Source organism: Eublepharis macularius, chromosome 13 (assembly GCF_028583425.1).
Source record: "Eublepharis macularius isolate TG4126 chromosome 13, MPM_Emac_v1.0, whole genome shotgun sequence".
Classification (NCBI taxonomy): Eukaryota; Metazoa; Chordata; class Lepidosauria; order Squamata; family Eublepharidae; genus Eublepharis; species Eublepharis macularius.
This window is the reverse complement of record NC_072802.1, coordinates 14,885,255-15,029,433: the sequence shown is the minus strand read 5'-3', so window position 1 is coordinate 15,029,433 and position 144,179 is coordinate 14,885,255.

Here is a 144,179-nt window from a genome sequence, read left to right as displayed (position 1 = left end):
AGTCTTCAGGATCTAAATGTCATAGGACAAATCAGACAGGATGATGGAAAATCCATGAATGTAACTCCCCAACAATTTTAATGGAAAATAGTCCCCCTATCTTGATTCTGGCCATATTGCAGGGGAATTAACCCCATTTCATTTATTGAAAACAGCCCCCCAGCCCCTGCTGAAACTTCGTTCTGAGAATAAAAAAGACAGGCTGTCCTCTCTGTCCTTATCTTTGCTTTTCTTCCAAAGCCAACCAAAGCCTAAGGAAGGCTTGCACACGAGGAGGACCGCTTAACCTCCATCTCCTGTACCATGGCCGCAGTCCCAGTCTAGGTTTACTAGAGTGTTGCACAAAGCCTGGGAAACCCAGTTTCAAACCCTGACTCAGCCTGAAAATCACTGAATGCGTTCAAGTCTCCTCTCAGCCCAATCTACTTTACAGGGGTAAAATGGAGGAAGCAAAAACATATTCACTGCCCTGTGTAGCTTGGAGGAAAGGCAGAATAAAAATGTCACAAACAAGAAGTTCTAACACAACAGTTAATAATAACGAAATATGTACCTTTTGAATATTTATTTTAAAATGGTGTGTGTCTCGCTGATGTGCATTCATGTAATTTTGAATTGATTTCAAGAATGTGATGGCCTCTGGCTAATATACTTTGTTGTTGTTGTTAATAATAACATAATAATAACATTTGATTTATATACTGCCCTTCCGGACAACTTAACACCCATTCAGAGCGGTTTACAAAGTATGTTATTATTATCCTTACAACAATCACCCTGTGAGGTGGGTGAGGCTGAGAGAGCTCCAATGAGCTGTGACTGACCCAAGGTCACCCAGGTGGCTTCAAGCAGAGAAGTGGGGAATCAAACTCGGCTCTCCAGATTAGAGTTCCGTCACTCTTAACTACTACACCAAACTGGATCTTTCAAATAATTAGGGACAGCCACTCATTCTCTTCCAGAATCGCATCTGGATTAGAGTCACACATATATAATTTATATCCTTACATCTGACTGAGTGATCTTGGTCCTCTTTTTTGTTTGTTTGTTTGAGGGGTATGGATTGTGTCTATCAGATTTTCATGTGCATTCTCTATTTACATGTTATTTTAAATGCTTGCAGACGCCTAGATCTTTGTAACCTGGGAACAGCACCTGACATTCAACATCCTGTCCCTCTGTTTTTCTATCTGCCATAATTACTTTACTATAGGATGGATGAATGCCACACAACACAGACAGCCAATGATATAGGGTCCATGAAAGGATTTTGCATTGCCGTATTTCTCGGAAGCAGCTGGAATATTTTCTCCTGGTGTCAGTAAGTTTAACTTTTCTGCAATAACTGAGAATGATGAATGTTAAGCCTTAAAGAATGTATTAGGCACCTCATTGTCGTGACTGACACAAATGAGCTTTTATTCCACAAAGAATATTGAAGGCGCCACGAAAAGAACAGTAAACAATGGTAGAGGAACTGGCGGAAAGGGAAATGGTGTTCCGATTGTTATGAAAAGAAGGAACTGGATTGTGAATTATTAATGGAATGAATTGTCTATCCTCTCCATCAAAACTCTTAGTGCAAGTTTATCAGTACTGGGGAAATTGGTACCGGTCCTTGTATTCAATTAATGTCCCTAAATATAAAGACTGTATTAAACAGAGTAGACATTACTATTCTAGAGAGTCCCTAATATTTTGTATTCGAAGCAAGTTCTGGTAAAGTCCTGAATCTCTGGAGCTTCTCTAATGAAGGCACAAAATTCTTTTTATACATGGTTGGGCTGCATGGGGCACTATGGACCAGTTGAGATCTGCACCATCTGCTTAAATTCTAAATCTTTGTACTGGCCTTCATGTCTGATGCACCAGAACGGCACTCTTGCTTCCCAGAATTAACATGATGCCTTAAAACTAGAGATGCACAAACGCTTGCTGATTCAGATCATGTCTAGTTTGCTGGGGGTGAACAAGGAGCCAGTTTTTCAGTGGATTGTTCATCAGCTGGCTTGTGGCTGTTTGGTAGGTTGCCTCATCATATTCCTTCTTAACAGTCCAGCCCAGTGTAATCAGCTTTTTGTACATATGTATTCCATCAAAGACTGACAGAGTTCTATCCCTCCTTATTATGCCTCTGCTTTGTTCTGCAGTTAATCACACAACTCATATAAATCACTCACAAATAAAATTCTTTTTTTTAAAAAAAACTACCATTCAGTGTTATCCTTAATGACGTTAACAGCTGCCAGTCGGTTTGGATTGGCAGAGTTTTTGTGTGTGCTCAGTTTTGGAAAAAAAACTGACGTGGACGTGTTTGGCAGGCATTTGAGCTATTTGCTGCTGAATCAAGCAAACCTGGTGTTCGATTCACATCTAATTGCCCCAGTCGAACAAAGTACGTCCAACTGTCAAACACATTCAACATGGATTTCCTATCATTCTTACTTCAAACAAATATATTGGTACATTCTTATGGAACAGAAGGGTTAAATACTGTAAGACATCAGAGACGGTCTTAACCTGGTTTGCCAGCACGAGCATTGCCTCCTCTATCACCACCAGCCCTCTGTTTCCATCACTTACTTAACAGAGCTCCTTTCTTCCAGGGCACCATCTAAACTACAATATCAACTCGGCCTGGGCACTCAGTTTTGTTATCAGAGCGTCTGGGCTTGTTCTTCAGTCTGTACAACTTGCCTTCTGCTTAAGGATAATACTTGGGAAGTCCCTGCTTCTTTATCTTGATTGCTGCTTTGGTTTGGAACCACACCTTGGCTGATTCTGACCATGAATGTATAACCTCTAGCAAGGGTTTTTTTTCTGGGGAAAGAGGTGGTGGAACTCAGTGGTGGAACTCGGACCGCACAGTGATGTCACTTTAGGTCAGCTGGAACAAGGGGGGAGTTTTTTAAAGTTTAAGTCGCCCTTGGCGAAAATGGTCACGTATCCGGAATGAGTTGTACAGGGAGTAATTGTGATGAAATAATATTGTATGGAATAATATTTATGTATCTACCGCCTGGAGGTCCCTACACGGGTGATGTCGGTGACAGGTTGTTATATTCGGAATAAAACAATAAAGTATTTTATTAAAAAAAGGGAAAAAAAGAAAATGGTCACATAGCCAGTGGCCCCGCCCCCTGATCTCCAGACAGAGGGGAGTTTAGATTGCCCTCTGCACCACTGCAGCAACGCAGAGGGCAATCTAAACCCCCCTCTGTCTGGAGATCAGGGGGTGGGGCCACCAGCCATGTGACCATTTTCAAGAGGTGTCAGAACTCCGTTCCACCATGTTCCAGCTGAAAAAAAGCCCTGCCTCTAGCCCTTTTCAATTCTTGACTGGCATCTGGAACACTTAACACAACAAAAGTATAAAACAGACAGGGGGAAAGAACAAGTGTTATGCTCTAGCCCTATTTTTATCACATCATTTCTGCAAGGAGCTCAAGTTGCCTCTTCCGAAAACAATCCTATGAGGTTGGTTAGGCTGACTTCATCCCTTGGCTGACTGAGTGAGGATTTCAAACTCCAACACTGCACCAGGTCTCATTAACAGTGCTCCTTAGCAAAAGGAGCATTAATGTTAAGCAAGATAAGCAAGACTGTTTATCCATCTGTCCAAGAGATTTATATCTGTTCCTGCACTGGGTTGAACTCGATGGTCTGCAAAACCCCTTCCAACTCTATGATATCCTGCTGTGCCACCAGGGAGCTCCAGGTATGGTACAACTTTCTTCACCCCCCTTTCTGTCCTCACAACTATCTTGTAAAGTATTTTTGGCTAGAAGAGTGTAATTGCTGAAGATCACACTGTTAGCTTCATGACAGAGTGGGGATTTGAACTTCTGTAACCATAATGGCTCTCACTCTATAGAACACATGATTTGGAAATGAGTGTACATATTATCATTAGAGATGCTGTAGAGTTCATGGTGAATGTGATTGACGGTCAGTCTTACTGTCGATCAGATGTAAGCTAGCGACTGGGCCTGCTCAGTCTGGCACCAAGTCTACTTAGGAGTAAGGAAAGACCTAAGCAGGTCTACTTAGGAGTAAGGAAAGACCTAAGCAGCTCTAGCAGAAAGTTGACCAGAATGGTTACATAGGAAAATTACAAGCCTCTTCTACCCTTGCTCGATCCCCCCTCCCTTATTCCAAACAACTTGGTGCTGTTTGATATGTGTGAGAACAGCCTGCATTATTGTGCTATCAGCTACAGAGAGAGAGAGAGAAGACATAACACTAGCAGGAAACCTCTAATTGGTAAACACCCGGTCGCCGAGTAAGAATTCATTGGAATGCTAGCAACAAGATTATACCCAGGCATACAAAATGGAGTCACCCCTGACAGCATAAAGTATACAGTTGACAGCAAATATTATTGGCATGTATGAATGGGCACAGTCAGACATGACACCAAGCAACTTGAATGCCTGCCAAACAGGTTTTCATCAGAGTTCTGCCAAACCGTGCATGTGCACAAATACATACATGACAAGTTGATTGCACTGCAGTGCATTGTTAGGAAAGAATATGGTGAAACAACCTGCTGAACAGCCACAAATGAGTGGATAAACTATCTGACAAAAAAAAATCAGCTCTCAGTTTGCAACTGTTAAACAGCAGATGAGATAAACCAGTGGGTGTTTGAGCATCCTTGTTATTAGGAATCCCAGATGCCTGCCAGTGGTGGGCAATTTCCTGGTGGTTTACTTTCTTGCCCACTGGTAGCTGGCAACCAGCGGGAGATTTTGAGCCAACCAAAGAGGCAGCCTACCACTGGCAGGCATCCCAGTGTGGTATGCACACTCTTGGGGGGTGCAATGACATCATTTCCTGAAGTGACGTTGTTACTCTGGTCATGGGTGTGCTCCTGCTCTTCATTGGGGTAAATTTTGGCCCCAAAAGGGCCAAGATTAGCCCCATGAAAAGTACAGGAGCATACTCATGGCTGGCATGATGATGTCACTTCAGGAAGTGACATCATCACACTAGCGTGGGAGCATGCACGCATGAAGCGCATGCCCGAAGAAAAGTATGCTCAAGACATGAAGTAAATGCCAGCCCCCTCCTCCAAAGGGAGGGTATAGGAAGCTGGCAACCCTACTAGTTATTGTGGATATCCAAAATGTGTCAAATGTTGACATTCATTCATTAGCAAGCCCAGATGAATATTACAAATATCTAAAAACTACCTGTGAATGTAGACAGTCACCAAGGTGTGATTGCTTGCATTCACCAAGACATTTCCAAACTGTGAACAAAATGCATAGCTGTTTTCAAACATTCTTGGAATTCATTTGGTTCATCAACATGCACACGTGACTGCCATCACCTACTGTAACTTAGATATGAATTGACCCCTTTGACGTAAGGAATAGTTCATTAAAACTGCTCTGAGAAGATAAGCCATCATCCAGCCCCCTCCTAACTCAGCCTTCTGTTTCTGCCTGTTTCCTGGTTTTACGGAGACACAGCTGCATCTGTCACGAGACATTAGCCCATGTCAGAAGCACGCAGCAACAGCAGATACAACCAGTTGTGGCACATAAGAAAATGACAAATCAGTCTAGTGAATTTGAAGAGACAGTTTTCAGAAAGAGAGCAGGTGCAGAAGGCAAGCTTTAACCAAAGTTCATTCAAAACCTGGAAATAAACAATAAAAAAGCTATTTTATTCGAAAGTTACTTTTAGAAAACAGGTTTTTCCAGACACGTATTTTGTTACAGCTGCACTTGTCAAGCTTAAAAAGCTGACAAACATGCCTTCCTTTCAAACTCAAGCCCCAAGTGAATGACAGAAAAAGGACACAGAGTGTGAGAGAGCGTGAGACTTTTCCTGTCATATTAATAAAAAAATAATAAAATGTTTATAATCAGCCCTGCCTGTTTAGTCCCTCAGCTTAAAGTATTAAAAAAAAAAAAACAGAAGAATAGGCTGTATCTTTCCACTCCATATAAGTTTATAGGCTTCCTAGAGTCTTCCTCCTACTTAAATGCCTCTTTCTCCCACATAAGAGCAACTTACATTGAGAGAAGGTTCCTTACTATGCAATTGTAACCAGAGTTATGCCCTTCTAAGACCCAAACTACAAGTGACGCCTGACACAGGTTGGACACTTGTCAGCTTCCCTCAAGTTTTGATGGGAAATGTAGGCAGCTTGGCGGAATGTTGGACAAGTGACAGTTGAAAAGACCATTGGACAGCAGTTGGAGAGCCAAGCTGCAAGACCAGGACACCTACATTTCCCATCAAAACTTGAGGGAAGCTGACAAGTGTCCAACTTGTGTCAGGTGTCACTTGTAGCTTGGCTCAGTCCATGTTAACTGGCTTAGAAGGGTGTGAGTCTCTTCAGTGTTGCACTATTCATTTGAAGGAAGGTTCCTTAGGCTACCTGCCAATATCTGCTAATATATAACGTAATATATAATGTAATATGTACTTACTTTTGTGTTTCTTTATAAGATTTGTATGCAATTTTTCAGTACAAGGGTTCTCAAAGTGGATTACATACAATGGAAGAATTATGCCACTATTACTATCTGTAAAAGCTAACAGCATATGGGCTGGAAAAAGTGCACATTCCATAAATGGAGTCAGGTCATGGTGGAGGGGTGGCTGGTTGCTGGTTGCTGCCTCTCTCCATCTGAAAACACCCCTGACAGTAATTGGGGACTAGGAAAGGTGGTCCAAAGACTGAATATCACCCTACATCACCTGAAGCCTGGTCACTGTACTCCAGGTCAATCTTAAGCCATGAGTAAAGTCTGATGCAGAGTTTTCCATTTGAACAATAATATCCCCAACACAACATCACTCAATATCTCATCAAGGGGAGGGACTGTGGCTCAGTGCCAGAGCATCGGATTTGCATGCAGCAGGTCCTAGGTTCAATTCCTGGAATCTCCCATTAAAAAGATCAAGTAGAATGTGATGCGAAATATGTCCGCCTAAGTCCTTGGAGAACCACTGCCATAATAGAAAATTACTCTCAGTAGAAGACAGCCACAATTTTTCTATATTCTTCCTTCCCTTCCTGGCCTTGGAAAAAGGTTGGGCTCTGGGAGAAAGCAGGAAGGGGAGCTGTTGCCACTGCTGCTGAGGTGGTGAGTTTTGCCTTTTCTTAACTGTTTTTTTTAACGGCTGGGGAAAATTGGCTGATTTGCTACTGTGTGGAAGGAGAAAGTCTGAGGAGGGAGGAACTGCTGTTGTCTGTTGCCTGGACTATAGCTCAGTGTTGCTGAATGTTGCTGAGTGTAGCTAATTGAGGCTGATCGCATAAGCTGAGTGTTGCTGACTGGAAGTGTGTGTGCAAGGGCCAAAGGGCTCTTGGCCTGTGGCTCTTAGCCTGGGGGCTCTGAAAGAAGCCGAGGAAGGACGCAAGGGGCAAAGGCCTAGTCTCCTAGTGTTCCCAACAAGGTAAGTAGACTTTCCACTAGAAATGGGCACGAAAAGAGAAAAAACCAAACATGATGTTCATTGTTCATTGCCATCCACGAACAGGGACTCATGAACAACCACAAACATGGCCCTGTTCACGAACATGTTCGTGGTTGGCTGTTTGTGAGGGCCAGCGGGCTCTCCTCCAGCCATCATCCAAGTCAGGATCCCTACTGCACCACTCCCAGAAACCTGACCTGAGCAGGCACCAGGAAAGGTACCAATAATAAATAATAGCTTGGCCCCAAAGCCTGGCAGCAGCCCTGGAACTTGAAGGGGTAGATCCCTACTGCACCACTCCCAGAAACCTTACCTGAGCAGGCAACAGGAAAGGTACCAATAATAAATAATAGCTTGGCCCAGAGCCTGGCAGCAGCCCTGGAACTTGAAGGGGTAGATCGCTATCCCACCACACACAAAGAAAATTCGAGCTCCAATGCACTCTCTCTATCAAAATGTCAACAGCAACTGCCTCTCCACTTTGCAAAACCAGAGGCTCCCTTGTAACAAATTTGGAGCTCCACACTTGAAAGGAAGACCAGCCTATCAAGATAAATTGGGCTTAGATTAGGGTTTCCAGGGCAACAGCAGGAGTTCAGACAGAGTTCAGACAATCCCTGCCTAAGTTGCCAAGGGAATTGATTGCAGGTGCCAGACTGTCTGGCTTGACGAAAAGCAACGAACAGCAATGAAGGAGGCTTGCAATGACCACCTGTTCATTTAGAATGGGGTCTCACGAACAGCTTGTTCACGAACAGCAGATTGGGCTGTTCATGGCTTTTTTTTTGTTCGTATTGATGTTCGTGTCTGCCCATCTCTACTTTCCACAAGGAAAGCCACATAAATATGTAGGGTATTAAAAGGGGGAATATATATATATATATATATATATATATATATATATATATATATATATATATATATATAAGATGATTTATATATATATAAGATTTATATATATATAAGATGATTTTTTTTAAAAAAAAGAGAAATTATGAAGGTAGTATGCCAGCAGAGTGTTGGGGGCTATCCAGTGTTTTGCGCTGAGTGTCACATGTACAACTATCTGCCCACTGGGCAGAAGTCTTGAGTGTGTGCTCGGTGCAAGGAGCTCCTGGTTCTCAGGGAGCAAGTTCACTCTCTTGAGGCTGAGGTGGCTGACCTGGAGAAGCAGACACAGTCAGTCAGACACATGGAGAAGACTCTTGGGGACTTGTTAGATGTGTCCTACTCTGAGAATGGCTGTCCCACCGCTGCCAGGGAGCATGAGGGTCGAGAGGAGACAGGGCACTGTGCTGAGCATAAGGGAAATATGCCCTTAGGAGGGACCTCTTCTTCAGTTGGTGAATGGGTATCCTTTCGCACCAAGGAACCATCCCTGGGCAGAGGGGGAGGGGGGCTCTTCATAGTTGGTGATTCGATCCTTAGACGGGTAGACAGCTGGGTGGAAAACCCGCATACTGACCATATGGTGACTTGGGTGCCTGGTGCGAAGGTAGCAGACGTTATGAGGGTTCTAGATAGGTTGGTAGACAGTGCTGGGGAGGAGCCAGTGGTCGTGGTACATGTTGGTACCAATGGTGAGGAAATGCAAGCGTGAGGTCCTGGAGGAAAAATTTAGGCTGCTAGGCAGGAAGCTCAAGGCCAGGACCTCCCAAGTAGCCTTCTCAGAAGTGCTACCTGTTCCACTCACAGGGCCAGAGAGACAGGCTCAGGTTAGGAGTCTCGATGCATGGATGAGACGATGGTGTGGGGAAGAAGGGTTCAAGTTTGTGAGGCACTGGGATGCATTTTGGAACAAGCGGGAGCTGTACAAAAGAGATGGTCTCCACTTGTCCTGAGAAGGAACCAAGCTGCTGGCGCTTAAAATCAAAAAGGTGGCAGAGCAGTTTTTAAACTGAATCTTGGGGGAAGGCCGACAGGAGACGAAATGTCTCTGGTTTGGGATGGTTCATCTCAAAGAGATGAAGGATTAGTTGTTACTTTTTTACAGGGAAATGGATTAGAGTTGTCCACTGAGATGGTGACAAACAATATGGACTGCCTGGCAAGGTCTTGAAGCAGCAGGAGGAAGGTTGCAGGCCGAACGTGCCTGGGAAATTATAGATGTTTATATACAAATGCTAGAAGTGTCTGAGGTAAAATCGGGGAGTTGGAATGCTTAGTGTTGGGGGGAAACATAGTCATTGTGGGCATTACAAAAACTTGGTGGGGTGAGGAAAATCAGTGGAATACGGCAATTCCTGGATATAAATTATATCGTAAGGATAGGGAGGGAAGGGTTGGATGTGGGGTGGCTCTGTATGTCAGAGAGGGTATACAGTCCAGTAAGATTGAGAAGGTAAGAGAATTGGATTCGCTTCTAGAAATGCTATGGATTAAAATAGTAGGCCCAAAAGGAAACTTAACTCTAGGAGTTTGTTATCACCCACCAGATCAAAAGATAGAGGATGATTATAACATGATGAAAGAAATAAGGATAGCGGCTAGACAAAATAACTGTGTAGTAATAGGTGATTTCAATTACCCACACATTGATTGGGTCAAAATGTGTTCAGGTCGGGAGAAAGAGACTGAGTTTCTAGACACTCTCAGAGCAGAACTACAAGTGACAAAAGGCACAGATTGGACACTTGTCAGCTTCCCTCAAGTTTTGATGGGAAATGTAGGCATCCTGGTCTTGCAGCTTGGCTCTCTGACTGCTGTCCAATGGACTTTTCAACTGTCACTTGTCCAACATTCCGCCAAGCTGCCTACATTTCCCATCAAAACTTGAGAGAAGCTGGCAAGTGTCCAATCTGTGCCTTTTGTCACTTGTAGTTCCGCTCTCAATGACTGTGCTATGGAGCAGATGGTTGCAGAACCTACCAGGGGAGAGGCGATCCTGGACTTGGTCCTAAATAATGCCCAAGATCTGGTGAGAGATGTAAAAGTGGTTGCACCGCATAGGAACAGTGACCATAATGTTACTGAGTTCAGCATTTGCATAAACAGGGAGTTGCCCAAAAAGACCAACACAACCACTTTTAACTTTAATCGGGGTAACTTCTCTGAGATGAGGGGGCATGTGAAGAAGAAACTGAAAGGAAAGGTCAAAAGGGTCCCTTGGGGAAGCTTGGAGACTCTTTAAAACTATAATCCTAGAAGCTCAGATAAAATATATACCGCAGGTTAGGAAAGGCACAAATAGGTATTTAAAAAGGCCTGCATGGTTAAAAAACAAAGGAAGCTATAAAAGGTAAGAAGGTTTCCTTTAAAAGGTGGAAAGCTAGTCGGAGTGAGGTATATAAAAGGGAAGACAGGCTGTGGCAAAATAAGTAAATAATATTAATTATTTGAAGATTTTAAGGCCATACTACAGTCTATACATAATTTAATTTAACATCTTTCTGTCTTTATTTTAGAAATTACTTCATACCAACATTTAAAAGGCTGACAAATTGTAAATTAATAAATTTAAAACATTTATTTTTATTTAAAAGTATTTCTATGTAGAGTTTAATTTCTGTTATTATTGTTTTTCTTTTTTAATAAAGTTCATTGATAACAAAATGGTCACTTATATTTTATTTCATGCGAATATGACATGTTTTAATCCTAAAATAACAATGTAAAATATAGGTAATACCTGTTCATTCTCATAAATGGAAATGAATGGTTATCCACAAATATAAATATCTATGGTGCTTTGCATGGAAATTACAACATGAAAATTACAATATGTGGCCATTTTTCCATGTGTGCAAATCAAACAGTTTGTTGCGGCACCCAACAGCATATATCCCCAAAGCTCTGCAATTCAATTTAAAAAGGTGTCATTAAAGAAAAATGGTATCATTCCTTGTGAGCTTTTTCTGGACGATTCCGCATGGCTTACCTGAAGCCGGAATGTTGCGGGACGTTGCAGAACATGCCGGCAAAACCGCGAAAAATCGTGTTTTCTCACGCAAGTTTTGCGCGATGTCTTCTGCATTTTTGCCGTCATGTTCTGCAACGTCCTGGCTTCAGATAAGCCGTGTGGAATCGGCCTCTGTGTGGGCTTTTTGCCATGTGGGCATTTTTCCGTGAGCATTTATGACTATGGGGGTTTTTTTGTGGGCTTTTTTCCTGTGGGCTTTTTTCTGGTCACCTGAAAAGAGGATGGAAACTATTTACAGACTTGCTGGGCCTATTCACATATAAGGTTACAGTTGGTAATTTAGGAGTACAGAGAACAGTGTGTGTGTGTGTGTGTGTGTGTGTGTGTGTGTTTTCAAGAAGGGGAAGGACCTTTTCCCTTCCATCATACTCTGACAGTTCCACATCCTGAATTCAGCAGACAATGGACTCTGTGGAGGCATGGCCACCCTGGGCCATTTTCACGTCTTTAAAATAGCGCGATATTCACGGAAGGCTGCTGGCTTCCTCGTGTGATTTTTGATGTCAGTGATGAGGGTGCTTTCGTGGCTGCCTGCCTCTGATTTGTAAACAGATAGTGTCAAAAATTTGTTTTGGCCGGCAGCCTTCCATGAATATCGCGCTGTTTTAAGGACGTGTGAAAACGGCCCTGGTCTGATTCCAAAAGGGATCTTCCGTTGTACCACATTGTTTCATAGATTTCCTGAGTTAATGTTGGATGATGCAGCCAATAAACATCTGCTCTAACATGGCACGATGATTTCATTGTTCATTACTGATGTTGGTAGGCTGCCTCTTTGCCTCCTCTTACGTTCTGCTTGTCCAGGGCAGAATTTCTCAAGTAAACAGAAATGCAAGAAAAGGACTGCAGTAGCTGCTTGCTCTAAGTGAAACTCTCTCTCTCTCTCTCTCTCTCTCTCTCTCTCTCTCAGCAGAAATTAAAATGGGAAGAACCTTACTTAGTGTCATTTCTCTGGTGTTTAGTTATTGCCCCTATATATTTTGCCACAGGGAGAGTAACAGAATCATTTGTAACCAATAATAACCATGTCACCTGTACTCTCATATTAAGTAGTTCCATATTTTTAAGTAAAGGGATGACTAAGATAGCCCTCAGCTCATTAAATATGGGACACTCTATAATCATATGTTCAATGGTTTCAATTTTATCATATGGGCATCTGCAGTATTCTGTCAGCGTATGGTACTTTCTTATATCTACCCTCCAAAACTGCCCAGGGAAGAGCATTCATTCTTGCTAGAGTAAAAGCTCTTCTGAGCTTTGGTCCTGTCCGATGGTAAAAATACTTCAGCAGTTGCATCAGGAGGGCAATATCTAAGTAACTAAGGGCCAAGCTACACATGACGAATGACACTTGAACGGCAAGTGGATTGAGTGGAGGGCAAGTGAACAGGGAGAAATACACTTGCTGTTCAAGTGTCATTCGTCATGTGTAGCTTGGCCCTAAGTAGCTGCCTGCACTAAGTGAGACGTACTATATCCTTACCCATGTCCCTAATTTCTGAACACTATAATATATAGGGTGGAGCATGGTAAGTGTTGCATAAGCAGAACCATACTAAGAGCAGAACCACAAGTGACAAAAGGCACAGATTGGACACTTGCCAGCTTCCCTCAAGTTTTGATGGGAAATGTAGGCAGCTTGGCGGAATGTTGGACAAGTGACAGTTGAAAAGTCCATTGGACAGCAGTCAGAGAGCCAAGCTGCGAGACCAGGATGCCTACATTTCCCATCAAAACTTGAGGGAAGCAGACAAGTGTCCAATCTGTGCCTTTTGTCACTTGTGGTTCTGCTCTCTGTCTGTTTATTTTTTTTGCTTGTGTGCATCACTGGTTCCAAGCCATCGTTCGCAAACACCCTGTTGTCTCCAGAGCTCTTATCCAAAGGAAATGCAATCTGCTAGCACTGCCACTCAAATTTCTCAAGGAAGCGTGCAGCATGAATGAATATTTTACCAACCCTTCCTTACTTACAAACCTTGTAACAATTTCCATTCAATGGTATGTGTGAACATATCAGATTTCCTTGTACAGTCTCGGACCATTGAACCACAAAGTCTAGTGTTGTCTCCTCTGACTGGAAACATCTCCAAGATTTCTCCTAAGATTCCTTCATTTAAAGATTGAGCCTGGGAGCTTATTAATGCAAATCACTGCTCACTGGACCCTTCCCTAAGAGGAAAACCGGTCTTGAAGACTCTACTGTACTTGAATAAAAAACAAATATTATGTCCCCCCATGAAGTTGTGCTGTATTAGGCTAATATTGTGATGCAAAGATGGCAGGCAAAGTATTGTGTTGATCAAAATACAGCCTACACAGCTAACATAAAACATCTTCCAGCTGAATGCAGTTTGGATACTGATCCTTTTTGCCATTTCTGGGAGTATTCTTTAAAATGGAGTCCTGGGTGCACCACATGAATCATTCTGATAGGTTTACACTGGCACTGAGCTACACATTTTGCATTTTATTCTGTTTTGAACATGTATAGCATGTCAAAAGCTATCCATCAGCAATTTTAAAAACTTCACGTTCCAGCGGCATCCACAGCTCAATGGGAGAATATGTATTAGCAGGATCGATTCAACCAAGAGGGCTTTGACTAGAAAAACATGCCAAAAGTCCAAAGAGGCCTCATGGCTCACATTGACACTCTGCGAACAAGAACTAAATTGCATACAAAAAACAGAGAGAGGTGATGATAATCCACAACCTACTACCTCCAGAGAAATCTCAGTCATTCTAACAGTGTTGTTCTGGAATGAATTAGTTGTGCCTTTCAGTATTCATTATACTAACCGTCTTTGACAAGCACATTAGATCCTTGGCTATTGGCCGGATTTGTTCTCACAATAACAGAGTGAAGTTTTGCTAATTCATAGGCATATCTACATTACAAACCTTCTATGGTATGAAAACAAGGAGACTGGAAGTTCTGGACGGTGTGCCTGAGACCTTATCAAAATCACCTTAGGGCCAAGCTACACATGACGAATGACACTTGAACGGCAAGTGGATTGAGTGGAGGGCAAGTGAACAGGGAGAAATACACTTGCCATTCAAGTGTCATTCGTCCGCCATGTGTAGCTTGGCCCATAGTCTTCTCAACGTGGATTTTTGCTGTTTTTAGACCTGGCTTGTTTCTGTTTTTAATCTTTCCAGTTTCTTTTTAATGGGTTGTTTTAATGACCTTGTTTTTATAGCTGCATGTTAATGGCTTTGTGTATTGTCTGCAGAATATCTGAAGAAGAGAGCTGTAGCTCACAAAAGCTCATACCCTACCACAAATTTTGTTAGTCTTATAGGTTCTACTGGACTCTTGCTCTTTTCTGCTGCTGCAGACAGACTAAAAAGATTACCCATCTTAATCTATCTCTTTGTGTATTGTTTTTGTTATAAGCCAAATGTAACTGTGTTTGAAAAATTGGGTACAGTTCTTGTTTCCTCATCTCTGAGAGTATATTGAGAAGTTGGAAATATGCAGAAACTGGAAACCAAAATAGTTTGAGCACTTTTCCTACAAGCAAAGCCTGGAAGGAACTTGAGGATTTGGAGCTTAAAAAAAGAAACTAAGGGCCAAGCTACACATGACGAATGACACTTGAACGGCAAGTGGACTGAGTGGAGGGCAAGTGAACAGGGAGAAATACACTTGCCATTCAAGTGTCATTCGTCATGTGTAGCTTGGCCCTAAGGCTCCAGTGTTAAGAACACTTTCCTGGGAATAAGTTCCACTGAATAAAATTGAAGTTACTTCAAGTTTTAGAGTTTTTATTATATTGCTAAGTATTTATATGTCTAGTCAAGTTAACTTATTATAAAAGGGAAATAAAAAGACCTCAGTCAAATAGATTTTTATTGAACATTAGAATATGAAATTCTCTGATTCTGTCAGACATATTGTTTTCTCTGATTTGAAAATAATAGTTTAAAAGATACTGGAATCCCGATTGCTGAAGGCACTGGACCTCAGAATATGAGTCACTGAGGGCCAAGCTACAAGTGACGAATGACACTTGAACGGCAGGTGGATTGAGTGGAGGGCAAGTGAACAGGGAGAAATACACTTGCCATTCAAGTGTCATTCGTCACTTGTAGCTTGGCCCTCAGAGAGCAACAACAGGTAGAGATACGGTCTTTGTACATTTCCTGGAGGCATATATTTGGTCATCGTGAGGGGAAAGGAGGATGCTTCAATTAGATTAGCTTTTCTTCTTATACAGAAGGGCTCTTCACGTGTTCTTCAAATGACAGTCATTTGAAGGGCAGACTTTAGAACTGTAGTGAACTAGCTGTTCAGACTGGAGAGGCAATTCTTCCTTCTCTGTCCAGCCTTGACATTTTTCCTGCCCAAAAGTTGGTTTCAGGTTGACATCAACTCTGTTGGGGCGCCAGGAGATTTGAGGATATGCCTGAGTGGAACTCTGGAACTTCTCACTGCAGGTTCAATTGCTGACCATATGAGGAGGGTTTGTGGGCTGTACCTGACAGACTGCTTGCACATTGTGCGCGTGAGGTATTTTGGGATGGATTCTACGACTTCATCACAGTGTTTCTGCTTTTCTAGCCTGCTGATTGGTGACTTGGTGACTTCCATGTATGAATTCTGTGTGAATATTATCAGCAGTATTGTGATGGATGGATGTAATGGAGTAATGGCTATGCTTGCTTTGGATCTTCAGTGTTATCTTACACTTTCAGCATTGCTGTGGATAAGCATAGACAAGGGTCTTTTGGGAAAAGAGGTGGTGGAACTCAGTGGTGGAACTCAGGACCACACAATGGCATCACTTTGGGTCAGCTGGAACAAGGGGGGAGTTTTTAAAAGTTTAAATCACCCTTGGTGAAAATGGTCACATGGCCGGTGGCCCCGCCCCCTGATCTCCAGACAGAGGGGAGTCTAGATTGCCCTCCGTGCTGCTGAGTGGCACAGAGGGCAATCTAAACTCCCCTCTGTCTGGAGATCAGGGGGCGGGGCCACCAGCCACATGACCATTTTCAAGAAGTGCCAGAACTCCATTCCACTGCATTCCTGCTGAAAAAAAGCCCTGAGCATAGAAATGGGATTCCCTAAGGGCAGATCCTGGAAGCTAAGCTAATGCCAATTTTCTGCGAATCAGGTTGGATAGCTTGCTGATTGCATTAATATAGTGCATTTTTCAAATTCATCAAGTTAGGGAAAACGCAGAACTCTGTGAAACCTCAGTGCATTTTGAAAAGTTCATTTGCCATTTTCCTTTGCTTCCTCACAAAGAATGTGAGTGACAACAATCGGAGGAAGAGGCAACCAAGCAAATACATAATCCTCCTCATCAAGATGGAAACAAAACAAATCTGTGTCTGACTTTCAATTTAGCAAGCAATATTCCCCTTTTTAAAATAAGTTATTTGTGGCCAAGTTCAATTCTATTGATGCATTTGCATAGGAATATTCAATGCCAGCTGCCCAGCAAGGCACATCCAGCACCTTTCTGGCTGTGGAAGTCTCCCGAGGCGAACACTCAGTGTCAGCTCTACTTGAAAGGAATGTCCATTTGTTACTCATTTTTTACTGTAAAAATATATCTATTATTCATCTCCTTTGATCTCACTTCATGGAACGGGTTAATATTTTCCAGGCATGTGGCATTATGCAGATTATACTCTTAACAATTTAACAGAAGCTCAAGGCAGCATTCTCCTTCATTTTACACTCACAACAATCCGGCAAGTTAGATTAGGCTAAGAAAGAGCAATGCAATTCCCTCCTTTTCATTGTAGGCTGGGGGGAAGGCTCTCCTCACTCTGTTATAAGCAGGAGAACTGCTTGGCTAAGCCATTCTGGCTGTCTGGAGTCAACCTTAGAGCAGGGATAGGCAAAGGCGTTCCTTGTAGTAGATGGTGGGCTATGAAAAGCAGAGAAAGAGGTATTGACCTAAGGGCCAAGCTACACATGACGAATGACACTTGAACGGCAAGTGGATTGAGTGGAGGGCAAGTGAACAGGGAGAAATACACTTGCTGTTCAAGTATCATTCGTCATGTGTAGCTTGACCCTGTGTCTTCACCACTGGAATATGGTTGCCACTTCCAGATTGAGAAATTCCTGGAGATGGGGGGGGCTGGGGTGGGGGGCGGGGGAGGGACCTCAGTAGGATATAGGCCATTTCCACATGACTTACCGGCTGACGAAACGTTCCACAAAACACCCAGAAGATAGCGTCTTCTCGCGCAAAATCGTGCCAGGAAGACGCTACTTCGCACAAAACTCCCAGATGAAAGCGTCTTCCTGGCACGATTTCGCACGAGAAGACGCTATCTTCCGGGTGTTTTATGGAACATATCGTCGGCCAGTAAGTCATGTGTAAATGGCCATAATTGCATACAGTTTACCCTCCACCACAACCATTTTCTCCTGGGGAAGCAATCTCTATAGTCTAGAGATCTATTGTAATTCTGGAAGAACTCTAGGCCTATGTGGAGATTGGCAACTTTACCCCCAACCTGATGAATTCCATCACATTCCTGGTATCTTCAGGGGAAGGCACAAAGGCTTAACTCATATCCTGTATAAGACAGAAGGGGTCCTGAGACGTTTGAGTGGAAGCACTCAGTTAGGCTGCACAGATTTCTAGCGCTCGGTACCTTGCATCGTAAAGCCAAGGCACTTAAGGTCAGTACCTATAGAACCAGAGCTCTTGCTCATTCTTGCCCTGGTTTCCTTTGATTATCCTGCCCCTCCCTCTGTCTACTCAGTACATCTGACAGAAAAAAAATATGAAATTTTCTGTAAAGAATGTTTCAAATTGAATCACTAATACTCTGAATATTCCTGAGCTGCTGTCTGGAAACGGTAATGCAATTTGGTCAAATCTGAGTGTGTACCAATTTTTTTAATATAATATACTGCTTAAATAATGATTTAAATCATGGCCGTTTTCACACTACTTACTCGCTTCCGGAACATCGTGGAATGTAGTGCAAAAAACGCAGACGATAGCGTCTTCTCGCGAGAGTTTTGCGCGACATCGTTGCAAACAAATCATATGATGAGCTCAATTCAAAAGGAAACAGATACCGAGAGCAAGGTAGGTCTGATTTTGAAACTTTTTGTCTGTGAAAATCAAACCATCGTCTCATTTCTCACTGTGTAACAGATTTTGAGAGCCCTCTGACCTAGAAAGACCTCGAAAGAGTTTGACCCTGTTCTAGGACAGCCCTGGGTATTGGGTTACCAAGGCCGATTCCAGACAGCCCCCTGCCTTGCGAAATGCCGCGCGTCATCGCGCAGAAAACGTTGCGCAAAACTCACACGAGAAAACGCAATATTTCACGTTTTCTGCGCGACGACGCACGACGACGCACGACGTTTCGCGAGGCAGGGGGCCGTCTGGAATCGGCCCAGGTCCCCTTAGCCTCCCTGTGGAGCCCATGATCTTTCTTGTGGGAAATGACATCATTGTGTGGGCACAGGGGCCAGTGTGCACTTTGCAGTGGACCTATTTTAGCCTCAAATGGGACAAAAGAGGCCCATTTGGGGACAAAATTGGCCTGCTGCAGGAGCGCTGTCTGGATGGTGCAATGTAACTCCTGGAAGTGAGGTTGTCACACTGCCCCAGAAGGCCTCTTTCCATGCCTTCCTCCCCCATCAGCCAGGTAAGTGTAGATGGGGGTGGAGGGTGAAAGCGGGGGATACCCCCATCCCCACCAGGGGAACGGTATCCTACCTGGGAAGAAGGGCCTGGAACCAGGGAACTTGTATCACTTGACCAGCAAGCACATGTAGCCTTGCAAAAGGCTCAGCTTTGCAACCCGTTATTATTCCCCACTCTGTTTTAGATTAAGCTTCCCTATACGTTCTTGTTCTTATGGTTATTTGAAGTAAAATACTTGTCAGTGTAGTTGCAGGAACCCACTGGGGTTCCACTGGGCTAGCCGTGAAGTTCCTTTAGCAGTTGCCTCGACTCTTCTTTGCACAGGCACGCTACTCATTAGTATCATTATTGCAAGTGGGATGTGGCTCTCTGCCTCACCAGTGTAACTGCATATGGCTTCTTGAATGATACCAAAAGATAACCTTGATAGGAAAAATACTTGTTTTTCCAGTCTGAGACCCTCTCTTCTGAATTTTATTCTTACTTCTCTTTTTGTCTTTGTTACATGAGTAGCTAGACTATCACAGCAGCCAGCTAAGCAGCCTGTGCTTTGCCAGTTTCCCTCAGAGGGAGCACAGCCTCACAAACTCACAACAACAACAAGGAATCGGGCTATTCTCTCACCAACAAAGCCTAATCTGGCCTTCAGCACAGGAGGGGTTGTGTGAGGCTTCCTGGGTTCCAAAGAAAAGAAAAACAGGATTGGGAAATTGTCCAATCCAAAAAGTGCTCTCTAATGGGACTTTTAAGATACTGTGTGTCTTTATCATCACCATCATCATCACCACCCAGGAAGCAACTGAATAAACAGATCCCACTTTCCCCCAGCATCCTGAATTCTATCAGAAGGAGCCCAAATTCAAATAGCTTCGCTGAGTGGTTTTGTAGATGACCAAGATTAGAAAAGGGGCAAAGAAAATTAAAAGGAAACAGAGAATTTGATCCAAAGAACAACAAAGGAAATATGGTTGTTTAATAAGCAGGAGGAAGAGAAAAGAGAAAAACCAGGCCTTCATTTCTTTCTGTTAAGGACCAACTCCCAGTGTGTCTTTTCTTAAAGACAGAAAATTGCTGCACCTGCAGATAAAGAGCGGAAAGAGAACTAAACGAGCTTTTGAAAAAAGCTCCATGGAATGGCTAGAACTGATACACTGGAGAGTCTGAAGAACAATATCAGTAAGCAAACAGCATGGAGTTGCCTGTGTTACTTTCCACTTGCAGCGTCGACTGTTACACGTGTCCAATGTTAAGAATATCTTGTGTCCTGCTTGAACCTTGGTGGACAGGAAAGGGATGGAATGAGATGAACAGATGTTGCAATGCCTAATGGAAATGGATGACTTCTCTGACAGCTGGGAGTAGCCGAGGGTTCAAATTACAGGGGGACCACACCCTTCCCTCTTCTAGTGTGATAGGCTCCTTAGCTGAGCGAGTCCTTTTAGAAACGCACAAGGACAGCCAAACTGGTAGAGCCCAGAGGATGAAGTTCATGGATTTCGTTAATCTTTCTTCTTTCATTAGATTACCATTGAAGTGCCACCCAAAAATGACATGGAGGAAGATTTCCTTGAACTGAAGGCCAAACTACAAGTCACGAATGACACAGGTTGGACACTTGTCAGCTTCTCTCAAGTTTTGATGGGAAATGTAGGCAGCTTGGCAGAATGTTGGACAAGTGAGAGTTGAAAAGCCCATTGGACAGCAGTCGGAGAGCCAAGCTGCGAGACCAGGACGCCTACATTTCCCATCAAAACTTGAGGGAAGCTGAGACAAGCTACACAGCTGAAAAACAAGTTTAAAACCAGAGAAAAGGCAAACAAGACAACAAGTGCACAAGCAAACCATTAAAAGCCATAGATCACAAAAAACATTGACATCAAAAAGACAATGGCATAGGCAGGCCTCCCACATATAACTGGAAAAGGTGGGATCACACTGTCATAGACATGAATGCTCTCAGTTCTTTAAATAAAAATAAAACAACAATATAATTGTCTGATATTGCTCCTTGAATTAAATAGATTACACTAGCACCTGCCTTGCAAGGGGGAAGATAAGATGGACTCAAGTCAGGATTAGAGGTGGGCATGATCCAAAAAAAATTACCGATCAAGCTGATCATGGATCCGCGCCAGCAACGACCCCAAATCACCAATCCACACCAATCATCTCCCGTTTCCAATCTGTGGATCGGATCAGGGAGGCCAAAGCGGAGGGGCACCCCACTGTTCCCAGCTATGTGGAAGGTGGGTGGTGACGGTAACCACCAGGACCGGTGGGCACGGGGAGGGGACATTCACACACACACTCACACACACTTAGAGCAGGGGGGGAGTTTTGAACCTGGCGATGAGCCGCCTCCCCTCAGGGAGGGGACATGCACACACACACAGAGACAAACACAGAAACACACACATAGAGCAGGGGGGAGTTTTTAACCCGGCGACGAGCCGCCTCCCCTCAGGGAGGGGACGTTCTCACACACACACACACACACACACACACACACACACACACACACACTTAGAGCAGAGGGGGGGAGTTTTTAACCCATCCCTGCCTCTCCAAATAGAGAGAGACACCCCGTCAACATGTTTCAGCCAGCTTTTTAAAAAAAGCAGGGACAGAATCCTCCATTCCTCCCCACCCAATTTTAAAAGCAAGCAGCCAGTCTTCCAAAAGCATATTTTAAACACACACACAGAGCCGTGAATGAGGTTTTCCCACAAAATACAGTGTTTTAAAAGCAGGTTAAAAACAGAGAGGGACAGACAGAAAAACAGCCATTCCTCCTACAAAGCCCCGTTTTTTTAAAAAGCAAAAAACGTTTGCAGTGCCCATGGCTACAGAACACCCCCTTCCCCCTCCCTCCCCTGGGTCTCTTCTCCCAACTGGTGGTGAGTGTGTTGCTGCTCTGTGGTTGGAAGGAAGCCCTGCTGATCAAGGAAAGCTGAGCTTCCATTCGGGTTTCCAAGGCGACAGTAGGAGGGCAAACACAGCTCAGGCATTCCCCTGGCTCCGTTGCCCCAGGAATAGATTACTGGCGCCTGATTGTCTGCATCCCTGATCAGATCCCGATGGCCCAAATCAAGCCCCGATGAAGCCCCCCCCCCCTCCCGAACGGTGGATTGGTCGCCGTGGAGATCGGGATCTGCTGGGTCCCGATCGCACGAACGCCATTATCGTGGGTATTTTTCTATCGTAATACTGATCGTGCCCATCTCTAGTCAGGATTCCACTTGGAGTGTGGGAATACAGATAGCAAGAGCAGCATGGAGCTACTAATATGAAATGGAGCCCAAAGTTCCTCTTATCTAAAGGAGAATGATAACTACATTCCAGTAGTACATGACATCATATTAACTAGCTTGTATATATAACACTGCTCAAGACTATGCTGGTCTTATCAATCAATCCATTTATTTATTCGGCCTTTGACCAGTACAAACGAAAAGCAAGCTATATAATAATGATATAATAAAGTCAAAAATTAGTCCAACCAACGACCAAAAATTAAAATTTAGAATTCGTACATAGAATTTCACTATGAATTTTACAGGCTGCTGAAAGAAATTTAATGCCGCTAATAGTAACTTGTTGGTTAACACCCCATTAAAAGCTTCTTTAAAATATCAGTATCAGAACATCCAGGAGGGAAATTATAGTTTATTTATTCATTTCAAATTTGTATTCCGCCCTCCCTGCAAGCAGGCTCAGGGCGGATAACAACATATTAAAATACAATTAAAATACAGTTAAAAGTTCATATTCATTAAAAACAACACATTTAAAACAAGATGGTGGACAGCCTTCACAGGGAGGGTTTTATACACCCCTTTTTCCCAGGCCGGTGGAGGCCCAGCCTCGGCCATATGCCTGGCGGAACAACTCTGTCTTGCAGTCCCAGCGAAAATATAGTAAGTCCTGCTCGGCCCTGATTTCAGCAGACAGAGCATTCCACCAGGTGGGAGCCAGGACCGAAAAGGCCCTGGCTCTAGTCGAGGCTAGGCGGGCCTCCTTGGGGCCAGGGGCCACCAACAGCTGTTTGTCCCCTGATCGGAGTGTCCTCTGGGGAATATATGGGGAGAGATGGTCCCGTAGATACATTAACCTAACTTCCTGATAAAAGTGCCAGTGAAACAGTGCCCGTTCAACTGATTCCACTTCTGCAGTTTTTGTAGGAACTCTGATGCAGACTTCCTACATATATTTTGAAAATGTTCAGTAAAAAAAATATTGGAAAGAAGTTCTGGGATTAATCAAGAAAATGACAGTGTATGTTCTTCCGATGAAATCTAAAGTTCGAATATCTAAAAAACGAGAATCTATGAGGAAGTTTTGGAAGTTATGTTGTTGGAAATTATGCTGTTACAGCAGCCTGTATTTGTATAGCTTCAGATTGGAAAAAATATATGGCCACTTCCTATTTCAGGATGGTACAGAAGGATGTGGAAGATTGTGTTAAAGCGAAAGTTAATTTACTATAAAAAAAAACAGGTAGTGAAGGAAAGAGTAATACATTAATTGAAAGAGGAGCAATATTTGTAATGCATTTGGACAGCAAATATCTTAACAACGTTGTAAATCTGCAGTTCTTTATTTTTTAAAAAAGAAACAAAGTAAGTCAGTGGCAGAGCATTGGCTTTGCATGCAGAATATCCCAGATTCAATCTCAGCATCTCCAGGTAAAACAAGTAGCAGATATTTCTCTGCATTAGACTCACTCGACTGATGCCCATCAGAGTTGACCACATGGAGCCAGATGGGCCAGAGGTCTGACACAATCTGAGACAGCTTGCTAGTTTATCTGTTTACATTTAGTGCATCACCATGCTAAGGAGGTTGAGCACTATGGCACATGCTTTGCTCATTAAAGGCCCCTGTTCAGTCCCTGGCGTCCCCAGTTAAAGGATTTCATGTAGCAAGTCCTGGGCAAGATGGTGACCAGCTGTTGAGTCACTGTAGAGAGAGTTGTTGACAAAACTGAGCTTGTTAGAGGAAACATCTTGTTTTAATTTTCAGAGGTTTGTAATTCCAGGTGAAACACTTGCATTTTATAAATGAGCCTGCCTGGGCATTTAGATTTTATTTATTTATTTATTTATGTCATTTATAGTCCACCTTTCTCACTGAGACTCAAGGTGGATTACGTAGTGTGAGATTAGTACAGTCAATTTCAAGGACATTTCCCTAAACAATGCCATAGGGTAAATAAACACAAGTTTACAAAGGCATAGCATTAGTAAGAATCCAATACAGAGTTAAAGAAATGCTGAAACAGGACAGAAGCAATTCTAGGGCTGATATTAGACCACAAGAAGCACAAGTAGCTCATAGGAGCACATATTTAAGACAACAAGTAGTACGTAAGGCAACATAGGGGTGAAGTCTATGGTCCCTAACTCATTAGTGAAGCATCTGAAAGCCCCTCCCAACAATACAAAAAGCCTTTTTGAATAATTCGGTTTTGCATCGTTTGCAGACAGCCAGGAGAGTGGGGGCTCTCTTGACCTCCTCAGGCAGGATGTTCCACAGGGTAGGGGCCACCACAGAGAAAGCGCATGTAGGGGCTGTTGTTGATTTCGCCCATGTGCAGGGTGGTGTCAGGGCTTGCCACGGCTGCCACTGGGCGTGGCACTGGGCGGTCTGCTCCTGACGTCACAGGGGGGCCAGGGACTCTGCAGGACCCTGCTCTGTGGAAGGAGGGGCGGTATACCTCACCCAGACTCCCTCTCAGTCCACTCGCTGGCCTGCTCAACCTGGCCTGCTTACCCTCTGCGTCCTCCTTCATCTCCTCCTTCCAGAACTCTCCTCCAAGCCTCCACCCTTGCATTCTACTGCTCTCACTCCACATCATCACTCCTCACTCACCCCCACCACCCCAGAGCTCTTCCCAGCCACCCTTTATAGGGTTTCCTCTCTCTGCCCCGCCCTCCTTCCAGGCTTGTTCCTTCTCCGGACCGGGCCCAGCTGTACGTCCCTCCAGGTGTTTCCCTCCAACCACTAATCCCTCCTGGGCTCCTTTGCTTTGCTGGTAGGGTGGGGTTGAGTGCAAGCCATCCCCAGCTGAGGGCTCCTTGGCCTTGCTCACGAGGAGCTGCCCCAGCCAGCCTCTGTGCTATTGAGCTTGCCTGGCCTTGCTCACGAGGAGCTGCCTTAGCCAGCTTCTGCGCTGCCAGCTCAGCAATGCTGGGCGGGGCTACCCATCTCCTCCCCCAGAATGCCTGTGGCAGCCCCCCCTGGAGAGGCTTGGCTTCTAGCAACTCCTGAGCCAGGCTGCTGTCTTCTAGCCATGGTGTGGCTCTGGGCTGTAGAGGCTGCTTCCTCTCCCTGCCAGGTAAGGGCTCTGCTTGGGTTGCTGCTGCTGCTGCTGCTGCTGGTCCCACATTCCCCCTGCTGTGGCCCTTTCCCTCTGGCCTGCTTAGCCCCCTTTCTTCCCCCTGGAAGGTGGGACTGGCTGGTCTCTCCTTGCCCCCTCCACCCCTCTGAGGTTCTGGCCTTTTACCCCTTCCCCCTGGAGTAGGTAGGTTCTGGCCCTGGTTGCCAGCTTGGGGGGTGGGGTTGCTGCCACCCTTTTGTCCCCTGCTGTTCCCTCTTGTCAAGTCTGGGGGCTGGGGCTCAGACCCCGGACACACACCCCCTCTTAGCCTGGACATTGGCTCGGAGGGGCCCGGCTCGAAGAGGCGGGACATGAAATCCGCATCCAGGTGGTTGGCCCCCCGGCGGTACACTACGGAGAATTGGAATGGCAGAAGGGAAAGGTACCACCACAGGATGCGGGGGTTGTGCTCCTTCATCCTGTGCATCCACTGGAGTGGCGCGTGATCCGTCATTAGCGTGAACGGGTTGTTGGCTAGGTAATACCGTAGTGCTCCTATGGCCCATTTGATGGCGAGGGCTTCCCCTTCTACGGTGGCATACTTCTGCTCCGCGGGCTGGAGCTTGCGGCTTATGAACAGGATGGGTACCTTTATTCCTTCTTGCTCCTGCATTAGGACTGCCCCAAGGCCTGAGGCCGACGCATCGGTTGCCAATATGAAAGGCCGCTCAAAGTCCGGGTTCCACAGCTTTGTTGTGTCGGACAGGGCGGTGCGCAGGTCAGTGAAGGCAGCCACCTGTTCCGGGGTCCAGCTGAGACGATTGGGGCTGCCCTTCTTCAGACAGTCAGTCAGGGGGGCTGAGCGGGCCGCAAAATGTGGGATGAAGCGCCCATAATACCCCATGAGCCCCAGAAACCGCCTGAGCTGCCGCTTGGTTTGTGGTTGGGGCACGTCTGCGATGGAGGCCACCTTTTCAGGTGGTGGCCGGACCTGCCCTCCCCCTATCACAAAGCCCAGGTACCTGAGTTCCTGGAACCCCAAGTGGCTTTTCTTGGGATTGGCCTTCAGACCCGCTTTCTGTAGTGCCTTGAGGACCCTTTCCAGGTGCCGTAGGTGGGTGGGCCAGTCAGGGCTGAAGATGACGATGTCATCGATATAGGCCATCGCGAAGTCCCGACAGTCCCCCAGGACTTGGTCCACCAACCGCTGGAAGGTAGCTGCCGCCCCGTGGAGGCCGAAGGGCATGCGGCGGAACTGGAAGAGGCCCCGGGGGGTGGCAAAGGCGGTTTTCTCCCTATCCTCAGGGCGCACTGGTACCTGCCAATACCCCTTCATCAGGTCGAGGGCAGACAGGTACCGGGCTGGCCCCAGCTGCCCGACCAGGACGTCCGCCCTGGGCATGGGGTAGGCATCGAACTTGGCCACTTTGTTCAGTTCCCGGTAGTCGATGCAGAAGCGGGTCGTCCCATCCGGCTTCGGCACCAACACTATAGGGCTGCGCCACTCACTCTGGGAGGGTTCAATGACCCCCATGCGCAGCATCTCCTCCGTCTCCTGGTTCACTGCCTCCCACTGCTTCCGGGGAATGGGGCGCCAGGTCGACCGGGCAGACTGCCCCGGCTGGGTTGGGATGGCATGGTGCACTAATTTTGTAACCCCGGGGCGTCTTGAAAAGACCCCGGGCACTCGCTTCCATAGGTCCTGCAGCTGGGCCTTTTGGGCAGGGTCGAGCTGAGGGTCCACCTGTGGTTCCTCGAACTCTGGGGCCTCGGCAGTCCATGGCAGCTCACTGTCAGGAAGCTCCAGGGGGTCCTCAGCCAGCCGGCACTCCTGGCTGTCCCGCTCATACCACCTCTTCAGCAGGTTCACGTGGAGCGTCTTCCTCTGACGTCGACGAGGCCCACACTGGACCTCATAGGTTGTGGACCCTAATACTTTTGTCACCACATAGGGGCCTCGCCAGGGGTCCCCCTCCTCCCTGGGGAAAACTGTGCGGTGGACGAGGACCTTCTCCCCTAGCTGGAAGGTTCTCTGTCGCGTACCCCGGTCGTACGCAGCCTTCTGTTGTGTCTGGGCGTGGGCCAGCTGTCGGCCTGCTTCCGCTTGAAACTGCTGCACCCGCTCGCGGAGTTGGCTCACATACTCCTGGACTGGGGGAGCTGGGGGGCTGGCTTGGGGACCCCATTGCTCCACCAGGCGGGAGAGCATTCCCCGTGGCTTCCGCCCGTACAGCAGTTCAAATGGGCTAAAGCCAGTGGAGGCCTGGGGGGTCTCTCGGAGGGCAAACATCAGGGGATCGATATACAGGTCCCACTGGTGAGGTTTGTCATGCGTCATCTTTTTCAGGGCCTCCTTAACCGTCTGATTCAGGCGCTCTGCCAATCCATCTGTTTGGGGGTGGTAGGCAGAGGTGAACACCTGCCGGATCCCCAAGTTCTGACAGAGCTGACGCATGGCCTTTGCTCGGAAGGGCCCTCCCCGGTCCATCAAGATTTCGCTGGGCAGCCCCACCATCGCGAACAGCTTGGACAGCGCCCGGACCACCCCCGGGGTCTGCATAGTTTTTAAAGGAATGACCTCTGGGAAACGTGTGGCATAGTCCACGATCACCAGGGCAAAACGGTATCCCCGGGGTGTGCGCGGCAGTGGGCCGATGAAGTCCATTGCTATCCGCTGGAAGGGCACCCCCATCACTGGCAGCGGGGAAAGAGGGGCCTTTGGCGGGCGTCTCGCTGCCACCCTCTGGCAGGTGGGGCAGGAGCGGCAGTGTGCCTTCACGTCTGCGTTCACTGAGGGCCAGAAGAAACGCTCGAGGATCTTCCTCAGGGTCTTGTGGTGCCCCAGATGCCCGGCCCATGCATGCTCATGGGCCGTGCGGAGGACTTCGGCCCGGTAGGCTGCTGGCACCAATAGCTGGCGGACCTCCCCCTGGCCATTTGGGGCACGAGCTATGCGAACCCAAACCCCTCCTTGCTTCTCGATGCGAGAGAGCCGTTGGGCCCTCCGCTCATCCCGCACCTGCTCCTCCTCCCGAGCTGCTGTCTCTCGTAAGTGCTGCAAGGACTCATCTGCCCCTTGGGCATCGCGGAATGGGCGGTCTGCCGGGGGTCCAGCTGGATCCTCAGCCCGTGGTTCTGCCCCTGGTCTGACAGAGGGACCCTCGTCTGGGTCGGCGGCCTCCTCCACTTGCAGAACTGGGGCGACTTGTGGGCCTGCCAACCCCCCTGCTGCCTCTCTGAGCAGCCTGTAGAACTCCGGGGCATCTCTTCCCAGCAGCATTGGGTGGGGTAAGTGGGCTACCTTGATGACCTCTATGCGGCGGATCGCCCCCAGGTATTCCACCATGACCCAGACCGCAGGATACGGCAGGGTGCGGCCCATCACATCCGTCACCGGGATCCAGCGGTGCACTGGGGTGGCAGCTGGGACGAGTTGGGTGTGGATCGCCGAGACTGCGCTCCCTGAGTCCAACAGGGCCTGCAGGCTCTGCCGGCCTATCCTCACGGTGGCGCACAGACTCTGTACCCTCTTGCCAGCTGGCGGGTTAATTTCCCAAGCCAACGCACATACCACGGGCGAGGAGGCTGTGGGGGCGCAGGCTTGCATCCGCTGCTCTACGGCTTGCATTAGCTCTGCCTGAGCTGTTTGGAAGGCCGCCTCCAGCTTCCTCCATATCCTGTCCAAGCGTTCCTCCAGCCACAGTCTGAGGTCTGCTGGGGCTGCGGCGTCGGGATACATCCCTTCGACTGGCGCCTGCGTCGGAACGACTTTCCCCGTACGGGCCACCAACTTGTCAGGGCTTGCCACGGCTGCCGCTGGGCGTGGCACTGGGCGGTCTGCTCCTGACATCACAGGGGGGCCAGGGACTCTGCAGGACCCTGCTCTGTGGAAGGAGGGGCAGTATACCTCACCCAGACTCCCTCTCAGTCCACTCGCTGGCCTGCTCAACCTGGCCTGCTTACCCTCTGCGTCCTCCTTCATCTCCTCCTTCCAGAACTCTCCTCCAAGCCTCCACCCTTGCATTCTACTGCTCTCACTCCACATCATCACTCCTCACTCACCCCCACCACCCCAGAGCTCTTCCCAGCCACCCTTTATAGGGTTTCCTCTCTCTGCCCCGCCCTCCTTCCAGGCTTGTTCCTTCTCCGGACCGGGCCCAGCTGTGCGTCCCTCCAGGTGTTTCCCTCCAACCACTAATCCCTCCTGGGCTCCTTTGCTTTGCTGGTAGGGTGGGGTTGAGTGCAAGCCATCCCCAGCTGAGGGCTCCTTGGCCTTGCTCACGAGGAGCTGCCCCAGCCAGCCTCTGTGCTATTGAGCTTGCCTGGCCTTGCTCACGAGGAGCTGCCTTAGCCAGCTTCTGCGCTGCCAGCTCAGCAATGCTGGGCGGGGCTACCCATCTCCTCCCCCAGAATGCCTGTGGCAGCCCCCCCTGGAGAGGCTTGGCTTCTAGCAACTCCTGAGCCAGGCTGCTGTCTTCTAGCCATGGTGTGGCTCTGGGCTGTAGAGGCTGCTTCCTCTCCCTGCCAGGTAAGGGCTCTGCTTGGGTTGCTGCTGCTGCTGGTCCCACATTCCCCCTGCTGTGGCCCTTTCCCTCTGGCCTGCTTAGCCCCCTTTCTTCCCCCTGGAAGGTGGGACTGGCTGGTCTCTCCTTGCCCCCTCCACCCCTCTGAGGTTCTGGCCTTTTACCCCTTCCCCCTGGAGTAGGTAGGTTCTGGCCCTGGTTGCCAGCTTGGGGGGTGGGGTTGCTGCCACCCTTTTGTCCCCTGCTGTTCCCTCTTGTCAAGTCTGGGGGCTGGGGCTCAGACCCCGGACAGGTGGCACCTGTAGGAGCCCCCATTCAGATGACTGAAGCTGCTGTGCAGGAAAATAGGGAGGGAGGCGGTCCTGTAGGTATGCTGGGCCGGTTGAGACCTTGCTCCAAGTATCCTCACTTCAGCAGGTTAGGTAAGTGGATACCACAGTTAGGGCTTTCTCTGTAGTGGCACTCAGACAACAGAAACCACCACACATTCTAGTGGTACCTATACTGCCATCTTTTAGAGGCTAGACAAACTTTTTTTTCCTCACTTTTAGTGACATGTAATTTTGAGCTGCTGGTCCTACCTATCAGTTTTAGAAGACTTTTCTATGTGCAATCACATGATTGAGGAGTGTTTTAATTTTAATGTTTTCATTTTTTTTGGTGGTTTCATGCAGAAAAAGTGAAATATAAACCTCTACAATAGCTGGATAAAATGCTTAAAGGAGGCCAGTACTTGCAAGAGTGACTGTTTTGTGTTTTTTTTTAACATAAGGGCTTAAAAATGTGCAAGGGTTTGTTTTGAGGGGTGGGGGGACCTCCCCAGATCTCTAAATAATTCTTGAATTGCTAGTGCTAGTTGATTTTTTTTTTAGCATTCTCTTTTAACATTTCTCACCTTGTGCTCTGAACAATGTATTACTCAAGGGAAACTGCTGAGGGTTTTGTGGCTACTTTACAGCTTTTCTTGTCTTTCTCTTAATTTATAAAAAGCCAACTTTGTAACATTATTTGTGAGGCTTTTTGGCATGAGTGACATGATTCCAATTTTCCAGAAATCATTTGTGCAATTAGCCTTCTTTGAAATTTCATCTCGGATTGAACTGGTATAACCTCCTCAATTTATTTTTGCATACATATGTTGTTTTGGAATTGTGATTGTGTTTACTCCAGAAATAATTGCACAAACCTTTGTGATCTCTCACTTCTTTCATGCTTCCATTGAGATTAGGGACATTTTCAAATTTTCTTCATCAGAATTGCTCTGCAGATTTGTTATTCTTTTTATTCATCTGTTTCTATTCCACTTCCCATCCACCTCCCACTGAGAACTCCAAGTGGCTTTCAAAGAAATGTAAAAATGCAATATACATATATTTTGGATACTAAACAACAAAAATAATATACAGTACAACACCAACTCATCCGTCAGTTCTGGATCCACTGGCCAGGCTACTGAGGGCCACAGGCTGTGAGCCAGGGCTTTTTTTCTGGGAAAGAGGTGGTGGAATGGAGTTCCAGAACCTCTTGAAAATGGTCACATGGCTGGTGCATGGCGCGGAGGGCAATCTAAACTCCCCTCTGTCTGGAGATCAGGGGGCCACCAGCCATGTGACCATTTTCAAGAGTTTCCGGAACTCCATTCCACTGCATTCCAGCTGAAAAAAGCCCTGCTGTGAGCCATTGACTAACAGCCAAGAGCTTGTACCTCTGGCCTTAAATACCTGTAACAGGAATGAAAACAGAAGTTCAGCCCAGATCTTATTTATCTGGTAGACATGTCCCCCAAAACCCTCTCTCCTGGAGTTCTTGCAAGGAACTGATGTATTAGCAAAATTGGTTTTGAATTTTTCATGTATCTCTAAAACCCAAAACCTCAATTTCTCTCTCATGCAAAACAAAGAGCCACATTTATTTATGAGATTTTTATGCAGACTCTTCAAAGTCCTGCTCAAGGTGACTAGAAAGAGCCTTCAAGTCAGAGTTGACGTATGGCAACCCCTGGTGGTGTTTTCATGGCAAGAGACTAACAGAGGTGGTTTGCCATTGCCTGCCTCTGCAACCCTGGTCTTCGTTGGAGGTCTCCCATCCAATTACTAACCAAGGCTGACCCTGCTTAGCTTTCTGAGATCTGACAAGACCAGGCTCACCTAGGCTATCCAAGTTAGGGTTTGAGGTGACTTAACAATTAATTTTTTAAAAAATATATCAATATAAAAAGCAAGCAATTTAAACAAGCCAAGGGAAATAAAAACAGCATCAAACAATCCGCAAGACCTCAAACCAGAAGCTGACCATAAAAGAGCTGGGAAGATACAGGGCTGCCAGATCCCCCACTGTGGTGGGGAATCCCTTCCCCCAGGGGTCATTTTGTAGGAAAAGAGCTGGAGGAACTCATTAGCATAACTCATTAGCATATGTCATGCCCCTTGCCATCACCAGAAGTGTGTCATTAACACAGCTGATTTGCATATGCCACACCTCCTGACATCACCTATACTGGCTGTTTTGAACCCAATCCTGGCCATTCAGGGCCGAAATTGGGCCCAAAATGGCAAAAAGGGGCTGGAAATGGCAGAAAAGGGGCCCAAAATGGTCAGGATCGGGCCACTGCTGAGCGGGAGAGTGATCCTCCACCCGTCAGAGGCCCAATCTGGGCCGTTTCAGCCCAAATCCAGGCCGAAACAGGCCCCAAATGGCTGAGAGTCAGGTGGGTGGGGGCACCTGACATGTGACCTCTTTGGGGAGCTGCCAGAACTGTGTTCCTGCACATTCCCCCTCAAAATGAGCCCTGCCCTCCCCTCAGCCACTGTCTCCCTCCACAGTTTACCTAGCTGGAGGGAAGGAAAACACTGGGGAACAGGGGAGGCAGGCCTGAGGCACATGCACGAAGCCTGTGCATGCCCACCTGTGATGCTTGAAAATTACATCATTTTCAGCACAACACAGAAACAATTGTCTAAAATTGGCCCCCAACTTACCGGTGGGCTGGACAGTTTTGGATCAGATGATCCTTCAGGTACCTTGGCACCAAGCCATTTAGGGCCTTCAGAGTAAGAAGCAGAACTTTGAATTGTGCCCCCAAACAGATGTGTAGCCAGTACACATCTTTCAGCACAGAGGTGATATGATCCCTGTAACTAAGGCTCTTAAAGGGATGGCCCACTCACCAAACGTTGGAAAGTGCCACTGGTCTGCTCAGCAGAGCTCTTCTTATGTTCAGTGCTGAAAATGTCCTCTTTCTGGTTGCCTCCAAGGTGGGAACCTTTCTCATTTTCCTCAGGAAACTATTCCAAAGAGGGGTGGGGGGTGGGGAGGTAACTAAAAAGTTAGTATCTAGGCAGGAGATAAAGATTGTTTTCTGACCAATGTGGGATGGAAAGAAGACACTGATGGGATGACTGGAGCTGCCTATACTAAAAGGGGGAAGTGGTCCTTCAAGTTGTCACATTTCTAGCAACGTTCTTAGTATCCTTGATCTCAGTGTGACTATACATATGTTTGCCTCAAGGACTCTTTGGGTACAGTGTTTTACTATTGTGTATGTCCTTGTGTACCCCCTGACCCGGATAGCCCAGGAGAACCTGATCTCATCAGATCTCAGAAGCTAAGCAGGGTAGGCCTTGAGCAGTGATTATATGGGAGACCTCCAATGAAGACCAGGGTTGCAGAGGCAGGCAATGGCAAACCACCTCTGGTAGTCTCTTGCCATGAAAACCCCACCAGGGGACAAGGGGTTGCCATAAGTCAACTATGACTTGTGGGCAGGATTTCATTTTCATGTCCTTACGTGCAATGCTAAAATAATGCATCAAAGAATTGTACAATCACACTATGACTTTTTGTGTGCATTGTTTTTCAGATGCATGTAGCATGTTCAAATATGAACAGAAGGAACAGAAGTCAGCAGTAAAATTTGCATACCCTTAAATTGCTACATATATCTGAACTAAGGAGGAGAAGTAGAATGCAACACAGAGCAAATTTCTGAACGATAAAGGAATGGCTTTTGAGAGATCTGACAAATACATTCTGAATGGATTAATGAAGCTGTTAATAGCAGATTAATAGAAGATGAGTTGCTATTGTGGTGGTGGCGGCGGTTTTTAGTGTTGCTATGTGTTCCATCTCCTCTTCTCTTTGTGGTTAAAAGTCCACTTCACCCTTCATGCTGTCCCCAGGGGTACAGTTACCCAAGGTTCACAGAACTGTGAAGCAGGAGAAGGAAGTAAATCGCATTCCCTTCTATCTAGCAACATTCAGCTCACATTACTGTAGGATAAACTCCAGTATTGTTGTTATTACTGTTAATAAAAAAGTAATATTAGGAACGATTGCAAAATCTGATTAAATGGATTTTGTAATTAAATCTTAGTTCTCCTCCTTCCCTTTCCCAGCTTTGTTGTTTGGATAAAACCTGATCCAAAACCCTGACCCAGCTACTAGTCCAAGATGCTTTTTTGCACCAGTGAGAAAGGGCAGTTTTTCGCAAGTGCCCACAGTGACGGAAAACATTGGGAAATTTTTTGCACTTCTGTATTGCTATAGCAACAAAAAAGATAACCCCTTCAAAACTTCCTTGCTGTGCAGCTAAAAGCATTTCATTTTTAGTTTTTCAGCCCAGAGACAGCTAGATTCGAAGGGGTTGCTCCTAATTTTGTTTTGTTTGTTTCTGTGTTGCAGAGGAGAGTGGTTGTGCTCTTCTGTACCACAGAAACTAAAAAGGAACACAAAACTAGCCTTCTGTGCGCCAAATATTTCTTCTTCTCTCTTTTTAACTTTTTTTTAGCTTTTGAAGAATACGAAAGGCTCATTTTGAAGAGATTTCTGTTGCTGTCTCTCCCAGACTTTTTAAAAGAAACTCAGAGGTTTCTTCTTAGTCCTTGGGTTCTGATTTAAACCATTTGGTTAGCCCAATATTACTACTACTACTACTACTACTACTACTACTACTACTACTACTACACACACACACATATGTACAAAGCCACTCAACACAATTAATAGTGAAGCTGTGTCTTTCCTCATGCCACCTCTCGGGGGCTTTCCCTAAATCAACCGACTGCCCAGCCCTTGAGAACCATGAGAGATTATGTGGCTAATAAGGCCCATCCTACCCCAAGATAGTTCTAGTTGAATGGACTACAGTTATAGAGTCATGGGTTAAAACAACATTTACACTTCTTTTGTAATTACTGCAGTCCCCTGTTACTGTATTGGGTGAGAAGGCAGCATAGCCGGAACTCATTGGATCTTGGAAGCTAAGCAGGGTTGGCCCTGGTCAATATGTGGATAGGAGACCACCAAGGACGGCTGAGGTTGTTCTGCAGAGGAGGGCACTGGCAAACCACTTTGAAAGCCCCTTGCTGAGGTTGCCAGCAGTTGGTGTGACCTGACGGCACTCACATACGTATACTGTGGCATCCCCAGCCTTTTAGGCTAGTATTACCATATCACTCAGACCTCTTTCTCACTGAGAAGGTAGACTGTGCCTATTGAATGGTTTGGGCAACTCTGTGATTGGTTGTTGTTGGAGAGGAGAAAAAGTTCTCTCCCTCCACTAGCTCTAGACGATGAGGATTTTCTACATGCAGGGAATAGAGGAATGTTCAGTGATGCTCAATCTGAAACGACGGAGCCCAGAGACCCCTGCATGAGAACAAGGACCTATAACTGTCTCTTGAAAGGTCCGAAGACCTGCTCATTTATTAACCTGAGTGTACAGGAAGGCCCTGAAAAGGTATAAACGAGGTTAAGGGATGTCTTTGAAAATGATCTTGGGCGTGCATCCAGAAGAACAAAAAACAGGGTGACTTTGGAAGCCTCCGGACCCGTGCTTAATCACATTCACTTCCATGTAGGCTTTTTAATGAGATTTGCATGCACTTAAGCATGCTCACTGAAGGCTTTGGAATGGAACACTTCCACTGCTGCCGCCAGCCTCTGCTTTGTTTCTTGCCTTATTGGTATCTGTAAAGTAAACAATCAAATATGATCTGCGTGGCGGTGCATGGCAAGCCCAAATTAACTCACATTGGCAACTCTGGTTGGGGAGTAAAAATGCAATGTGTTTAGCATCTAATGGCCAAAATTATGAGCGTAGCAATAACAGAATTGTAACAAGCCTTAATCTTCATTGTGTATGCTTCGGGGCACACCTCCTCTGCAGTTACTTACAAAATAATTACTCATTAGAAGGTGGCTTGCAAAATATCCACTGGCTCTATGTTCCACACAACTCATTAGCATCCATTCTTTAGGACATGAATGGGATACACACGCCATCCCCTTTGAGTCCCTTCTCATTTGCTTCTTAGAGCTCCCTGTTTGAGACTCCTCAGATCAAAAGATATTATTTGTTCTAGAGCTACAGCAGCCTGAATGCAAACCCGTCAGTACATGATGTTGGGTTAGATAAATATAGCCTCTACTGATTAAAGCCTCATTTCTGATTTCCATGTACTGTGAGCCTTTTGAGATAGCTGACCGGTGACTCTTACCCAGGGAGGAAATTGCAAAGAGTCAAGTTCAAATTATTCCCATGTCAATATCTGTTATGTCAGGTTCAAATCACTTTTGATGAACGCTCAGTACATACGTTTCCTTTCTGCCTCCATCTTCAGAGTCGAATGACATGCTCAGAAGTCTTAATAGAAGAGGCATTGTGGCTCGATGAAAGAGCGTCTGCTTAGCAGGTTCAAACCCCAGTTAAAAGCACCAGGCAGTAGGTGATGTGAAAGGCGTCTGTCTGAGGGCCAAGCTACACATGACGAATGACACTTGAACAGCAAGTGTATTTCTCCCTGTTCACTTGCCCTCCACTCAATCCACTTGCCGTTCAAGTGTCATTCGTCATGTGTAGCTTGGCCCTCAGACTCTGGAGAGCCACAGCCACAGTCTGAGAAGACAATACTGACCTTGAAAGACCCATGGTCTGATTCAATATAAGGCAGCTTCATGTGTTGAAGAAGACCTATGTGCAAAAACAAATGTTCATATGTAAGCAACTGCGTTCAAGGCAACATGAGGGTGAATATTGGGCTGCTGGAGTGAAGGAAGAAAATCTTGAATGGATATTTGTTTTGAGGGGTGGAAAGGTGCTCTCAAATCCCTGATCTCTACTCACAGAGGCATCCTGACCCACCGTTCTAAATATCTGACTTGCCTGTGACAAGAAATGTAGAAAGGAGAGAGGGGTTGGGAGGAGAGATTTGCAAAACCTGCAAAGAGGGACTGGAAACAAAGGGCTGGATCTGACTAAATTGGAAATGTTCACTGCTTCTCTCTTCCCACTGTATGCCATTCAACAGGATCCCATATCCCCCAGGAGCAGCACCGCATGGAGGTCAGTGGGGTGCAGTGGGAGCAGAGGAGGCAAGAAATTTCCATTCTGTTAATGGAAAATTTAGTCAGCACCCCCATCCCCACCCCAGAAGTAGAGTTTTGTATGTGGCAGATTAGTCTCCCTGACTTTAAGTGTGTATGGAAAGTCCAGGCTGCACTGACTCATCAAAATTCTGAACAAAAAGCACTCTGCGGATACTCAGAGACACTCTGGACAAGCTGTGATAACAGTGTATCTCCATCGTATTACTCTTTACCTGTGAAAATATAAATATTCATTGATTTCCTTGAACGGAGTCTTCGTGCGACACAGATGCTCATTTTCTGGATTTAGCATTAGAATTCCTGATCTGTAGTAAGTTAGTAACTCAAATATCAATCTATACTTGTACATTCAGGTCATCACCATGTGCATCGCTCAGAGGATGCCACAGGAATCCATTGTACTAGATATCAATTTGTAGTGGGTTCTACCCCTGAGCCAGCTTTAGCCATTTGCTCTGGCATGACAGTGAAAGATAAAGTAGATCCTGTAAGCATGAACTCTGCTCACCCTTGCTTAAAATCTGGTGTGTTTGGGAGTAGAGAGAGATGACAGAAGATGCTCTTATAAATATTTAGAGCTTTCAGGCTTTACAACTTTAAAAAAAACCAAAATGAATGCACCTAGAATTAAGACCGTTTCCACACATCCTTATTGGGACATCCCACTCATGGAATGCTGGCAGCTTTCCCCCAGGAATCCAGAGGTCTCCATTTGCGTAATGGTTGCAGGCTGTTTGGTTTCCATTTTTTCAGCACCTTTTCTGGGACTGCGGGAAAGTGTGGTTCCAGAAAAGGTGCCAAAAAAATGGAAATCAAACAGCCTGAAACCGTTTCACAAATGGAGACGTCTGGATTCCTGGGGGAAGGCCACCAGCATTCAATGACTGGAACATCCCTATAAGGAAGTGTGGAAACAGCCTATCTGAAAGAAATAATTGTTGAGACCCCTGAATTCCATATCAACTGAAGATTCTGAACTGTCATCAAGGGTGGTGGCAGAGAGTGCCCTCAAGTCAGAGTTGACTTATGGCGACCCCTGGTGGGTCTTGCCATTATGGCAGAGGTGGTTAGTCATTGCCTGCCTTTGCAACTCTGGTCTTCGTTGAAGGTCTCCCATCCAATTACTAACCAAGGCCGACCCTGCTTAACTTCTGAGATCTGACAAGATCAGGCTCACCTGGGCTATCCAGGTCAGGGCGTCATCAAGGGTAGCTCCGTGTAAAATACATGACTGTAATCAGTCCAAAAGCATACAGAAACATGGATGTTATAACAGGATGTTGTTTGGATAATCTTATTATCCCAATATTCTGAATGAGCAAACAGCCTCATTTTGCCTCCTCTCTTCTTTTTACTTCTCAGTTCCCATGTCATGGCACTGACATCTGTGGAATATTATTAATAAAGACCTAATGCACATCCCCCCCGCCCCCAGTCCCCGCTTTTCCAGCCACTCAATCAGGGCTAGGCTGGACGATTCAGAAGCAATGAGTCAAGCAGCTAATATTGTCAGCCTTGGAATTGCCAATCAACCATCCACTGATAATAAATACTGATTCTAACTGCCAGTTTGTTGGAGATCTCCTTACACCCTCACACACCAACTTCCCTGAAATAACATATCCCAAAATTCCTTTTAATAAGTAGTATGGTTAATTAGATGGAGGGTGAATATCTAAGGAAATCTATTCTGATTATTCCTGGATTGCTGAACATTTTCCCCTTGTTTAAAGACATCTGAACAATATACCCCCCAAAATGACAATCCATGCAAGGAAAGCTATTAATCCTTCGGTATCTATGTGGCTTGCGATCCACCATCAAAGAGCATCATTACTCTAAGCACCAGGCCTTCAGCGATAGATTTCCTAGCATGTCATTTTTGGAGCCATTAAGGCTCTCAGGCCTGCACGGTTGCTAAGATACCATGAATCCTGAAGGAAAATAAAAGATAATGGTAGATGCAAAAAGACAGGCGCTCTGATGCTTATCGGGGACCATTCTCTGCCTTTCTCTCATTAGCATCATGATTAGGATCGTTTTCAAGAGTTCCTGTCCATTTCCCTACTAGATTCCAAAAATGCTGCTACATTAAATTGGCCAACAGTGTTTTCAATTCATATTTTGCCAAGAGCGATTGAACTGGTGGAAGTCGAGGCTTGTAATTGTTACTGAGCAAGCTATTAATACTAGGAGAAGGTGCCTCTCCCCACCACAGACACAGACACATTTCAATTTTGGAATGGAAATTATCCTCTATTGATTTCAAATGCATTCTGCCCAAGCACCACGTTGCTTTCAAAGTGTCTGGAAATTAAATTTGTACTGATGTGGCAAAATGATGTCACAGAAGTAAAGCTTTTACGCTCCCACTTTTGGGAACAATCAAGTAGCAGTTTCCTTTCTTAAATCAGGTAAAGAAAAGAGAGAGCACGTGCACAGATTACGGGAAAGAGACCACTTCAAAATGCATTACCTTATGCTTGCTTTTATTGCGAAAATAAAATAATAAAAGCACAAAAGATAAGACAGGAATATGTGAGATACACAAAAAGGGAGATGTAACCATGGCTGTACTCCCTTAATAGCTCCATCATTGATTTTGAACATATGAAGCTGCCTTATATCAAGTTGTTCCAGAGCTCCAGTTCATTCAGTGTTGTCTACGCTGGCAGTAACTCTCCTGGGCCTTGAGGTAGACAGAGGCCTTCTTCAACTCCTGTAACCTGAAGGAGGGTATGATTACCAGGTCTCCTTACCCTTCCAGTGGGAGAGCAGGTACCCAGCACTCACCTTCTCTGTGTACCTCACACGCTCCCACACCTGCATGCAGGGATTTTTTTCAGCTGGAACGCGGTGGAACGGAGTTCCGGAACCTCTTGAAAATGGTCACATGGCTGGTGGTCTCGCCCCCTGATCTCCAGACAGAGGGGAGTTTAGATTGCCCTATGCACCACCGACTCCCCTCTGTCTGGAGATCAGAGGGCGGGGCCACCAGCCATGTGACCATTTTCCCCGAGGGCAACCCACTGAGTTCCACCACCTCTTTTCCCAGAAAAAAAGACCTGCCTGCATGATAATGTCACTTCCAGTGACATTACTTTTGGGCAACATCATTGCGCAGGCGCAAGAGTGTGCACACAGTCTGCAATGGCCAATTTCGGCCTCAAACGCTGAGAAGCATGGGAGCGCTCTTGAGGTGGCGTGATGACATCACTCACAAGAAGTGCCATTGTCACACCACCACAGGTGACTGGTGGGGGGGGTGAAAGCGGGGAATCCTCCCTTACCACCAGGGGTCTGATAACCCTAAAGGGGGGGGGGGACATTAAGGACTGATCCTGGGGCCTTTAGCCTGCAAAGTTGTGCTCTACCACTAAGCCTCGGCCCTTTCTCTTCTTTCTGGGTGAGCTGGATTTGTATATCTAATATTAACAGTTAAAATGGAGACACTCATTATTTTACTTGAGAACTGGAGTTCACGCCTTTGAGAGTGTGCACTGAAATACTAAAAACCTCAATGTTTTGTGCAAGGGAGTTTTTGCGTACCAAGGCAAAAATAGAAATGAATGACTTCAAAACAGTAGAGGATATATGTATGCTTTAGATAATTAAAAGGTGTGAGGATTATAATCATTTCTCGTGGACAACACCTTAAGTCTGGCCTGCTTTTGTCTTCTTTATAAAAACAGATTTCTAGCCATGGCTGTAACAGAACAGATAAAGGAAGAGGCTGTCCTGACCGGCTAAAACCGTTTGAGATGGGATCCAATGGAGAATAAATAGCCACTGTAGCAGAACGAGAGGAGCTGCTGTGAACAGGACCCAACAATCACAAAAGGGGGGTGTGGTTCTGGTGGTGGGGTACCCATCCCTGCAAAATTGTTGCTTTCCCATGAAATGTGAACCTCAAGAACATTCCTCCCAACTCTCGTCTTATAACAGACTGTAGCAGGTGGGTTGGCTGCAACCCTGACTGTTAGGGATTATTGTAGAGGGGAAAGAAAGCCTTTCCCATCATTCTGAAGTGATAGAGAATATTACTTGTGAGTGGTTGTTTCGGCCTTGAAGCCTGAGTCAGTTTTTCAGCCCAGTTTCTGGTAATGCTTTCAGAAAGGGGGAGGGGAGGTTGGATCGATCAATTCCCGTTTCGTTAGCACATCCAGTTCTACACACACACCCCACTGTGATACCTCCGCTGGCAGGCACTTATTTGTTCCGCTTGTGTCACAGCCAGGCTCCCGTCTTCATCTGTAGCTAACAAGAAGATAGCCTACTACCACGGGTGGTATCTTCTATGGGGAAATAATAGGCTTAAATTAAAGGCCTAGAAACTTCCTGAGAGTATACATGGCTTGCTCCTTTTTAGAAACTGACAGTCACAGGCACCCACTGCTGATCCCAGTCATGTCCCTTTAAACCCATTAGACTTGCTGGGGATGGTGCTGGGCAGGGCTTTTTTTCTGGGGAAAGAGGTGGCGGAACTCAGTGGGTTGCCCTCGGAGAAAATGGTCACATGGCCGGTGGCCCCGCCCCCTGATCTCCAGGCAGAGGGGAGTTGAGATGGCCCTCCGTGCCACTCGGCGGCACGGAGGTCAATCTCAACTCCCCTCTGTCCGGAGATCAGAGGGCGGGGCCACCGGCCATGTGACCATTTTCAAGAGGTTCCGGAACTCCGTTCCACTGCATTCCTGCTGAAAAAAAGCCCTGGTGCTGGGAGAAACTGGTTGTCTATTGGGCTTGCTGATGTAAAAGCAACGAGAGTGATACCAGAGATTGCCTATGGGGTTAATAGGCAGGAACTGTTATTCCACACTTCCACTACATTGTCATGTGAGCCATGTTCCCTTATCTTGCAGTACTTAAACCATGCATTCTAAATAATGAAGCATATTTCTAGACGATGCCTTCCTGTAGGAGGTGGCACTTATCACACAGGGCAGCAGAGTCCACTGGTCAACTTTACTGAATGGTAGTGTCAGGCCTTGGTTAGTAATCGGATGGAAGACCTCCAACGAAGACCAGAGCTGCAGAGGCAGGCAATGGCAAACCACCTCTGTTAGTTTCTTGCTCTGAAAACCCCGTGGGGGGGCATAAATCAGCTATGACTTGAGCGCAGTCTCCGCCACCACTGTCATTTACCAAACAATGGTTTGGGCAGAAGATGTGAGCAGGGTGGTTTTACACCCTTTCCTCTCCTCCCTGCAGACAACAGATCTGCAAGACTATTACTGCTCTAAAAACCAACTTTGAAAGGGGCTTCAAAGGGGGTTAGTAAGGGGGAGGAAAATAGAGAAGATCTAGCACTGCCAGTGCCTTCCACTGATGGATCACTGGATCCAATCCATGGTGTATAAAGTTTAGACTATATTGGTACTGTACTGTATTTGCATATATGTATATATATATATATATATATATATATATATGTATATATATATATATATATATATATATATATATATATATATATATATATATATATATATATATATATATAGCTAATTCTTAACCAGGCCATAGAGTGTGGATTAATAGATCTGCAAAATCGAGCTAGTGAAATGACTGGGGGTGGCTGGGGAGGTGGGCAGGCTTTACAAACCTGAAAGAAGTCTTGCAGAAAAATCTGAAATCTAAAAATTTGTAATTAACACACATGCCAAAATAAAAGAAACAGTGCCTGTAGCTTTAAGAAAGAAATCCCCACTGAACTCTCACTTGCCATTTTTGTGGTTGCTAGGCAACACAACAATATTGCTGAGCTTTCCAAGAATTGGTTTCTGTAAAGCAAAGCCAGGTGGAAAGCAAGGGTGGACTTGGAGGCCAAAAAAGCCACGAAAAGGGCCCCCCTTCCCCTCTCCTGATGGAAGAAGACTCACTAAGGACATGATAGATGAAGACTACTGAAGACTCACACACCACACCATTCAGCCCAGCAGGCACCATTAGGGGTCCCAGGTCCAAGGTCCTGCCACCTCTTACTTGGCTGGTGGGGGGAAAGGAGTGTGGAACAGGAACAGGAGCTCTGGAGCCTTTGTTATCACACTGGGACGTCACTCCTGCTGCAACAATGAGGGTATGGCCCCCTTCAGCCAATTCTAAACAAAATACCCCCCATGGGGGCCTTCTCTTCCTTGTCGCACCCAGAATGACATCATTCCCAGCATGACAATGAAGGCTCCAGAGCGTGCACAAGCTTCATGCATGCTCGGTAATTTCCCCCTGTATATCCCTCTACCATGACGCGTTCACTCTCAGTTGGGGCCCTGGGGACCTGGCAACCCCAGGCAGTATGCCATCATGCTACTGGTTCAGACTTTTTCTAGAGACCAGCTGTCCGGGAGAGAGAAGGAAGGAAAGTTGAAAACTGGAGAGCAAATAAAAGTAGGTTGGCTGGTGGGTTGGAAGATGAGAAGGAAGGAAGGAAAGGGGAGGGGCTGTGGGCAGGGAGGGACTGCCAGGGAAGGGAAAGAGGTATGGGGGAAGGAATATAGGGGACGATGAGATGACCTCTGTAAGTCCTTGTGCTCCCCCCTTTTGTAAATGCACTGATACATAAACAACATTATTTATTTTTTAAAGATTTATATACTGCCCCTCCTCTGAAGTATTTTTGGAAGTTAGCAATCAAATCAATAAGTACAACATAATCACTAACTACAAAGTGCCAGTTCCAGTTTTTAAAAATCTATAAACCATGAAACAAATTACAGAACAGTAGCAGCATCACAATCTTTAACCAGCAGACGGCAAGCGAACTGAAATACACCATGCAAAGGCCGGAGAGGAGAAAATGAATGACAAACCAATAGAAGAGAGGAAATAGGAGGAGGAGAGGATATTCCAAAACAGAGGCTGCAGAAATGGCCCTGTCACCAGGGCCGTTTCCGCACTGCTTACCTTCCCTCGGAACAACCCAAAGCATTACGCAAAAAACGTGGAAGATCGCGTTTTCTGACATGAGATTTGTGCGAGATTTGCCCAGTTATGACTACCCGTCTCATCTCAGAAGGTCAGGCATGACCAGGGTTTTTTTTCTGGGAAAAGAGGTGGTGGAACTCAGGACCACACAATGACGTCACTTTGGGTCAGCTGGAACAAGGGGGGAGTTTTTTAAAGTTTAAATCGCCTGAGCAGCACAGAGGGCAATCTAAACTCCCCTCTGTCTTGAGATCAGGGGGCGGGGCCACCGGCCATGTGACCATTTTCAAGAGGTGCTGGAACTCCGTTCCACCACGTTCCACCTGAAAAAAAGCCCTGGGCATAACAAAGAGCCAGAGTTGAAGAGCACTGTGCCCAAGCAAGACTATACAGAGGTGTGGTGGTGGAGAGTACCCTCAAGTCATAGCTGACTTATGGTGACCCTGGCAGGGTTTTCATGGCAAGAGAGTAACAGAGGTGGTTTGCCATTGCCTGCCCCTGCAACCTTTGTCTTTGTTGGAGGTCTCCGATCCAATTACTAACCAAGGCTGACCCTGCATAGCTTCTGAGATCTGATGAGATCAGGCTTATCTAGGCTATACACTAGGTTCATTTGAAAAATGTGAACATTTTACAGGGAACATCCCATGCAAGAAAACAGAAAATGTCATGAAAATGAAGAACTACATATTCAGTTTGCACAAGGGAGAAAGGAAATAGTAGCTACTTGGGGGTTAAAATAGCAGCGATGGGAAACCTCTGCTGATGGCTGTGCAGGGATTTGAACGTTGCTCTTCCAGCTTTTAGGTGAACAACACTTTAACCACCACAACATTCTGCTTATTATTGAAAAGAGGCTGAAGGCCAGAATGTTTTAAGGAAAAGGGAGAAAGAAAATATTAATCAGGACAAAACTTGGAAGACAGCGAGACAATCCTGTTCCTGTATTTTATTTTTATTTACTTTTTTGGTATTCATATAAATGGCAGGGCAACAGGCACCGGAGGCAGGAGCAAAGGCACTGAAGTATGTAAGCAAAGCCAAGTAAAGCTTTTTAAAACTGATTTATATGCAGTTGATGTGATTAAGTCCTGGCAGCATGTTTTGCCTGGAGTTGTATCTTTTACCAGCACTCCTCCAGTAAAATAGCTTATTAAGCTCCAGCCTTTGACTAGAACACCATATAATTTCAGGGCTGACATGCTTGCTCTTGCATTCCAGCACTCCTGGGGCACCTGCTGCATTGGGTGACCTTTTGCTGCTTTTGCTGTTATTGCCACTCTCTGCTGCCTCAAAATGAACAAAACAAGGAGGCCCACAATTAGAGTTTTATTTTGTGCCTCACAGTCGGGTTAATGTGCCACAAGGTGGTAAAGGCAATGTTTCTTTCCTCACATTGGTTTGGTGCATAATGTCATTTGCCACATGCCAGCATACTCCAGGTACATTATATCAAAGAACCAATACCAGGTACATTTTTTCCTTCTAGCTTCTCAGGCTTCTGCCATCTTTCCTGGATTGTTGTCTACAATTTCATTTCATTTAAAATGAGGACAAATCTCCAAAGGAGAGGGTTCCAAAGTTTTGACACTATGACTGCATCAAGTTGTCCAGAGGCCACCACTGCCTCTAGGTGAGTTGCACAAGTTGCATGGTAGCAAGATGCCTGATGGTTGCTGCTGGGTCTGCCCCCAATGAGTCCTCCTTCCAGGGCAAGAGGGAGAAGAGACCTAGAAAGAGCCACCTCCCTGTTTTTAATAACAGAAATCAAGATTTGAAGGCAAGAAATGTTGCGGTTTCCTAGCAACCCCCACAATGGCCACTGAGATGTCAGAGAGGGCATTCATTTCTTAAAGGTACAGACCAGGGCTTTTTTTCTGGGAAAAGAGGTGGTGGAACTCAGTGGTTTGCCCTTGGAGAAAATGGTCACATGGCTGGTGGCCCCGCCCCCTGATCTCCAGACAGAGGGGAGTTTAGATTGCCCTCCGTGCTGCTGAGCGGTGCGGAGGTCAATCTAAACTCCCCTCTGTCTGGAGATCAGAGGGCGGGGCCACCAGCCATGTGGCCATTTTCAAGAGGTTCCGGAACTCCCCCCGCATACCCGCTGAAAAAAAGCCCTGGTACCGACACTGCTTGGGGGGGCATCACCACCACCACCACCACCCAATATATTTTTTTATTTTATTTCAGGGTGTTTTTGCAATCCTGAGGCATTTCTCAGGTTTATAGTAAGATCTGTCTTTTCTGTTCATGGCTCCAGTCTTTGAATTTAAACATCCATAGATAGAGCCATTTGAGTATTAGATACATTAATATGTTGCACGGACTTTTCAATTGCCGTTGTGGCACTTCAACTGGAAAATGCCCTTCTTCGGTTGTTTGCGAGGCACCAGATTTGATTAACTTCTGGCATAAGATAAAGATACTTCTATTTGCCGTGGTTTTTCTATTAGTTACTTTTCTGAATTTTCTTCTAAGGTTGCTGTCCTTTTAGTTTACTTGGACATTCCTTTTCATTTTGTTTTAGCACTGAAACAGACAAACAAGTGAAAGTGTTACTTCTCAGCATGCATCCTTAACTGGACTGAATTTGATGGTTTTCTCATCTGTTTTCAGTAATTAAACTGAAACACACCTTTTAAAAACTTTTTCTTTTCTTTTTTTCTGAATGCCTACAAGTTGTCAAATGCCAGTAATTGTGAAATAATATCAGTTTACACTGAAGAATCCCAGAAATACTGTACATAGATAAACATAAAGTTTTGTGGGGATACAAAGGAATTTGTTAATTCATCAATAAACGGTTGTTATGGATAAGTGTGTGTTGGATTGTTAGAGGTCATAGCTTGCAACTAAAAAAAAGTCACTATTTTTTTCCAGTTTCATATATATGCACACACACATCATATCTGGAATACAATAAAAATGTCAAGAAAGGTCTTTGTGCAAATTTTGGCTTCTTGAACTTCAATTTGTATTGTTATTTTATTCATTATTATCTCATATCCTATCTATTTGGGTTTTTTTAATAAAGGGAAACTTCTTGCTTTCCTTTGAGCTGTAATCTATGTTCTTCATGAAGTCAACAAGATAGATATCAGTTGTAATTAGAGATGAGCATAAACCAAAATATGAACCAAAGTTCAGCACGAACTGGGCCGGTTCATGGTTTGCAAACCAGCAGTTCATCAGAGCCCATTTCTAACGAACCACCATGAACTTTAGGCCAGTTTGTTTGGTTCGGCTTTGGTTCATCATTGCAGACAGCCTAGCGCCAATCAATCAGTTTCCTAGGCAATGGGGGATGGGCTTTCTGCAGATGTTCTGCTGACCCAGAAGTGACCTTCTGCTGACCCAGAAGTGACAATTTGCTGACCTGGAAGTGACGTTTTCATGAAAAAAATGAACCGGTTCACGAACTGGGGCAGGTTCATGAAAGTTCGTGGTTCGTGGTTCATGAAACACAATGAAGCATGAACCACATGGTTCGGTTTTTTCCCAGTTCATGCCCATCTCTAGTTTTTTTCCAGTTCATGCCCATCCTCTCTAAAGGATGGGTTGGATTCTTCCCCTGGGCCTAGCTACACAATATGTTGTTTGTGGATCTGCCTCAAGTCCTACTGACCAGATATGTGCTGGGAGTCCTGTTGCAAAATTTAATTCCTCAACACAGGGCCTTGATTTAGATCAAGATCATAGAGAGTGGCTTGGGGCCTTCCACCCATTCATCCACCCATTCTTTTTCCTGATCTGAAATAGCCCCATGGAGTTATTGTTTGCCTCACTAGGGAAACTATTATATGCACCCATTATAGATTTGCCAACCTTCAGTTGGGACCTGGAGATCTACCAGGACATTCCATCAAAGACTTAAAGGTCACTGTAGTTCAACAGAAACCTTTCAAAAACAGAATCCAACGGGAAGCTGCTGAATTGGAATTCATATGTAAATTTGACTCTGTCAAGCTGGGACTGAATAGGGACTATGAATGGTTATCTCATTATCAGAGGTAACTGATTTCCTCAACAGAAGCAAACTGATCTCCATATCAGAAGGAGCTGTTTGCATCTCCATATCAGAAGGAGCTGTTTGCATCTACTCCGCCCTCCCCTCTCCTCCTCTATATCTGACCAGTTTCTTTTTGCCCTCCATGCATCTGACAAAGAGAACTGTGATTCTCGAAAGCTTATGCTACAATAAAATTGGTTAGTCTTAAAGGTGCTACTGGACTCTTTTTGATTTTGCTTCTAGAATTACAACTCCAAACCATACCGATCAGTTCCCCTGGATAAAATGGCTGCTTTGGAGGACTGGTTTGATGGCATTATACCCTGCTGAGGTCCCTCCCCTCCCCAAGCCCCATCCTCCCCAGGCTCCATCCTCCAAATTTCCAGGATTTTCCCAACACAGACCAATCCTTACCCATTAGCTACACACAAGTTTCTCCAACAGGAAAAACAGCAGACTCCACCTGGTTTATTTCAGGTCATAAAAATGTAATAAATATTTTGTTAATTGGTAAGCTGTGATTTCTATAGATGTTAGAGGACTCTTGTTCAGAACCTCAAGAATCTTGGAGCAGGCCCCTGATAAGGTACAACTTATCCTCTTTTTCAGTTTCTCCAACATCAGCCTGATAAGGTACAACTCATAGAGAGTGTTTCTCCAACATCAGCCTGAGTAAGGAGGTGAGCCCCATTTGAATTTATCTTTAAATAATTTTGTACAAAATTATACATATGGTCTCTAACATTCAGGCACCTTAATTCTGATGGAGATTATGCCCAAATTTTCTCCCAAATATCATCATTTATCTGCACCTATTGCAAGTTCTCAGGCCTGCATGAATCTCATTTTTCCTGTCTATTGTTGATTCTATAAGATGATACTCCTTTAAAGTGCATAATTTTTTGTTGAAGTAAATTAGGGTTCCCAGGTGCCTGCCGGTGGTGGGCAAACTCCCAGGGATTTGCCCCCTTCTCCGCTGATCACTGAAAGCTAAGCTACAAGCGATGCCTGACACAGGTTGGACACTTGTCAGCGTCCCTCAGGTTTTGATGGGAAATGTAGGCATCCTAGTCTTGCAGTTGTAATGGAGAGCCAAGTTGTAAAACCAGGATGCCAACATTTCCCATCAAAATTTGAGGTAAGCTGACAAGTGTCCAACCTGTGTCAGGCATCACTTGTAGCTTGGCTCTCAGTGATCGGCAGGAGGGGGCAAACTCCTGGAGCTTGCCCACAACTGGCAGGCAGGTGCGCACTCCCACCCAGTGCAGCAATGTCCCTTCTGTAAGTGATGTCGTCGCACCAGCCACAGGAGCATCCCTGAGCTCCATTTGGGGCCAATTTGGGCCTCAAACTGGCTGGATGCAAGCCGTGTGGAGCAGGAGCACTCCCGTGTCCAGCGCAACTACGTCACTCATGGAAGTGACGATGACACACGCATGGCGTGATGACATCACTTCTGGAAGTGACATCATCATGCCACTGCCGCAGCACACGTGTTCTTCACACATGTGTGAAGATTTGAACCGGGGAAGACAAAGGTAATTGCTAGGTCCCAACCCTCCTGGTGGGAGTCTAAAGGGACTTGGCAACCATAAAGTAAATGTACTTTATTTACTTTATTTAATCATAAATGCTATGGATTAGAAATATAAGAACCTCTGTGATCTTAAGAAAATAGTGTGATGGTTGTATGCCATTAAAGGTATTTGAATTGAATTGAATTGAATTGAATTGAATTGAATTGAATTGAATTGAATTGAATTGAATTGAATTGAATTGTCATGGATATAGCTCAAACTAAAGGAGAACAGTTTCTGGATATGACCAAGAAAGTCATTCAAAAATACCATTGCACACAGAAACAGGGCTAGCCTAGCCCCATAACTAGACAGGCCACAAAGAGAGTCTAGAGACCTGGAAGAGAATAACCTTGGAGAAGGGTATAAAACAATAGATTTACACCATTGTATTGCCATGTGTGGATTAGAAGAGCCATCTAACACTGTACCAAGGCCCAGGTGCAGGGAGTATCTGAGAATGGCAGGAATATCTAACTCCATAGAGGCTGGCAACATTATTCAACGATGGATGTATTCTATCCAAAAGATATTCAGATGTATGAAAAACTTGTAATTGCTAATTCTATGTAGACTTTGTTAAGACAAGAAGTAGCAAGAATGAATTAGCTATTGTTACATTTCAAGAAGATGTTTAAAATATGGATAACCTCGTTCGGTATATGAAGTCATAAGATAATAAATTAGCCAAGAATTTGAGTCTTTGAAGCAGCTCTTGTTAAGAGAAGGTTCTGAAATCTTATAAATATGACAGGCTATCTTGATTGAGAGCTGCTTCTTAGAATGGGCTCTTTGCCCATGACCTTCATATCTTTAGGTAAGATTTTTTTTTGAACTCATGTAATTGCTCTAGTTTAATGATCTACATAGTTATAATGGATAGTATGATTTTCTGTGGATTGAGTTGATATCAAGAATACTGAATAATTATTTTTTAATAGCAAATGAAGAAAATAATCTTGAAACTTGAAGAACTGTCTTGTGTGATTGTGTGGCATTGTCAAAACATACAGCTCTGTAAAAATGGCTGTTTGCTTTTATATAGAGAATAGAAGTGAACCAACTGTTTGGTAGTAGAAAAGAGCAAAAGTCCAGTAGCACCTATAAGACTAACAAAATTTGTGGTAGGGTATGAGCTTTTGTAGAGTATAAGCATGAAAGCTCATACTCTATCACAGATTTTGTTATTTTTATAGGTGTTTCTGGACTCTTGCTCTTTTCTACTGCTACAGAGAGACTAACATGGCTACCCATCCTGAGCTATCTCCAACTGCTTGGAGTCATCTAATATCTCAATCCCAAAGTGTGTTGGACAGTCTTGCACCTTGGGACACAAGACAGCATCTTTTTCTGACGTTATTATCTTCCAAAATCAAAAAGAGTCCAGTAGCACCTTTAAGACTAACCAACTTTATTGTAGCATAAGCTTTCGAGAATCACAGTTCTCTTCGTCAGATGCATGGAGGGCAAGAAGAAAATGGTCAGATATATAAGTGGAGAGGGGAGGGCAGAGTAGATGCAAACAGTAGCTTCTGATATGGAGATCAGTTTGCTTCTGCTAAGGAAGTCAGTTAACAGAAGCAAACTGATCTCCATATCAGAAGCTACTGTTTGCATCTACTCCACCCTCCCCTCTCCACCTATATATCTGACCAGTTTCTTCTTGCCCTCCGTGCATCTGATGAAGAGAACTGTGGTTCTCGAAAGCTTATGCTACAATAAAGTTGGTTAGTCTTAAAGGTGCTACTGGACTCTTTTTGATTTTGCTACTACAGATTAACACGGCAAACTCCTCTGCATCTATTATCTTCCAGTTTCCCTTATTTTTCCTCCATATTATCTGTTCATGGCATATCCTGTCTCTAACTGAAGTTTCACCTTAGAATTACCTTTTTTTTAACCTCACCTTTCTTCATTGATGCATCTACCCTGCCATGCATTGTTTCCTCAAGGCCTTGCTTTTCAGCGGCCTCGTTATGCTGTGTCACTTCCCTTTCCAAAGAGGATAGACTGTTGCAAGACTTCTACAGCTGACAACTTCCTCCAGTAGGCAGAATGTTCATGATGAACCTTCCATGACATTCTGGCCCTTTTCACACTGCTTACCTTGACTCGCAACGACGCGGAACATTGCGCTAAAAATGCGGAACATTGCGTTTTCTCACATGAGATTTGCATGATGTCGCACAAATCTCGTGTGAGAAAACGCGATGTTCCGCGTTTTTAGCGCAATGTTCCGCGTCATTGCGAGTCAAGGTAAGCAGTGAGAAAAGGGCCACTGTCAGTTAAACCAGTAAGTACCATTGCCACTGCCATACTAACCACCACCGCCGTTATTAACACAACACGACGTAGATTCCTACCTTACATCCCTAATTTATTGTAATTGCTATTTTTTTCCCTCTAGAATGCCAACATGCCTCAAAAACACCTTTATTTATTGGTTTAAGGTCATTTTTCATTCCAGAAGGATCCAAACAAGGAGACAAAAGGAAGAGGGTTTTAAATTATGTGGGGGTGAAAGGTGCTATCAAGTCGTAGCCAAATTATGGCAACCCTAGCAAGGCGTTTTCAAGGCAAGAGACATTATGGGATGGTTTTTGCCATTGCCTGCCTCTGTGTAGTGACTATGGACTTCCTTGATGGGCTTCCATCCAAATAATAACCAGGGCCAACCCTACTTAGCTTCTGGGAACTGATGAGATCAGACTAGCCTAGGCCACCCAGGTCAGGGCTAAAAACAAAGAGAGAAACAGAAAACGAAATCTGAGCTAGTTCATATCCACTTAGCTGATTATCAGTGGTCTCAGGCTGTGAGCCACGGACCAGGAGCCCTTTGTCTCTTGCTCTTCAACTCACGCCCAAGGGCATCTACTCCCTCCAAGAATAAATGCCTCCAGAAAGAGAGGGAAAGGTCATCTTAGATGGCCAGCAAGCAAATAGGATCTTCTTTATCCACCCCCCCCACCTCCCCAGCCAGCCATAAGTCCCATTTGTGTGGGGAAAAGGCAGGCCTGTAAATGTTTTAAATAAATAAAATTTAAATAAATAAAATTGAGAGCCAGACATGCATTTGCTTTTATTAGCCTTCCAGCTTCATCCCCAGAAAAATAACATTTTAGGATTATTGTAGCTCTGAGGTAAAAACAAGAAAAAGAGTTATGTGGCACTTGTAAAGATTAATAAACCAAATAACAATGAATTGGATCCCATTTTCTTAGATAAACATTTAAATAGCTGAAGCTGTCTTATACTGAGATAAACACTGGTCGATCAGAATTGTGTGTCCTTATTGTCAGCAGCTTGCCAGAGTCTCAGGAGAGAAAGTTCTTTCTTTACACTTGCTATCCAAGAGCCTTTAACCGGAAAGGCCCAGGATTGAACCTAGGGCTTTCTGCATGCAAAGTAAGTGCTCTTCTACCAAGCCACAGAAGGCAACATGGAAACTTATAAATACATGATGCTACTTGATAGTGCTCTCCTATACTGGCAAGGTTTAATCACTATGACCCCCCCCCTTTAGATTTACACTACTTAAATGGCACTAGAGGCATTTTTAAATTCAAAATTAACAAAATATTTTCTTTAGAATAAACGGGAAAGGTCAGGGGAAATCAGGGTTGAAACTTTCTGAGGTTACTCAATATAGATAACTCTGAGGTAAAATCAGTACATACACAGACTTAAGGTCTAATGTTTCAGATTAATGAGAGCTTCTTAAGCTCTTCACAATTACTTAAATCTTTATGTTGCGAGACTTTTGTTCCACTGTTTCCCCAACTCTAGTGTACTCTAGTACACTTTCCTTGGGTATTCTTTTATTCTTTCTGGTTTCCAGAAGGCTGGTACCCTCTTTCCAATACCTTAAACCCTGTCTCTTGAAACACAAGAGAGGGGTTTAAGGTACCTGGTCTCCAAAGGCAGTTTCTAACCACATCAGACAAGGGATCTCTTCACTCTTCAGAGCTAACTCCCTATTTAACTGGGTAGGGAAATTCTCCTCTCACTGGAAGATCATGTCAAATTCTGCCCCGGGCACCACTAGGCCAGATGCCAGCGTGCCTGATCTTGGCTCTGGGAGGTTGTCAGGGACAACGCAGGTTCTCACTCTGTGGAAGGAGGGGGGCATACATCACCCTCGCTCCCTCTCAGTCCACTCACAGGCCTGCTCAACCTGACAGAGTCTCGGCTGCCTACCCTTACTTCGTGTCTTCCACAGCCTTCGGCCCCCTGGGTTCCTCCAGGCTCAATCTTCCTCCTCTCCTCCCTCTTCCTCCCTCTTCCTTCTTCCAGCTCCTCTCTCACTCTACCAAACTCCATCATGCTCCTACACAATCCACACCGTCCTCCTTCTCCCTCTTCCTGCTCCTAACTCGCCACCCCACCTTGGGAGAGAACTTCTCTTATATCCCTTCTCCTATTTCCAGCTCCGTCTGCCAACCACACACCCCAGCCCTCTAGCCATGGCCCTGGCTGTCCTAGCAGCCACATCTGTGATTGCTTCATTGGCTGCTCTGGGCAGCCACGCCTGCCTCTTCTCTGCCGGGCTTCCTCTGCTGAATGCCTCAGGCAGTCACACCTGGGGCTGCTTTTCTCTCAGCCTCATCTGACTCTTGTTAGCTCATTCTAGCCGGCCTGCAGGTTGAGACATGGCCCTGTGCTGCCTTTGCTGCCTTCCCTCCACTACAGGTAAAGTTGCCGGCTGGCTTGCTGCTGGCTGGCCATTCCTACATCTTGTGCCCTCTCCCACCAGTGGGGTCCCCTCCTGGCTGTCCTCATTTTCCCTGTCTGGGCTCCTAGGCTCCCACCGGAGGGTGGGGCTAGCTGGCTTCCACTTGCTCCATCTGACCCTCTGAGGCTTTGGCGCTTCTCTCCCTCCCTCTGTTGTAGTTGGGTTTTGGACCGGGGTGCCAGTTGGCCCTGGCTGTCTCCCGTCCCCTCCTCCCGGTAAGTCTGGGGGCTGGGCCTCAGAAGCTGGACAGATCAATCCCCTTTCTTTGGTCCAAATGAGAGTCTGCACCTACTTCCCAAACTTCCTTGTCAACATTCCCTCAGTTCTCCTCTCTGTGTTAAACTGCTCTCAGCCTGGGCTGAATCTCAAAATGGTCAGTACTCAACTCCTCTCAGCTAGGGCTGAACTTCCTCTCTCCCCAGCATCCAGTTCAGAAGTCTTTCTCTGTTCAGCTCATGCTACCCAATTAGATTCCTTGAAGTAGCCTGTCACTCAAGGCTCTCTGTTTCTGTGAAGAATCAATCCTTCACAACCCTTCAGCTGTTTGCAGAGCATTTCTAAGCTTTTAAAAAGTGCAGTCTGTCACAGACACAATCTTGTATTTGTGCCCAGTGTTCTAAGGAGAGGTGCCTTTGGCCTTGCACGGGAATTTAGGATTGACACCATCTGGTTCAAGGGACCGCTGAGTTTCGAGTGTTCTCAGCGTTTATAAGCCATCTGCCATCCTGACTCTGCAATCACAAATGATGATTTGTAAGCAGCAGATGACAGACAGCATGTGTCCAGCATCTGTCCCTGTAAATCCTCTAATTTATTCAATACTTTCAGTAATGCCATCAGCCATCAGAGATCAGAGTTTTCTTTTTAAACTGCACTGGTATAACTTCAGTCCTTTTCAGACATCACATCCCAGGAATCATGTGTATCCATAGGTTGCACTGCCCATATTGATCCTGATAGAGGTGACACATCTTTTGCATGCGTATGCAGCTCGGGTACGAGCAAATCAGAAACCTGAAAAATCAAGAGGTCAGTAGCTGTATATGTATGTACGTTTTTGTTATCAAGGCGCGAATGACTTATGGTGACCTCATCAAGGGGTTTTCAATGTACCATGCTGAATGTTTACCCCCAGTAGCTGTAAACACATGCAAAATACTGATGTTACCCCTATTGTAGGTGACCTCATCAAGGGGTTTTCAATGCAAGTGAAAAGCAGAAGGGATTTGCCATTGCCTTCCTCTGTGAAGCAACAGGGGTGCCCCTTCTTAGCTTCCAAGATCTGATGAGATCTGGCTCTACCATGCTGAATCTTTACCCCCAGTAGCTGTAAACACATGCAAAATATTCATGTTACCCCTATTGTAGGTGCCACTCTGCACATGGGCAAAAACAACAGCGGCCCATTCACAGGCTTTCTCTGTGGTTGCCCCTACCCTGTGGAATGGCCTGCCTGAGCAGATCAGGAGTAGACATGGGCACGAACTGCATTACGAACTTCAAAAACCCACAAAATTGGTGATCACATGATCAGGATCCTGCAGTTCGTGATTTTCCACAGCAAACGAACCAGCGTTCAGAAGAAGCCTGGTTCAGTGCATTTGGCCGTGGTTCAGGAAGCCAGACAGTCAGGCGCCATCAATCAATTCCCCTGGAAACGGAGCCGGGGGAATGACTGAACTCTGTCTGTGCTCCTTCTGTCACCCTGGAAACCCAAATCGAAGCCCAGCTTACCTTGATCAGCAGGTCTTCCTTCCAACCATGGAGCTGCAAAGTGGTTACAAGTTGGGAGAAGTCACTCGAGGGAGGGAGGGGGAGGGGGTGTTCTGTAGCCACAGGCACTCCAATCTCATCCCTGCAAACCCTGATAGGCAGCTCTGACGGCCAAACACAGACCTCCTGTGTTGCTCTATGGGACCTCACCTAATAAAAAGCACTGCACTCCTAGGCTGGCTTTCACTTTCAGCGAGCAGTGGAATGTGAGAGCTGTTGCTTGCTACTTGCTAGCCTTTGGGGAGAGACAGAGAGAGTATAATTGAGCTTGGATTTTTGTGGGAGTTTCCTTGGGGCCTCAGATTGGAGAGGGTAAACTCCAAGATCCCTATTGCAATCTTGACCAAACTTGGGTGCTGGCTGGAGGAGAGCCTGCACCACGAACTGCAAACTGCAAACTGGTTCAGCAATGGGAAATGTCCGTTGCGGTTTGCAACTTCGGGATCATCATTGGCACCGAACCACGAACTGTGGATTTGTTAAAAAAAATTGGTTCGTACCCATGTCTAGTCAGGAGAGCTCCCACACTCCTGCATTCTGCAAATGGTGCAAAACCAAATTATTCAAAAAGGCTTTTTACGAAGATAGGAGGGCTGTATTGTAGGGAAGGGATCTCATGTTTCGCTAATGAGTTAGGGACATAGACTTCACCACTATGTTGCCTGCAGTACTATCTGCTGCTTTAAATATGTGCTCCTATGAGCTACCTGTGCTTCATGTTGTCTAATGTCAGTCCTAGAATTGCTTATGTTCTGTTTCAGCATTTCTTCAACTCTATATTATTATTAATAATAATAACAATAACAACAACAAAAACAACATTTGACTTATATACCATCCTTCAGGACAACTTAATGCCCACTCAGAGGGGTTTACAAAGAATGTTTTTATTATCCTCTAATAAAGGTGGATGGGTCTGAGAGAGCTCCAAGAAACTGTGACTTACCCAAGGTCACCCAGCTGGCTTCAAGCGGAGGAGTGGGGAATCAAACCCAGTTCTCCAGATTAGAGTCCCACTGCTCTTAATCGCTACATCAAACTGGCTCTCTATTGGAAATAGCTAATGCTATGTCTTTGTAAACTTGTATTTATTTACCCTATGGCATTGATTATGGAAATGTCCTTGATATTGACTGTACTAATCTCACACTGTGTAATCCACTTTGAGTCTCAGTGAGAAAGACAGACTATAAATGACATAAATAAATAAATATTAATACAATATGGCTACCATACATATTGGCAGGATCTAGGCACCGTTTGGAGACTCCTGGTGTGTAACATCTGTAAAGAACAATTCTCCTTATTTAATCTATTGCTCCTTTAATGGCTTTGACAAAGCTCTCTACCCCATCTCAGCCACCTCTAACACCCCAAGTCAATTCTGAATGATACATTAACCAGCAGCAACTTCAACAACCATTTTCTTCACCACCTGCATGGATTTTTTTTCTTTCTACTGTCTCCAAATTACCAGGTTGAGAGGGAGAAAAGATAATCATATGAAGCGGCCTCATACTGTGTTGACCATGGGTCCATCTAACCCAGAAAATGCCAGCTGTGACTATCAACAGCTCTCCGAGTTCTTGGGCAGAGAAAGACTTTTCCAAGCTCTACCATCTACAACCCTTTAACTAGAGTTACCAGGGACTGAATATTTGACTTATTGTAAGCAATAAGTAAGATACTGTAGGTAAGATATGACAAAGTGTATGTGTGGAGAGAGAGCTGTTATTAAATGTTACAGTAATTATTGTTTTTATGTTGTTACCTGACTCAGGTTCCAACAGTATTGGAAGAAAGGTGGGCCTCAAAAACCTTTTAAATAAATAAATAAATACCCATGCTGCCTTCAGATTTGTCCTTGTTCAAGTTATTGTTCTTGCCGTCAGCATGATTGATTGATGTCTCATTTGTGGTTCTCCGTCTAAATCAATGAAACACAAGTGAGAATTTACATTTCTGATGTATCCTACGCAGCAGTTCTCAAATTACCTAGGCAGTGAAGTTCCCATTTGACCTTTTCATATTCTGTGTTTGACTGGCTGCCCATTTCTCCCCTATGCTTTAGATTTTTCACATTCACACCCCCTACAGAATGGTTAACTTTCAAAATATCAGGCACCAGAAAGGTCATAAATGTCCAAATGAGAGAGTGGGTTGGTGGGTAAAGGAGGGGGGGGGGTTGAAGAGTGGTGGCAAAAAGTACAGCCTGAATCCCTTCTGACAAAATTGCAACAAGAATCAGAAGTGCCATTGCCGTTGCCAGTGGGAGCTACGTAGTCACCTTCTCCCGGACTCCACTCCACCACGGAACAGACCTGGCCGTGCTGCATTTGACAACATGCCTAAACTTATTTATTTACTATATGAGCGTAGTAGTGTAACTCAAGAAATCTCCCAAAGAGACAAATTTATTTCAGTGAAGTAAAAATAAACCAGAGAATTGTATCTTAAAGACTAACAAAGTTTGTTGGGAGGGGGGGAGTGCTAGAGAGTACTCCATCTAAATGAAGTGGGCATTAGACCAGCAAAGCTGCTGCTAAATTGAAAAATATGGATTGGGGTGCAGTGGCACCTCAGAGACGAACAAGTTTTTCAGGGTATAAGTTTTTGAGATTCAGAGATCCCTCCTTCAGATACTCTGAAAGTTTATACCCTGAAAATCTTGTTCATTTCTAAGGTGCCACTGGACCCCAGTCCTGCTGCAGGCCAACATGGCTGCCTACCTGAAAATTTTTTTAAAAAATGTCATTAACGTGCTGACAATAAGGATACTCAAACATCTGCCAGTTCGTCTCACTTCTTGTTCACCAGTGGTAATCAGGCAGCCAAAGAATAGAGGAGCTGTTCAGCTTTTCACAGGAACAGGCTACTTTCAGCCACCAATAGCCAACTCCCAGCTGATGAGGGATCAGCAGGGAGTCAGCTTCTGATCTCCTACAGGGGAAATTTTACTCTGCAATCAACAAAAAATTTAAAGGGGTAGAATCAGCTGACTCCTAGCTGATTGTAAGATTTTTCTGATCTCCCATCTGGAAACATTACTGCCTCCCAGACTTCCTGAGATGAAGCAAATTTAGTGGAGGAAAGGATGATCAGAAGGCCAGCTGGTTTCCTTCTTCCTGAGAAAAGAAAAGAGAAAGAGATTGCTCCTGTTCTCTGCAGTCTAAGTTCTCAGTTTGGAGTGGGGAGATGGGAAAAGATTGCTTCTTCTCTCCCCAAGCTGTTGGTTTGGTCTGCCAAGACAAGGATAGAAACCAGCTCTTTCTCCTCTCCTTTTTGCAATGGGCAGCTCAGAAGCATTGCTTCTGTCTCCAGTTTGGGCAGAGGATTTGGGGAGAGAAACACTCTCTCTTCTTTCTTTTGCAATGCAGAGATCAATTGTATTGCTTATATTCCCAACCAACTTGAAGAGTTTCTCCTCTTCCTTTTACAACTTATGTGAAGTGGCTATTTTCCTGAGAGGGGCAGAATGAATAAGAACCCATCTCCCAGCTTGGCAGATGTTCCAGTTGCTTGATGCTCTTAGAGTTAAACTACAAGAGATGACTTATGCAAGGATGCGCACGTGAAGGGAGTCACAATGTTAGATGGGAAGCTGAGTTTTAAAAGAGATCGGAAGGCTCTGTCAATTTCTTCTCTCTACACAGCCAGCAAAGATCGCTCCCCAGAGGGCTTGTTTATTTCCTCTTCATCTCCTAGAAGAGGAGATGAAACTAACAGAGCCTTCAGGAGATAAAGAAGAAATTAGCAAACCCTCTGGGGAGCGATCTTTGCTGGCTTTGTAGAGAAAGGAAATTGGCAAAGCCTTCCGATTTCTTTTAAAACTCAGCTTCCTGGCTAACACTGCGACTCCCTTCATGTGCTCCTCCTCGTGTAATTCGTCTCTTGTAGTTTAGCTCTTATTCTAATCATGATTGTAGAACTGGATAAGTGTAACTGCTAAACTGGTTCACTAAGGAATTCATGGCATCCCTAACTAAGATGACTCATCCCAAATTTACTTATAAAAGAAGGCGGTATTATTATTTACTTAGTAGTCTCAGCAGGGAGTTGCCCTACATGTTGCTGTCTCTGGGTCCTGCCGTTTTCAACCCCATCGGGTGATGATGCTGATTAGCTGCTATGTAGGAGGCAGCTCCTTAAAGAAGTAGTCTCCCCACACACACACCGGTGGCCCCCCTGAATCAACCTTTCCCATGCCCCCCAGTTTCCCTGGCCGTTCCTCCCAACACACCTTTCTTCAACCAGGGATCTTGCAGCCAGCTGCCATATCCAGAGGCCAAACCGCTGTGCTGCTTCCATCTCCTCAAGGTCACAAGGATGGGTGGCCCAGCTAAAGAGAGAGATGCAGGACATATGGGTTTATGTCAGTCTATGGAAGACAGGATACAGCAAGATGGAGGAGCAAGATCTGAGGATTCTGGAGAGCAAGAAACAGCACACCTGGGAGGAAGTCAAAGAATGGAGAAGGGGGGAAAGTGGGGATTTTTTATTTTAAAAAAGTGTGTCCTTCTCTCACCAAAACAGGGTTCGAGATGGTTCATCATTAAAACATCTGAATTCTTAACAAAATACCACCCCCTAAAAAAGAAAACAATTTCAACTTCAAAAAAAAACCACTGCTAAGAGCAGTGAATTGAAATGGGAAACCAGTGCAATGACGAATACAGTTGTTTGTGTGCTGTGGGATTCATTGGAAATGGATGGTGAAGGGTTTTTTAGACATTAACTACCAGGAGTACCATCCACTCAAAACAGCATAATCACTTTTTTTTAATCAGTTAAAAATTATACATGCGGCCCCAAGTCATCTGCTAGGTGGGGAATTTAGTTCTATGACCCATTTAAGTTTGACATCCCTGACTTAGTAGAAAGGTTTTTTACAACAAAACACATCCAACACCTGGAAATACTTAACTGGATGCACTTACGTAATTAGAATTTAATGTTCAAAAACACAGGTAAATGGAATGGCAGGGAAACAGCCATTATGTTCTGGGGAAGGTCAGGACAAGGCAAACAAGCAAGAAAATGCAAAAGTGAGCAATTTCAACCTTCAGTAGCCAGTGGGGTAATTTAGCCCAGGCATTGTGAAAGAAGAACAAGAATGAATGGAACGAAGAGCTCAGTCCTGTCCAGAGTTGTACCAGTCTAAGCTCATTGATTTCAGTGGGCTTGGACTGGAATAACTCTACAGGAGTGCTCTGTAAGGAATGCCATAACAAAAGCGATGCTCCCTAACAACCACGAGAAACATAGACATGGGGAATGAAAGTATGTATTTGTTACTGTGAGTACTGAAAACCTCAACAGTTATCGTCATCATCTTTACCAATAATTATAATTGATAGCTGTTTCAATCAGAAAATTTGCTGAAATTTATATGGAATGCTTTTCCCCTTTAAAAAGCTTCTCAAAGTGACGTAGAACCTAAACAAAGGATTCCAAAAGCAATTTATAAAATTAACCATAAGAACAACAAAACACCTCCTAAGAGACAAGCTGCACAGCTGAAAAACAAGTTTAAAACCAGAGAAAAGGCAAATGACAACAAATGCAAAGCAAACCATTAAAAACCATAGATCATAAAAAACGTTGACATCGAAAAGACAATGGCATAGGTAGCCCTCCCGCATATAACTGGCAAAGGTGTTCTGTAAAGCCCCCTTCCCAGTGAAAAGGGCCTCAGTCTGTTTGCCACCCACCTAGAAATCCAATGTGAAGTAGTAGTTAGGGCCAAACTACAAGTGACAAATGACACAGGTTGAACACTTGACAGCTTCCCTCAAGTTTTGATGGGAAATGTAGGCAGCTTGGCGAAATGTTGGACAAGTGACAGTTGAAAAGTCCATTGGACAGCGGTCGGAGAGTCAAGCTGCAGGACCAGGATGCCTACATTTCCCATGAAAACTTGAGGGAAGCTGACAAATCACCAGGCTAACTAATGCGCTGATCAAGAATTCCTCTCTTCATCCCGACACGCACAGAAAACTATGCAAGACAGAAACACAGCCACCATGACTATATGGACTACCTAAAATTCATAAGGATTCAGTCCCACTCCGACCCATCGTGAGTTCCATTGGTTCACCAACATATGAATTAGCTAAACATCTGGCCAATCTTCTACAGGACCACATCGGAAAAACCACGTCTTACATCAAAGATTCGGCACATTTAATCAACAAAATCAGTTCTCTGAAACTCAATCCACAGGACATACTTGTTAGTTTTGATGTTGTATCCCTGTTTACTAAGGTTCCGGTAAAAGACACAATCACACTTATTAATCAGATTTTTCCAGAGGATGTAACCGCCTTATTCCACCATTGTCTGACAACCAGTTACTTCCAATGGGATAACGAATTCTATGAACAGATGGATGAGGTGGCCATGGGAAGCCCTCTCAGCCCAGTTATTGCAAACTTCTACATGGAACACTTTGAAAAAACAGCTCTAGAATCAGCACCCCACAAACCTACAGTCTGGTTCCGGTTTGTGGATGATACCTTTATCATTTGGAGCCATGGTGAGGAAGAATTGATGGAGTTTTTAAACCACCTCAACAACATCCACCTGAACATCCAATTCACCATGGAGAAAGAAATCGAGGGTAAACTTCCATTTCTAGATACCTTAGTCATCCGCAAAGCAAACTTTCAGTTAGGTCACAAGGTCTACAGGAAACCAACTCACACGGATCAGTACTTACACAAAAACTCCAATCACCACCCTCGACAGAAAAGAGGCATAATAAAAACATTAGTAGACCATGCAAGACGGATATGTGAACCGCACTTTCTCATCGAGGAAATTAATCATCTAAACCACGCACTTCAAGCAAATGGCTACTCCAGAAATGAAATCAGAAGAGCGAGAAAACCAAGGACAAATCAAACAACTAAGGAAAAACAGTCTCCCACAGGAAAAGTGTTTTTGCCATACATCAAAGGAATCACTGATCAGATGGGAAAGCTTATGAAAAAGTACAGCCTACAAACAGTATTCAGACCCACCAGAAAAATACAACAGATGCTACGTTCAGCAAAAGACAGTAGAGACCCCCTCACCTCTGCAGGAGTATACCGTATATCCTGCAGCTGTGGACAAGTTTACATCGGGACCACAAAGTGTAGCATCCAGACAAGAATAAACAAACATGAAAGACACTGCAGACTTGGCCATCCAGAAAAATCAGCAGTGGCTGAACATAGCCTAACTCAAACAGGACACAGTATCCTATTCCAGGACACTAAAATACTTGACAACACTTCCAACTACTTTGTCAGATTGCACAGGGAAGCCATTGAAATTCATAAGCATAAACACAATTTCAATAGGAAAGAAGAGACTTTAAGAATGAATAGAGCATGTCTTCCAGCACTGCAAAACACCAGGCTAATGAAATACTCCACATCCCACAATAGCCCTGCAGAGAAGATTAGCATATCAAGCACCAATCCATATGCAAAAGAACCTCCTCAGGACACAGTGACACCTCCCTCCATTAGCATTCCACACCCTGGGAAACTCCTACAGGATGATGGTTGTTGTGGGTTTTCCGGGCTGTATTGCCATGGTCTTGGCATTGTAGTTCCTGATGTTTCTCCAGCAGCTGTGGCTGGCATCTTCAGAGGTGTAGCACCGAAAGACAGAGATCTCTCTCAGTGTCACAGTCACTGTGCACCAAAAGACAGAGATCTCTCTCAGTGACACAGTGTCACATTTCCATTTCCCCCTGTGACACTGAGAGATCTCTGTCTTTTGGTGCTACACCTCTGAAGATGACAGCCACAGCTGCTGGAGAAACGTCAGGAACTACAATGACAAGACCACGGCTATACAGCCCGGAAAATCCGCAACAACCATCGTTCTCCGGCCGTGAAAGCCTTCGACAATACATCCTACAGGATGACTCAGCCCAAACCCACTTTCCTGAGTAGATATAAATTACCTGCCAACATCTTCTCCACACTGTGACACTGAGAGAGATCTCTGTCTTTTGGTGCTACACCTCTGAAGATGCCAGTCACAGCTGCTGGCGAAACGTCAGGAACTACAATACCAAGACTATGGCTATACAGCCCGGAAAATCCACAATAACCAAGCTGACAAATGTCCAACCTGTGTCATTCATCACTTGTAGAGTCCTGGATCTGGGAGACTGGTTCAACTCCTCACTGTGCCATGAAAGCCTAGCAGGTGATCTTGAGCCATTCACATACTTTTAGCCCTAATCTATTTGACAGGTAGGGAATCCAGGTCCCCTGGTGGGGTTAGGGTTAGGAGATCCCCCACTCCCACCCTTCACCCCCGCCACCACTCACCAGGCTGTTGGGGAGAAGGCAACGGAATAGGCCTCCCAGGTGTGCTCCCAGGGAAACATGTCATTCCGAAGAGTGGCATCATCATGCAGGGAGCACTCCTGAGCTTTGCAGTGGGCCAACTTAGGCCCCCAACAGGAGGGTAAGGGGACCAAGCAACCTTATTCACAGAGTTGTTGTGAGGATAAAATGGAGTAGAGAATGATGTAAGCTACTATGGGTCTCCACTGGGGAGAAAGGTGGGGTATAGATGAAGAAAACAAATATTCTTTGATGGCAAGGGCCCCTGGAAACAGGCTTCCTGTCTAGAGCTCAGACATCAGCTCTTAGCACACATTTCCCCAGCGGGGTAAACCCAACTTCCTCCAGTGTTCAGAATGCCAATGTTTTATTAACTACGGGCCAAGCTACAAGTGACAAATGACACTTGAACGGCAAGTGGATTGAGTGGAGCAAGTGGAGGGCAAGTGAACAGGGAGGGATACACTTGCCATTCAAGTGTCATTCGTCACTTGTAGTTTGGCCCTACATCGCAAACTGAATGTTGATTCAGTTGATTTTCTTGCCTCTTCTCTGATGCTTCAACTAGGCTGCCTGTCTTTAAAAAAATAAAGTGCAGGATGTTGAATGTTCAGTCCTAAAACAGATTAAAAACACAAATATACACATTGTAAGGAGCAGGCCCTATTCCACAGTTTTCAGAGTAAAACTTTGGTTCAGGCTTAGGGCTGCCAGACCCCCGGGCTGCCAGACCCACCCTCCCAACCCCGCCCCCACTTACCTGGTCAGTGGTGGGGCGTGCACCTTCCATGCGTGCCCCCCTGCGGTGCTGCGTGCCCCCGCGCACAGCAGCCCCAGGATCAGGCCTGTTTTGGCCTGGATCAGGGGCCCTGTGGAGCGCAGGAGCGCTCCTGCGCTCCGCAGGGGTCCAAAATGGGCCCAATCTGCGTCAAAACAGACCCGATCTGTGCCAAAACGGGCGTGGATTAGGCCCGTTTTGGCACGGATTGGGCCCGTTGTGGGCCCATGTGAGGCATGGGAGCATTCCTGCACTCCACAGGGGCCCACAACGGGCCTGATGAGTGCCCCAATGGGGGCTGCGTTCAGTTATGATGACCAGCCATGGTGCCTTGTAATCACTGCCAGCAACCAGCTATGGAAGAGAAGATTTTCTAGCTCCATGCCAGCTCCAGGAGGCCTAGAGTGAGCTGGCATGGATGGGCTTTGGTAAGAACAACCTGCCTTGGAACCAACTCAGAGAATGTTTAGACAGCTAGCCAGCGAAGTAGTAATTTTAGCTAGATAGGACATAGATAGAATTAGCAAGCTGTTATTTGTTTTTGCCTTGCCTAAATGCTTTCATGAGCGGTTTCTGCCTAGCACATGCTCCTATGTTCTCTTCATAATAAATCCTTATATCTTTTACCAGCCTGTGCCCAGTGTTGCTTGCTAAGGAGGTACACACACTCAAAAAAGAACCCGGAAGCAAGGGTGCTTCAAACTAACGACCAAAGGTCTTGGTGGCTCCTAGGAGTCCTGTATGGTCTGGAGAACCAGCAGGGAGGGGAGAGGAGAGGCCCTGGATCGATCACACAGACAAAACACAAATATTTTAAAGCTGAAAACCTGTGAGGGAGAGAGTGGGAGAAACGGCCTTTCGATAGCCTAAAGCTTGGTCTTTTACTGAAGGCATTTCAGTCTGGAGACCAAATATGTGACAGACCTTTTGCTTTCCTGAGGCATCATATGGGTGTTTAGGCTAAAATAAATACTGTCCTTTACCAGTAAATTACCTGATTTTATAATAATTCCCACTGATGCTAAAATAGGATAATTGACAGAAGGTAGTTGACTGGGCATGACACTTATGGAGAACTGCTAATATTTTTAGACATTTCCCACAGTCTTCTAAAAATCCTAAATGTTGTTGGCAAATGGCGACACTGAACATCTTTCTGATATTTACCAACAGTGTTTGCTGAACTCAGCACAATAAATAGTTTTGTGGGTTGAAACGTTGCAAAGACATTGTATATCATGGTTTGTCTGGACATTTCTGAACCTTAAACACATTGTCCAGTTAATGAAAAATGTTTAGGACTGGCCATAGAGACATCTACTGCTATTGTTACCTAATGCCTCAAAAGTATGTACTTGTTTATTTTATTTTACTTCATTTATAAACTACCTTTCTCCCCAGTGGGGAAACTGAGGTGGCTTACATAATTCTCACCTCCATCTTATCTCCACAACAACCCTGCGCAGTCAATTAGACTGAGAGATAGTGACTGGCTCAAGATTACCCAATGAGCTCCCATGGCAGAGTGGAAATTCGAACCAGGTTCTCCCAGATCCTAGTCTGACACTCTAGCCACTACACCACTCTGATTCTACACAATACTTTTGACCAGGGCTTTTTTTCAGGGGTAATGCGGGGGAACGGAGTTCCGGAACCTCTTGAAAATGGTCACATGGCTGGTGGCCCCGCCCCCTGATCTCCAGACGGAGGGGAGTTTAGATTGCCAAGCAGCGCGGAGGGCAATCTCAACTCCCCTCTGTCTGGAAATCAGGGGACGGGGCCACCAGCCATATGACCATTTTCTCTGAGGGCAACTCACTGAGTTCCACCACCTCTTTTCCTGGAAAAAAGCCCTGCTTTTGATATGTATTCTTCACGTCAGGAGACACAATGTTAGCCAGGAAGTGTAGTTTTAAATGACAGTTTTGTGTAGTGGTTAAGAGTGATGGGTCTCTAATCTGGAAAACTGGGTTTGATTCCTCTCTCCTCCACTTGTAGCCAGCTGGGTGACCTTGGGTCAGTCACAGCTCTTTCAGAGCTCTCTCAACCCCACCCACTTCACAGGGTGATTGTTGTGGGGATAATAATAACATACTTTGTAAACCGCTCTGAGTGGGCATTAAGTTGTCCTGAAGGGTGGTATAAAAATCAAAAGTTGTTGTTACAGAGCTGACGGAGATCACTCTGGAGGGGACAGATACTCTCACAGCCCTCCACCGCCTCTGGCGTTTCCCCTTCCGGAGTCTTTTCCCTGCTGAGGCTTGGTTAATTCACAGTTTTAAGCAGCAAGGATGGCAGGGTAAAAACCCCAGAAGGGGAGACAGTCTAGCATGCCAGAGACGACGGAGGGCTGTGAGAGAATCCGTCACCTCCGGGGCAATCTCCGTCTACTCTGTCTTTCAAAATTATGCTTCCCAGCTAACACTGCATCTCCCAGTACTTGACAGACACGCATGTTGGTGTCTCGTGTAAAGAGATTCTGTGTAAGTAAATTATTAAGTAAGTCATTGAAACCCTGAAATATTCAACTGTATATTTTAATGGTATTGGAGAGTATATAGTTCTTACCTAAGCACTTAATCTGGGGCATACAGAGAAGTATACACACTCTAGAAGACGTGTCTGCATTTCTTACTCCTCCTATCACAATAAATGAATAAATGCCTTAATACCAAGGGCAATTGCTTTATGCCATACGCAGTGGATACTTGGAGAGAAGATAATCTGGTAAAATGATTTAAATAATAAAACACTGTTTTCCTTAATAGATTTCTGCCTCCACCCTAGACAGGCTGGACAGACACAACAAATTAGAAATCCCTAATGAGAACAGCAATCTTTCAATTGGTTTTGATGCTATTGTTACTAATTGATTGCCATCTCGTCTGTCTAATTAAGAGGCCCATAATCTGGCCATGGCATTTTAGCAGCTGTAATTGCATGCCAGTTTTTAAACAATGCAATCTAGAATAGGATCTCGCTGCTCTTGCAAATCTGTATCCATGACATGTTGCTTGGCAGGTTACTGAAAAACATACCATCACCTTTAAAGTCATTCATTGCAACAAACACATCTTGCCTTGCTCAGTCATTTTCTTCTCCTTTGATTTCACCATTCCTCTCTAAGTACTGAGTTCAGCTGAGTTTCCAGTGCTTACTTTGCACTCATTTCAGTATAATTTTCATGTATTAAAATTCAGATGACTCTTTTACTTATGTTCTTCCTCTAGATGGCATTTTTATACTCCAAACAATGAAGTTTTCTAGAAGACTGTAACAGTTAGTTATGCTTCCTTCAATTAATTGTAATACGTGAAGGCTCTTTGGAAACCTCATAGAGATCCTTCACCCTCTCACCTCACTAAAATTCCTAGAAGTCATTGGAAGGAATCTAGAACTGTTCTTGCAAAGTCTGCAGTATACGGTAGTAACTAGAGATGAGCATGAACTGAAATACGAACCAAAATTCAGCACAAACCAGGTCGGTTCGTGGTTCGTGAACCAGCAGTTTGTCAGAGCCCATTTCTGACGAACCACCACAAACTTTAGACTGGTTCATTTGGTTCATTTTTTGGTTCATCAATGCAGAGAGACTGATGCCGATCAATCAGTTTCCTAGGCAACAGAGGATGGACTTCCTGCAGACCTTGTGGTGACCCAGAAGTGGCCTTCTGCTGGCCCGGAAGTGACCTTCTGGTGGCCTGGAAGTGGTGATTTGCTGGCCCAGAAGTCGCATTTTCACAAACCAAAATGAACCATTTCGTGAACCGGGGCAGGTTCATGAAAGTTCATGGTTTGTGAAATGTGACAAACCACGAACCGCACAGTTCAATTTTTCTGGTTCGTGCCCATCCAGAAAAATAATATGGAGGTAGGGCAACAAATAGAATAGAATGATGGTAGCGCAAACTACAGTCACTTGACTTATCCAATGATCTAACTGTCAGAGCTAAGTTCCCATTATAGACAACAGATCTTCCCTTCTCTTTTAGAATTGCCAACAGACCAATTCTCTGTAGATGTTACCAATTTTCCCCCTTCTGTTCTGTTGCGAGACCAAGTTTTTTCTTATAATGAAAAGTAGGAGCGAAGCCTTTAAGGCCAAGGACTTGGTTGCAGTTGCGCTGTGCTGTGCTGTAAAGACCTTTGAGGCAGCTGATCTTTGCTTTCATTTTCAGCCAACGCTTTTTAAAAACTGGGTGCTTCCAAATCACCTTTTCAAAACGTTGCATCTCCCAGCTGTCTTTTATGCTTTCCATTCCCTCTTGATATCTCCTCAACCAGAAAGGGAGGGGGGCTGAGGGAGGGAGGCAGGGGGAGAGAGAGAGAGAATACCTCTTTTGATCACTCCTCACGTTGCCCCTGCTTTTGTGCTATTTAGTACATTAGAAGAAAGAAAACAAAACTCAGACTTCTTAGTGACTTCTGCTAAGGAGCTTTTCCGAAGGCCCACTGGGTTTCATCAGGTTACTCCTTTAGAACTCCCTTGTACTGAGCCAGACTACGGGTTTATCTAGCTCTCCAGTAACCTGGTTCAGGCTAGCATGATCTCATCAGCTCTTGGAAACTGAACTGGGTCAGCCCTGGTTAGTACTTGGGTGGGAGACCACCAAGGAAGTCCAGCATTACTTCACAGAGACAGGCAAAGGCAAACTGCCTCTGTTCATCTCTTTCCTTAAAAACCCTATAGTGTTGCCAGAAGTCAGCTGCATTACTATTATTTTTATTATTTTATTCAATTTTTATCCCACCCTCCACGCAAGTGGGCTCAGAGCAGGTTACATCAAAAATAAGATACAAGTTAAAATCCAGCTAGAAACATACAATCATAAAATACAGATTTCAGTTCCCAAACAACAGCCCCTCCCCTCACCTACACAGAGGGGGAGGGAGGGGAAAGGGTGGACAGCATTCCAACAGAAGACTGGAGGGAAGGCTCAACAAACAGCATAGAGAGAAATCGCCTCAACCATATGCCTGGCAGAACATTTCTGTCTTACAGGCCTTCCGAAAAAATAGGTCTTGGCAGGCCCATGTGTCAGCAGAGTTCCACCAGGTGGGAGCCAGGACTGAAAAGGCCCTGGCTCTGGTCAAGGCCTGGGGCCAGGGACCACCAGCAGATGTCTATCTGCAGATCAAAGTGCTCTCCGAGGAATGTACGGCAAGAGGCAGTCCCGCAGGTATGCTGGTCCCAGTCCACTCAGCACTTTATAGGTCTGTTCTGACTGGCAGTGACTTTGGGGTTCTCAGCTACAGATTGTTTCCAGCCCTGCAACCAGAGGCCCGTTTCCCTGCAAGTGCTAACATCTGGACTTAGGAACCTTCTGCGTGCAAAACACGCTCAACCACTAATGTTCCCCACTCTTGAAAAAAATATTTATTGGAAAAATGGACTTGACTCTTTCAACCCTAACCCCCAAAACATCAGTCTTTAATGTGCCCAAGAATTCCTTATTCTGGACAAACTAGTCACTGCTTTTTACTTCTGCAACAAATTGTTTGGGACAGATATTTCATGCAAGAACTAAAAGGACACATAACTCAAACCGATGAGAGCAGTGGAATTCACACATTTGCTCGCATGCATCACATACATATATACAGTACTTTAGTAAGGAATTAAGCTGACACTTCTGTCTTTATTGCACTTATATACAACATTTATAAGCAGATTTTCACATGTTCCAGAGTGATGCACACACCAAAACGCAAAGGAAAATGATTGAAAGATCAATAAAACAATAAAAACAACTGAGCCATCATAAGTAAATGACGTACAGTAGCAAAAATAACAGAGCAAAGAACAGGTAGTAGAATTGCTTTCAGTGGAAAATCAGAAGGTTTGCACCCTGTCTTTTTTCCTCACTGAGACTAATTGTAACTCAAAGGGGGTGCTGGTTTTAATTGGGAAAATGATACAAACAGTTAACTTTTCCTTGCTCCATGTCAATTAGCCCCCTGAAAAAACAAAGACAGGCAAAGGATGAGTGCCTGTCTTTTTCCCCCATTGAGGCTAATTGTTTCACCTGGGACCTTGATGCAGTGAAGTGTTAACACGCTTACCCAGCTCTGATCCATTTCAGCCCCTCTGCATTGTTCTTTAGAATTGAAAAAAAATGAAGATCTGTCCACAAATCTTTAACAGAACACATACTTTGGCTTTTAATGAGTGATGCTAACGTTTTAGGGGTAAAAGCTCAGTATGACTAGTTTTTTGTCACCAAGTGCTGGAAACAACCTCTGCAGAGCAGAGTTAACGTGTTCAGGCTGCCCTCAGTAGAGAGCCCGGCAACGTTCTTCACACTGTTTCTTTAGTAACCAAAGCTTTGGCACACACAGTCCATGTTTCCTTTTTATCTTCACCCACTATCCAATTAAATCTTGTTAAGCTCTCCGCCTGCAGTGGCTTTATTCAGAGGCAACTGCAGTGTACTGTTTAGCTTCTCCAACACCTTTATTATCCCGCTGCTATTTTGCTGCTCCTGGATTTGTTCAAGCCAAGACAAAATTGCTTTTGGAGTTGCTTTACTTCTTTTCTTAAAGAGTTGGGGGTGGGGTGGAATGTGGTGGCTTGCTCTTCAAACTCTTTCAGGTTCTGAAGGCCGAGGCCTGCTGACGAGAGGTAGCCCTCTGTCTTACCTCTTCCCCTGAAGCAGCCAGGTGGAATCGCTGCTGGTAGAAAGAGAAAACAGCTTTGGCGCACCATTGGATCCAACCTCCCTGTTGGAGTGTTGTTGCTATGAACGAGAATTACATTTGATGTGTAAATTTTCTCCCTTCTTAACCTCGTGTGACTCAGCCACACTGACTAACATCACTGTAAGTAGACATGCTTGATCTCCTGCCCGTTCAGCCTTGTTTCGTGCTTGGATGTCGCAAGCACAGGAACCGACCATTCACTGGGTGGTTCATCTCATTTATGATCTCCTCAAACTTGCCCAGCAGGGAATAGCCCTGTCTATGCATAGTAGTGGTGGGGCAGAGGGTGGGAGCAGGGAATCCCCTGCCCCAACTACAGGACTAGTTGCCAGCCTCCAGGCGGTGGTTGGAGACCGCCTGGAAGTACAACTGATCTCCAACTAACAGAGAGCAGTTCCCCTGGAGAAAATGGCTGCTTTGGAGAGTAGACTCTATGGAATTATATCCTACTGTGGCCCCTCTTCTCCCCAAACCCCACCCTCTCCAGGCTCCACCCCCCAAATCTCCAGGAATTTCTCAACCCAGAACTGGCAACTCTACCAAAAGGTGCCAAAAATGGCTGGAAAATAATATAAGGATCAGGGCTTTTTTTCTGGGAAAAGAGGAGGTGAAACTCAGTGGGTTGCCCTTCGAGAAAATGGTCACATGGCCGGTGGCCCCGCCCTCTGATCTCCAGACATAAGGGAGTTTAGATTTCCCTCTGTGCCACTTGGCGGCGCGGAGGGCAATCTCAACTCCCCTCTGTCTGGAGATCAGGGGGCGGGGCCACCGGCCATGTGACCATTTTCAGGAGATTCCGGAACTCCATTCCACCGCGTTCCTGCTGAAAAAAAGCCCTGATAAGGATGCTTTAGTGGGCTTGATAAATGATGTTTAATTATAGATAGACAGATAGATAAAAACTTACACGTTTCTTCTGTAGGTCTTTCAGCAGCTTTTGACACCAGAGCACAGGAACTGCATCTAATACCAGGTACAGAGGGGGAAAGTGATCCAGCCGTGACTCTAGTAGGAAGTTGATTTCCTTATGGTGCAGATGCAGAAGTGGCAAACAAAACTTATCTATTGAATCTACCTGGAAAACAGTAGGAATGGGATGAACTGATCCCAGGCTTGGCTGAAGTTGAGCTCAGCTGTCAGACATGGTATATTCGACTGATAAATTGTGTTCACTCCGAAGTTCTGAGCATGTTTTAACTTTTAACTTTACAGTAACACACTGTATGTAAGGCTGTCCTTAAAGACGGCTCAGAAGAAGCTTCAGTCAGTGCACCCCACCTTTCCACAGGGACAAGCTGCTTTGAAACACAGCACCTGGGTCGAATCCACATTCACCCATTACCCGCATGTTTATCGGATATCTTCCGTTTGCCTCCAATCCGTGATTTTTTTCTCTTCGTTCACATCCCTGCTTCCAATTCGCCTTTCTCGCGCGTCTCTCCGGTCACACGGCCGCTCGAAAACTGCTTTTTTGGGCGGGACCTTTTTCCCCGCCCATTTTTTTAAAATTTTTTTGAGCTCACTTTTCCGTTATTTCGATCTTGTGTTATAAAGAAACATCATTGAAGATAATGATGCCTCTCTTTCCCCCACTGACAGCACTGATGGCTCTTCCGTTTCTTTTTTGGACATTTTGAAGCATGCGGGAAGCTTTCGTGGGCATTTCCTATGCAGGGTCGAATCCACATTCACCCATTACCCGCATGTTTATCGGATATCTTCCGTTTGCCTCCAATCCGTGATTTTTTTCTCTTCGTTCACATCCCTGCTTCCAATTCGCCTTTCTCGCGCGTCTCTCCGGTCACACGGCCGCTCGAAAACTGCTTTTTTGGGCGGGACCTTTTTCCCCGCCCATTTTTTTAAAATTTTTTTGAGCTCACTTTTCCGTTATTTCGATCTTGTGTTATAAAGAAACATCATTGAAGATAATGATGCCTCTCTTTCCCCCACTGACAGCACTGATGGCTCTTCCGTTTCTTTTTTGGACATTTTGAAGCATGCGGGAAGCTTTCGTGGGCATTTCCTATGCAGGACAGTTCAGTGCTCGAATTTTACTGAAGTTTCACAAAGCCAAGCTTTGGGCGGGTTCAGGCCGGTCAGTCACTTTGGATGAAGAGGCTGGTTTGAAAGGTGGTTTGAAAGGTGCAGTTTGAAAGGCTGGTTTGAAAGGTGCGGGTTGCATGTCTGTGCGAGTGGAGCGTGCCGAGACGCCACCCAGCCGTCCGCTCCCCCTTCCCCCCTCTCCAAGACTGGAGCGGCAGCGCCTGCGGGGTCAAGCCGGCTTGGTGGCCAGAGGGCCGTTTACCCCAAGGGGGGAAGGCTGCGCCCCCTCCCCTCCCGCGGACCGCCGCGCTGATGGGCGACCTCGCAGGGGCAGGCGCCCCGCGAGCTGGGCCTCTGCGTGGCGAGCGCCTGAGCCGGAGTGCCCACAGTGGAGAGGGCGCCTCGCAGCGCAGCGCATCCTCGCCCCCCGGCAGCGCAGCACTGGCTCACTGCAGAGAGAGGCTTGGAGGGACGCGGCTGTCTCCTCGGCCGGCATCCCCGGCCCGCCGCCGCCGCTTCTCTCGGCAGCAGTTTTTAAAATCCCTGTTCATCTTCAGCCCCCCTCCGCGGATGTGCCAGCCCACGGGCCAAGCCACCCTTGCTGTCCCGGCAGCCCCCGCAAGCCCTGCCGTTCGGCTCAGCCGGGGATGCCTCGGCCAGTCCCTTCTCTGCTCTGAGCTGGGAGCCTCCAGCTGCGCCCGGGCTTCGACTCGGTCTGCCGGGCACCTTCTTGACCCCGGCGGGAGAGGAGGCGAGCGATGAGCCCGCCGGCTTCCCAGCGCCTCCAGCCCCGCCGCTGGGGCGGCCCTCGGCAGCGACTGTTTTCTTTATTTTGAATGATTGATTCACTGTAATTTCGATATTACAGTAATATAAAATAAAAAAATAAAAAACAGTTAAAAAGGAAGTTTTGCGAGTCCGTTCTGAGGATGGATTCACCCCAAAATGATTTTTCAAACTACCAGATTTGATTCAGAAACAGCATAATCAATAAATCCAATGCTATGAAGTCAAAAACAGTCTTTTGCAGACTACGGAGCACTTGCAAGTTGAATCAGCCAATAGGAACTCTCGGAACGGCCGGAGAGACAGGAAGGGGGGGTGGTTTTTAAAAAAACCGCGTAAATTGCGCATTGGACTGTTCACGGCCACCGTGAAACTCCCGTTGAAAAACTGTGACCACATATTCGGGAGAAATGCGAATGAAATGCGTCTGTTTAATGAGGTAATGTGACCGGCACTCAAGATTGCGGGGAGAATGCGGGGAAAACGCGGAAAAAAAGAAGTAATGTGGATTTGGCCCTGGTATTAATGAACAGTTGCTTGAACTTAATTGGAACCTAAATAAATTGTATGTCTGTGGATTCTGCCTCATTTTTCCACTCTTCTTTCTAGAATACCAGGGGATTTTTTAAAATAAAAAATACAGAATGGAAAAAAATGTGGGATGTTGGCAAACAGGAAGGGGCCACTTCAATTCCTTGGTTACAGGCTTCCTGTCTATCTGAGGGGTGAGACGCTCTGGAGGTGGTGCTACTGGGCTGTGTTTCAGAGCATCGCAGATTGGAGTGTCTTTGTAATATTTGCCTTTTATTTACAAATATACACAGTGGAGACAAATACATGCTGATAGACAGAACAGACAGTTTGGGGTTTCCATAGGACAATTTTTGTAGCACTGCTGTTCCCTCTCCACATGGCTATGTATTATTTATTTATCACATTCACATCCCACTTGTTTTCCTTCTGTCTTGGAAGATCAGAATTATACATTCCAGCTAGCTAATTCCAGCTAGAAAACTGAACACACAAAGACATGAAGCTGCCTTATGCAGTGGTTGTTTCCATACTGCTTACCAGCCATGGAACATCATGCCAAACTCCCAGAACGACAGCGTCTTCCTGGCATGATTTCGCACACCAAAGGGTGGCGGGATGACAATTTCTCCCCAAGCGCCACCCTCTGTCCCCGACTGTGGAGAAAAGAGACAAGCCACTGCAAGGCAGTCCCTTGTATCCCTACATTGGCAAGGCGGTGTCAGAAGATCGTAATCGACTGTATCAAACACTGCCGACAGATCCAATAACATCAGCAGCCCCGAGCCACCTTGATCCAGATGTCTACGAAGATCGCCTGTGAGGGCGACCAGCAATGTCTCTGTCCCATCATGTCCTGGCCAGAACCTGGACTGGAAGGGATCTAGGGCCAAGACATCCTTCAGAAAACTCTGCAGAAAACACTTTTCTTTCAAGTGTTTTATTGAGTTTTTCTTTTATTGAACTGTTATTCCTTCTTCATGCTTAGATTTTGCTACTAGGATGTAAATTAGACATTTTAAATGTTTTTCACTGTGGTTTTTTCTGGGTTTTTAAATCCTGTTTTTATTCGGTTCATTGTAGGTTTTCATCAGTTACTGCTGCTTTGCCGTTATTGGCATTTTCATAATGGCTGGTGGTGGCTGGAGATTTCCTGGAATTACTGATCTCCAAGCCCTAGAGATGAACAGCCTTAGACAGAATGGCTATTTTAGAGGTTGGACTTTCTGGCATTATACCCTTCTGAGGTCCCTCCCCTCCCTAAACAAATTAAAACATATTTACAACCCTAAAATTTTTAATTTTCAAGTATTACAACCATCTCTAAAATTTCTTATTCAGACTAAAAAGTTACATATCATTCATCTGACTGCTTTTTTGGAAGCCGCATTTGATCTGATTTTCCAAGCGGATAAAGCAAAAAGTCAGAAGGAAATTGAGATAAAAATATTTTCAATAAGAAATATCTAAAATATAATATATTATAAGCAGGGCTTTTTTCCAGCTAGAATGCGGTGAAATGGAGTTCCGGAACCTCTTGAAAATGTTCACATGGCTGGTGGCCCCGCCCCCCGATCTCCAGACAGAGGGGAGTTTAGGTTGCCCTCTGTGCCCAGCTGGGTGCAAAGGGCAATCTCAACTCCCCTCTGTCTGGAGATCAGGGGGCGGGGCCACCAGCCATGTGAACATTTTCTCTGAGGGCAACCCACTGAGTTCCACCACCTCTTTTCCCAGAAAAAAAGCCCTGATAATAAGGATGATAAATGATATTAGCTGGCCATTGGCCAATGGTCAACCAGATGTCCTAGCTGCTATTTAAAAAAACCTCAAAGAAATATACTGCAGTGGTTACGGTGTTGGACTAGGATCTGGGAGGCCTAGGTTTGAATGACTGCTCCATGATGGAAGCTCACTGGGGGCCCTTGGGCCAGTCACACACACTCAGTCTAACCTACCTCACAAGGTTGTTGTGAAGATAAAATGGAGGAGAGGAAAGTGATGTAAGTTGCTTTGGCTCCTCTCTGGGTGTGTGTGGGGGGGGGGAAGGCTAGGTATAAATTAAGTAAGTAAATAAATATTTTTTTAAAGTAAATAAATAATTTTAAAAGGCTTGAGTTATCAGTCTTGCATACTCAGTCCAAGAGTGTATGAAGAACTAGTCATGTTTTGTCTTTATGTTCTTTATTGTATTGTTAAATATTCTACATATAAATTTTAAATGCACTTGTAATGTTTCAGCTGTTTTAATGCCTTGATGTTTGCAGCCTTGCGGGCCCTAGCTGTTTTCACACGTCTTTAACCCTCCACAAAATCGTGCCAAACTCACGGAACAGCGACATCTTCATGATGCGATTTCCTGTCATGATCCCATTTCATGGTGCGATTTCTGATGTCATCGCACCACAGAATGGAGTCATGATGGGAAATTGCACCATGAAGATGCCATCGTTCTGTGAGTTTTGTGCGATTTTGCATAGGGTTATAGATGTGTGAAAACGGCCCCTCTTTGGGTGGAAAGGTGGCATAGAAAGGTTTCAAATAAATAAATTAATATCATGGCTATCCCTCAAAAATGATGGTGAGGAAAGCTTCAATTCAAAGATATGAACTATAACTTAAAGGGGTGGAAGGACTAGTACCTCATGAACACATGAACCTAGGACACATTTGGAATCCAGTTAATTGTGGCACGCCTGCCTGATTTTGCATGTTGCCAAAAACATGGCTTAGATTCTGCACTACATCCATAAACATGCACTACAGAAAGTTAATCCTGTAACCTCCCTTCAGTCATTCGAGTCGTTAGCAGAATGTGATGTGACAGGATACTAATCCATATTAACAGGGCTTTTTTTCTGGGAAAAGAGGTGGTGGAACTCAGTGGTGGAACTCAGGACCGCACAATGATGTCACTTTGGGTCAGCTGGAACAAGGGGGGGAGTTTTTAAAAGTTTAAATCGCCCTCTGTGAAAATGGTCACATGGCCGGTAGCCCCGCCCCTGATCTCCAGGCAGAGGGGAGTTGAGATTGCCCTCCATGCCGCTAGAGCAGTGCGGAGGGCAATCTAAACTCCCCTCTGTCTGGAGATCAGGGGCGGGGCCACCGGCCATGTGACCATTTTCAAGAGGTGCCGGAACTCCATTCCACCTGCTGAAAAAAAGCCCTGCATATTAAGCAATCCTGTGAATGGGCATGTAGCTATGTCTGCTGCACCTCTGCTGGTGCGTCTCCATTGATCTGTGCTGCACAGTTAGTTTTCCTTATGATGGAATCGTTCCAAAAGGTCACATTTCCAAATATTTTTATAGCAACCATTTTCGACAACTTTTGCTGTGGTGGGTGGGTGGTGGGTGGGGAAGAAACTCATGCTGGAAAAGCCAAATGTGTTCACTTGAATAGCTATTTATGCTAATGGCAAGACAGGCTTATGAATTAACTCCCTGCAATGGTAAACAAGATTAGAGTTAAGTGCTTTTTTGGGGGCTGTGCAAGAAACAGTCAAAGGCTAATTGCACAGGAAAGAAAGAAGAACATCTATAAATTAGAAAGACCAAGTCTTGAAAATGGGGAGGTCAGTGAGCAAAATAGTCAGGTGATGTCAGGAGAGACAAGGGAAGAAATAACAGCTCCAAAAAGAAAGAAAGAAAGAAAGAAAGAAAGAAAGAAAGAAAGAAAGAAAGAAAGAAAGAAAGAAAGAAAGAAAGAAAGAAAGAAAGAAAGAAAGAAAGAAAGAAAGAAAGAAAAAGAAAGAAAAAGGCAGTGGGCATATTAATTGATTGAAAGAGGGAAATAGAGCAGTGATTAAGCATTGGGCAGAGGTTCTTTCAAGGATAAAGAGGACTACAGCATAAAAGTAAGGTAAAAGTATCTTTCCGTAAGAGGGACGGCAAAAGGTGAGGAGCTGAACATGGGCCTTGACAATTCTTTTAGAAGCCTTAAACACTATTGTTATAAACAAAACAAAATGGAAGTTTAATTTTTCATCTTAAGAATGCAGATGCAACTTGTTCAGAAGAGTAGGATAATAGGAAAGTAACAAAAACAAGATAGTTCTAACCTGCACACGGCACAGTATATTATTCCCTATTCCATATAAAACTAAAGGATCAATGCACCAATTGGAAAGATTAAGACTTTCTAATATCCAGAATTGTTAAATATGTTTTGATGTGGGTGAATAAGAGGGGCACGGTGACCATTTATTTGGAAGTACACGTGTGGTCTCTCACATAATATGTAAGTATGCCAAATATACAGACATGCAGCATACTGTCATGTATGCAAGCATCCATGCTATTGTTGTGTTCTTCCATTGTTGTGTTCTGCAAGCATCCATGGCATGGTTGTGTTCTGCATTTTACACTGAGAGTAATACAAGCATCCATGCCATTATTGTGTTCTGCATCTTACACTGCATCTTAAACTCATACTTATATAATGCCAAAGTTAAATACTGTATCTTATGCATTTTATATAAGTCACCTGAGGGTGTCTAAACTGCTAATACTAATTTCCAGAGGAGCCAGTGGCCTCTTAGTTATCTCTAAGAAATATGTGCTTTCACTACTGAGTGTCCTTGGATCAGAGCTGCAGCTGTGTACTGAAATGTATCTTTTTCACAGGAGGGAATGATTCCACTCTGTACTTTGTCTAGACTAAACTACTTTGTTCCCATGTAACTTTTTGGGTTTTCGTGCCTGAATGCAAACGGGCCAGTGGGAGGGAGAACATCCCCTATAATCAGTAGTCCTATTGTTTGAATAATCACTTCTTCCAGCTTCTGCCTACCTGAACTGAATAGATCTCTGAATACCAGTATACCTGAACTGAATAGATCTCTGAATAAAGTTTCTTCAACCAATGCACCTGTGTGCTTGCTGTGAGGGGCTTGGGGATTTAACTGCCAGGGACTGCCACCCTAGGACTGACACATACATTATATGCACCTAGCTGGCAGAAGGAACTGAGTAAAAGGAAGGAAACACTTTTTCTCCCGTGTTCCAATCTTGGCTCTGTTGTGAACTTGCATGGGGCTCTTAGGCCATGGCTGGCCCAAGTTCTTGATCCATCCCGAGTGCCCTCCTCACATGCCACTCTGGCAGAATCATGTCACCTGCCCTCTGCTGGTTTGGCACCTCCTTGAGCATCAGCTTGGATGATGAATTGGTCCTGCCTTAGACAAGCTATTCTATCTCAGTCTTGCCTTCCCTAACTGCAAAATGGGTATAATTAGACAAGCCTATCTTACAAGATACTCTGACCTGGATACCCCAGGCTCACTCAGTCTCATCAGAACTTGGAAGCCAAGCATGGTTAGCCCTGGTTAGTAGTTGGATGGGAGACCAACAAGGAAGTTCAAGGTTGCTGCATAAAGACAAGCAATGGCAAATCACCTCTGAATGTCTCTTGCCTTGAAAACTCTATGGGGTAGCCATGAGTCAGCTGCTATTTGATGGCACCTCACACACACACATATCTTACAAGATAGTTGTAAAGATTACAAGAAGATGTGCTTTGGATTATGATTATTACTATTGATCTGGGTCAGGAGGGAAGGCCTCTCTTTGCCTCCTCCCCTTTCTCGTACCTACACTTCACTCCCTCACCTGCTCTCTTTTCTCCTCCCCAACCTTTTCACCTCAGTTTTCGCCTTGGTGACCTCTATGGCTCTCCTCTTTGTTGTGAGAAATTTTGGAGTTTGCCTCTGAAAGACCCAGGCCCAAGCAGTATTCCATCTAGGAATTATAAGCAGCAGTTCAAAACGCTCCAAAGCGGAGGTTTTTTTTTCTCTACTCTTCTTCAACCCCCTCCCTTTCTCTTTCCTTAACTTTTGGTTTTCCCTTATCTCCTTTTACAAAGCAGCCTGCTAAGGAATGTGTAACATTTGGCACACTACAAAGGATAGAAAAAAAAGCAAGGTCGTAGGCCTGAACTAAAAAGTCACGCATGCGCACAACCCATTACATTTCACTGCACATTTCTGCTGACTTCAGCAACGAATTCCTAAGATTGTCTTGAAGAGAAGGCTATAAGGTACACAAGTCTTTTTGGTCGCCCTGGATCAGGTCCATTAGCCAATGGGATCACTCCAGTAGTGATGTCACACAGCCCATCTGACCACTATATAAGAGGGTTACAAGCCACTGTAAGGTGCTCTGGACTCTGAACCTGGGAGTCTAGGGATGCCCGCTTGGAGCCTGGGACCAGACCATCAGAGTGTCCCAGCCAAGTAGCCAGGGAGGCTCTCCCCTTTAGGGAGCCTCGCTGCTGCACTTCAGCTTCAGCCCAGGGAATGCCCAGGTTTTTCTATAGTTGTCTTAGGTTTAAGTGTTAGAATATAAGTTGCCTGTATTCATTTAGTGTGTAAAGTGTTCAGTGATTTCTTAGGATTTTAGAAGTTAAGTTTCAAGCTGTAAGTTTGAATTGTATTCCATTTGTAGCAAACTGCTTTGTGTTTCATTATACCCTGCTTCAATAAACCTTTCTGCTTTAGCATTATATTGTGTAAGCGTTAAGTACCCTTAAAGGAGGGAGACAAAAGCTTACCCCCAAAACCAGGACGACTGGCTATGGAAAACCATAAGAACGAACCCCAAAAAGAAAGAGCTAACCAGCAGGCTCTGGTCAGGGAGGGAGAGAGTAGGAGTCCCGGGGGAAGGGCTGCAGGCAGGTCCCTGGGATCCCCCTGGCACCAGTCTCTCTCTCCCCATCAAAGGTGGGAAGGAGCCATCTATAAAAATTCCCACCACACCCTTCCCTTATGTCTTTCCTCCAGTTTCTGGGGGGCAGAGGCAAGAGAGGAAAGGAAGGAAGTCACAGGCTCTTCAGCTGTGAGAAGCAACTAGAAATTGCCCTGCCCCTCTCAAGCAAGGCCTCCTCAGAACCTGATGGACTGTGCCTGTGCAATGGCTAAATCCCCACATTGTTATGCTTGAGGGCATTTCGAAGCAGGGCGCCACACAAAATGGCTGCCGCAGGGGCTGGGACAATAAAAAACTGTTGGGATTGTTTCCAAATGTGTGTTCCTGGTAGACACCAAAGTGATGCCTCCTGGACTCTTCTGGAGCCCAGGCAATCGGTGATCTAAATGTGTGGGAGTGCAGAACCTGACAGTCTGTTGTGGCGAAGAAAACGCCAACCAAGCCAAATATCAGCAAACAGAAGATTCGCTCCCATGAAGGGTTTATGCAGAGGAAAGGGGTGTGGTTTTTTTTACTGATTTCCCCATCCTACAGTAAACCTCTGACCCCCCACCCCCCTTATGCTGTTCCTGGGTGGTCTCATCTCCTAGAAGAAATATTTCAGAAGGCATTTGGGCTGCAGCAGGAGTTGGGAGATAAGGAAGTTGTGCTCTGTGGATGTAAACGTCTTCCATCTGTAGGAATTACTGGTGGATCCAAGCAGTAGAGCTGAGGCCAGCTGGACAGCAAGAAGAGGGTCCTTCTGAGTTAGAAAGCATTACTGACTTATACAATCTACTCCAAAGGGTTGTTATGAGACAAAATGGAGGCAAGAACTAGGTGTGCTGTCCTGGGAGTAAAAAGATAATGGATGGGTGGATGGGTGGGTGGGTGGATGGATGACCTCAGTGGACTTCCATCCTTTAGTGGACCGACCTGCTCCTCACTGCCATAATTACTGCTGTCTGCTTTTCTGCTTTCCCTCTGGACCCCATCTGAACTGCCATCCACAGGGAAAAGGCACCAGGAACAGCAATTGCTGTTTCGTCTCTTAGTTCCGGTCACTGCTTCTTGGCTCAAGGAGGATGAGCAAGCAAGCCGAAAGAGAGATGAGGAGCACTAGGTCTAAGAGTCTTTCAGAATCTGTAGTAGCACCCCTAATTGGACTGTGGGCCTTGGCAACTCTCCGATAATGCCAGGACCTGTTGCCAGCCTCTGGGAAGGGATCAGTTGCCAAGATCAAGGTCAAAGCTCTGAGCTCCTCATTGGAATGTAGTAAGGAGAAGAAACCGGATTTACTAAATGGAGCTATTAATCTCCCTCCAGAAATGTCAGTGTTCTCTTAACTCATGCAGAGTCCCATCGCCATACCTGAATATAATGGTAGATGGTGGACGCCTCTTTTCTTTTGCAGCTGCAGCCATGCAGTGAGACCTGCATAATTTCCTAGGATAAGGTGACTGTCACAATTTATGCTTGCTTACAATTATCCAGAATTATGCTCATTAGGAAAGCTCTGCATTTACAGAGGGAAGGCAGCACAAATGAGACCATCTACCCTGATGCAGAGGCTGCATTTATTTATTCCTACCTATATGCAGTCCAAGTTGCCTCCCTGGGATTTCTCTTGGTGCATGGAAAAAAAAATCAGTGACAACAGAGCGTGCAGATTTACAGTCTCTGTCTCCAAAAACCAACAAGTATTGCTTCGATGTTTCCAGCCTCTTTTCCAAATTAAATATAACTGCACCCAGCTGAGAGTTAATGATAAACACATTCCCATTGGGAGCTAGGTAATAGCGGATGCATTATTGGCCATGTTAAATTAGTAGCCGCTTTTGTTTACATGATTTTTAATGTGCCCCCCCTCCAGTTCAGCAAACCTACGCGGTGGTAATGAGGTGATGTCTGGTTATGAATTTAAATTGATTCCCAAGAACTCTGTGGAAGAAAAGTCTTTTCACTCTTCTAATGTATTTGATTTCCCCCCTCCTCTCTCTCCCCTTTTGTTCTGGTTGGAAGAATCTACACGATTTTTCTATAATTATTAGTAATATAAAGGTGGCAAGCAGTCCCTTTCCCCAGAAAGTGATACAGCAGGGATATCTTCTTAGGTTACGGGTTCTGCATATTCCATACCTCATACACCTTCCTTATGTATTGTTTTGTTCCCCTCTTTGGACCAAATTAAATTTGGTCCAGGAGATCTGTGATCAAGATCTTTTAAAGACCAAACTAGCTAAAAGGGTGTGTGCGTTTGTGGTAACAGGGAAGTGCTGCTGGATGCTAGGTGTTAAACCTTTTCCCTTACACTGTTTTCTCGATTTAAACTTTCTTCCCATTGCTGTTATTTATCCTATGGAGAAAAAGATGCAAATACTGGTGCTTGATCCATGGTGTAATGGTTAGACCTAGGAGAAGTGAGTTCAATCCCCACTCTCCCCTGAAGCTCTGTGAGTGACAGCGGGATAGCAACTCTCTCTCAGCCTACCTTACCTTGTGGGGTTGTTGTGAGGATAAAATATGGAAGGGAGAATTATGTACTCTGCCTTGAGCTCCTTGGAGGAAGGCAGGACAAAAAACTGCCCCAGACTATGTTTGTAAATAAAGCAACGCTGCAAGAAATCTCAGTATGCTTTGCTCCAAAGGAAATTAAACTCAACAGCACGGCCCTTGGCCCTTCTCACTGCTCAAAGCAAAGAACACACCACAGTTTTTTCAAAGGGAGAATAACCACTGTTTCATTATCCCAGTGTGATTTGGTGCCTGTCAACTAGGTCCCCCTAGCCTCCTGGTGGGAGGTGGGGGACCCAGTGCTTACCTTTCTGGCCTTCCCATGATCCTTCCTCATGGCATCACTTCTGGGAAGTGACATCATCACACAGGAGAGCTCTTGGGGCGGCACGATGACTTCACTCCCAGGAGTGACATCGTTGTGCCGCCCCTGGAAAAGGGGGTAGAGTGGAAAGCAGTAATGAAAATGCAGGGGAACGTGAAGCATGGAGAGAAGACACAGCTGTCTAGGAGAAGCAGGCAAAGACTGGAGGCTTCACTACTTCAAGGGTGAAGTCTTTACTGCTCTTGGGAATAAGATACAAGTTCTGCAACCTGGTGCAGTGGCTGGGGACCCCCCTCAGGTCCTATTAGGCTTGCCATTTCCCTGTCTCCAGCCTCTTCCCCACATCACCTCTGACCTGGCCGGCAGGGGGAAGTAAGGTGTAAGAATGCAGTGCTGGGGGCAAAATGCACTCCCACGTGCTCTGGAGAGCCCCCACATGCACCCGTGTTGCACCAGGAATGAAGTTATTCTTGACGAAATGCAGAAGTAATGGGTTGTGCTCCCCTTCAAGTATCTGGCATAACTGGGAAAGGGAAGAGTTCTTTCTAAGAAGGTGGATCATTTTTTTCTCCTTTCATGGCAGTAGCCCAATGAACTCTGTTACTCTCCACTATTCTATTGAATGGGACACTTACCTATTTCAAGTGTATCAGATCTGTCATTTCTGCCCTGGGAGAAGGATGGAATCTCCAGGCAAAGGCACAGCAACTTCACAGTGGCCTTGGGCCTATAACACTGCTCACTTTGGGGATAATAAGGTTTGTGACATGGGAAAAGAGGAAACAGAATGGCACCTGTGTATATTTCTGTGTTTTTCGTGAGCTTCCCATCAAACATGCACATGCGTAGTTTTTAGCATTCAACAAAGATGCTTGCAAAAATGTGTGCAGTTTTTAGCTGAGCCCAGGGATGTTCGCCCTTCACTAATTCATAGTTTGAACAACCTTCCACCCCAAAAGCTGCTAATGCTTTCAATTGCAAATGCAAACCAGAATTTCAAAGGGTCAGAGAAACTAAGAATGGAGAGCTCCTTGTATAGCATTATCCCAGAGCTAAAGAGCCATTTTCACAAAGAGCTCAAAACCTGCTTTATTGACTACCAGGCCATCAGCAAAACCAGCATTGTACAAATGGCTCAGAAGAACAAGCTGAACGCTAGCAGATTCCTGCTCACCATCAAGAGAGATCTTCACAGAAGTTGCCTGGGAAGGAATCTTCTCATGTCTGCCTGCATATATTTTGACTTCTAACATAACACAGCGAGATGAGATGTAGCGTTTAAAGGGCTCCTGTTTGATGTATGTTATTGCAGTATGCCAAGTAATTGGCAAAAGGAGGTAGCGGTATTGCCAGCTAGAAGGACAAAGACGCCTTTAAAGCCCTCTAGGCCAAGACGTGAGGCTCGTTCTACGTTGCCCTGCAAAGCATGGCCCAGGAGATTATTGGATGGCAGAAGGTTCCGCTGCCCTTCGATTCAAAGGGCAGGAAGAACAATTTGGAGAACTGAAGGTAAGCGGTGGACAGGCTGTCAGGGGTGGTACGAAGTGATGGAAGTGGGATGGCTACCGGTGGCATTTAACAGACTTTAAACGTGCCTGGGTGCGGGCGCAGCACTGGCAAAGAACGTGGGCGGTCTTTCAGGAAGGCCTTGATTTCGTTGCTTGCATCTTTCACAGAGCCTTAGGCAATCTGCTCACTTTATTTATTTATATATTTAGATACTAAGGAATGGATCCCATTCCCTGGTGAGGCTGGGGGGATCCCTTGCTCCCAGACTCTGCCCCCCCCCCCACCATTTACCTGGCTGGTATGTGTATGTGATGCCATTCCCGGCGTGACAAAGAAGTCCTCCAGAGTACATGCACAACATGTGCACGAGGTAAGTTCTAGTCTGCTTCTATCAATGTGGAGGATTTTAACACCCCTGTTTGTTTATTTATTTTAGATTTTCAGATTTTTCTGCAAACCTGGGGCTTTTCCTCATGTTCACTGAAAGATAATAATAATAATAATAACATTCGGTTTATATATCACCGTTCAGGACAACTTAATGCCCACTCAGAGTGGTTTACAAAGTATGTCATTATTATTCCCACAACAAACACCCTGTGAGGTGGGTGGGGCTGAGAGAGCTCCAGAGAGCCGTGACTAGCCCAAGGTCACCCAGCTGGCTTCAAGTGGAGGAGTGGGAAATCAAACCCGGCTCTCCAGATTAGAGTCCTGCGCCCTTAACCATGACATCAAACTGGCTCTCAACAACAACTGGCTCAACAACTGACTAACAACAAAAATATGGTGAGGAATTTTAGGCTGAGAAAGAGTGACTAGTCCAAAGTCACCCAGTGAGCTTCCGTGGCAGAGTGGGGATTTGATACCAAGCTTTAGTCCTACACTCTAGGTGCTCCATGACAGTGGATCTCAGTTGCTATTTCATTAAAAAAAACCATATGGGAATAATAGTGTTGGCCTAACTTGTAGGGTTGTTGTAAGACAGTGTATGTGAAGTGCCTTAGGTCTGTTGAAGTCAATGGTCCTAGAAGGATGTAATTCTGTTTAGGATGTGGGACATCCCCAGGACATGGGACGGAGACGTTGCTGGTCGCCCTCACAGACGATCTTCATAGACATCTGGATCGAGGTGGCTCGATTATTGGATCTGTTGGCAGCATTCAATACAGTCGATTACTATCTTCTGACTCACCGCCATGCCAATGTGGGGATACGAGGGACTGCCTTACAGTGGCTTGTCTCTTTTCTCCACAGTCGGGGACAGAGGGTGGCGCTTGGGGAGAAATTGTCATCCTGTCACCCTTTGGTGTGCAGGGTCTCACAGGGAGCAATACTCTCCGCGTTGTTGTTTACCATCTATATGCGCCCCCTTGCCCAGTTGGTGTGAAGTTTTGGACTTGGGTGTCATCAATATGCAGATGACACTCAGTTGTATCTGATGATGGACAGACAGCCTGACTCAGCCCCAAATGTCCTGGAACATGCTTTTGCAGCTGTGACTGGTTGGTTGAGGCAGAGTTGACTGAAACTGAACTTGACGAAGACGAAGGTCCTGTACTTGAGCCACGGGGATTAGGTTTGGGACTTTGGCTCCCAGCCCTTGATGGGGCACCGTTAGTGCCAGTTCCAAGGATTAAGAGCCTGGGGGTGATCTTGGATGCCTCCCTGAAAATGGAGGCACAGGTCACAGTGGTTGTCAGGTCCTCTTTTTTCCATCTGCAGCAGACCAGGCAACTTGTCCCTTACCTGCCTACCCGTGACTTAACTACAGTGATCCAAGCAATGGTAATCTCCAGGCTAGATTACTGTAACTCGCTCTATGCGGGTCTGCCCTTGAGCCTGACCTGGAGATTACAGCTGGTACAAAATGCAGCGGTGCATGTTATTACGAGAGTGCCAAATAAAGCGCATATAACACCAATCTTACACGAGCTGCATTGGTTGCCAGTGGAGTATGGGATAAGATTCAAGGTTCTGGTATTGACCCATAAGGCCCTGTGCGGACTGGGACCAGCGTATCTACAGGACCGTCTCTCCCCATATATTCCCTGGAGGACACTCTGATCAGGGGACAAACAGCTGTTGGTGGTCTCTGGCCCCAAGGAGGCCTGCCTAGCCTCGACTAGAGCCAGGGCCTTTTTGATCCTGGCTCCCACCTGGTGGAACGCTCTGTCTGCTGAGATCAGGGCCCGGCAGGACCTACTATCCTTTCGCCAGGCCTGCAAGACAAGAGTTGTTCCTCCAGGCAAATGGCTGAGGCTGGGCCTCTGCTGGCCTGAAAAAATGGGTGTATAAAATCTTAACCCTCCCTGTGAAGGCTGTCCACCGTCCTGTTTTAAATGTGTATTAATAGAAATACACTGCTGTTTTAATGATGTTTTAATGTAGATGAATTTTTATTGTATTTTTAATATGTTGTTATCCGCCCTGAGCCTGCTCGTGGGGAGGGCGGAATACAAATTTGAAATAAAGAAATAAATGTCACTATAAAATGTGGTGTAAACATTTATAGTGGGGAAGGAGGGGCATCTTAAGTCATTTTTCTCACTCTCTGTGCTGTTGTTGCCCTCACATGAGAAAACTTGTGGTTGTTGTGGTGCTCATGTTTTACCGCCGTGTGAAAGCAGCTTGGGGTTAATTTTAAACATTGCAGCAAAAAATGCCCTCCCTCACCCATCTCCCCCTGAAACCACAGCCTCAGCTAGATAGGGTTGCCATCCTCCAGGTGGGGGCCTGGAAACCTCCCAAAAATATAACTTATCTTTGAACTACAGAGAGAAAGTGCTGCTTTGGAGGCAATATACTCTGCTTAGTGGTATTATACACTGAGTGATATTATACTCTGCTAAGGTTCCTCCCCTCCCCAAACTCCACCTTCCGCCCCAAATCTCCAGAATGTTGGCAACCCTACCGTGTAGTTCTATGATTCTTTTAAAGAACTTTTTAACGTTAAAAAAGTCCCCACACAGTCTAAAAAAGATAATTGGGTGACATGTTATTCCACCCTTAGTACTGCTGAATTAGTAACCAAAGAAGCCTGAGCAGTCCTGAGGTACTTCTGTTAGGTGAGGAAGGGGTGCTGTTCTGTCTCTTTTGGCCTTTCTTCTTGAAGGCCAGAAAAGATAATTTAAAAATTAGAAAAGAAAGCCGCATGCTGCTTCGCCATAGAGCTTATCTGGATCCTGAAGAACTTCCTTTGATTTTTTCAGCTGGGCACCCCAATTCTATATGCAGTATTGTTCTGTGTCAGTGAAATGGTAGCATTTTTCAATTTGTTTCTCCTAAGGAAATACTTGAAATCATATTACAAATAGAGAGAGAGAGGAGAAAAAAAAATACTCCCCACAAAACTGTCCAGGAGAAGTGGAATTACAATGTTCCCTCTAAATCTCTAGCAATGTAACCTTCTAGGTCAGGCGCAAATGGTTTAACATAAATGTGAAGAGCAAGAAAATATGGTTTGGTTTGTGTTCCATTCTGGGAGAAGCCGAGGGAATTTATACGCTGAGGCAGCAGTATAGACACTTTAGCCTTGGTTTATTTCTCCACCTTGGAGTATTCAACACAGATTTGAGAAAATGTTAAGAATGATGAATGAGGTGTAAATAAAGGCCCTTTTAAAACTGCTGCTTGCCCTCACGGTGTCAATGGATTAGAGGGAACAACTGTAGACTTAACAGTGGACAATATGTAGCCTCCCAGGAATTCTCTTCACTGTAACAACTGCCAGGCCCCATTGATTACCTGGAAAATGGACCACTCTGAAGCTATTATTGTTAATTGTGATGCAAAAACAAAGGAAAGGAGAACCCTGTAGCCTTGCATGGAGACTCAAGTACATACACATAATATTTTTTGCTCAAGTACATACACATAATTTTTTGCTCAAGTACATACACATAATATTTTGTCAGTACATTCTGGTTGACAGAGGAATGTAAAGGCTCCAGCCTAGAAGTATGGCAAAACAAGGCCTTTTCTCACATTTTTAGCACACCGTATTTTTTACTCCCCCTACCAGTAGTCGTTTTTGCAAGTGACACCTCACACGAGAAATGCTTCGTTTTTACAGCACCTGCAATGATAAGCTATCACAATCTTTCAATATCGGGTCAAATTGATCTCCTAATTGCTTACATGTTATATGTATATGGAGGCTGTAAAAAGAAATAAGGCTCCCGTATTTAGTAGTAAGTCCAGTTGCATTCAGTGGAGTTTATGAAAGATAAAAAATAAAGTCAGTCATGAGTGCTTACAATTCAGCAAGCTCTCCCATTACAAACACACTGGAATTGTTAACCCTGTAACAACCTGTTCTGCAGATGGCTTAATAAACTGACTAAACCATTTTTTTTTAAAAAAAAACTCTTCAAAATATTTAACAGAATTTTTATTCTAAGAATGGCGGTGTTTACATTCTTGTAAAATACCTGCAGCCCGATCAATTACAGCAGTATTTACTGTTAGAGGATGAGGAGATGGAAAATAGCGCCTCCTTTCCACTGAGGAGGTTTTCACAATCTCCCCAATCTTTATTTATTTCATTTGTACCCTGCCTTTCTCCTCAATGGTGTCCCCAAACGGCTTGCATCATTCTCCTTTTCTTCATTTTTTCTTACAACAACCCTGTGAGGTAGGTTAGGCTGAGAGTGAGGTAGGTTAGGCTGAGAGGGTGTGACTGGTCCAAGGCTTGCCACCAGGCTGCCATGGCAGAGCAGGGATTCAAACCTGGGTCTCCCATATCCTAGTCGGACCCTCTTAACAGCAAATAGTGTTCAGATCAGAGTTGTTTGTGTTGTGGAATGGAACTGCACACATTTTTGCACTTGTTTTTCATTGGTGGTTATGTCTCTGAGTTTTGGAGGGAGATACACAAAAATGCAAAAAAGAATGCAAAGTAAAGGCATATTATGTAAAGAGGGAAACTAAATATTTGGTAGGGAGTTCCCCCTTGACTTGACTTTGTTTTGAAAGGGCTCTAGCTGGATCTTCTCTTCCTTTTCTATTTTGTAATGGACCTACCTGGAAGCCTTCTGGACCATCATAGCCTACCTGTGGGTGGAGTGATCAGCAGCACTAGTTGTTTCTCTTCTAACAGAGACACATTTCTTCCGAAGCTTTAATTTGGGGGGGGGGGGCGTTAATTATGGAGTTGTGTGTACTCAGTTCCTACCTACTGTTTTAACTGAGGAATCACTTTTGCTGTATTTCAAAAAGACCGTTTGATGGGGTCCTAAGAACTACTTAGGCTTGGCCTATATGAAAGACTTGTGCAAATCATTGATTTTTTTTGGTTTGAATGGCTGTCTTCACACCTGGGCCATTTCCACATGGTCTAAAAACAGGGTGATTCTCACGGATCACTGCTGGCTTCCTCGTGAGCTTTCTGACGTTTTGTAATGGGTGACATCAGAATGCAATTTCTGACATCACCTGTTACAAAATGTCAGAAATTGTGCGAGGAAGCTGGCAGCAAGCTGTGAGTATCGGACTATTTTTAGACCACGTCGAAACAGCCCAGGTCTTCTCCCAGTCTGTTTTTGAACCTGAACAAACTTTTATAAGCAGACTAGCATAGAACATTGGGTTTGGGCGTGGGAGAGATTGCTAGTTGCTCACAACTAGAGGTGGGCACGGACCAGGAAAAAAACATGGACCAATGGCCCATGGCCCTTCGTGTTTCACGGACCATGAACTTTTCATGGACCCGCCCTGGTTCGCAGACCAGTTTGTTGGTCCATTGTCTGTCACTTCCAGAGAACCTAGGACCGTCCCCTTCACACTCCACCAGAGTGGAATGACGGTATCTGGGAACAGATCAAAGGGAGTGGGTAAAAGTCGGATCCAGATGATTTTAAATGGATCCTCATGAATTCATACGATTTTTATACTGAAACAAAACAAAAAGGCCATCATATGTCTGATCATGTCCCACTCTACAGACAGCACCAAAACGATCATGCACCCACCAATCTGTGGCACTGCCACGAAGCAAAAACATGTTTCAAAAGCACAGATCCTCATGGATCCTCTTGATTTTTACACGGGGCTACCCAAAATCCATCACACAATCCCATATCATGTCTATTGCCACAAATAGCACCCAAAAAACCATGCACTCACCGCTCTGTTGCACCATCAGGGAGCAAAAAATGCTTCAAGACCACGGATCCTCATGGTCTAGTGGCAAGGAATTCCCAAGGGGGTGGGGTGGGGTTGAGATCCTACTGGAATGAATCCAGCCATGGACAACGAGTCCCTCTGCTGGGATGCAGCCAGAAGGCGGCAGGCACTGGTGGACTAGGGGACAGGAGGATCCATGAGGAAGGAGGTTAAAAGTCCCCTTGTGGGCGGGGGGGGGGGTGCATTTGCACTTGGCAAGGACAGGGGGTTGTCCAGAGCCCTGACCCACCCAGGCACCTTCCCAGCTGGGACAAGTGCTCTAAATAATAATGATACTGTTAATAAATATAATATATAAAAGTATTCTGTGAGTCCTCACAGGCTTAGCCCCTGAGCCTGGCTGTGGAACAGAAGCAGCCAGAATCTCAAGCAAAAGCTTTAAATACCTCCCTCTGTGACTAAAAAATCCACGCTGCAGTTTCTCCTGGTCTTACTGCCTGCTGGAAACTGAAACCACTTGCCTGAGAGGTGGGGTGTGTGTGGGATTTACTCCTTCTACTCTCATAGAGAAAAAGAGAGCTCTCTATTTGACAGACAGAGAAGATCTGCAGACATCCCCTCTGTTGCCTAGGTAATTGATTGCTCAGCTCCGGGATGTCTGCTTTCAGGGACTAACGGACCGATGGACTGGACCAAAAGACATCGCATCCATGCAAAATGCCCATCCCACAATCTGCCAGTTCGCGAACACTAAACTGAGCTGGTCCATGTCAAATTTTGGTCAATTTTTCAGTCCATGCCCACCTCTACTCACAAGTGATCCTGATGCCCTGTTAGGGTAAGACGAGAGATCCAAATCACTTGTGAATTGCAAAGCCTAGGGAGGTTGGTAGTTGAGTTGGTTTTGAATTTCTTATCTCTGCTTTTTCAAAATCTGATTTTTGGTTTCACTTCTCCCTTGTTCAAATCAAACTCAAGATTCTTTATTTCATCTCATTTTTTGGTTTCTCACACTACATTTCCTCCCACCAAGGAAATGTATTTTTCAACATTATTCATGTGCCAATAAATCAGCTTTAGACATTTTATCCGCATTGTACATACAAATGATGTGCATTGCATGTCTAGTGTCTAAATTTTATATAAAACATGCAAATATAATACAAACAAATCTATAGAACCAATGGCGGACAGCAAAGAACAGAAGTATAAACAAATGGAAAAATGGGTTGGATCAAACTGCACTTGAATCTCCCTGAGCTCCTTACTTAGAGGAAGAGGTGAGCTTAAAATAAATCACCTGATAACTAAGAGCCAGTGTGGTGTGGTAGTGAAAGCAAAGATACCACCGGTGGCTCTTCTAGGCCCTGTTCCCTAATATGGCACCTGCCCCATGTTTCAGGAAAGTGGTTGGCAGGTGGTCAGCACTGGCATGAAGCAGCCAGTGCCAGAGTCACAGGGAAGCTGCAAGCCTCCAGAGGTGCAGGCCTCATGCCAGGGATAGAAGTGGATGTGGATTTTTCAGTTAATGATAACTGGGAATGTGGTTCTCCACAAAATGAAGATTGAGTACCCCTATATTGTTTGGACTAGAATTGGGAGACATGGATTCAAATCTTCTCTTTGCCATAAACTGGTTGATCTTGAGCCAGTCACTCTTTTGCAACCCTGTCTACCTTGCAGGGTTGTTTTGAGGCAGGGTTGCCAACCTCCCGGCGGGGTCTGGAAATCTTCCAGAATTACAACTGATCTCCAAACTACAAAGATCAGTTCCCCTGGAGAAAGTGGCTGGTTTGGAGGTTTGACTCTATGGCATTATATCCTGCTGGGCTTCTTTCTGTCCCCAAACCCTGTACTTCATATGGCCCAACCAACAAATAGTGTTGCCAGGTGTCTGGTTTTCCACTGGACAATCCCATGTTTTATTCAACTCTCTTTGGGGAAAGTGGCTAAAATATCGGACATATAAATGTCCGGTATTTTTTGCTTGGGGGAGGAGTGGCCAGACGCAGGCCTGCAGGAGCTGACAGCAGCACCAACTGGCCTTTTCATTCATTACCCCCTGCTGGAGGCACTCCCAGGAAAGTGGCAACCCACCCACCCTGCTCACTGAGGCACCGATGTGGTGCTGCCCAGGAGTGGCTGGCTGGCCGCCCGGGTTCCTGTGTGCGCCACCTGGGAGTGGCTGGCTGGCAGCCAGCCTCGAAAGTGGTGTTGCGTTATAATTTTTTTCAAGTGTTGAGTGCCCCCCCCTGTCCTTGGGGTGTGATATTTCTCTGGACCCCATCTGGAACCCCCAACCCCCAAATCTCCAGTAATTTCCCAACCTGAAGTTGGCAGCCCTGTTCTGAGAGTAAGATGGAAGTAGAGTGAAATATGTACACCACTCTGAGTTACCCGGAAGAAAGTTAAGACTGTATAATTAGAAGGAAACAAAGGGCCAAGCTAGAAGTGACAAATTACACTTGAATGGCAACAGACTAGCACGTATTCCTCCCTGTTCACTTGAGCTCCACGCAAGTGAACAGGGAGGAATACATGTGAGTCTGTTCCCATTCAAGTGTAATTCGTCACTTCTAGCTTGGCCCAAAGTCTCTTGGAAGTAAATCTCATTTTGTTCAGGGGTGTTTGTTCCCAAGAAATGAGCATAGGAATGAAGCTTGAATGGACTCATGGTTCTACAACACTCTTGCAAACAGAGTTGCCAAATTCAGATTGGAAAATTCCTGGAAATTAAGCTACAAGTGACGAATGACACTTGAATGGCAAGTGGATCGAGTGGAGAGCAAGTGGAGGGGAAATGAACGTAGGAATACACTTGCCATTCAAGTGTCATTCGTCATGTGTAGTTTGGCCCTAAGGAGGGTGGTATCTGGGGAGCAGGAAGATCCCGGAGTGGTATAATGCCAAAGAATCCATTTGCGAAAGCATCTGTCACCTAGAGTTGTAATCCTGGAAGATCCCCATGCCCCACTCATAAATTGGCAAAGCAAATCTCAGTCTGGCAGCCCCTTTTAAAAAGTGTACAGCTTGAGCAATGCAACTTTTATGTTTTTGTTATAAGCTGCTTGCTTCAATTGTGTAGTAAAGGGCTTAGCTGTCAGAGCAAGCGAAAAGAAAAAAATCATGGTCTCACAATGATAAGGAGAGGAAGGAGAACTGAGGCTTATTGGTCATGGCCTAACATAAGCTTGGCTTGGTTCAGTGACAGGAACGAGAGAAAAACAATATATGCTGTTCTGTTTACCTGGATTAACCGGAGCCGCATCATATTCGGCTGCGCCTTGAGTATCAGTTGAGAACAATTTCCTGTTTATTTATTTATTATATTTCTACCTTCCAGAGACGGGCTCCCAAAGTGGCTTACAGCAATTAAAATCCACCCCAAAGATGTCATGTAAGATGCAAGGGAGACAGAAGTCTGCTTGTGCATGCCTGACAAGAAGACGAGGAGGGAGAGGTGTTTGCAGCACACACTTCTGCCTTCAGTTTCCTGCCCCCTTGCGTTTTGTTTTGCTGTTGACATAGCCTGATCAGCTAGTTTTATCCCTTCTGTGCATTTTTAAAATTAAAAGCTGATTGCTGATCCTTCGTAAAAGACTCAATAAGTGTTCTGATGAAAGCTGCAGAGAGATGTACATCCCTGCCCACAGTCAGGGCCAAGCTACACGTGACGAATGACACCTGCCTGGCAAGTGAACAAACTCATGTGTATTCCTCCCTGCTCACTTGCCATTCACTTGCACTCCAGCACAAGTGGAGGGCAAGTGAACAGAGAAAAATACACGTGAGGGCCAAGCTACACATGACGAATGACACTTGAACGGCAAGTGGATTGAGTGGAGGGCAAGTGAACAGGGAGAAATACACTTGCTGTTCAAGTGTCATTCGTCATGTGTAGCTTGGCCCTTGAGTCTGTTCACTTGCCAGGCAAGTGTCATTCGTCACTTGTAGCTTGGCTCTCAGTCTATGGATGACGGGATACTGCAGACAGATCTCTGGCACATTTGCAGTAAGACACCAGTACTTAGTCAAATGGATTTTATTCAGAAATCCATTTCAATATACAGTTCCATAGGTCTACTTAGGAGTAATATAAACATCTAAGCAGCTCGACTAGAGATTGACCAGAATGATGACACGAGAAAGAAACAGTTCTTTTCTAGTTCATTCTTCTCCTCCCCCTCCTAGTTATCAACAAAGTTTCCCCACTCTTTCTCTGTGAGAACATTTTACATATTTGTGCTATCACGCTTCGTTGCCAAGGAGAAATACATATCAAAGCCTAAGCGGAAGCCCAAGGTCATAACAGTAGAGTCCAGTAGATAGCCACCTGTAAAGCTTGAGAAACAGTTATAACACCAACAAAGAGCAAATCAAAGTACAACAAGATTCTGTTTACAAGTACTGGCATCAAGCATTGAGCATCGAGCATCGAGCACTGAGCAGTAGAATCAAAATTGGCATGGATGGCTGGGCAGAGACATACGTGACCCCCCCCCCCCCCGCACCCTGCCACTGCCACGACGGAGGAAGTTTCACTAAATATTGCAGCATCTGTAAGGGTCTGAGGTTACTTTTCTAGAGATGGTAGTGGTGGTGGTGGGTAAAATACCCCATGTGCCATCAGGTGGTGGCAGGTAATGGCAGGGCTGAGTCTCACCCCTGATTTATAAGTGTTCCCCTTCTACAAGGACACCCAAACAAAAGCAACCCAAGCAGCAAAAAGGATTTTCTTGGGATCCAATGGCTAATGGGGCCGGGGGGGCTTCTGAGTGTAAGGATTTTTCTGAAACTATTTTCACCTGACTTTGTTTCTAGACTTCTCTGTTTCAGGCTGAACCTGCTTCTGAAGAAGACCTGATCTGGCAGGAATCCTTCATGGAGCCATTATTTTTTTGTTTTGAATATTGAACGAATGCTGTGCAGGCACAGTTTGCCAGAACATTCGGATTCCTCTGTTTGTTTCCATCTTTTCCCCCTTCTACATTGAGAGTGTGCATGCGCAGGGTTGCCAGGTCTGGGTTGGGAAATTCCTGGAGATTTGGGAGGGTGGAACCTGGAAGGGGCAGAATTTGAGTAGGGTAGGGATCTCAATGGTGTATAATGCCATAAAGTCCACCTTCCCAGAAACCCATTTTCTCCAGGGGAACTGATCTCTATCACCTGGAGATCAGTTGCAATTCCAGGAGATCTCCAGCTACCACCTGGAGCTTGGCAACCTTACTGATGTACTAGTTCCCCCCCCCCCCAAAATATATCTTGATTTGACTGTATGTGCAGTTTAGAAGCTTCAACTGGTTTAGAACTCAGAGCCAAGCTATAAGAGACAAATTACATGAAAAGGAGCACGTGAAGGGAGTCGCAATGTTAGCTGGGAAGCTGGGTTTTAAAAGAGATTGGAAGGCTTTGCTAATTTCTCCTGTCTACAGAGCCAGGGAGATCTCTGCTCAGAGGGTTTGTTAATTTCCTCTTTGCCTCCCAAAGGCTCTATCAGTTTCACCTTCCCTTCTAGGTACTGGTATTGTTGGTATTGATAGCGTGTCCTTGAGTCCAGTAACGGCCCTAGAAAGGAATGGCAAAGCCCTGATGTATCATTTTAGTGTTTATGGAGCACAGTTGTTTCCCAAGAACTCCATAAAAGATGGGGCGTGCTGTGAATGGGACAAAGGAATGCCGTAGGGTCTTGTTCTTTTGAGTGGGATGTTGTGATGAGGACACCACATGTAACCAGTTGGGATAGCTAGGCACAATGGTGAAATCCAAACTCATTAGGACCTCTAGTATGTAACAGTCTCTCTACACAATATGCCTCGGCACATGCTTGTCAAGTGTAGGGACACAATGTTAGCCAGGAAGTGTAATTTAAAAGACAGAGCCGGTGGAGATCGCTCCTCAGAGGGATTGTCAATTTCATCTTCACCACCCCCAAAGGCTTTGTCAGTTTCACCTCTCCAGTCTAAAACCGTGTGGGATCACAACAAGAGGGCAGGAAGGAATGGAAATGGGCTGGAGCTGCCTTCCAGAACTGGGCTTGGGCCTGGAGAGGTTATAATGGGCTGATGTTTCCCTTCTGGCATTTCACAGCCCCTTCACACAGCTCCAGAGTATAGCAAAGCCTTTGTGCTGCCGCCAGCTGTCTTTTTAAACTGCCTGTCTCAGATAATGTATCTCCCGACACGTGTTCTTCACGTGTCAAATGTCCCATGTAGAGAGACTCTTAAGTGGCCATTATTTTAGAGCAGTTTCATACACCTGTCATGATTCTACCAAAATTAAATACTTTTAAAGCCCCATCAATTTCCTTAGGGGAACGGAACATCGTGTTTCTCTCATTGAACTCAAAATACATGCTCAGCTTTGGGCTGAATTGTGCTCATTTGTTGTTGCGTAAAAAGATAAGAGTTGCATGAGAAAGATGTGAGGAGCATACATGTGCATCTTTTCCACTGTCTTGCCCCTCGTAAACACACACGCAGGAGACAAATGAGAATAGATTGGACTTGCATGCATCGAAGGTGATGTAGCAAAAGCACAATACACACCGGGGCAATATTTCTCATGTGCTATGCAATCCTTTCAAACTTCACCCCAGTATAAACACAAAAAGTCCCATGGGACGCAGTAGGCAGTATTGATCAGTACATGTTGATAAACATTGCACATTATCCTTGTGAGGAAATGGATTGTTATCCTACCAGAGATGAAGTTAACTTTCTCTAACTGCTCCCTCCACTGTTTCTTTTCTCTGAAAACAAATGAGGCAATTAGAACAGAGAATCTTGGTGCTATATTTTAATGCTGTTGAACGAAGCCTTCCCTTTTGTGCAGGCATAAGCTATCACGTTCCTTTTGCTATGATGGATTAAAGGAATGGGTTTCCTGGAACTGAGGAAGTATTTAAATTTGCTTATGTCCATGAACAAAATATCACAATTTCGACAACGTGTTACTCACGCACCTCCAGTGTCACTGGTAATTATTATTAATGGATTGCTCTCAATTCTCTCCCATAGAGCTGCCAAACATAAGAATAAAAAGCCTAAATAAGTAAAATTAATAACTCTAATGCATTGAATTGTACCAATAAACCAGTAATTGCCAGGTCAGCTGGGTCCACACAGATCGATTGTTAACTGGTTATCCTATAATGAAAGTGCAAACCTCTCATATTCATTTGCGTAGAATGCTTCTCGTAAAAACCGTGGATTGATTGCCGGCAAGGGCATCTGTTGAACTAGAAATGATTAACAATCAAAATAATGAAATATTAAAAAACAAATTGAGAAGCCATGATAAAGAAAGTTACAAGAGCTTGTAGGGACACATGCAGCTCTTGTTGCAAAAGTGAGATGAATGAATTTCAAGTTAATTGTTGTTTCTACTTTTTAAAAAAGATCGTGTTAATTAACAGGTTACTTTGCTTCCGTTCCTCTACACCATTTATTTGACTGCCATGATTCTCAAAATGAAAAAAAGAGGGAAACTCGAAGCAAAACAAGAATAAAAAAAATTGTTCAGGCCTGGCATATTGTGAGTGACGTGAAATCTTTCCTTTGCAGCAGCAATAAAGGGGAGAGCTAAGTATTGGCCCCAAAGGTAGGGTTGCCAGCTCTCCCACTATTAGGGTTTCAGGTGCCTGCAAGTGGCAGGAAAACTGCAGGGTGTTTGCCTCGTTGCTCACCAGACCACCAGCAATCAGCAGGTGGTGGCAAGCCCCCTGGAGGTCGCCTGCCACCAGCAGGCACCCCGGGAACATGCGCGGTGCACACCAACTTTGGTCCCAAATGGGCCAGAATTAGCCTCATGTGAAGTGTGGTGATGCCATGCAAGCTCCAGGAGCATGTATGCAAAGGAACATGGACAAGACACAAGGTAAGTGTCAAGTCACCCCACTCCTGCAACCCTAAGGATCTGGCAACCCTAATTACAACAGACCTTCCGGCAACCTGGTTTGTTGCCCACCAGCATCTGATGCACCAGTGGGAATAAATGGGAGTGCTTACCAGTGTCATGCTGGTGCAGTGATGTTACTTCTAGTGAAAACAGGAAGTGACCTCATGGGATGCTCTAGAATTTGCAAAAACTATGGTTGTACAATAAGAGATTTGACAAATCCTAGTGTGTCCCGTGATGTCACTTCTTGTTTCTGCCAGAAGTGATGTCAGTGCACTGGCATGACAGTGGAGCAGCAGTACCCACCCCCCTAAATGTCCCTGGAGATGGCTGACTGCAGCCTGGGAACCCTGTCTGCAGCACCTGGCCTGACTGGAGGTCAACATGACTGAATGATGCAGCCCAGCTACTGCAGAGAGGCTGCCTTTTGCCCACATCATAGAATCACAGGGTTGGGAGGGACCTCATCTTGTCCAACCCCCTGCGCAATGCAGGAAATTCACAACCATCTCCCCACCCTCCCAGTGACCCCTGCTCCATGCCCAGAAGATGGCAAAACACCGTCAGGATCCCTACCCAAACTGGCCGGGGGGAAATTGCTTCCTGACCCCAAAGTGGCGATTGGCTGGGTGCGTAAGAAGGGGCCACAAGAACTAAGCATATCCAAGGACTATAAGAGGCCCTTGCCAGCAGCAGGCTCTGTAAGGAGGTGAAAGGGACTCCGTTTTTAGTAGGTGCTGAAAGACCATTTTATTGGCCCTATTTTTTAATAGGGCATAGTCTTCAGGTATTGTTTTTGAGGGCGAGGGGGTTTGTCTGGGGTTTTACTTTGTAGGCTTTAAATTGTGTTGCTTTTAATTGTGATTGTAAGCCACCTTGAGCTACAAGCAGGGCTTTTTTTCAGCTGGAACACGGTTGACGGAGTTCCGGAACCGCTTGAAAATGGTCACATGGCTGGTGGCCCCACCCCCTGATCTCCAGACAGAGGGGGGTTTAGATTGCCCTCCATGCCACTCAGTGGAGGGCAATCTAAACTCCCCTCTGTCTGGAGATCAGGGGGCGGGGCCACCAGCCATGTGACCATTTTCTCCGAGGGCAACCCACTGAGTTCCACCACCTCTTTTCCCAGAAAAAAAGCCCTGGCTACAAGGATATGAATATTTAAACAGAGAATCAAATTTTCATGTAGGTCAGACGAGCCACAATGTCTGGCCCAAAGTTACCCAGGGGCTAGTGGCCGAGTGCAGATTTGAAACCTGATTCTTGTCTAGCACACTGGCTGGCATTCAGGTTTAAACCACCTTTTAAATGCTTCTTCAAGGTCAACACATTGTACACAATTCATTCTGAACAGTAACATGACAAAGTGCAATCCTAAGCAGAGTTACTCCAGGCTTAGCCCATTGATTTCAATGGACTTAGACTGGAGTAACTCTGCTTAGGATTGTACTGGAAGCCTTCTTTGATCCTGGTGTAAAGGCCACTTCATCCCTACCCCTTTCTTTCTGCTCTTGCCATGACAGTTCTTTGCTACCTGCCTCCGGTTCCCATGGATGGAAGTGTGTGGCCTGTTAGTGGCAAGACAAAATAACTTATGCATAGATGAGCTTAAGGACCTGTTATTTTGGCACATGTCCTGATGGCTGCAGTCACAGGAGACAAACGTTCAGTGGGCTCTTGCTCTGCATTTGAACATCTTGAATGTATCTACAAGGTAATAACCTCTGACTGAGCATGCACCCTCCCACTGCACCAATTCGAAAGACGTATTATTAAGTAAGAAATTTGGAAAACAGTAATATTTCACGTTTCACTCTTACCCGTTTGGTGTCTGTCTTTGTGTCCTGTGGCATTTTGTTTGATGTCTTTGACTGGCAGCCAAACATCTGGATCCAGAGTTGTTTATGCAGGTGCAGTATGAGAAAGATTGATAAAGCACAGGTGCAAAAGCGGCAACTAGCTGCAAGGCGTAAGTTTGAAAGAAAACTTTGCCAACGAGACTGTGCAGCTACAACCTGACTGGGGCAGCATTTGAGTCTGGCAAGAAAGAGCTGTACGGAAGAGGCAAACCAATTCTTGACCTACATGTAGAATGGGGTTGCCAGGTCCCTATACCCTCCTGGCAGAGGGGGAGCTGGCACTTACCTCATGCCGGTGGTGCATGAGCGCTCCCATGGGGGGCACGACGATGTCACTTCCAGGTCTGATGTTGTCGTGCCCCCTGGGAGTGCACACACCATGCATATTCCTGGGGGGCCTGCCAGTGGCGGGTGACCTCTGGGGGCTTGCCACCTCCTTCTGATCGCTGGTGGATCAGCAGGCAAGGGTGCAAACCCCTGGGAGTTTGCCCACCACTGACGGGCATCTGGGAACCCTATAGCTGTACATGCAAAGTCACATTGGTAAATCATTTACACGGCCAACGTCAGCCGTCAGAGTGGCTAGACTTCTCTCTCCTCCTCTGACTCCCCCGTCATTGAAGTTCCTGATTTAGTTATAGCATGCTATTGATGTGTCTTTCACTCAACCCCATCCGGGCACTCTCTCTTTCTCTGTGTTGGGCCTGTCCTTACAAGGCACCCTCTAAAGGAATGGCGGCAGCTTCAGCTAAAGCTCTTATTTCATTAAGTCCCATTCATTTCTCTCTCTCTCTCATTGTCATTGATGAGCTGGTCAGCCTCTGCGTGGCCTATACCACTTCAGACTGCCAAATGGGGGTCACATAGCTGAATGCTTTTCTATATATAAATTTTAAAAATCTCTGCCTGTAGAAAAGTAGGTGCAAAGGATAGGGTTGCCCAGCTGCAGCCAGCAATGTCCGGGAGCAATCGGGGAAGGGATCTGGTATGCTGGCATTGCACTGGTGTGCCAATGTAATTTCCTGTTTAAAACAGAAGTAACATGGGGAAAGTGCTAACATTTCACAAAACACTATGGTTCGACTACAGAGTTTTTGTGGAGTGCTAGAACATCATGTGTCACTTCCATTTTAAACTGTAAGTAACAACAACAACAACAACAACATTTGATTTATATACCACCCTTCAGGACAACTTAATGCCCACTCAGAGCAGTTTACAAAGTATGATATTATCCCCACAACAAAACACCCTGTGAGGTGGGTGGGGTTGAGAGAGCTCCAGAGAGCCGTGACTAGCCCAAGGTCACCCAGCTGGCTTTAAGCGGAAGAGTGGGGGAACCAAACCCGGCTCTCCAGATGAGAGTCCCGCGCTCTTAACCACTCCACCAAACTGACTCTTCAGTGATGTTTGTGTGATAATATGATGCCAATATAACAGATAGGATTGCCAGCTCTAGATTGGGAAATTCGGAAATTTTTGGTGGAGCCTGTTGAGAGTGAAGTTTGGGGAAGGGAGGGGCTTCCACGGGGCATAATGCCATACAGTCCACCCTCCAAAGCAGCCATCTTATGCAGGGGAACTTCTCTCTGTCGGCTGGAGAGCTCTGTAATTTCAGGAGATCTCCAACCACTACCTGGACTCTGGCAACCCTAACACCAGCCCCCCCCCCCAATTTCTTCCACTGGTGTCTGAGTAGGGTTTCCAAGTCCACCGGAGCCCAACCCTGGGGGACAGGGTGGTTGTGAGAGAGGCACGAGAGGGCATGCAAGGGAAGGGCATCAAATCAGCTCCTTGCAGGGGCCTTCCCTTTCTTATTGTGTCGGGAATGATGGTGCTCCTAGGCCCACTCTCCACGTGCCCCCCCTCTGGCCAGATGAGTGTGTGTGTGTGTGGGGGGTGGCATCTGGGAGCAGGGAATGTCCTGCTCCCACTGGGCAACTGTTAGCCTTTTGTCTGAGGCACTGGTGGGTATCAAAGGGAATTGCCGGGAGGCCTCCCACTATAGCAAGAGGCTGGACATCCCTAGCCAGGGGAAAGTCTAGGCTAGAAGTTTTCTCTCGGACATATCGGCTGCTAGCCAATAAACACTTTCCTGGGGGAAACCCCTCTTGAATGAGATGTACTTCTGAGTAGACATGCTTGGTGTAGTGGTTAAGAGCGCGGGACTCTAATCTGGAGAGCCGGGTTTGATTCCCCATTCCTCCGCTTGAAGCAAGCTGGGTGACCTTGGGCCAGTCACAGCTCTCCAGAGCTCTCTCAGCCCCACCCACCTCACAGGGTATTTTGTTGTGGGGATAAAAATGGCATACTTTGTAAACCGCTCTGAGTGGGTGTTAAGTCATCCTGAAGGGTGGTATATAAATCGAATGTTGTTGTTGTAGTTATTATTATTATTATCATCTTTAAATATTCTATATGGAAGGACTTTTTTTGAAATATGGGAGAGCATTTGGCCAAGTGAGACTCCATTTCTACATCCTGAAGTGGGACTCAATGAGAAGTAGGTAGTGTTACCAGGTGTGGCCTGGAGATTTCCTGGAATTACAACCGATCTCTGGTCTACAGAGATCAATTTTCCTGGAGAAAATGGCAGCTTCAGAGGGCGGATTCTGTGGTATTGCATTCCCTCTAAGCCCCCTCCCCTTCCAAAACCACCTTCCCCAGCACTGCCCCTCAAATTTTCAGAAATTTCCCAGGCTGGAGTTGGCAACCTAGAATTGGCTCATACAAATCTGCTTCCTCTCAGTGTTTGGGTTCATTTATCTAAATACTTATGCAAATTTCTTGTAAGGAGATGTTGCAGAATTATATTTATGTTCAAAAGCTAGGGGAGAAGGTTTCTGTCTCCTAGCAACCAAGATATTTCCGGTTTCTAATACACAGCATAGAGGTTATCATTAACGGCTAGAAATATTGATGAAGAACTGGTGGAGAGCAAACACACTTCAAAAATAGGACCAGAAGCAGTCCAACTTCACCTAGAATGTGAGAGCCAGTTTAGTGTAGTGGTTAAGAGCGGCAGGACTCTAATCTGGAGAGCCGGGCTTGATTTCCCACTCCTCTACTTGAAGCCAGCTGAGTGACCTTGCGTCTTCCAGAGTTCCCTCCGCCACTCCCACTTCACAGGGTGTTTTTTGTGGGGATAATAATAACACACTTTGTAAACCGCTCTGAGTGGGCGTTATGTTCTCCTGAATGGTGATATATAAATCCAATGTTGTTGTTATTATAAATTAGCAGCTCTAGGTCTGGTCTACACATGTAGTAGAACGGAGTTGGAAAATGGGCTGTACCACGTCGGACTGCAATTTTGAGGAAATCACATTTTTGGTTCCTCTTCTATGTTTTTTAAAAAATAGGGCTGGATCTTATGAACATTCTTGTAACAGAAGGAGAGCTTTGCCTACCTTCTCCTTTCCTCAGCAGTCCTCTTTAAGGTATGGGGGTTGGGGCCATTGCAGACAAACAACCAACACAGATCAGGAGGATATCAGTGAAGGGAAGAATTGGGTGAGATCATCCCTCTTTTAAGTTAACGTAATATCCATAGAATCCAATCCATACTTTTAAAAAACTCCTCACAAACTGATTATCACCATAGGAAGCAAAGGGCTGGACTAGAAAGTTTTCTTCCTTACATGCTAGTTTGGTGTTGGCAGTGTGATAATTACATGGGGACACATTCAAAAGTGCCACCTTGACCTGTATTCTGAAGTGGTACAGTTCATTCTGCCACCTCAGAATTTCCCCTAGCTTATCTTGCTGCATAGGTGGGGTTTGGAGTTCTCCCACAATCACAGCTGATCTCTAGATTAGACATGGGCATGAACAGAAAACCCCCCCAAACATGGTGTTCGTTGTCCGTTGCCATCCACGAACAACGAACAATGAACACTGACGAACATGATCCTGTCACGAACATGTTTGTTGTTCGTTGTTCGTGGGGGCCAGCAGGCTCTCCTCCAGCCATCAAGATCCCTACTACACCACTTCCAGAAACCCTACCTGAGCAGGCAGCAGGAAGTGTACCAATAATAAATAAGAGCTTGGCCCCAGAGCTTGGCAGCAGCCCTGAAACCTGAAGGGGTAGATCCCTATCCCACCACACAAGAAAATTCAAGCTCCAATGCGCTCTCCCTGTCTCTCTAACAGCAGCTGTCTCTCCCTGAAAGCCAGAGCTGGGAGCCCCCCTCCCCCCTGGTCTTTTCCTCTTGTAACAAATTTGGAGCTCCAGTCCACACTTGGAAGGAAGACCTGCCTATCAAGCTAAACTGGGCTTAGATTGGGGTTTCCAGGGCAACAGCAGGAGTTCAGACAGAATTCAGACAATCCCTGCCTGAGTTGCCAAGGGAATTGATAGCAGGTGCCAGACTGTCTGGCTTGACGAACAGCAACGAACGAGGCTTACAATGACCACCTGTTAGTTTAGAATGGGGCCTCATGAACAGCTTGTTCATGAACAGCCGATTGGGCTGTTCGTGGTTTTTTTTTTAGTTCGTATTGCTGTTCGTGCCCATCTCTACTCTACATACAGAGAACAGTTCCCTTACATAAGATGCGGATGGTGGACTTCCAAAGGAAGATAGGGAGATGGCAGAGAAGGTCAACAAATTGTTTGCATCAGTGTTAATTGTGGAAAGTGTAGGGGATTTATTCATACCACAGTCACGATTTTCAGAGAGGGAGTCTGAAGAACTGAGTTAAATTGAGGAATTGAGAGATAAAATTTCAGACCTATTGTGGAAACTAAAAAAACTCAGTAAGTCTCTGAGTCTTGATGCCTTACACTTGAGAGTGCTGAGGGAACTCAAATGTGAGATTATTGATCTACTAATTTATCACTAAAGTCAGCACGCCAGAAGACTGGAGAGTAGTAAATGGTACACTGATTTATAAAAAGGGGTCCAGAGAGGAACCAGGAAAATAAAGACCTCTTAGCGTAACATCTTAGCCAGGCAAATTAATAGAAGCTGTAATCAAAGATAGAATTATTAAGCACATAGAGAAACAAAGCCTGCTGAGGGAAAATCCGCATGGCTTCAGGAAAGGCAAGCCCTGCGTCATCGATCTTCTGTTGTTCTTTGAGAAAGTGAAAAAGTGTGTAAATAAGGACGACCTGAAACACATTATTTACTTGGATTTTCAAAAGGTTTTAGAAAAGGTTCCTTACCAAAGACTCCTGGGTAAACTTAATAGTCACGAGATAAGGTCCTTCTATGGATTAAAAATTGGTGAAATGACAGGAAGCGAGAATAAAAGGAATAGAGTTAGAAAGACAGAGAGGTCAGGGCATCTGTTTACTGCTCTGACTATCCTTTGATGTGTAGATTGCTATTCTCAGGACTTCCTCCTCATGACATCCTTCTCTTCCTGGCTTTGTTACAACCACCATCTCCTTCTCCCTTATCTCCATCTTGCAACCATGAATGCAGGACTTGTCCTGCCATCTATGCCCATCCTTAGATTAGATAGGTAGATAGGCTCTATCTCTCCTCCTTTCCTATCAGAGTACAGAGTTCCTATAATAAAGAACTCTTATGTCCTTTCTAAGTATATACTAGTGTATGGTTTGTTATTTTCTCTGCTGCACACACACCAGCCAGCAGAACCAGCTCACACAATCTAAAATCATACTTTCACTGCAAACAATATACTCTGCTAACAGCCCAACTGTGGAATCCTTTAATTAGTTTTCTGGGGCCAACATGTTATTTATTTATCATTTTCTGTGAGGGAAGGCTGAAGAGTCTGGGTCTTTTCAGTTCAAAAAAGAGATGGCAAAGGGGGGACATGATAGAGGTTATAAAATTATGCACCGGGTAGAGAGGGGTGGACGGAGAGAACTTTTTCTCTCTTTCCCATAAGACTAGATCTCGAGGGCATCTAATGAAGCTAATGAGCAGTAAACTCAGGACATGCAAAAGGAAATACATCTTTTTTTTTCCATATCAAGTGATTAAGATATGGCATTTGCTCCCAGAGGATGACATGATGTCCACAGGCGTTAACAGCTTTAACAGGGGATTAGACAGATTCGTGGAGGAGAGATCTATAAGTGGCTACTAGCCATGGTGACTAAAATAAACCTCCACATTCAGAGGCAGTAAACCTTTGACTACTAATGCCAGGAGGTAATCCCTGGGGAAGGCCTCCGCCTCTATGCCCTGTAGTTGGTCCTTCATAGCAATTGGTTGGCCATTGTATGAGACAGAATGCTTGATCAGATGAACCACTGGTGTGACCCAGCAGGGCTCTTCATATGTTCTTATGACTCTGTACATTATACCCCATTAAGGTCCCTATACTCCTTAAATTCTGCCCTCAAATCTGCAGGAATTCCCCAGCCTGGAATTGCCTGGAATTGGCAACCTCCAGAACAGCCTCGTTATCCATTAGATTGGATTGGAGCAACCACTTTTTTTTTTTAACAAGCTCACAACAGAAAAAAAATAAAACTGCCAATTTGTTTGTGTGTGTGTGTGTGTGTGTGTGTGTGTGTGTGAATCACCCCCCCCCCCCAATATTTTGCAGGCAGTCAAGAACATAGAGAGTTCCAATTAGCATTCAGCTGAACCAGGAGTGGAATTTAATCAATACTTTTTATGAATATCTTTAAATACTTGATTGGTTGAGGGGCACTCAAAAGGCACGGAAAAGTTGGGATGGAGATTTCTGGGATAAAAAAAATATATTCGAGTATTTCTGCACATCAAAACACCACAACGGGACTTACCCGGAGCACATTTGCGCCTTTCATTCTAAGAGCAGCTCAGGACGCTCGGGCATATCAAAATGGCCCAATTGGACTGGGAATACTGAGAAATGACTCGATTCCAACCTTTCTTTGTCCTTAGCTTTGAGCGATTGACTTTGTTCCTGCTCCTATGCTTTGATCAGCCTTGTCTACTTAAAATGTAAGCTCTTTAGGGCAGGATCTTTCTAGCCAGGCATGCCAGAACAGAGAGTGGCGGGTGTCAACTGGGACCCTTTAGTTCAAAGCTTCTCCATCATGCCGACATGGCTGGCTACACCTGGCAGGAGAGATGGTTGTCAACTTTCACAAGAGCCAGGCTCTCCTGTGATCACCTACAGCTATCAACAGGAAGGGGGAAAGCAGGAGGGGCGGGGGAGCACTTGGAAGGCTGCAGCAGAGATCTTAGCGTGAAAGAGAGAGGGGCAAAGGGGAGATTTGGTTATTTCTAGAGCATATAAACTAACATTGTAGTGGAAAATAGACCAAGACGCAAACGATAAAATGGAAAATTAAAAATCATGAGACTGCAGCATTAAGAAGAAGAAAGCATCAAGTATAGTTTCTGCTGCTGTTGTACAATATGAGACAATGTCAGCCCTATACAGGTGACATATCTAAAGGCGATCCTAAATATTCAGGTGTTGGTAGAGGTGGTACCGGTGGTCCCCTCTCCCACTACTGACTGAATACACTTGGCCCTTCTCTCTCCAATCAGGCTGGCCTCACCTCAACTCAGGATCAAGTATTCTGACTCACAGCCAAGTGTGTTAGCCCTGCCTTCACCTGCATGCAATTGCTGAGATGTGCCTACGTATGTACAAGTTTGGTCCGTGGTCAGGTTGCTGCCTGTGCAATGTAGGGACAAAGCCCATACACATGTTATATGTATAAGTGTCCTTACTGTGCCCATATTCTGGTGAATATGTAGGTGACTGTAGGACCTATACAACCAGTCACAAATGAAGCAAAGCTAGCTTTCTTGGTCTTACTCTACCATTGTGTATATTGGCTCCCCCCTTGATATGTTGCCTGCACACGGCTTCTGTAACACATGCATGCTTACAGAACGGATTCTCAGCAGAGGTAGAACCTCCAAAGAAGCCTCCAAGGGATCATCACCTGCAATTGTTCCATAACATTGGCCGTTTCCACACATCCTTAAAGGGATGGGCCACTCATTGAACACTGGCAGCTTTTCCCCTTGACTTCAGATGTTTCCATTTTCAAAAGGGTTGCAGACCGTTTGGCTTCCGTTTTTTCAGTGTCTTTTCAGGGACTGAATGTTCCCTGGTCTTTTCTTTTGCTACAGGCCGATGGAGCGCTCCTTCTGTATTCTTGGGCATGTGCATGGTTAAAAAGTTCTGACGAATCCTCCAATCACAGCCCAGCTCCTCCACTGAAGCAGTCAGCAGGCAATTACGCATGTGCAAAACAACAACAACAACAAACATTTGAAAGGAAGGTGGGCGACGATGACGAAAGTGCCTGACCTCCCACAAGGTGGGCTGTGGAGGTTGCATTTTCGAAGCAACTCAGCAAAACACACAAAAAGCAGGCAAAGGGTGGGATTGACCGGCTGCGTGGAAACGGCCATTGTTTCCTTCTCTCCTTCACTTTCATAGACAGACACGTAGTTTCAATAAAAAGTTCCATCCTGGCTTATTGCAGTGAGATAGTAAATTTGTAGCTAGGGTTAGAGCCTGTAATCATTGACGGCTCAACGAGAAATCCACATGACAGATTCTGCTCTCATCATAGGAGTTATAAAGCCAAGTAATGTGAGTTATGGCTCAAAACCAGATGCTGATAAGCTAGCCAAGCTGCAAAGGCAATTGGGAGGAAACTGCAGGTGAAACCCCCATGAGCTAATCGGTTTAGCCCAGTAGGGTGGAGTTAGTATCTGGAGCCAGGCAGCTGAGGAATTTGATAACATTTTATGTGCCGTGTTAGTCTGTAGTAGCAAAATCAAAAAGAGTCCAGTAGCACCTTTAAGACTAACCAATTTTATTGTAGCATAAGCTTTCGAGAATCAAGTTCTCTTCGTCAGATGCATGATCCGAACTGGTCAAATACAGAAGAGGAGGGGAGAGAGGGGGAAAAGAAGGGGACATATATCACAAGGGGACAGGATGCAATTAGCGGGGAGGCAACCCAAACATTCCTTTGCTAGTAAATGTAAACATCTCCTTTTGGTGTGGAGTCAGTTTGCCGTGTTAGTTTGCAGCAGTGAAGGCATCCAATTCCTATGTAGTATAAGCCTTCGATAACCACAGCTCTCCCTGCCAGATGCATCTGACAAAGAGAACTGTGGTCCCCGAAAGCCCACACCAGGCGTCACTGGGCTCCCCTAGACCATGCCTCTGTAAAGGAAATCTGTTACCTGTGATAATGTGATAACCATTCATAGTCCCTATTCAGTCCCAGCTTGACAGAGTCAAATTTGCATATGAATTCCAGTTCAGCAGCCTCCCGTTGGATTTTGTTTTTGAAAGGTTTCTGTTGAACCACAGCGCCCTTTAAGTCTTTGATGGAATGTCCTGGTAGATTGAAGTGTTCTCCCACTGGTTTTTGGACGTTTCCATTTCTAATGTCAGATTTGTGTCCATTTATTCTTTTGCATAGAGGTTGGTTGGTTTGTCCAATGTACAGAGCAGAAGGACATTGTTGGCACATGAGGGCATATATCAGATTGGAGGATGAGCAGCTGTAAGAGCCAGAGACAGTGTAGTTGATGCCATTGGGTCCTGTAATTGTATTCCCTGGGTAGATATAGGGGCAGAGCTGGCATCTGGGTCTGTTGCAGGGCCTGGTACCTGTGCTGGTGACTCTGCTGGCCGATTCATGATTGTAAGTGAGAAGTCGTTTAAGATTGGGGGGCTGTCTGTAGGCTGCTGAATTGGAATTCATATACAAATTTGACTCTGTCAAGCTGGGACTGAATAGAGACTATGAATGGTTATCATCACATTATCACAGGTAACAGATTTCCTTTAAATTGTGTCTGGAGATATAGATTCTCTCTACGCAAGATGCCTTGGCATGTGTTCGTCAAGTGTAGGGAGACACACTGTTAACCGGGAAGCGTAGTTTAAAGAGACAGAGATGGTGGAGATTGCTTCTCTGAGAGTTTGCTAATTTCATCTTTGCCTCTTCAAAGGTTCTATCAGTTTCACATCTCCAGTCTAAAACTGTGTGGGATCACAACCAGAGGGCAGCGAAGAATGGAAATGTGCTGGAGCTGCCTTCCAGAGCTGGGCTTGGACCTGGAGAGGTTAGAATGGACTGAAATTTCCCTTCTGGCACTTCACAGCCCCTTCACACAGCTGCAGTATATAGCAAAGCCTTTTCCCTGCCCATGGCTCTTTTTAAACTACCCTTCCTGGCTAACATTGCATCTCCCTATACGTGTTCTTCATGTGTCAGATGTCTCAGGTAGAGAGACTCACATACACATATGTATCTTTTCTGCAACATTTTATTTTTTATATTTTGGCTTTTGTTGCAGTTGTTCCTTTCTTTTTGAATCTGACACAATACATTAATGCTTTGCAGTACCTAGGGAAACATCATTCCCTCAGCCGAAGCCAACAATCTTTTTTTGGAGAAGGGTTATTTCCCCCAAATTCTATTAAGTATGCATGTTAAACCTAGGACATTTCTCAGTAAGAAGGATTTTTTTAAAAAAAAGAATTCAGTAGCAGAGGACATGCTTTGCATGAAGAAGGTCTTTGGGTCAATCTCCGGCATCTACAGCTGAAAAAGATTTTGCACAAGTGAGAAAGGTTACTTTCTCATGGGCCATAGCCCAGTATGCTTTAGATGAAGCCCGCTACGCTCAGTCTCCAACTACAAGGATCTCAGACAGCAGGTTTTGAAGAGCTGACTGACAGTCCCAGGATACACAATAGTAGGTTGGATGGATGAAAGGTCTCTTTTCCCTTACCCCAAAAGTTACCAGAAGGCAGAAATATACTCTATTTATTTATTTATTTATTTGATTTATAATCTGCTCTCCCCGCATTCAGGCTCAGAGCGGATCACATCCAAGTTAAAATACAACATAAAATATAACAGTTAAATAAACAGCAAGTTTAAAACAGTTAAAACCGGTGGCAAAAAAATTCATAACATGGAGTGCGTTGCACCATTCGCGTAATCGCTGGGCCCGCAATGGCGAATGACAAACAGAAGAAGAAACAGAAACCGGGAGGGGAATTCCCCTCCCCAGTGGGAGGCTGAAGAGGAGGCTCGTCTGCCTCAACCACCAAAAACCTTAGCAGAACATCTCCGTCCTGCAGGCCCAGCAGAATGTTAATGCATCCCGCGGGTCCCTAATTGTCTCAGACGGAGAGTTCCACCAGGTTGGGGCCGGGGCCGAAAAGGCTTGGGCCCTGGTTGAGGCAAGACGGGCCTCCTTGGGGCCGAGAACCACCAGTAGATGTTTCCGTGCTGAGCGAAGTGGTCTCCAAGGAACATAGGGTGAAATTTGCCTCCCAAGGTTACATCTCAGGGGACTCCTGTTGGAAATGACTGCCTCTACTGATGAGGCTGTGAGGGGTATGCCTCAATTCAGACATAATGCAAAACCATAGTGTCTTTGTGGAATCAGGATTGGGCTTGCAGATGATCACTCAGTTCATGACTGGCCTCAAAAAATGCTGGTTTAATTGCCTTTGCTCTGGTGAGAGATTTCTCTAGAGGGGGTGGCTGCAGGAAACAACAAAGGTTGAAGCCAGCATGACTATCTTTGCATGTCAGATGACTGATGGACTTTAGGTAACCATAATGATAATAGTGTGCACTGAGAATGTTTTCATTTCTGTTTCAAACCTGGGGTTTTTGAATGAACGATTTACTGTTATTGGTGTTTTCTGGGTGGGGCATTGCCAGTTAGGTTCAAATCTGTTTCCCCCCCGTTATTATGCGTTTTGGCCCCGTTCTTTGCAATGAGATCTTCAAGCCTCTTTGGGGCAGCTGTTTTTGCAGTCAACACACAGCACCAAAATTGCACAGAACACAGTCCTTCCTATAAACCATTGGCCCACTGAGTTTGAGCACACACAGCAATGGGGTTCAGTGTTTATGGACCCAAAGAATGCTTGGGGAGGGCATCAAGGCAAGGTGAGTGTTGGCTGCATATGGGCACACTGTTCTTTTCAAGAGGGTGGGGAAATGAGAGTCTGGGCCCATTGTTTTCATACTTAACTAAAAACAACATCAATCAAAAATAAAATAAATAAAAAAGGTTCAACATCCCCTCTTCCCTCCAATGGAATTAAAGAAATGTTTCAAAGCTGATAGGTAGGAAGGGGTTAGTGCTCCTCCCCTTGTGAGGTCCTGATTGGCAGGAATACAATGCCATTGCCCAAGTAGTGCTGAAAAAAATGCACTCGTGCCTCATGTACACATCCCCTTCCTAGGGTTGCCGAGCTCCAGGTGGTAGCTGGAGATCTCCTGGAATTGCAACTGATCTCCAGGTCATAGAGATCAGTTCCCCTGGAGAAAATGGGTTTCTGGGAAGGTGGACTTTATGCCATTACACACCATTGAGATCCCTACCCTACTCAAATTCTGCCCCCTCCAGGTTCTGCCCCCCCCCCAATCTCCAGGAATTTCCCAACCCTTCCTTCCAATGGCATTAATTAGTGGTATAACATAATGTAAGGGGTGTCTCCCCTTGCAATCTGATTGTTAGATAGTGCTGGTAAGGAAAACAAGATGCTGCTGCTGAATTCCTGCTTGCTGCTGCCACTGCATAGTAATAAGCAAAAAAAAAAACCCAAACAAAAAACGAAACAAAAAAACAAATTTTTCGGTGGGAGGGTGTCATTCTACCGTGGTTTCCTGGATTCACAGTTTTGGAAGCCACTTAATGAAACAGTGATTTTAGTGTGTATTTCCAACTTGCTTGTTTCATTCTGCACACCCTTATACTATGGCCCACATTCACTCACACAACCCATAGTTACCTGAATTAAGGCATGATTTTGTATTATGTCTGAACTGAGCCTAAATTAGAAAAAAGAACTTGCCAAGAGGCTTCAGTGCTTACAACAGAGCTCCAGAAACAGCGATCAAAAGAATTTAATCTTCTAACAGTGATATGTACTGAAAACATACAGTGACCCCCTTTGGTGTGGCTGGAAATTAGGAAAACCATTTCAAATTAAATCATAGAGCGCTGTTTCCTTCATTTTTAGGCAAGACAATTCAAATTCAATTGTAGAGACAGTTATAAAGTGAAGAAACATTTTAAGCTAAGTGGAGAAAGAAAAGGGAAGAAAGGAAGAAAATAATATGTAATCTAACTTGTACAGAGGAAGGATTCCTGCTTAATTCACCAGGAACAATTTCCTTGATTATTTTTGATACTAGGACACTGTTAGAGGACATTGCGTGAGCTGGCCTCCTGAAAGTATTTGTATGAGATTAAAGAAGATTCAAATGTGTTTACAGGGCATTATTTGTCATGTACGGTATTCACTGTCATGGAGGAGGAAAAAAAACATGGAATTAATCTTTGCTCATGAAACAAGAGTGATATTGTGCTGGGTCACGTTCTAGGATTATAAGATTCCCACCAGTCAATCCTGAGTTATTGCTCTGCAAATACTTTGAAAGCTAATTTAATAGATCCTCTGCATAAAGTCTACAATAGGAAATTACTTTCTCCTTGTGTCAGGATAAACATCCTATTAAAAAAATGAAACATTTAGCATGCCACCAGCAAGGCACAGCATTTTCATTAATTCAGGCTTTGTTTCAGAGTAGATCGTTGTCATTTTATCCTTTATTAACCCTCATAATGAGTAGATCCTTTACACAGTTAACAGTGTTTGCTCTGAGAAGGATGGCTGGGATATGTCACCCTTTTGCCCTCAATAATCTCTTTGTCAGACGTAATCAAACTTTGCTATAATCAGTCTACTTTAGCAAAAGTAAGAAAGAGACACTGTGCCCCATGCGTATCCATGCTTGTCCATATTACTTTAACCTCTAGGCTGGATTACTGTATGGTGATCTACATGGGGCTGACCTTGAAGCCTAGACAAAACCTTCAACTGGTCCTGAATGCTGCTGCCTGTTTTTTTACGGGGGTTGAGATTATTTGAAAGTACAGCACCTGTTTTTGAAGCACTAACTTCTTAGTTTGCTACTAGGTTCAGTTCAAGGTGCTAGTTATTATCTGTAAAGGCCCTCATGACCTGGGGGTCATATCTGTGGGACTGCCTCTCTTCATATAGGTCCATGTGGATTCTGATGCCAGCCCAGCAAACTATTCTGACCATCCACTCAAAATGAGTTGTCCATCAGGATTTGGTTTCTATTGTTTGTGTTGACCTGGAAGAAAACCTGGCACAGAGCCAATAGTCTTATCTGATTCAAAGCCTGGGAAACTGAGATGTATTTGTAAACTGTTATTGGTCAATGCGTCAGGTGATTTCTCTGGGGGTCGAAAAGAAGGAGGAAGAATCTCCATTACTCACATGGTCTAAGTTTGTAGCATGTAGCAGCAAGATAGAGCTTACAGAGCTTCTTATTTTGTAGGAACCCTGTGCACCTTTTTCCTTTAGAAGTAAACTGTTTTTAAAAGTAAACAGGCACCTGGCTCTCTATTGATTCATTGCAAATGTGAATTTTAGCTATTTTTAACCCATTTCTCCCCAAAAAAGCATGGCCTGTGAGTCCAGTTTTCCCATTATTGGGGATCTCCTTAAGGGTTCTTGGGGAGTGAGGCATGTTAGGAACATACCCAGCTCAGGGGCTATCATAGCATACTCATTCCCATGTGCCCGTAGATTCACACAGAGGTGTGTGCCCATGTGGAATCTCACTTACTGTCATCCTATGGTGTCCCTCTCAGCAGGTGGACTACAGGGCGAGGGGGGTCATCAGCTGGCAGGTGGGTCAGCCAATGGTGGAATCCATCCCCTATGTGGTGCCAAGACTCCATAAACTGTAAACCGATACAGCTGTGCCCTTCTTAATTTCAACAAGTTGTCTTGTGTCTTCTGTTGCTATGCCCTCATTCCTCACCCCCTTGACACTGGCCCTGCAAACTGTCAGTCCAAAAGGAAAGAACTGCCAAGAGCAGTGATCAGGGCTTTTTTTCTGGGAAAAGAGGTGGTGGAACTCAGGGGGTTGCCCTCGGAGAAAATGGTCACATGGCTGGTGGCCCTGCCCCCTGATCTCCAGACAGAGGGGAGTTTAGATTGCGCTCCTTGCCTCTTGGAGGCATGGAGGGCGATCTATACTCCCCTCTGTCTGGAGATCAGGGGGCGGGGCCACCAGCCATGTGACCATTTTCAAGAGGTTCCGGAACTCCGCTCCACCGCGTTCCAGCTGAAAAAAAGCCCTGGCAATGATAATTCAATTCAAATAACCCAAGCAAGTAAAAGACAAGAAGGAACAGAAAGTGAAAGTTTGGAAAATTAGAGACATAGCATAAAACTATAAAGCAGTAATGCCCAATAATATACCACGGCATATAGGCTTAGAAACATATAATAAACATGACCAACATAGCCACACAACTAAAATCTATCTAATTTTTTATTAGAAATACTCAAGCAATTGCCAGTTCAACTCCTAATTTGTCAGCCAATTAATTGGTGGGCTGTTCAGATATTTGCAACTTGTGTATGTTGGCAGTGACAAGCTACATGTAGCCTTTAGAAGCTGACTTCCTTCTGATCAGTGAACCATTAGGACTTGGCTTCTGATCTCCTGCTGGGAACAGTTTGCATTATATCCAAAGTGAAGGTTTTTTTGGAGCTGCTTCCTAGCTGACTGTCTGATCATCCATCGTGGAAACCTTGATGGGTTGCATACTTGCAGTGATGAGCAAATGAGGAGGGTGGGGTTAGGAGCCCAGCTAATTTATTTCTCTTTTCCCCGCCCAAGCTGTTGGTTTGGGCTACAGAGCACTGGAAAGAAATCAGTTCCTCCTCCTTTCCTTTTGACAATGCAGGGATCAAGCATTGCTTCTGGCCCTGCAGCCCCTGCAAGGAGGGAAGGGAAGAAAAACAAACTCTTTCTCCTCGCCCTTTTGCTATTCATTACGTAGCTGTTTTGCTGAGGGGGGCAGAGTGGATAAGGACACTCCCCGCGGATCCCCTCAGTCAGGTGGGAGTTAACTTCTGACTAACAGGAAACTGTAAATGTAGTGTTTGGCAAATGTTTGAGCTGTACAATGCCATCATATCCCTGATTGGCTAATGGTCTGGTAGTGATTTTTACAAAAGGTAACAGTCTCTCTACATGAGACACCTGACAGGTGAAGAACATGTGTTGGGAGATGCAATGTTAGCCAGGAAGGGTAGTTTACCAAGATAGCGCCGGCGGCAGGGCTTTGCTATACACTGGAGCTGTGTGAAGGGGCTGTGAAATGCCAGAAGGGAAACTTCTGCTCATTAGAACCCCTCCTGGTCCAGGCCTGGCTCTGGAAGGCAGCCCATTTACGTTCCTCGCTGCCCTCTGGTTGCCATCCCACACAGTTTTAGACTGGAGAAGTGAAATTGACAGAGCCTTTGGGGAGGCAAAGATGAAATTGACAAACCCTCTGAGGAGCTATCTCCGCCGGCTCTCTCTTTTTAAACTATGCTTCCGGGCTATCATTGTGTCTCCTTACACTTGACGAACACACACTGAGGAGTCTCATGTAGAGAGACTCTCAGAAAAGAGAGTTCCCTGAAAGACTCTGGATGCAATCCTAAACAGGTCTATTCAGAATTAAGTCCAATGTTATCCAATATGAGCCAAGGCATCTCATGCAGAGAGACTCTAAGTTTGTCTGCCTAAAAATCTCACAGAGAAATTCAGAGCATCCCTAATTTTTATCCCTCCCTTCCTCTGAGGAGCTCTGTGTAGTGTTCTTAGTTCTCCCCTCCTGTATTTTACTTTCAGAACAAACCTGTGAGGTGGTTTTCATTAAAAGGGAGTGATTGGCCCAATGGGATCATCCAATGAGCTTCATGATAAAGTAGGAATTTGAACTCAGATCTTCCAAGCCTGATCCAGTGCTTTGACTACAATATCATACTGGCTCAGGCAGTCTCAGGAACAATTACAAAAATACAGCCAAAAGCATGGGCAATTTTTAAAAAAGTCCTAATGTGGTAACTGCCCTAACCTGGATAGCCCAGGTGAGCCTGATCTCAGCAGATAGCAGAAGAAGCAGAGTCAGCCTTAATTAGTAATTGGACAGGAGACCTCGAGTGAACACTGGGGCTGCCGAAGCAAGCAATGGCAGACCACCTCTGCTAATCTCTTGCCATGAAAACCCCATCAGGGGTCTCCATCTGTCAGCTATGACTTGAGGGCACTCTCCATGAGCACTCTTCTCCACTCTCAAAGACAAAATAGTAAGCACCAGTCATACTTCTTGGATGACATCATGCCCTAGTTGGGGTGCAATCACTGAAGAAGTCCTGTCTGTGGTTTCCATGTAGGCTCCTGCTGGCCCACTGCCTACCACTTGTCTCTCAGGTCACACCTCCAAAATAAAGACTCCCCCCCCTCCTATTCCTTGGCTGTCATATACATGACAGCATTCCCTAGTTCACTGAAAAAGTCCTGTCTGTGGTTTCCATGTACCACTTGCCTTTCTCCATGAGGTAAATATCATTTGGGATATTTGGTTTTAATTTCTGCTGTTAGCTGCTCTAAGCCTACTGGATGGGTGAGATATAAATATTTCAAATAATAAATAAATAACAGCAGAGGAAGACTCCAAGCTATGCTTTTTAAAAACCAGCAACATGGAAAGGGAAATTGATGACAAGAAGCAGATGTGTGGGAAGCCAGAGGTGGGGAAGTATGAGAAGAGCGAGGGTTGGTGGGCAGAGGGCGAGGGTTCAGAACCTCCCCAAAACTGACTTGAGGGACTGGGCTCCCACTGGCCTTTGTAGACGTCATAAGTATAATTGCAATGAGGGAAAGTGTAGACGTCAGCCTCAATCCTAAGAACACTTCCCTGGGAACTGAATAAAGTGGGACTCACTTCCAAGTAGACCTGCTGAGAATTGCTCTCATCATGGCAGATGTTTGATGCTGCTAATGCCTTTCTACCACTTGTCTCTCAGGTCACACCTCCAAAATAAAGACTCCCCCCCTATTCCTTGGCTGTCATATACAGATGGCTGTACATGTATGAGTGAATTGTCCCCAGCAGAAACATCCAAACCAAGGCTGTTTCCACACAGCCCCTTGTTCCAGCCCTTTCCCCACTTTAGGTCTGTCTTTTGCTGACTCAACCCAAAAACCCATCCTCCACATTCAGGAGGACCCACAAGTGCTTACCTTTGGTTGTGAGGTTGCAGGAAAACCTCTAAATAGTCCCCCCAAAAAAGTGGTTTTGGAGAGGAGGTTGGGCATTTTCATCGTCATAGACTAAAAGCACCCGATTCACCTTTTATTTTATTTTTTTTACTTCACGTATGCATGATTCCCTGCAGCTATTGTTGCAAGCAGGCTTCTGTGGCTGAGCAGAAATGTGAAGAAGGATGGGCAAGAGCTCCAGGACGGAGAAGAACTCGACAGAGACTGAGAGAGGAGGAGGTTTCTTCAGAAACACTTGAAAATCACATGCCAGAAAATGCAAAAATAACCCGCAACAAAAGAAAATGGTAGAGCGAATGCGGTCCCGGGAAATACGAGGAATATCTGGTAAAAAAACCAATATGCATACATTTGGCAAATAATAACACGTGCATGCTTGGGGAAAGCCACCACAGTTCCAAGGGTGAACCGCACCTCTAAGGACACGTGGAAACAGCCCAAGTCTGACATTTTGTTTTTCTGCATTCCTGAAGAGCACTGCTATACCTTCAGAGGCAATCTATGGCACAGAAGCTGCGTATTGTGCAGTGAGAACTGAATCAAGGTAGCAGTTGTATAGCATTTAGCAAAACGAAAATAAATTCTGTCTGGAAGCACCCTGGTGCTAACATTCAGGAAATGGAGTGGCTTCCCCCATTAGTTCTAGATGTCACCATTCCAGTGGCAAGTTTTGCTAATGTTTGCCTTTGGGGATATGAAAATGGCACCAGCTGACTCATAATTTCAATTTCAGTCAAACTTCTATTGCTTTTCCATTTTATTTCTCATTGCCATTCTGTCTGGTAACTGCCAACAGCAGGCTGAAATTTTTACCTAAATGGGAGCATTTCCACTCAGAGAAAGGATATTACACAGCACCATTTGTTTAATAGTTCATATTACTGTGCAGGGAATGTTACAACCTCAGGCCAGCTTCTCACCACTTGGGCTGTTAACATTTCAAGGGGAACAGCATCGTAGAGTCTGTTAAAGCCAAGCAATCACTTTGGAATGGTAGAAGGAAGAAAATTTTTTCGAGGTCAGACATGGGACCTGTTTATTTGCAACCCGCACTTCTGACAAGGACTTTGGAACAATATTTTCCCTCTGGAATAGCTCTGAGAGACGCTTCAGGTGGAGAAATGGTACTTTTAGGGCCACTGCCCTAAGAGAATGGATAAATGGAATATCAATGACTTCCCTCCTCACCAACAGAACACTATTGCCAACCTGAATATGCCTCTTAGTATTTACAACTTTTAGTTGCAGAATAGGGTTGGAGGATGGGAGAGCTGGAGCTGGGGGCAGGGACAGGAGGGTGTGCATGTGACATCACCAACGTCATCCATGTCACTATGTCACTTCAGGGTACAACCCAGAAGTTGCAAATGGTAGCTCTAGAGATCACCAGAGACTCTATGGTTGTAACCAAAGAGATGTAGTAATTGCCTGCAGCAGCAGGCAATGAGTCTTGCCAGTAGGAAACCTGGCAAACCTATTCTAGAAGTAAAAGGGTACCATTGAAGAGCATACGCTGTAGCAACCTTGGTGCTGGTCTGGATTTGGTCAGTGCCTGAATGAGAAATCTGCTGGGACCATATACACTGCTTTTAGCTCCATAATCAAAGAAAAGTGGGACTGAAAGTTATTTTATATTCTGATCTTTTGATCTCGTTTTCACATCTGTCTTAACAACAATACTGAAATATAAAATGATTTCCTCCCAGGGCCATCCTCTCATGACATTGTGAGCTGGTGGGAACCCATTCTGTGTAATAGCTAGCATGCTGGATTTTGACCTGAGAGCTAGATTCAAATCTCTGGTTGCCCCAGAAGCCTCTGGGCCAGCCACTGCCTCTCACCCCAGCCTATCTCAGAGAGGATAAAATGGCAAAAAGGGATGCCATATATGTTGTCTTGAGCTCCTTGGAAGAAGGGGAGAAGAATATGATAGGTAGATGTGCCTACCTTTGTATGTGCAACCAAACAAGATCCTATAAAATATGTCTGGATTATTGCTCTCATATTGCAGATGGAGAATGGGGAATAGAAAGAATAATGGTTCGATAAAGGCTGTCTAATGAATTTGCAGCTTGGATTAGATTTGAACCTGGTACTTTTTAAGTTCACAGCTCATACCTACACCAGCTATCAATCCTACAGCCCTCGAAACTGTTCTACTGTCTGTCTTTTGTTCTGACAACCACTCTCAGTATTGAAGAACATAACCTCAGAGTTGCTTTCATACTTCAAGTGGAATTCTAATCCTACACAGTGCCTGAAGCAAGTTATGCTATGTTATGTGTTGTCAAGTTGCCTCCAACCTATGGTGGCCCTATGAATGAAAGACCTCCAAACCATCCTATCATTAACAGACTTGCTCAGATCCTGCAAACTGGAGGACGTGTCTTCTCTTATTGAGTCCAGCCATCTCGTTTTAGGTCTTCCTCTTTTCCTACTGCCTTCTACTTTTCCTAGCATTATTGACTTTTCCAGAGAATCCTGTCTTCTCATAACGTTACCAAAGTACAATAGCCTCAGTTTTGTCATTTTAGCTTCTAGGGAGGATTCAGGCTTGATTTGATCTAGAACCCACTTATTTGTTTTTTTGGCTGTAAAACTCTCCTCCAGCACATTTCAAATGAATCAATTTTCTTCCTATCAGCAGATCAGGCTGGATTTTTACCAAACAGGCAGTTAAAAGACAATCTGAGAGTAGCGATAAATGCTATTGAATATTACGATAAGCGACCTGATAAGGAAGTTGGCCTTTTCTTTGCGGATGCAGAGAAGGCCTTTGACAATTTGAACTGGGATTTTATGTTCACAACTATGGAGAAGATGGATCTAGGTAATGAATTTATACAATCAGTGAAAACAATTTATAACTTACAAAGGGCAACAATATGTCTTAATGACGACCTGACAGAGAAGTTGGAAATAAGGAAAGGAACCAGACAAGGATGTCCACTATTGCCGCTTTTGTTTGTGATGGTCTTAGAAGTATTATTGAGGAGGATTAGAGAAGATGATAGTATAAAAGGAATAAAAATAAAAGGATCCTCCTACAAATTGAGAGCATTTGCAGACAATGTGATGTTTATAGTGGAAGACCCTCTACAAACCTTGCCAAGACTGCTGGACAAAATAAAGGAGTTTGGAGATTTGCCGGTTTTCTACATAAACAAAAAGAAGTCAAAAATAATAACTAAAAATATGACTAAGAAGAAACAACAAGAATTAAGTGAATTAACAAACTGCGAAGAACTAAATATTTGGGGATAGAGCTGACAGCTAAAAATATAGACTTGTTTAAGAATAACTATGAAAAGCTCTGGACTCAAATTGAAAGAGTTATGATAAAATGGAATAAATTAAATTTGTCGTGGTTAGGTCGAATTGCCACAATTAAAATGAATGTACTGCCCAGAGTGATGTTTTTAATGCAAACAATTCCAATTGTGAAAGATAAGAAACAATTTGAAAAATGGCAGAGGAAGATATCAGAATTTGTCTGGGCAGGAAAGAAACCAAGAGTCAAGATGAAAGTTCTTTGTGACGCTAAGGAAAGAGGAGGAATGCAGTTACCTGATCTAAGACTTTACCATGAAGCGATATGTTTGGTGTGGCTAAAAGAATGGGTGTCTTTGACCAATCATAAGATATTAACATTGGAAGGACATAATAAACTATTTGGATGGCATGCATATATGTGATACGGGAAGCATAATATGGATGCAATGTTTCAGCACCACTACCTGAGAAGAAATCTACTGTCAACCTGGCTCAAGTATAAGAAATTTATAGAGCTAAAGAAACCACTTTGGATTGTTCCAGCTGAAGTAATCAACCCAAATATGGAATATCAGGGAAAGGAATGGCTTACCCTCAAAGAATTAACAGAGTTAGAAAACGATGGGTTGAGACTGAAGCGAAATGAGGAGTTGCCATTTAAATATGGTTGGTTACAATATAGACAAATTAAAGATTTATTTGATTCAGAACATAGAAAGAATGGTTTTAGATCTAAAAATTCAGAACTAGAGGAACTATTATTGGGAGATAATAGTAAAGCAATATCTAAAATGTATAAGTTGTTGTTGAAGTGGTTTACAGAAGATGAAACAGTCAAGGTGCAAATGGTAAAGTGGGCCATAAATTGTAATAAGGAAATAGCGATGGAAGCATGGGAACAACTATGGAAAAATACCTTAAAAATATCAACTTGTACCAGTATTAAAGAGAACGGTTATAAAATGCTGTATAGATGGTACCTAACACCGAAAAAATTAGCCATAGCTAACAAAGTTATCGAATAAATGTTGGAAAAGTAAGGAGCATGAAGGTTCTCTATTTCATATGTGGTGGATTTGCCAAAAGGCTAGAGACTTCTGGTCTAGAATATGTGCTGAAATGTCTTTGATATTACAATACAATGTTCCTAAAAATCCAGAAATGTTATTACTATCTTTACATTTAGAAGATGTTAATAGAAATGATAAGATGTTGTTGTATTATATGATAGTAGCAGCAAGAATTTTATATGCTCAATATTGGAAAAAAGAAGAAGTACCGAATATTGAAGAATGGACAAGAAAGCTCTTGTACATGGCCGAAATGGACAAATTAACTAGGAATATGAAAGAGCAAGATCCAGGAATTTTTCTGGAAGACTGGAAGAAGTTTAAGAAGTATTTGGAAAAGAAATGCGATGTTAAAGGACAATTGTGGTCTTTGGAGGGATTTTAAATTTTATTAAGTAAGATTTCAATGAAGGGAATATATATAAGATCTCTACCATGGGTAACGTAATATAATTGTATTATAGTGAAATAATAATCTCTATGAATAAACGGGGGGGGGGGGGTTCGAGTGTTGTTGGAAGTCAATAGAGAAAAGGAGGAGGGGAGGGGTGGGGTTATATATTTAGAAAGGTTTAATTTGGATAAGTTGTATGTATTAACCAACTATTTTATATCACCTCATCCAATAAAATCGATTTTAAATTTTTTCTTCTTCTTCCTATCAGCTTTCTTCATTGTCCAACTTTCATATCCACACATAGTAATGGGGAATGCTATAGCATGGATTATCTTGATCTTGGTCCCCCTAAGAATCTTTTCTAGTTCCCTCATGACTGCTCTTCCAAGTCTCAATCTTCTTCTGATTTGTTTGCACTCTCCCTTTTGGTTGATGATTGAGCCAAGGAATAGAAAATCTTTAGCAATTTCAATTTCTTCACTGTCAATGTTAAAATTGTGTAATTCCTCAGTAGTCATTACTTTTGTCTTCTTGATGTTCAGCTGTAATCCTGCTTTGGCGCTGTCTCCTTTAACCTTCATCAGGAGTAATTTCAAGTCTTCACTGTTTTCTGTCAGTAACGTGGTGTCATCTACATATCTGGAGCATAGGGGATGTATAAAGGCTGCTGCCAAAGCACACGGTTATTGGTGGTGGATAGTGCCCTCAAGTTACAGCTGACTTATGGTGCTCCCTGGTGCGGTTTTCATGGCCAGAGACTAACAGAGATGGTTTGCCATTGCCTGCCTCTGCAACGCAGGTCTTTGCTGGAGGTCTCCCATCCAATTACTAAGCAAGACTTCTCCTGCTTAGCTTCTGAGATCTGATGAGATCAGGCTCACCTGGGCTATCCAGGTCAGGGTCCACAATTATTAAACATTGCAAAAAGGTGATTTTGACATGAATGTATAAATGGTTGCATCAGGATCGTTTTTATGTGGTGCTTTACTGATAGTCTTTGAACTGGTGAAAAAGAAATGCAAAAAGAAATGTGACATCTACATGGTTGTATCAAAATAGCTTTGTTGCAGCATTTTAACCATGCCCTTTGTGACTCAGTAATGTGAAGAAGGAGAAAAGGCACAAATGAAGAAATGAGAAAGCTACAGAAAAACTCGCATGTGCATTTTGGAAACAAAACTAGATAGCAAGTAATCAGAACTCCCAACATCTGGAGATAGCTTAGGATAAGAAGAACGTGGGAAACATCTTTGGTTTGTAGAGACATCTGCCATTTTGGCCATGATCCAAACCTGAACTTTTGAAACAGTATGTTCACAAAATCCAGTAACATCTGTCCCAGCAACGATGTGCTGGTAGCAGGAATCCAATTGTTAAACCTCCCCTCCTACATGAACCTACGCACATATTTCTACACAAGCTCGCATTCAGTATACAATATATTGTGCTTTCTAATTGTGACTAGCTCTAGCATTTCGCAACTGTCGTTGCTGCTCTTCAAATGCACAAGGGTCTTAAAGTTGGGAGGGGAGGTTTCCTCCCACCTTTCCTTTACCCTCCCATCACATTTCCATATCGCCCAATAATATGAAATCAGAATGAGATAGCAAGTAATGTTACAAGGTGGAATTCCTGGCAAAATGATGGATGAGCCCTGGGAGAGAAATGGATGGACCATCAAATGGCAAAACTGACAGGAGAATAGGAAATGGATGACAGCTGATGACAGAACTGGAAATGGATGACAGAGCCAAGGCCTAGTATAGTCCCTCCAAGCAATATTAAAAGTTGTATTCTGTGGATCTTGTTTGGCAGAATCACTCAAGTTAAAAAAAAAAAAACCCTGAGAAAGCGTTTAAGCACCACATGAATTCTCACAAAACAATTTATCTACATTAATTACGGTAGGAAAATAAAGGAAATGTGAACCTCTGAACATGAATTAGAAACACTTGTGGTTGTGGCTCATGTGCAGCAAGCAGCTTTCTGTTGTGTGGTTGGCTGAATGTTTGCAGTAGTACAGGCCATCTCAACATAGTCAAGTTGGCTCCCCCCCGCAAAAAGCTGTTCTTCCCCCTCCCTCAGTTTATATTTCATGACCCTTTGAAAATATCCATTTATTTCCATAAATTGCATTTTGTATGCAACCTTTCACTGGAGATGCCATGAAATAATATCATTCCATGTCCTAAGTGGCATCATATTAATTCTGTGGCTGACAGATGACTTTATTTCCTGGTGTGGAACCATAGCTCTGTGCATACTTTGTATGCGGACAGTGTTAAGTTTTATCCATGCTATTCCTACTGGAAAGACCTTTTCTTATGACTTTGGAGAGCTGCTAGCAGCCAGAGTAGGACTAATGACCTAAAAATGTCAACGGCAGGTTCCTATGCATATGTCATTATGTGATGTTAATCTATTTTTGTGCAGTATCCGGTTAGCAGCATAGACCTGCATGAACTTGTGGAATTCCATGCTGAAGACTTGACTCTGTTATCAGCAAGAGTGGAGCTCCTCACTGGTTCATACACAGTTTAAGTTTTCCAAGGGCTATGGTAAACTATACCATGTGCTCTGGCATGCAGTGAAGATCGAAAAGAAGTGTACTTTCCACTCATGGAAGGAAACACGAAGTCCCAGGCCTAGGTATCTCTCCAGTTGGGAAAGTTCCTTCACTAAGATAGAGCAAGATTGGGGTCCAGTAGCACCTTAGAGACCAGAGTGTGAGCTTTCAAGAGTCAAAGCTCCCTTCGCCAGTCTCTCGAAAGCTCACACCCTGGAAATCTAGTTGGTCTCTGAGGTGCTACTGAACACAAATCTTGATTTTCTACTACAGATTGACATGGCAACCCACCTGAAACGATCCTTTAAGACACTGTGCAGGATTGACCTAGCTGGACCAGTGGCCTTAGCCCAACAGCTTTTTATATCCATACCAATTTCATGAGGACATGTTGGAGAACCTCCATAGAGTGGAGTAGGGGTGCAAGCAGAGAACAGTTTTACTTAAGTTTTGAATCCGGAGTCGTCAAATGAACTATTTACTGTTATTGGTATTTTCTGAGTGGAGAGTTGCCTGAACGCAGACACACAACAACAGACCCCAAAGAAGGTGGGTGCCTGTAGGTGCACATCATGGCAGGAAACTGGCTGGCAAAACGGTAGTGGTGGGCCTCTGGCACCAGGGTGGGAGCCCAAACTGGAAAGCACTCCAAACAGCACAATGCTTTGACATTAAAAACAATCCTGCTTCGTGATCACGTTTTTCCTTTTCTACAATGCTAATAAATTGTTATCTTTGCATCCTGCTGTTGCCTGTTGCTGCCATATTTCCTTGCGCTTTGCCATTTCATATCCACGAGGGGCAAATCCAAATCCTTTTTTTTAAAAAAAAAACTCTCGGCATTCTGCTGCAAAATGGGAGCTCTTGCATTAATCAGCACCCATCTTTTCCATCACACAAGTTCAGGCAGGTAGGCAGAATGATTGTCTGAATCCACCCCTGGCCCTATCTTTCCCTGTAAGTTTTCTTTTTGCTATGGGGGCAGGCAGGATTGTTTTTGAAATGGGGAACAAGTAAACATTTAACCTTTAACTCAGATTCTCTCTACACGAGACAAGTGACACATGAAGAATATGTGTCAGAAGATGCAATATTAGCCGGGAAGGGTAGTTCAAAAGGACAGAGCTGGCAAGAGGGGAAAGGCTTTGCTATACACTAGAGCTGTGTGAAGGGGCTGTGAAATGCCAGAAGGGAAACTTCAGCCCATTCTCACCTCTCCAGGTCCAAGCCTGGCTCAAGCCCATTTCCATTCCTCACTGCCCTCTGGTTGCAATCCCACACAGTTTTAGACTGGAGAGGTGAAATTGATGGAACCTTCAGGGAGGTGAAGATGAAATGAACTGAGCTGCAATCTTGTTTGCCTTTGTTTTTTTAAACTATGCTTCCTGGCTAACATTGTGCCTCCCTACACTTGACGAACATGCACCAAGGCATCTTGTGTAGAGAGACTCTCAGAAAAAGAGATCCCTGGAAGACTATGGAAGCAATCCTAAACAGGTCTATGCAGATGTAAGTCCCATGTTATCCAATAGTGTGTACTCCCAGGGAAGTGTCTTTCAATGTACAGCCTATGATTGAAGTTTCCTTTCCAAACGTTTCTAAAGCTAATAGGAGGTGGGCAGATTTCCTGCCCTTGCGAGGACTTGATTGGCAGGGAGGGAGGGAGAGAATGCCATTTCCCGGGTAGCTATGGGGAGGGGGGAGATGCACTCTTGTGCATTGGTCTCATTTCTCCTTGCTGCCAACAGAGTTAATTAATAATGTGAGGTCTCTCTCCCCGGGGATCTGATTGGCACTGTTCAGGAAAACAAACTGCTGCCCTGTGAGGTGAGCCCAGTGCCCTGCTGCTGCTGAAGATACAAAACATACAAGCTTTTTAATGGGAGATACTTGTTCCAATCTACTTTCCCAGATTTGGTTCAGCATTCCAGAAACTGCTTTAATGAGCCAAACTACTGAATTTTGTTTGTATTTGGGGCTTGTTTTTTCCATTATGCACAACCCCTCGTCATAACTTGGTTCCCTAGAATTGGTTCATCATTCCAGAAGCTGCTTTAACTAAACCAAACAGTGATTTCCAGGTGTATTTTCAGCTCATTTGTTTCATTTTGTAAACCCCTAGAGCAGTGGGGGGAGTAGAATTTAGGCAGATATGGGGAGAAGTGCAAGAGAATTATAGGTGAGTGCTTCCCCCCCCCCAAAAGGTGCTGGTATCCATATATAAACCCTAACCAGGTTAGCCCAGACAAACCCGATCTCATCAGATCTCGGAAGCTCAGCAAGTTTGATTGTGGATAGCAATTGCATGGGAGACCTTCTATGAAGACCAGGGTTGCAGAGGCAGGCAATGGCAAACCACCTTTGTTAGTCTCTTGCCTTGAAAATCCCAGCAAAGGTTGCCAGAAGTGAACTATGGCTTGACAGCACTCTCTACCACCACCGCTCATTTCCATCAGTTCCCCCATTGGGAGAGACCAGCCAAAAGATGCCAGTACCCAATATTGGTGAGTATCACTGCCAAAAAAAAGAAGCCCTGACTATAGGATTGTACCATTCAGCACAAGGATATTTCAGCCCCCTACCCTGAATTTGTAATTTTCATTTTTTTAAAAAGGAAGACTGGGACCCTAAGCCTTGCTTCTGCTTCAGCTCAGTATAAGATGCACGACTGGAAGCTCCTAGTGCTGTAGAAAGATGTCTTGCAGTGGAGGACTGAAAAGAATGCAGTGGGAGTAGAAGCAAGCACCAGGATCTAACCCTCTCTAGTTGGTTTTTCTCGTGGAAGAATAAGGGAAAGCATACAGGCAGGGTTGTATTCAATTGCTCAGAAAAGTTATAAGCCTGTTTCCAGAATTCTAGCCAACGAGTGCGAAGACTTTGAACCAAAAAAATGTGATAGGTGTCACATGATTCGGGACATGGGTGTCTGACCTGACTCATCACATGTTGGATCAGTTTCACTCACTTTGAAAGCATTGTGTTGCTCTGTGCAGCTCCAAACACAACAAGCGGGGCGGAAGGGCTTTGGGTTTCTCCCCCATGCTGTTTTTTGCCAGTGGAAACTGCATCAAGGCAAATAGGTTCCACCTGTGGCCGCTTCTGCTGGCAAAAATGGCACAGGAGAGAAGCCCCTCCTCTCTCTTGCAGCCTTTGGAGCCTTGCAGATCAGTACTTTCAAAGTGAATTACTCAGAATTACTCTGATAAGTGCTGGATTCTTGACCTGGGTAACAAAAATGCAAGGCTTTCATACTTGATGAGGGATACACTTCTGGGGAGCAGTGCATGTGAACAAGATCTTGGGATATGGGCGGATGGGAAGCTAAATGGAGAAGTCAGTGTGATGCAGCAGCAAAAAAGGCAAACATGATCTTGGGGTGTATTAACAAAGGCATAGCATCAAATCACAGGATGCCATTATCCCACTATATACCACGTTGGTCAGGCCCCACCTGGAGTATTGTGTGCAGTTCAGGAGGCCTCACTTCAAAAAGTATGTGGACAAATTGGAACAGGTGCAGAGGAGAGCAGCCAGGATGATCAGGGGCCTGGAGACCAAGCCCTGCGAGGAAAGACTGAGGGACCTGGGAATGTTCAGTTTGGAGAAGAGGAAGTTGAGAGGAGACATGATTGCTTTCTTTAAGTGTTTAAAAGGCTCTCACTTAGGGGAGGGAAGGGAGCTGATTCTGTTGCTAACAGAATCAAAAAGAGTCCAGTAGCACCTTTAAGACTAACCAATTTTATTGTAGCATAAGCTTTCGAGAATCAAGTTCTCTTCGTCAGATGCATGATACAGAGACTGGGTCTCTGTATCATGCATCTGCATGATGCATGCAGATGCATGATACAGAGTCTCTGTACCATGCATCTGACGAAGAGAACTTGATTCTCGAAAGCTTATGCTACAATAAAATTGGTTAGTCTTAAAGGTGCTACTGGACTCTTTTTGATTTTGCTACCACAGACTAACACGGCTAACTCCTCTGCATCTGTTGCTAACAGAGGATATGATCCCATGTCCCAACTCATGTCATACATAGTGCATATTTTGGCCCCTGGTCATCATCACCAATTCTTGGGAAGCATCTGAATTGTGCTGTAAACCTTTGCCGTGTTCAATAGAAATCAAGCTCTGTGCCGGCAGTGCAGCCTGCGTGTGCCCCCTTCCCAGTGGCAAAGACGATCTCTTTTGCTGATCGGCAGTGCTTCTCCTGGTTATTGCTATTGTGCCCTGGAGCTATCTTGTACCCTTTGTTCTGCCTCTTCCATCTCCTGTGCTCGGGGATTTGCCAATGAAACAACGTTCCCCTTGGCTTTAGTTCGCCTTTGTTCTTGCATTTCTCTTTGTGAAACTGATCACGGCCCATTTTTATGTTTCTTTTCTTCCCCCTTGGCCACTTCAGCCACCATCAATACCTTTCTTGTGGCGGCCTGCTGTGCAGTGGTTTGGGCCTGAACCATGTTCCATTCATCGTCTCTGTCCTGTCTGGTCAATTATTGACCTGCTTTCAGCCCTCTGCTCTGATGCCATTTAACCTTGTTCCTCTTCAGTGTTTTCCTATCTGATTTCTGGCTTTTAAAGCAGGCACTTAGCTCTGCTGCTTTGCCACTGTGAGTCTAACAAGTTTTGCTAAACTTAAATGGAGCACATGTTGCATTTCTGTTTGACAGGGATCTATTAATGTGATTCTTTTCTTTGAGTCATTTATAGTCAGACAAATGGATGGGCAGGCAGGGGGATGGACGGACAGACGGACAGATGGAGAAGACTTGTGCCAGTTTAACCTGGAAGTAAAAAGATGCTGGAGAGGAACATGAGGATAGATTTCAAAGGTTCCCGTAAAAGTAGCTGGGGCTGGGCAATTTTCTTTTGCATTGTTCCTTTCCAGTTGCAGGATTTCTCTCTGCGCTGTCTTCCTCTCCTCCCAAATTCTGTTTTACTCAGGATTTTTTTCTAAAATTAATTCCCAAATTGGATCATGTGTTTGTTGAAGCTTCTGGTTCTTCCAGCTCAATTGCATCTCTGTTCTCTGTGGACCCACCTACACCAGCATGAAACATTCAGTTGCTCCGTGGCATGTATATAAATATGGGCAGACCACGAATGTGGTTGGTACCGTATGCTAGACTGTGCTGACAAGGCTCTGGCCTTCTGGAAGCACTCACCCATCCCGTTGACCTCTGACTTAGACAGCATTCAAGCCAGAGAGCTGTCTACTGCATAGTCTCTGCTTATCTGCCCAGTTCGGTTATAGCATCATTAGTTTAAAGATGAACACATATTTATTTTAGTGTGAATCCCATCGGGATGGGGCCATAGCTTAGTCACAGAGCCTCTGCTCTGCATGCAGAACCTCTCAGGTATAATCTCCTGTATCTCCAGTTAATAGGGCCAGGCAGGGCTTTTTTTCAGCTGGAACGCGGTGGAATGGAGTTCTGGAACCTCTTGAAAATGGTCACATGGCTGGTGGCCCCAGCCCCTGATCTTCCGTAAACTCCCCTCTGTCTGGAGAGCAGGGGGCAGGGCCACCAGCCATGTGACCATTTTCTCCAAGGGCAACCCCACTGAGTTCCACCACCTCTTTTCCCAGAAAAAAAAGCCCTGGGGCCAGGTATAGGTGGTGTGAAAGACCTTGACCTGAGACCTCGGAGAGCCACCTCCAGTTAAATTAAACAATATACTGACGTCTTATAAAGGAGCTTCATATCTTCATGTGAATTTAGAGGAAATTAGTCCTCAGTAATCACTGATCAGTGAACTCTTACATTATCTCAAAGAGCCCTGACTAGTCTGATCTTGTCAGAGCTCAGAATCTAAGCAGGGTTGGCCACAGTATGTGGATGGATTGCTATTAGAGGTGGACATGGACCGAGAAAAACCCACAGGCTGTGAGTCCGTGGTCCATGGCATTTCACAGACAACAAACTTTTCACAGGCCAGCACCAATTCGCAAACCAACCGGTTCATCATTCCAGGCCAGTGCGGGAGCACTCTAACCCCTCTTGTTCCAGCTGACTGGCAGACCTGCCAGTCAGCTGGAGCAAGGGGGGATTTAAATGTTAAAGAGCTCCCGGCACTGGTTGCCAGTGAGGCAGGGAAACTTTAATGGCTCACAGGCCAACAGACTGCTGAAAAGTCTGTGGGGTCACTGGAAAATGAGTGTCCCACGACCCACTGATTCGCGAATGCCGAACTCACTCAGTCTGTGTTAAATTTTGGTTGCTATGCAGAGAAAGTCAATGGCAGAACCCCCTCTGCTTGTCTCCTGAGGGGTCACCATAAGTTAGTTGTGATTTGTTGGCATTTATTTATTTTTACATTATCCACCCATTCTGTGCCCTATTGGGCATCACTGTGGTATTGTGTTGGACTAGAATTGGAATGACCCAGCTTCGAATCTCCACTTGCCACAAAACTTATCGGATGACCTTGGACCAATCATTCTCTCTCAGTTTTAGCGACCTCACAGAGTAATTTTGAGGCTAAAATGGAAGAGGGGAAAACCATTGGGGTGAGTTGGATAAAAATAGGAAACAAACAAACAATGATGCAAGGAGATGCATGCAACGGCCCTTGGACTCTGGCTTAGGTGTGGCCATGAATGACTTATGCAGGTGTTTATTTGACATTTTTCCCCAGGGAAAGGCACTAGAGATGGGCACAAACTGAAATACAAACCAAAGTTTTTTGGTTTGCAAGCTGGTGGTTCATCAGAGGGCATTTCTGATGAACCACAACAAACTACTATGATTTTTAGGATGATTCATTTGGTTCATTTTTCAGTTTGTCACCGCAGACAGCCTGGTACCAATCAATCAGTTTCCTAGGCAATGGGGGGATGGGCTTTCTGCAGAACTTCTGCTGCTCCGGAAGCAACGTATTCATGAACCAAAAGAACCGGTTTGCGAACCAGGCAATTTCATGCTGGTTTGTGGTTCATGGTTTGTGAAACGCAACAAACACCGAACCTCAACGAACCACCATTTCCCCAGTTTGTGCCAATCTCTAATAGGCACTCGTGGGCATTAGGAAGACTGAGGAATTGTGTGTCTCAGCTAGGGATGAAAAGACTTCATTCTTTTCTTTCATTGTTCCAATGGGCTTGCTCCAAGTGCTAAACACTTCCTTTTGGGACCAGGACCATATAATTCAGAATGTCAAAACCCAGGAATAAATTGGATGAGTGCATTTTTGAAGCAGTCCTAGCTTCAGAAAACATATCAGCCTCCTTCATATACCAGTTCCTCCCTAGACATAACTGTGATGTTGGATTTATTAGCTGACAAGAGGATTGATGCTTGGCGTTTCTTCAGTTCTTCTTCTTTGTGTTTTGTCAGCTTTAGACTCTGAGAGCCAAACTACAAGTGACATCTTACACAGGTTGGGCACTAGTTGGCTTCCCTCAAGTTTTGATGGGAAATGTAGGCATCCTGGTCTTGCAGCTGTAATGGAGAGCCAAGCTGTAAAACCAGGGCGCCTACATTTCCCATCAAAACTTGAGGGAAGCCGACTAGTGTCCAACCTGTGTAAGATGTCACTTATAGTTTGGCTCTGAGACAAAGCACAGGGTGGGTTCCATAGCAGCTACTCTCCAGGATCCCAATGCAAGGTTAACAAGTCACCACAGCAACCGACTAGATAGAAAGTGCTCTTGAGAGATGTTTGGGATTTTTCATGTGACACATTCTTCAGAGGTGAGTCAGCCAAATCTCTCTGTTCCCGGCTAATTGCATAGGATGGTAACATCTGCGGTGAAATACAGATGTTTTTTGTGGATACACATTGTTAACATCCCCGTTGGGAGAGAAACAGAGCCCCATCTTTTGCACCGTTTGTGTAGAACATGTCTCAAAAGTTTGCTTCAGGAACAAGGTTCCCAGGAGAGCAGCAAGCAGAACAAAAGTAACAGAAAAATTCTGACAGCTGTCATCTCAGTTACTTATTAGGTAGCGAAGAGTAATCCAATCAAAAGCAATCTCAGTAATCTACATCCCATTAGAAAAGGGGCTGGGAATTGCTGCTCTTGTGGGTAACTGGAAATCAATGATATTGTTGATTTCTTTCAAAAAGAAAATGTTTCTGGAATCCCTTGGGGAAAAATTGGGATACAATTTGAAATTTCTAGGACATGATCCAAGCAAAGTAAAACTTATTCCAGTCCTATTTCAATATGATAGTTCAGTATCTGCTGGATCACTATATAACTGGGAGCAATACATTATGTCTGGCTGATGGATGGACCCCAAACTTTCCAGATCTTGGGAAACAGTAGACCACTGTCAGACTGATGTGCGTACATGACTGGAACAACCTATATAATATACAACTGGTATAATATGTACAACATTCACCACCCCATCTTGAAACTGGTTTCATAGAGGTGGGAAAGGTACAGAAAGGGTGCAACCCAAAATTCATTATAAGCAGGGCTCATTTTGAGGGGGAACATGCAGGAACACAGTTCCGGTAGTTCTCCAAAGAGGTCACATGTCAAGTGGCCCCCACCCACCTGATTTTGGGCCATTTTGGGGGCATTTTGGCCTGGATTGGGCCCAAAATGGCCAGGATTGGGCCTAAGCCAGGATTGGTCTCAAAATGGCCAGGATTGGGACTCTTATGGGCGGTGGATCACTCTCTCGCTCAGCAGCAGCCCAATTCTGACCATTTGGGGCCACTTTTCAGCCATTTTCAGCCCCTTTTTGCCATTTTGGGTCCAATTTTGGCCCTGAATGGCCAGGATAGGGTCCCAAACAGCCAGGATAGGTGGTCGGGGGTGTGGCATATGCAAATCAGTTATGGCAATGACACACTTCTGGGGGCATGGCATATGCTAACGAGTTATGCTAATGAGTTCCTCCAGCTCGTTTTCTATTAAATGACCCCTGATTATAAGCAGGATTTGAGTCCAGTGGCAACAAGATTTTCAGGGTATAAGCTTTCAAGAGTCAAAGCCGCCTTCTTCAGATAAACCTTGAAAATCTTGTTGGTCTCGACAGTGCAACTGGACTCACATCTTGCTGTTATACTGCAGACCAACAAGGCTACCTACCTGAACTACCTTCATTATAAGGAAAGGTTAAATCTCTCCCTCCCAAAATGCCAATGAAACTGATGGGCAGTAGAATTGAGGGAGAAAAGAAAGTTCTTTTCATACAACACATGATTTATGGAATTCTATAGGATGGGGTCCACCAGCTTAGATGGCTCACCAGCTTAGATGACCTTATATGAAGAATGGACAAATTCAGTGAGAATAGATCCACCCCTAACTATTAGCCTTGATGGCTAAAAAGAAACTTTATGTCTAAAGACAGCGTATCTCGGAATGAGATATCCTAGTGTCTTGGACTTTAAGGGTCATTTGGTTGGCCAGTGTGAGAAATGGGATGCTGGACTATCTGATCTGTCGGGGCTCTTGTTGTGGCTTTAAGTGATGTGGGCTGCAAGCCCGACAACACTTTCCTTGGAGTAAGATCTGTTGATTAAAGTTGGACTGACTTCCAAGTAGATCTGCTTAGGATTACTTCCTAAATGTCTTAACGACAACTACAAATAGGCTGTTTCTACACGGCTTACCTCTGCCCGTATCGACCTGGTAGATCGCACAAAAAACGCAGACCGTGTTTTCTCGCGCGAGATTTGTGCGACGTCACGTGACGTTGCACAAATCTCATGCGAGAAAACGTGATCTTCTGCATTTTTTGCGCGATCTACCGGGTCGTTACGGGCAGAGGTAAGCCGTGTGGAAATGGCCATAAGTAGGGAGACCTCTCTTTCCAACAGAATATACCACCGTGACCAAAGCTATCGTAATCTGTACATTTCTAGGCTATGAATGTCCCTAGCGCCCCTTCCAGTATTCCAGTTTTCTGCATCTTCAGGCAAGAGTGGGCAAGCAGCTTAATTTAGGGGCTGCAGCTGCTGCATACATGCAATAAAATAATGTGGAACAGCCTTTTGAGGACCCCGGGTGGGGCAGTTACATTATTATTGCCCCACGTAATGAAACAATATATGATTTTTAATTTCGCTGTTTGATGCAAATGCCATTTCGATTTTGCATCTGCCAGTGTGAGTCGAAACTTTCATTTTGTGTCAGTTTCTGTTTCTTCACTCCATCTCCCCCGTAAGTGTCAGCGTTTTCCAACATTATTTGTGCATCAATAAATAGGCACACTACACTGATGAATAATGTTCATAAATGTTGTATACTTGATGTATAAATTACATGATGAATCTATACAACCTGTGGATATAATAGGGATGAATCTACAAAACCAGTAATGAAGTGAAAAATACAAAACCACTTGACAAAAAATATAAACAAATGCAAAAACAAACAAAATAGGGGAAATTTACTCCTCCCTAAAATAAACCCCCATGAACTGTTTGTGGAGGGGATTATTAAAGACATGATTTAAGCCACAGTGATTTAAAGTGGTACAGCCCAGAAAAGATTTTCCATTTTGTTTTTTGTTTAATGTGCCACTTTCTTCCGTGTGTTTTAAGAATGTGTTTAAGGAAAAGTTCTAGCATCAGGGTTTCCAGAATCAGTTCTATCTTCTCCCCCCTCCTTTGACACTCATTTAAGAATTAATACTCCATTTGATATATTCCATTGTGGGCCGACAACATTGTACATTCAGTAGCTTAAATTTCACAGCAGGCTTGGTATAAGCCTTTAATCGTAATAATGATCCTTTGATCTGCCGTGCTCTTTTTCATTTCAGAGGTTGTTAAAGGTCCCTTTTGGGAGCGTTCCAGCTGCTTCTGTTTAGTTCATGTATATTTATTTATGTGGCTTTTGAACCCCATTTGATGGCAGAAAAGTGCTTCCCTGGTTAGCAGCAGTTATTGTAGATCAATTTCCAGAAGACCAGCCAGAGATGGGAAGAAAGGAACAGACGGCAGCATTTTTTCTTCCTCGTCTAACTTCTGGGGTGACCTCTCGGCTCCTCTCTGACTCTGCTGCTGCATACTGGAGAGGAACATCGGCAGATTAGTTTTCCCTAAAAGTCGTTGTGGCCTTCTATTAATGTTCCTCTATAGATCATTCGTCTTGCAGAAGAAAGCATAATTGCTGTCTTGTTGGGTACAAAAACCCCAACAAACATACCTCTAATTAGATTTCTTTTTCCTCCTTACATTCGGTGATAATTCTGTTCAGTTGGGAACAGCTCAGCTTCTTCGCTATAGAAAATCTGGCATAAAAATACTACTACTACATAAATGCAGCTACTGATTATTCTGGATATTGATATGTCATCAATGGTAATGACTAGACATGGGCACGAACCAAAAAAAATTAACGAATCCACTGTTCGTGGTTCGGTGTTGATGACGATCCCAAAGTTGCAAACCGCAACGGACATTTCCCGTTGCCAAACCGGTTCGTGGTGCTCAGAATGGCCCGTTGCACTTACAGAGCCCATATTCACCGAGAGTGTGTATCAGGCTCTCCTACAGCCAGCAACCAAGTTTGGTCCAGATTGCAATAGGGATCTTGGAGTTTACCCTCTCCAATCTGAGGCCCCCAGGAAACTCCCACAAAAAATCTAAGCTCAATTATACTCGCTCAATTATACTCTCTCTGTCTCTCCCCAAAGGCTAGCAAGTAGCAAGCAACAGCTCTCACACTCCACTGCTCGCAGAAAGTGAAAGCCAGCCTAGGAGCACAGTGCTTTTTATAAGCTGAGGTCCCATAGAGCAACACAGGAGCTCTGTGTTTGGCCATGAGAGCTGCCTATCAGGGTTTGCAGGGATGAGATTGGAGTGCCCATGGCTACAGAAAACCCCCTCTCCCTCCCCCCGGGTGTCTTCTCCCAACTTGTAACCACTTTGCAGCTCCATGGTTGGAAGGAAGACCTGCCGATCAAGGTAAGCTGGGCTTTGATTCGGGTTTCCAGGGCGACAGAAGGAGCGCAGACAGAGTTCAGGCATTCCCCCGGCTCCTTTTCCAGGGGAATTGATTGATGGCGCCTGACTGTCTGGCTTCCCAAACCGAAGCCAAACGCACCGAACCAGGCTTCTTCCGAACGCTGTTTCCTTTGCTGTGAACAATCACGAACTGCCAGATCGCGATCGCGCGATTGCCAATTTCATGGGTTTTGAAGTTCTTAATGCAGTTCGTGCCCATGTCTAGTAATGACCCCTGGACAGAGGATAAAGTTTCCAATACCCTCAGGATCAGTGCATTTTTCCTTTAAAAACTCACGATCTCCTCTTTCAGGCCAAGTTCCAAATGTTCCAAAGATGCTGATGCTCCTTAAAGAGGTGTTGGTACTCCATGCTCCAGGAAAAAAAGCCTTGCTCATGAGACAGTGTAGTGTAATGGTGAGAGTGTTTGACTAGGATGTGGGAGACACAGCTTCAGTTCTCTGTAAGATTGCTGGACCTTGATGGTCCAGCATCAGGAAACTCAAGGAGCAGGGATGGGTGGAAATGATGTTACTTGCTGCTGTAACATCGTTTTAAATTGGGAAACTGGAAGTGATGTCACTGCATCATAGTGACACTCTATTAATCCTACCAATCTCTATGGGTTAACCATAGAGGTTGGGGGGCAGCGAGAATTCCTAGAGCATCACCATGATGTGGTGCCATCACTTTCAGGTTTTTTTGTTGTCAGGATTGACACTGCAACATCATGCAATGCTATTTCCCCTTTCCTATTTCCCCTTGTTCATTCAAGCACCACCAGAGGATCAGTGGAAGCCCTCCTGCTGGAAGCTGGTAAGTGGCATGGATATCCTTAATTCTCTGCTTTTACACAAAGCTTGCAGAGTGACCATCTGCACCCAATTTGCCACCATAGGTAGTCACTCCAGCTACTATGCAGCTTTTCCGCAGCTTTCCTGGGAGCACTTATACCCAACTTTTGTTAAAAATCCATTTTCCAGCCTGCTGTTTCCCCATGCACATTCTTTATTCCATCTTTTAGTGTTCTACCATCTTCTGCTCCCCTCCCATCCTCTGCCAGCCCACTTCATTGTGGTTGGCCACTGTTGTATATCCAGCTACTCCCTCCTCCTCCTTTCCATTCCTCCCCCACCCCTCTTTCCTCTCCATTTTCCTTTCCACTTGTTTTTAAATTTCTTTTTTTAAAAAAAATCCAGCATAGGATTGATGCACCAATGGGTTGAGAAGGAGGGATCCAGGAAGTAGATTGATCCAGCGATGCATTGATTCATCACATGTGCAAAAAGGAAGGAAGGAAAGAAGGAAAGAAGGAAGGGCTGGTGCTGTAATGCCTCCAATGACAGCATTGGGGATGAAAATGCCAGAACTCATCGATCCCGACTAGGGGTGTGCAGTGGCAGGGTGATTCAGTTTCCCTGATTCGGTTTACCTGAATCAGGAAAAAGATTCAGAATCAAGTGATTCCCGAACTCCTTGACAAGCTGCTTCGGAAATCGCAATTCAGGTCACTTCATGTGTGATTAGGAAAGATTTGGCCATTATTTTCAATGAGAAACATGCTCCCAGCTTTCTGGGAGCCTGGGGGGGGGGGGCATTTCTTTCCTAATCACACCAAACTTGGTGGGGACCTTCCTAACTCTCCTCTAATGACCTCCCCAAGTTTCAGAACAATTGGACTTTGGCCCCCCAAAGAAGGTACCTGCATCCTCCTCCACTCTCCATTATTCCCTAAGGGGGAAAACAAGGAGGATTTCTTGGTGGCTTGGGGAGGCATTTTGCAAGCAAAATGCACTCAATTTTCAGGGGACCTGATCCTACCTCTCCTGCCACTCCCGAGTTTTAGGGAGATTGCTCTTTGGGGTCCATTTTATGCCCCCCAAAGGTGGTTTCCACCCCACACTATATTTCTACTGTGAGGAAAACTCCCACACAGCAGAAAGACATGGATTGTGGCTACCAATGGCCGCAGCCACAGCCACTCACAATCCACCCCCCAATAGCCCAACAGAAGCAACGACACGCACCCCAAAAGCCTCCATCACCCCCAGACCTGGCTGGCCAGCCACTCTCCATTCTTCCCTATGATGAGAACTTTAAAAAATTTTCTTCCCAGGGGCACTTATGCACAGGGTGGGTGCCATGCAGCACAGGCATGCACCCCTGATACAAGCTCCTCCCTGGGAAAGCAAAGCAGAAGCTAAGACATGCACCCCAAAAGCCTCCATCACCCCCAGAGCTGGCTGGCGAGCCACTCTCCATTCTTCCTTATCTTAGCACCAGATAAGCACACACACAAGACACAAAAAAAATAATTTTTAAAAATTTTATTCCTCAATAACAGCATTAACCATCACAATCCACACCATCACTATAAAATCATGACTTACAGTATTACAACAGCCCCTCTTTCTACTGGTGCTCTAACTAATTTAAAGTATGGGAAGAGTGCTGTTCCCCAGCTCCTAGACTCGCAAAGGATGTAGGCCAGAAGGAGGGCTTACCTCATTTACTAAGTCCACTCCTGAGAAACTGAAGAGCTGCATGTTGACCTTCAGGAAGACCAACTGCTCAACTCTCCGTGGGAGAAGGCGCCTGCGATGTGAGCTGACAATGTCACCTGTATAAGAAAAGACATGCTTGCTCTCCAAGCTCATCAGAGGGCATGAGAGGAGCCACTGCGCCTCAAGGGAGAGGTCCAGCCAGACCGCCTCCTTCTTGGCCCAGTAGCTCAGTGGATTGGTGGGCAGCAACTTGCAGGGCTCCACAAGGTAGTCCCTGATCATTGCCTCCACCGAATCCTGACTCACATGATTCATGATCCCAGAGGGCCCGAGAGCCCACCGGAGCATCTTCATCTCCATGGACATCCCAATGGTGGCCATGGGGGGAGCCTGCTCAGAAGGGGGATGAGAAGGCTGGGTCCCCCGCCCACCCCCTCTGTTGACAGGTGGCCCCTCTTGGCCTGCCTACGCTTCACCCACAGACAGAGGGCATCTCTGGTGCTTCTGAGGTTCTGTCCCACTCGGCAAAAGTGCTCTTAATGCATGGGTCGCACATGGTCACCAACGTGTATGACTCCTTTTCCATGAGAGCCTTTAGCTTGGCAGCTATGCCCTGCTGCAGCCTTTTCACAAGCACACACACTCCTGGAACCAAGGCTACACGTGGTGTATCTGGGTCCATAAAGGAGGCCATTGAACTCTGGAGCATGTGCACCAGACCCAGGGTCGCCCTGTCAGACAAGACCACCCCAGTGAAGTCCTTCAGGACCTCCACTGTCTGGGAGATGGTGAGCCAATCCTCTTGGCTGAACTCACCCTCCTGCCTCCAACAGTGGCCTGCTGCTCCACCAAGCACTCCAACGTGGCACAGGTGGAGTTCTAGTGAATGACAACATCAGAGATCAGGCGATGCTCTGGCATGCCTGCCCTGGCCTGCTTCGGGCATAGTTCGTGAGTGGACTTCACACTGAGTGAGATGTGAATCATGAGTCTCTGACATTTCTGCAGGTGACACTGGAGCTCACGAGTTGTGGGGTCCTAGGGTTCCCTGGGGGAGCCTAAACCAAGCGCAGACTTCACCATGAGATGGAGTTTGTGGGCCACACAGTAAACGTGTTCCTGGCCCACCAGTGCCACCGCTGCCCTCATGCTGCTGTCACCATCCGTCACTATGCATCCCATGGTCACACCTTCCTGGCCTACTCAGTCATCCAGCTCTCTCCTCAAGGTGGCTGCGATGTTCTCTACCATGAGAACCTTGGCATGGAGCAAGGCCTTGCAGTAGCCAGCCCAGTGGTCTCCCATCCATCCCTTCCTAAAACTGGGCACCCCACCCCCACCCTGAAGGTCCTTGGGTTGCCACCAGTGAGCAGTAAGCAACAGGTATACATGCTGCACACTAGAGTAGGTCCAGATGTTGGACATGAAGTTCACAGTTCTCCCAGTAGTGTGGGACAACCATGCCTTCACGTGGTCCCTGGCAGCCCTGAAAAATGAGGGCACCATGGTCCTGCTCAATGTTGTGTGAGCAAGGATCATGTACCAGGGATAGGCACCATGGAGCAGCCCCTAGAAGCTGAAGTCATCAGCTATGGAGAACGGCTGCCCATCTACAGCAATCATGTTGATAATATGGTGCCTGATGCACCTGCTCACCTTCTGGATCCCCCCTTTGGACACACTAGTGCCCTGCGTACCAAGCATCTCTGTCAGATATGCTTGGCATCCCTGCCCTACAGGAAGCTGTGAGGAAAGAGCACCAGAGGAGCCTGCCTCCATCTGGCTAGCTGGCACCCCTGAGGAAGCACCACCTGGTGTTGCCTCTTCAGGTGGTTCCACATGCCAGACGTGGGGAGATGGTTAACATCCCTCTCTTGACTGATCCATTGCCTATAATGCTTGCACTGGGCAAACCGGGGTCCTCTGTTTTCTGGAATTGATTCCAGACATTGGAGGTAGTGGGGGGCCCATGCCGCACACGGGAGGGGCTTATGGGCCCTCCAGGAGACACCTCCTGTGAGGTGAT